The 121,649-nt window shown below is 43.1% G+C and overlaps 1 protein-coding gene and 3 pseudogenes across 10 annotated transcripts; 3 read left to right on the forward strand and 1 right to left on the reverse strand.

The window, feature by feature from the left end:
• Positions 1-4,913: 4,913 nt before the first annotated feature.
• SLC25A16 (solute carrier family 25 member 16) lies at positions 4,914-118,969 on the reverse strand. Of its 10 annotated transcripts, none has more exons than XM_055092914.1 (27): positions 116,658-118,969; positions 107,459-107,551; positions 97,578-97,711; positions 94,629-94,692; positions 84,273-84,394; positions 83,956-84,022; positions 79,278-79,440; positions 77,953-78,021; positions 60,866-61,048; positions 59,004-59,187; positions 56,523-56,668; positions 49,967-50,098; positions 40,880-41,099; positions 37,168-37,285; positions 35,796-35,958; positions 33,791-33,985; positions 27,880-28,110; positions 23,261-23,377; positions 23,073-23,182; positions 22,724-22,838; positions 21,306-21,525; positions 13,541-13,734; positions 13,359-13,448; positions 13,069-13,273; positions 10,640-10,729; positions 9,873-10,052; positions 4,914-7,697 (listed from the first exon to the last, which is right to left on the reverse strand). In XM_055092914.1, exons 1-27 carry the CDS (start codon positions 116,785-116,787, stop codon positions 7,503-7,505), a joined length of 3,930 nt encoding a protein of 1,309 aa, XP_054948889.1. In that variant the 5' UTR covers positions 116,788-118,969; the 3' UTR covers positions 4,914-7,502. The 10 variants fall into 10 exon arrangements, with proteins under 10 accessions (XP_054948889.1, XP_063463774.1, XP_063463773.1 ...); XM_063607704.1 differs by lacking the exon at positions 116,658-118,969 and adding an exon at positions 107,792-115,443; XM_063607703.1 differs by lacking the exon at positions 27,880-28,110.
• LOC100982283 (ribosomal protein uL24-like) lies at positions 15,257-21,281 on the forward strand (annotated as a pseudogene).
• Positions 52,279-52,397, forward strand: LOC112441020 (5S ribosomal RNA; annotated as a pseudogene).
• LOC129393216 (large ribosomal subunit protein uL24-like) lies at positions 90,387-91,347 on the forward strand (annotated as a pseudogene).
• Positions 118,970-121,649: the final 2,680 nt, after the last annotated feature.

Below are 121,649 nucleotides of genomic sequence, written 5' to 3' on the forward strand. Positions count from 1 at the left end.
ATATACTTATGATCCCAGTTTTATCAATAAATACAGCAATATGAAGGTATATCTATATATCTATATATAGATATATATACATAGTTAGAAAAATAAATGCATAGGTAAGAGACTGAGTAAAGTACATGAAAATGTTAATAGTTATGATGTGTGGGTGGGGGCATTGTGATTACTTTTTTCCCTAAACTATTGTGTGTGTGTGTGTGTGTGTGTTTAGGCTTTTATTTTAGGTTTGAAGGTATATGTGAAGGTTGGTTGCATAGGTGAACTCATGTCATGGGGGTTTGTTGTACAGATTATTTCATCACCCAGTTAAGTCCAGTATCCGATGGTTATCTTTTCTGCTCCTCTCCCTCCTCCCATCCTCCACCTTCAAGTAGACCCCAGTGTCTGTTGTTCCCTTCTTTTTTTTTTCTTTTTCTTTTTTTTTTTTAAGACAGGGTTTCACCATGTTGGCCAGGATGGTCTCGAACTCCTCAGCTCAAGTGATCTACCCTCCTCAGCCTCCCAAAGTGTTGGGATTACAGGCATGAGCAACTGCACCTGGCCTTGCTTTTTCCTTCTTTGTGTTCATGAGTTATCATTTAGCTACCATTAATTTTTATTTTATTTTTTGTAGAGATGAGGTCTCACTATGTTGCCCAGGCTGGTCTCAAACTCCTGGTCTCTAGTGATCCTCCTAACTCAATCTTCCAAAGTGCTGGGATTACAGGCATGAGCCGCTGTACCCAGCCTACAAGTCATCTTTTTCATGAGCAATATAGTCCACTGAATCCAGGTGGACCAGCTTGTCACATCATACCACAGAGCTTTCAGCCATAGCTTTAGCTGGCTCAAGACATGATTTTCTTATAATGACAACTGTATTGCTTCTGAACATTTGTATAGCACCTGGAAAATGTTACCACGCTGGGGGGGAAAGGAGATACACATAATGGCCAGGAAAATTGCAGAATTCCTAATCAGAAAACGTGGGTTCTGGCAATGACTTGCCATGGGTCACATGCTAACACAGACTATCTATGATAGGTTCTCTATAGGGTTTAATTCAATTGGGAAAATATCCATGAAAAATATTGATAAATATTAAAGTATCCTACTAATTACAACTGCTACTTTAAAAAAGCAGTAAACAGGCCAGGTGCAGTGGCCCACGCCTGTAATCCCAGCACTTTGGGAGGCCAAGGTGGGAGGATCACCCAGTCAGGAGTTCAAGACCAGTCTGGCTAACATGGTGAAACCTCGTCTCTACTAAAAATAAATACAAAAATTAGCCAGGCATGGTGGCGCGTGCCTGTAATCCCAGCTACCTGGAAGGCTGAGGCAGGAGAATCGCTGGCACGCAGGAGGCAGAGGCTACAGTGATCCAAGATCTCACCACTGCACTCCAGCCTGGGCAACAAAGCAAGACTCCATCTCAAAAAAAAAAAAAAAAAAAGCAGTAAACAGCCAGATGTGGTAACTCATGCCTGTAATCCAAGTACTTTCAAGAGGCTGAGAGAGGAGGATTGCGTGAGGCCTGAAGTTCCAGACTAGCCTGGCCAACATAGCAAGACCCTGTTTCTAAAAACAAATTTTTTTTAGTTAGTTAGCTGGGTGTAGTGGTGTGCACCGGTAGTCCTAGCTACTCAGGAGGCTGTGACAGAAGGACCGCTTGAGGCCAGGAATTTGAGGTTGCAGTGAGCTATGATCCTGCCATGAACTCTAGCCTGGCCAACAGAGACTCCATCTCTTAAAAAAAATAAAAATAAAAGCAGTAAATGCTATGAAGCTCCATATAGGTACTGTTATAGTACTGTATAAAGATGAAGATAATTCTTTTGGCTGGGAGAAAAATCAGAAAAGGCTTTTTGGAGAAGGTGGCATCTTAAAGTCTAAGTGGGTAGAGATGCCTAAATGGTGACGGAGGAACAGACAAATCTAGAGAGTAGATCAAATGGGAAACAGAATAGGCATGCACAGGAACAACAAAAATAGTTTCATATGGTTACAACAAATACACAAAGATGCCATTAAAGAATAATCACTATTACAAACCATGGGTTCCGACCTACTAGTGGGACCTGAAAGCAGTTTTAACAGGTTGCAATTAGCTTTGTTTTTATTTATTTTTTATTTTATTTTATTTGAGACAGTCTCGCTCTGTCACCCAGGCTGGAGTGCAATGGCATGATCTTGGCTCAGTGCAACCTCCACCTCCACCTGCTTGAATTGGATTCAAGCGATTCTTGTGCCTCAGCTTCCCGAGTAGCTGGGATTACAGGCATGCACCACCATGCCCAGCTAACTTTTCTATTTTTAGTAGAGACAGGGTTTTACCATGTTGGCCAGGCTGGTCTCGAACACCTGACCTCAAGTGATCCACCCACCTCAACCTCGCAAAGTGCTGTTATTATAGGCATGAGCCACCGCGCCCGGCCACACTTTGTTTTTAATGGAATAGAGTGGAACAAATCAGGGTATATCACATACAGAAAGGGTAAATATTGTTTTATGACAGTATTGTTTCAGATGCATATTCATACACAAATCTACATTGAGTCATGATGTAAAATGGATTTCTTATTGTGGATGTGGTAATTTTGGTTTAAATACTAGCCTAGATCATCATAGACCAAACTATGTAATTACTAAAGGATGAAATTACAAATAAATTTCATTTTCTGGCCAGGCACGGTGGCTTATGCTTGTAATCCCATCATCTTGGGAGGCCGAGGTGGGCGGATCATGAGGTCAGAAGTTCGAGACCAGCCTGGCCAACACAGTGAAACGTCAACTCTACTAAAAATACAAAAATTAACTGGGTGTGGTGGCAGGTGCCTGTAATCCCAGCTACTCGGGAGTCTGAGGCAGGAGAATCACTTGAACCTGGGAGGTGGAGGTTGCAATGAGCTGAGATTTTGCCACTGCACTCCAGCCTGGGCAACAGAGCTAGACTCCATCTCAAAAACAAACAAACAAAAAAAAAAACCCCAGAAATTTCATTTTCTAAAATATGTAGTGTTTGAACTTCTTACTAAAATCATGTACTGCTCTGTAATTACAGGGGGAAAAATGTTTTGGTTTTTTTTGTTTGTTTGAGATGGAGTTTCACTCTTCTTGCCCAGGCTGGAGTGCAATGGCGCGATCTCGGCTCACTGCAACCTCCGCCTCCCGGGTTCAAGTGATTCTCCTACCTCAGCCTACCTAGTAGCTGGGATTACAGGCGCCCGCCACCACACCTGGCTAATTTTTGTATTTTTAGTAGAGATGGGGTTTCACCATGTTGGCCAGGCTGGTCTCGAACTCCTGACCTCAGTTGATCCACCCGCCTCGGCCTCCCAAAGTGCTGGGATTACAGGCATAAGCCACCGTGCCCAGGCCAAAAATGTTTTAAAGAAAGAAAAATTATGCCAAGATCTTTAAGCTCAGTGAACTGTGAGATGATGTCATTTACAGAAATAGGGATCACAGGAGGAAGGCATTAAATGAAGATGGAAATTTCCAATTTCTTTGTACTAAGTCTAAAATGTTCACAGAATATTCTGAAGGCATTGGCTGGAAAGCAGCTATATAACTAGAACTTGGAAGACAGGGTGTAGTGCAGGTTGAGTAAACAGCCACATGGGTGATGGGTGAAGCCAGTGACTGTCCAAGGAGAAAGAGGAGCAAACCAGACTTGGAGCTCTGGGGAAAGCCTGCCATTAGACAGCCAGGAATAGGGAGAAAAGAAAGGAATCAGAGATGGCAGGCAGCAAGAGGGAAGTCAGGGGGAAGAGGAGAGGAACTCTGAACTGATTCAGGAGAGGGGCCACTGGAACAGCCACATTGTCTTCGCATCGTGGCTTTATACTTTTTTGTTGTTGTTGTTGTTGTTTTGAGATGGAGTCTTGCTCTTGTCATCCAGGCTGGAGTGCAGTGGCGCAATCTTAGCTCACTGCAACCTCCGCCTCCCAGGTTCAAGCGATTCTCCTGCCTGAGTCTCCTGAGTAGCTGGGATTACAAGCGCCGGCCACCACACCCGGCTAATTTTTTTGTATTATTAGTAGAGACAGGGTTTCACCATGTTGGCCAGGCTGGTCTCGAGCTCCTGACCTCAGGTAATCCACCTGCCTCAGCCTCCCAAAGTGCTGGGAATACAGGCATGAGCCACCATGCCGAGCTTCCTAACTCTTTTAAACAATTAAATGGCTAGACTCATCACCAAGACAGATCCAAAAAAAAAAAAAAAAAAAAAAAAGGAAACACAGAACACATCCCCAGGTTCTCTTCTATGGAGCTTTACTTTTCAGGCCATACAAACCTGTAATGAAGCAAAAGGACTTTCTTATTCATTTCATTCCCAGGAACTAAAATTACCATCAGATTCCTTCCTGATTTATACTCTCATTATATCTAACCAATATTTAAGTTTCATCACAGCAACCTTTCCCGTTTGTCCTATCTAATCTATAACCCCTCTCCATGATCAAGCCCATCCTGTGTGCCCTTCATAAATCTCTTTATAATATCAGTGCTGCTTGGTTTCAGCTTTCTAGCATGATCAATACTTCACTTGTCACTATCAGAAAACATGCGGCCGGGCGCGGTGGCTCACGCCTGTAATCCCAGCACTTTGGGAGGCCGAGGTGGGTGGATCACGAGGTCAGGAGATGGAGACCATCCTGGCTAACATGGTGAAACCCCGTCTCTACTAAAAATACAAAAAAAAAAAAAATTAGCTAGGCGTGGTGGTGGGCGCCTGTAGTCCCAGCTACTCGGGAGGCTGAGGTAGGAGAATGGCGTGAACCCGGGAGGCAGAGCTTGCAGTGAGCCAAGATCGCACCACTGCACTCCAGCCTGGGCGACTCCGTCTCAAAAAAAAAAAAAAAAACATGCTAGATAACCCTGAGTTTAATTATTATTCAGTATTAATAATAATTGACACAGTAAGATCCATTAGTAGAAAAGATTTATTAAATAAAAAACTTCAAGTAATAATTTAAAAAAACACATGAGGTAGAAATAAAAATTTTAACATATTTAACACTCATTAAAAAAACCCTCAAGAGAAATGGAAGATTTCCAAGCCCCAGAAGAATCTGTTACCCCAAGAATCTTTTAACCTTTGTTAAAATCTGTTACTTTTTATATATATAATATAATCACTTTGAGACAATTTTGTTTTACAAAACATCTTTACACAAAAAAGGAAAACTGCGTGATACCCCCAAACATAGGGGCATATGAACATATGTGAAAATAGGAATCAACTTTTAAAATTTATTATCAATTCAGAAAACAAAATTTGTTGCAAAAGATGATGTAAGAATTATTTTCTTTTATATCAAAATCTACTCTAGAATACTGAAATACTGAATACTGAAAACAAAAAAGGGGGATAGTAAGGGAGGATAGAAAATTAACAGGAAGTAATCAATTCATGTCATAAAAGACTAGGTTTAGAGTGAAAACACATCTGATAGCAGAAAAAATCCTAGCAAAATGGGCTTTGGATTAGGGACCTCAAAATACAGAAAAGAATCACACTTATGTTCTCATCATCACAAGACTGTGCTTAAATGATGAAAACAAATCAAATCCCTTTATTCAGTCTTTCAAATAAAGTTCTTACAATGGTATCTACAAAATCAAATTAGTCCTGAAATGTCTGACTTAAAAGTTTAAAGCTCAAAGTCAAAAGTTAATCCATCTTCAAAGCTGGTAAAAATTTATCAAACTCTTTCTCTAGGTTAGGCAAAAATGCATGTATAGAATCCATAAATTCAGACTTTTCACAGTTTTCGGTACACCTGTGCTTAAAAACATAAATACTGCATTAAATTTTGTATGGTGATAGAATTTTCTGTATGGGCACTAGCTAGAGGAGATACTGCCCTAGTATGAAAAGGCAAGGGAAATAGTGTTTTATTCTCTTTGAAAGTCACCCAATATGTGGCAAAGACTTTCATGTTCTCTTGATGGAAGATCAATGATGTAAAATAAATTAAGGAAGAAATATTTAGCACAATATGGAATGGCATAAATTTATGACATTATTATTTAACATTTTGTAATTTGACTTACAGGACCACAAAAAAAAATAAGGATCTTTATGGCATTCAATGAATAATTATGCCTTTAAGCAATAGGAGTTATTTATCTTTTTTCTTTTTTTTTTGAGATGGAGTTTCACTCTTGTTACCCAGGCTGGAGTGCAATGGTGCGATCTCAGCTCACCGCAACCTCTGCCTCCCGGGTTCAAGAGATTCTCCTGCCTCAGCCTCCCGAGTAGCTGGGATTACAGGCATGTGCCACCATGCCCGGCTAATTTTGTATTTTTAGTAGAGACAGGGTTTCTCCATGTTGGTCAGGCTGGTCTCGAACTCCCAACCTCAGGTAATCCGCCTGTCTCAGCCTCCCAAAGTGCTGGGATTACAAGCGTGAGCCACCGCACCCAGCCTCAGAGTTATTCATCTTAGCCTACTTCATACCTTCATAAGAAGTATGAAGTTCTTATGAAGCCTAAGAACTTCATACACTGTTTTTTTTGTTTTGTTTTGTTTTGTTTTTTGAGACGGAGTCTCACTCTGCCACCAGGCTAGATCTCGGCTCACTGCAACCTCCGCCTCCCGGGTGCAAGCGATTCTCCTGCCTCAGCATCATGAGTAGCTGGAACTACAGGCACACGTCACCATGCCCAGCTAATTTTTGTATTTTTAGTAGAGACGGGGTTTCACCATGTTAGCCAGGATTGTCTCAATCTCAACCTCGCAATCCACCTGCTTCAGCCTCCCAAAGTGCTAGGATTACAGGTGTGAGCCACCAGGCCCAGCCCATACACATTTTTAAAAAACGATTTATCTTAAGGCCAGGTGCAGTGGCTCACCTCCTATTAAAAATTTTAAAAAATTAGCCAAGCGTGGTGGTACGTACCTGTGGTCCCAGATACTCGGAAAGGTAAGGTGGGAGGACTATTCGAGTCCAGGTCAAGGCTGTAGTGAGGAGTGATCCTGCCACTACACTCCAGCCTGAGTGAAGTTAGGCACCACTTCTTGGGGAAAAAAAAGGCTGAGTGTGGTGGCTGACACCTGTAGTCCCAGCACTTTGGGAGGAGGCGAGTGAATCACTTGAGCCCAGGTGTTCAAAACCAGCCTGGGCAACATGGTGAAACCCTGTCTTTACAAAAAAATACAAAAATTAGCTGGGCATGGTGGCATGCACCTGTGGGCCCAGCTACTGGGGAGGCTGAGGTAGGAAGATCACTTTAGCCTGGGAGATTGAGGGTGCAGTGAGCTCTGATCATATCACTGCACTGCAGCCTGGGTGACAAAGCAAGGCCCTGTATATAAAATAAATAATACTCCATTTTAATCTAATCATTTGTTCTGGATTAAAAAAGGGTTATAGGCTGGGGGCCGTGGCTCACATCTGTAATCACGGCACTTTGGGAGGCCTAGGCGGGAGGATCGCTTGAGCCCAGGAGTTCAAGACCAGCTTAAGCAACATAGTGAGAGCTTTAATTTAAACAAGTAAATAAATACTCACAACAGTGCAATCAAATGTGACCATATACAGAAGAAAAAGGATATTAATTTTTCTGAGTTTAAATGATTAAGCAGCTTCTCCAAAGGAGGATAGCAATTTAGTGAGGGCACACACCCCAGAAGAATCAGTTTATGTTTGGCTCTGGTTATAGCAACATTAAGACGTCGCCAATCTTTCAAGAGTTCACCAACCTGTAAGAAATATAATTTTCAATTATTCAAGTTCAAAGGAATGGTTAAATATATTACAACACATCCCTACACAATGGACACCTGTGCAAATTTAAGAATAGAATGAGGCCAGGTGTAGTGGCTCATGCCTGTAATCCCAGTACTTTGGGAGGCCGAGGCAGGTGGATCACTGGAGACCAGAAGTTCAAGACCAGCCCGTGCAACACAGTGAGACCCCATCTCTACAAAATATACAAAAATCAGCCAGGCGTGGTGGTGTGCACCTATGGTCCCAGCTACTCAGGAGGCTGAGATGAAAGGATCACTGAGCCAGGGCTGCTTGAGCCCAGAAGTCAAGGATGCAGTGAGCCATAACCATGCCTCCACACTCTGACCTAGCCTCTCAAAAAAAAAAAAGGAGACTATCTGAGGTAAGAACTGAGTAGATGAGGGATGGAGTACAAAGGAAACCTTTTATTACGTATATTTTAAAACCATATGGATGTATTATACAGTTGAGAAAAATGAACTAAGGAGAGGTAAAAATAAGAAAACCAAAAAAAAAAAAAAAAAAACACTATTTGGGAGGACAAGGTGGGAGGATTGCTAGAGCTCGGGAGTTGCCCATAAGCCCAGGCAACATGGCTCTCTGCAAAAAATACAAAACTTAACTGGGTATGGTGGCACATGCCTGTAATCCCAGCTACTCAGGAGGCTGAGATGGGAGAATCACTGAGCCAGGGAGGTGGATATTACAGTGAGCTGAGATTGTGCCATTGCACTCCAGTCTGGGTAACAGAGCCAGATCTCATCTCAAAAAAAAAAAAAAAAAAAATCAAATCTGAATTGTCTATAAATTTGAAAGTATACAAGGAAGATTTTATATTAAACAGGCCTCAATTACAACAGCCAAGGGGTGGAAGCAACCATTCCATCTGACAGATGAATGGATAAATAAAATGTGGTATATAGAGACAATGGAATATTATTCAGTCTTAAAAAGGAAGGAAATCCTGTTGCATACTACAACAGGATGAACTAGCTGGCTAAGTGAAATAAGGTAGTCACAAAAAGATAAATGCTGTACGATTCTACTTATATGAGGTACTTAGATTAGTCAAATTCAGAGATAGAATGTAGAATGGTGGTTACAGGTGCTGGGGAAGAAGAAAATGGGTGGTTAATCATGAATACAGAGTTTTAGATTTGAAAATGAAAAAGTTCCAGAGATCTGTTGAACAACAGTGTGAATGCACTCAACACTAATTAAACTGTACACCTAAAAATGGTAAGATGGGCTGGGCACGGTGGCTCATGCCTGGAATCCCAGCACTTTGGGAGGCCAAGGCGGGTGGATCATCTGAGGTCAGGAGTTCGAGACCAGCCTGGACAAGATGGTGAAACCCCATCTCTAGAAAAGTACAAAAATTAGCCGGGCAAGATGGCGGATGCCTGTAATCCCAGCTATTTGGGAGGCTGAGACGGAAGAGTCACTTGAACCTGGGAGGCGAAGGTTGCAGTGAGCCGAGATCGCACTACTGCATGCCAGCCTGGGCAACAAGAGGAAACGCCGTCTCAAAAAAAAAAAAGTAAGATGTATGTTTTATGTGTTCTTTTAAACCACAATTTTATTTTCTTTAAAAAAAAAAAAACCAGAATACATCTGCAGAACGTGCAGTTTTGTTACATAGGTATACATGTGCCATGGCGGTTTGCTGCACCTGTTGACCCATCCACCAAGTTCCCGCCCCTCACCCCCAACCCCCTAAAGGCCATGGTGTATGTTGTTCCCCTCTCTGTGTCCACATGTTCTCAATGTTAAACCGCAATTTTTTTTTTTTTTTTTTTTTTTTTGAGACAGAGTCTTGCTCTGTCGCCCAGGCTGGAGTCAATGGTACAATCTCGGCTCACTGCAACCTCCACCTCCTGGGTTCAAGCAATTCTCCTACCTCAGCCTCCCAAGTAGCTGGGATTACAGGCGCCTGCCACCACGCCCAGCTAATTTTTGTATTTTTAGTAGAGACAGGGTTTCGCCATGCTGTCCAGGCTGGTCTCAAACTCCTGAACTCAGGTGATCCACCCGCCTTGGCCTCCCAGGGGGCTGGGATTACAGGTGTAAGCCACCGCGCCCGGCCCACAATTTTTAAAGAGAGAGAAATGCCCCAAATGAATCAGTAGCAAACACAATTAACTCACAGTTCCATCCTTATTACTTCTAACAAAAGATACTAGGACAATACTTTTGTCCCTTCCTTGGTATTTGTCTACTGTATTAACTTCGACCATCCCAATAGAACGTGCCAATAAATCATTGATGATCTTTAATTGCTGCCTGTACGGTGCAATAATACCAATATCAGAGGGACTGCATCCAGCCTAAATAGAAAAAGACACAATTTAAAAGAAAGAAATCCTGATTAAGTTAAACTTTTCTGAATTTAATAATTAAATGTTTACATTATGTGCCCAACTGATGTTTATAACAAACTTTCCTATCTCAAAGACTGAATACAATTACTGAATTTGCTCTAAATCTGTCCATATTTCCCAGGATGAAATAATTCCTTAGACATTGCTCCCTTAATTTTTAGTTTCATGAGAACGTAAAGGATTATATGCCACTAAAACAGTGCACACACACACACACAGTACAAAGAAATACATTTCACCTTCTGCTATTTCTTTCACAGAAAAATTTCCAATTCCTAATCACTAAAACATAGTATTGTCTCAATTAGAATTAGCTGACATTACAAAAAGTTATTATCGTAAATGAAAACTCCAAATGTCATTATAAAATATTACATGTCTTAGATACATTTTCTCAAAATAAAAACAATGGGGCTTCAATCCCCCCCTTATCTTAATAAACGAGACTTAATGCCAGATCGTAAGTGTCTTACAGTCTAACATTCTTTTATTCTGCACTTTAATATTTGTTAGCCTTGAAAATTCTAAATTACCTTAACAAAAATGGAGGTTAGGAAAACTATGAGTTTGGCTTCTGTTACATTGCTCACACCACCTTTTTCAACTTGTTCTGGCGCTGGAACCTAAGTGGAAAAATATACAGCCTGCTGATAATACAATCTCTAAAGAGTACTATAAGTACGCAAGTGGCCATAAAGACTATACTACCGATTTGGAGATGAAAAATAGCTTTGTCTAAAAGATGAAGGTGAAAGAATCAACAAAAATGAATATTAATATTAGTCACTTTCAGAAAGCCACGCAGAGGCCACCTATCTGAAACATGCTATGATTGAGGCTAAAATACCTACGAAAGCTGATCACACACTGAGCTTCAAATACTTCACTTTGTTATCCCCCATTTTACAGGAATCAAAGGCAGAAAAGAATAAGTAACTTTCCCAAGGCCTCACAATAAACTGTGGCACTACTATTTGAACTTAGGGTGGCTGGGCGCGGTGGCTCACGCCTGTAATCCCAGCACTTTGGGAGGCTGAGGCAGGCGGATCACAAGGTCAGGAGTTGGAGACCAGCCTGGCCAACACGGTGAAACCCCGTCTCTACTAAAAATACAAAAATTAGCTGGGCGTGGTGGTGCGTGCCTGTAATCCTAGCTACTCAGGAGGCTGAGGAAGGAGAATTGCTTGAATCTGGGAGTCGGAGGTTGCAGTGAGCTGACACAGTGCCATTGCACTCCAGCCTGGGAGTCAGAGTGAGACTCCGTCTCAGAATCAAACAAACAAACTTAGATCTGGGTCGTATATCTGTGCTCTTTCCATTTTCTTGTCCCCTTTTATACAAATAATGGAGCAGATAAAACTGCTGTCCTACCTCCTGATACATCTCTTCAAAGACTACTTTCCTCCTACATCATCCCTAAGCAATCTTGATTTTTTTTTTTTTTTTTTCTGAGACACCAGGAGATTGCACCACTGCACTCCAGCCTGGGAGACAGAGCAAGACTCCATCCTAAAAAACAAAAACAAAAACAAAAAAGTCGTTGTGCAGATTTCTTTTTAATGACTGGTTTGTAAAAAGGTCTTCATGTGCATATGTGGGGGAGGGAGGTTATGAGAAACCTCTGTACTTTCCACATAATTTTGCTATGAACCTAAAACTGCTCTAAGAAATAAAGCTTTTTTTTTTTTTGAGATGGAGTTTCACTCTGTCACCCAGGTTGGAGTGCAGTGGCGCGATCTCGGCTCACCGCAACCTCCGCCTCCCAGGTTCAAGTGATTCTCCTGCCTCAGCCTCCCAAGTAGCTGGGACTACAGGCGCACCACCACACCCAGTTAAGTTTTGCATTTTTAGTAGAGACGGGGTTTTGCCATGTTGGTCAGGCTGGTCTCGAACTCCTGACCCCAGGTGATCCACCCCCCTCGGCCTCCCAAAGTGCTGGGATTACAGGAGTGAGCCACTGTGCCTGGGTTTAAAGTCTGTTTTTTAAAAAGTCTTTAAAAGGACATCAATTTATTATACCCTCTGTCCATTTGTAAACCCAGCCCTTTGATAGTATCAGTGCCATTTCCTTTTCTAGGAAATAGAATTATACCCTTGAGTTCACTTTGTGGCCTTCCTTCTTCAAAAGTCAATTTTGATATCTACTGACCTCCAGAATAAACCTCCTCCAAAAAATACTGGGCCTATAGAAAGAAAGACTATTTTGGGCCGGGCACAGTGGCTCACACTATAATCCCAGCACTCTGGGAGGCTGAAGCAGGTGGATCATTTGAAGCCAGGAGTTCAAGACCAGCCTGGCCAACATGGCGAAAGCCTGTCTCTACTAAAAATACAAAATTAGCCTGGTGTGGTGGTGGGTGCCTGTAATCCCAGCTACTTGGGTGGCTGAGGCAGGAGAATCGCTTGAATCTGGGAGGAGGAAGTTGCAGTGAGCCGAGATCATGCCACTTGGGCAACAGAGCAAGACTCCGTCTCAAAAAAAGAAAAAGAAAGGAAAAAGAAAGAAAAGACTATTTTGGGTTGAAGTATGAGAAGTACATTAGTTTTGCCTTTTTCTTTTCCCTCCCAAGATGGGAGTCTTGCTCTGTCACCCAGGCTGGAGTGCAGCAGCGTGATCTCAGCTCACTGTAACCTCCGCCTCCCAGGCTGAAGCAATTCTCATGCCTCAGCCTCCTGAGTAGCTGGGATTACAGGTACCCACCACCATGCCCAGCTACTTTTTATATTTTTAGTAGAGACAGGGTTTCACCATGTTGGCCAAGCTGGTCTTGAATTCCTGACCTTGTGATCTGCCCGCCTTGGCCTCGCAAAGTGCTGGGATTACAGGTGTGAGCCACCACGCCCAGCCTAGTTTTGCCTTTTAACTGATAAGCTCTAATTAGGGCATGTACTGATGAAAACTGAGAAATTTAAATAATAGGACAAAATGAGAAAAACTAAACAGAAATTTTTTTCTTTTTACCTTGTCTGTATTAAGTAAACAAACAGGATTGTTGGGTTCAAATACTCCCATCAACCAAGGATTATCAGAATAGTCAGCATAAAATTCCAGTTCCAGCTTCACATCTTTAAAGTGAGGTAGGTTTATCACTGCATTGGCCACTTTGTCTGATCCACACTCCAGCTTGCCCTCATAGGTCAGCTTATTACTTAAGGACATAATTTTACTAAGGGAATTACAAAAGATAACTTTAGTTTTGGTAGATGGAAACAAACATGAAAACCACTCCTAGCTAACACTGTTACAAATACCTGTTCATTCTGTACTGCACGGTTAACTGTACAACAGCACTCTTATTCTGCTCCAGCCTCTTGAATAAGCTTTCACTCATGCCAAGAGCTCTGTCAATAAATCAGATTCATGTTTATCAGTGTACTAAATCTGTTCCTTGAAAATAATCTAGTTTAAAATTAACACTTAAGTGTCTGCCTACCTTGCTTCACGGTTTAGCACCAGGGGAGGAAGCTGCTGATGGTCCCCCACTAACACAAATCTCCGTGAAAAAAAAAGGGGGCCCAGACAAATTGGTTGGCTAATTTGAGAGGCTTCATCCACAATACAAAAATCAAAAATTTTACGGGAAAATATTGGATGGTTTATTCCCATACATGTTGTTGCAACTATAAGCTAAAAACAAGGAAAACAGATCAGTTATTTAATATGTAAAAGAAATGTAGTTTTGTTTCTCTCATTTTTGAAATGAAAAGATCAAAAGGTTTTTGTTCTATGGCATCAGGAATCCTTCGATATTATTTAATTCTGAAATATTTATAGCATGCAAATTTTCATTTTTTTCTACAAATTAAAAATAATCAAGTAAACTTTCCAGACACTATTGAACAATGCTCACATTTGGATATTTCCCAGTGGAAATCTGGAACATTCAAGAGGTAATAAGTTAGTTCTTTTTTTGTTTGTTTGTTTGTTTTTTTAATGTCAACCAGGAGTTTGCTTCTGGGAAGATGGAGTACTTTTCCTTATTCTTTCCACAAACGACAACTAAAATCCCTAGGCATTATATATAAAAAAAAAAAACAAAAGAAGACTCTGAAAGGTGGAGAGAAGGCAGACCAGCTAGGGAGCTCAGGACCAAAGAAACAACACAGTAGTTGATTCCCTGGGCTTTCTTTTTGCCTCATAGATCCCAGATTTGGAACTGAAGGAGCCACGGCACACCAGTGGGTGCTAAAAACAGCTGCAACCAAAGTCTGCTCTCTCCAGCTGAAGGAACAGGAAAGGGAAAGCCTAGCTAGACAGAAAACTTTCACACAGTAATTACTCTAGCCAAATATCACTGGAAAAAAAGTACAGCCCCACAACCACAGACACCAGTAAACAGGGAGGAGGGTAGATCTCTGCCCTTCTCAAGGCTGTAACAAGGTGCCCCACACCCCACCAAGCGGGTGTCAGAGAAAGCCAAGTAGGGAGTCAGGTCTTTCATCCCCGATGACTGGTAACTGGCACCAACCCCACATGTTAGTAGAGACCACATCAGAAGCCTAGACTTCCACCCCAACCAAGTGGGCCCAGCGGTAACGAGGAACCTCCCACTTTGGTCAAAGAAGGCTGAGTGGGGAACCCAGACTTCGACTCCCACCTGGCAGGAATGAGGTGGTACCCCTCTTCCCCTACCATGGCAGTGTGAGAGGAAGCCAGCTAAAACAGAAGTTTTCAGTAACAACAAAATATGCTCATGTTTCAATAAAAAAATCAATAATTAAAGACGAACCAGGAAAATCTCAAACTCAATGAAAACAGATGACAATCTATAAATGCCAACAACAGAATGACAGAGAGGTCAGAACTATCTGACCAAGATTTTAAAGCAGCCGTGGTAACAACATTTAATGAGTAATTATGAACACGCTTGAATATGAACCAAAAAACAAAGTCTCAGCCAAGAAATAGAAGATAGAAAGAATAAAATGGAAATTTTAGAACTAAAAATATGATAACTGGGCCAGGTACAGTGGCTCACGCCTGTAATCCCAACACTTTGGGAGGTCAAGGTGGGCAGATTGCTGGAGCTCAGGAGTTTGAGACCAGCCCGAGCAACATAGCGAAAACCGGTCTCTACAAAAAATACAAAAATAAGCTGAGTATGCTGGCATATACCTATAGTCCCACCTACTTGGAGGGCTGAGGCAGGAGGATCACTTGAGCCAAGGAGGTCGAGGCTGCAGTGAGCCTTGATCATGCCACTGCACTCCAGCCTGGGTGACAAAGTGAGTCACTGTCTCAAAAAAAAAAAAAAAACCAAAACAGGCCTGAGGCCGCTGCTAGCCAGAGCATCACCATGAAGTTCAATCCCTTCGTGAACTTGGACCGCAGCAAAAACCACAAACGTCACTTCCATGCCCCCTTGCACGTGCACAGGAAGATCATGTCATCCCCGCTCTCCAAGGAGCTGCGGCAGAAGTACAATGTCCGCTCCACACCCATCCGCAAGGACGACGAGGTCCAGATAGTTCAAGGACACTACAAAGGTCAGCAAATTGGCAAGGTAGTCCGGGTGTACAGAAAGAAAGATGTCATCTACATTGAGCAGGTGCAGCATGAGTAGGCCAACAGCACAACCGTCCACGTGGGTACTCACCCAAACAAGGTGGTTACCACCAGGCTAAATCTCAACAAGGATTGGAAAAAAATTATTGAACACAAAGCCAAGTCTCGACAAGTCAGAAAAGAGAAAGGCAAATATAAGGAGGAACTTATTGAGAAAATGCAGGAATAAATATAACCTGTTGTGCAACCATGGTTTAACTGAGATTTTTAGGCTAGTGTGTGTTTCTTTGGAACTTTTCAGAATGTCTCTGGAACATTTCTTTTTTTTTTTTTTTTTTTTTTTTTGAGACGGAGTCTTGCTCTGTAGCCCGGGCTGGAGTGCAGTGGCATTATCTCGGCTCACTGCAACCTCCGCCTCCCAGGTTCAAGCGATTCTCCTGCCTAAGCCTCCCGAGTAGCTGGGATTACAGGTGCCTGCCACCATGCCCGGCTAATTTTTTGTATTTTTAGTAGAGACAGGGTTTCACTATGTTGGCCAGGCTGGTCTCGAACGCCTGACCTCGTGATCCACCCGCCTCGGTGTTCCAAAGTGATGGGATTACAGGCATGAGCCACTGGGCCCGGCCATGTTTGTGTTCTTTTTTTTTTTTTTTTGAGATGGAGTCTCGCTCTGTCTCCCAGGCTGGAGTACAGTGGCGGCGATCTCGGCTCACTGCAAGCTCCGCCTCCCTGGTTCACGCCATTCTCCTGCCTCAGCCTCCCAAGTAGCTGGGACTACAAGTACCTGCCACCATACCCGGCTAATTTGTTGTATTTTTAGTAGAGACAGGGTTTCACCGTGTTAGCCAGGATGGTCTCTATCTCCTGACCTCGTGATCCGCCTGCCTCGGCCTCCCAAAGTGCTGGGATTACAGGCGTGAGACACCGCGCCCGGCCATCTCTGGAACATTTCATTTCCTGTTTTGTTACCTGAGGCTCTGTAAATCTACTTTTGCAAATTTAATTAATAATTTTATAAATAAAAATGGGAAATATTTCATAATTCAAAAAAAAAACACAAAAACCCCAAAAACCCAAAAAACAAATACCAGGCCAGGCGCTGTGTCTCACACCTGTAATCCCAGCACTTTGGGAGGGCAAGATGGGTGAATCACTTGAGGCCAGGAGTTCAAGACCAGCCTGGCCACCACAGTGAAACCCTGTCTCTAATAAAAATACAAAAAATTAACCAGGCATGGTAGTGCATGCCTGTAGTCCCAGCTACTTGGGAAGCTGAGGCATGAGAACCATCTGAACCTAGGAGGCAGAGGTTACAGAGAGCCAAGATCGGGCCATTGCACTCCAGCCTAGGTGACAGAGGAAGATTCTGTCTCAAAAAAGAAAACCTTCAGCATCTGGGGCTAGACAGAGTTCTTAGACTTGAGACCAAAAGTATAATCTATAAAAGGAAAAAATGTATATTCCGGACTTCCTCAAAAAAAAACCTTTTGCAGCCGGGCACAGTGGCTCACGACTGTAATCCCAGCACTTTGGGAGACTGAGGTGGGCGGATCACCTGAGGTCAGAAGTTTGAGACCAGCCTGGCCAACACAGCAAAACCTCATCTCTATTAAAAATACAAAAATTAGCCAGGTATGGTGGCTCATGCCTGTAGTCCCAGCTACTTGAAAGGCTGAGGCAGGAGAATCGCTTGAACCTGGGAGGCAGAGGTTGCGGTAAGTGGAGATCACACCACTGCACTCCAGCCTGGGTGACACAGTGAGAGTCTGTCTCAAAAAATAAATAAATAGGCCGGGCGTGGTGGCTCACACCTGTAATCCCAGCACTTTGGGAGGCCAAGGCAGGCAGATCACAAGGTCAGGAGATGGAGACCATCCTGGCTAACACGGTGAAACCCCGTCTCTACTAAAAAAATACAAAAAATTAGCCAGGCGTGGTGGTGGGCGCCTGTAGTCCCAGCTACTTGGGAGGGTGAGGCAGGAGAATGGCGTGAACCCGGGAGGCAGAGCTTGCAGTGAGCCGAGATTGTGCCACTGCACTCCAGCCTGGGCGACAGAGCAAGACTCTGTCTCAAAAAAATAAATAAATAAATAAATAAAACTATCTTTTGTTCTGCATAAGACCCTATGAGGAGGATAAAAAGCGAGCGATAGAGTGGGAGAAAATACCTGCAAACCACATATCCATTAAAGGGCTAGTATTAGAATATACATTTTAAAAATTCTCAAAACTCAACACTACAAAGCATATAATCCAAAATGGGCAAAAACATGAAGAAGAGATACAGATGACAAATAAGCACATGAAAACCTCATTATGGGCCGGGTGTGGTGGCTCAAGCCTGTAATCCCAGCACTTTGGGAGGCTGAGGCGGGTGGATCACCTGAGGTCAGGAGTTCGAGACTAGCCTGGACAACATGGTGAAACCCCGTCTCTACTAAAAAAAAAAAATATGTGGTGCATGCCTGTAATCCCAGCTACTTGGGAGGCTGAGGCAGGACAATCACTTGAACCTGGGAGGCAGAGGTTGCAGTAAGCCGAGTTCACACCACTGCACTCCAGCCTGGGCAATAACGTGTCAAAAAAAAAAAAAAAACCCCACCACATTATGGCTGGATGCAGTGGCTCACACCTGTAATCCCAACACTTTGGGAGGCAGACAGAGGTGGGAGGATCATTTGAACCCAGGAGTTCAAGACCAGCCTGGACAACATTAAAAAATTGAAAATATTAGGCAGGCATGGTGGTACATGCCTGTATAGTTCCAGCTACTCAGGAGGCTGAGGCAGAAAGATCACTTGAGCCCAGAAGGTCAGGGCTGCAGTGAGCCGTGGTCTCACCAGTGCACTCCAGCCTGGGCAACAGAGCAAGACCTTGTCTCAAACACACACACACACACACACACACACACACACACACACACACACACTTTAACTACTGGGTAAATGCAAATTAAAATCTCCAAACACCTACCAAAATGGCTAAAATTAAAAATAGTATCAGCTGGGCACGGTGGCTCATGCCTCTAATCCCAGCACTTTGGGAGGCCAAGGCGGGTGGATCACGAGGTCGGGAGCTCAAGACCAGCCTGGCCAACATGGTGAAACCTCGTCACTACTAAAAATATAAAAAATTAGCCAGGCGTGGTGGCGCATGCCTGTAATCCTAGCTACTCAGGAGGCTGAGGCAGGAGAATTGCTTGAACCTGGGAGGCAAAGGTTGCACTGAGCTCAGATCGCACCATTGCACTCCAGCCTGGGCGCCAGAGCCAAACTCCAGCTCAGAAAAAAAAAAAAGCCCGGCACAGTGGCTCACGCCTGTAATCCCAACACTTTAGGAGGCCGAGGCAGGCGGATCACAAGGTCAGGAGATCGAGACCATCCTGGCTAACACGATGAAACCCCATCTCTAGTAAAAATACAAAAAATTAGCTGGGCGTGGTGGCAGGCGCCTGTAGTCCCAGCTACTCGGGAGGCTGAGGCAGGAGAATGGCATGAACCTGGAAGGCGGAGCTTGCAGTGAGCCGAGATTGCACCACTGCACTCCAGCCTGGGGGACAAAGCGAGACTCCGTCTCAAAAAAAAAAAAAAAATTGTATCGCCACCAAATGCTGAGGAGATCACTCATACATGTGAAATGTTCCTGCTTAGAAAAAAAGTTTGGCAGATTAAAAAAAAAAAATGAACAAGCAACTACCAATCAATCCAGAAATTGTACTACTGGGAATTTATCCCAGGGAAATGAAGACTTATGTTACGCAAAAACCTGTAACATGATTGTTTACAGCAGCTTTATTCACAATATCCAAAAACTGGAAACAATCCAGATTTTCAGAGGGTGAATGGTTAAACACAATGCAGTACATCCATGCTATGGAAAAATACTCGGGAACAAAAAGGAACAAACTATTAATACGTACGACTATCTGGGGGAAGCTCTGGAGAATCAGGCTAAGTAAAAAACACCAATCCCAAAAGGCTATTGCATTTACTTAACATTCTCGAACGACCAAATTATCGAAATGGAGATCAGAGTCTCAGAGTCATGGCTGTCAGAGGTTAAGGAGGGGTAAGGCAGGAGAGTGGATACAACTATAAAAGTGCAACATGAGGAATCTTGTGGTAATAGAATAGGGACTGTATCAATGTCAACATCCTGGGTGTGACATTGTACTACAGACTTGCAAGATGTCACCACTGGATAAAGGGGACACAGGCTCTCTCTAGTATTTCTTACAACTGCATGTGACTCTACAATCACCTCAAAGTAAAATGTTTAATTTAATAAAAATGTTAACCAGATATACATCTTAGCCAGTTCTAAATTTATCAATAACAGGGACAGATATTAGACAAAAATATGCTAGCATTAGACAAAGGAGGTAAAGGAACAATCTATTAAATCTAATCTTTGGGAAATTTTTTAAAGACAAAAATATCAGTTAAGCCAGGCACTATAGCCGCACCCATAATCCCAGCTACTTGGTGGAAGGTTCAATTAAAAAAAAAAAAAAAAGCCGGGCGCAGTAGTTCACGCCTATAATCCCAGCACTTTGGGAGGCCGAGGCAGGAGGATAACCTGAGGTTGGGAGTGCGAGACCAGCCTGACCAATACGGAGAAACCCTGTCTCTACTAAAAATACAAAATTAGCAGGACGTGGTCAGGCATGCCTGTAATCCCAGCTACTTAGGAGGCTGAAGCAGGAGAATCGCTTGAATCCGGGAGGCAGAGGCTGCTGTGAGCTGAGATGGCGCCATTGCACTCCAGCCTGGGCAACAAGAACAAAACTCCGTCTCAAAAAAAAAAAAAAAAATTTAGTCGGGCGTGGTGGCGGGTGCCTGTAGTCCCAGCTACTCGGAAGGCTGAGGCAGGAAAATGGTGTGAACCCAGGAGGCGAAGTTTGCAGTGAGCCAGGATCGCGCCACTGCACTCCAGCCTGGGTGACAGAGCAAGACTCCATCTCAAAAAAAAAGAAAAAAAAAAAAAAAGAAAAGAAAAAAAATCTGTTAAGAACTCCCAGTATAAATAAACATTAAATAACAAAATAAAATAAAAATTAGATTCTATATAAAAGCCTAGAGATAGTTATCACAAGACTATTAAGTACCATTGTTTCTAATTCAAACTTACTAAAAAACTCGGATTTTTTTTTTTTTTTGAGCTGGAGTCTTGCATTGTCACCTAGGCTGGAGTGCAGTGGCGCGATCTCGGCTCACTGCAACCTCCGCCTCCGAGGTTCAAACGATTCTCCTTGCCTCAGCCTCCCAAGTAGCTGGAATTACAGGCGCCCACCACCACGCCCAGCTAATTTTTTTTGTATTTTTAGTAGAGACAGGTTTTCACTATGTTGGCCAGGCTGGTCTTGAACTCTTGACCTCATGATCCACCCACCTCAGCCTCCCAAAGTGCTGGGATTACAAGCGTAAGCCATCGCGCCTGGCTGAAACCCTGATTATTAGTAGTTTCCTAGGATATTTGAAACTAGAAGAGAGCCCTAAATAATAAACCCAAAACCTTATTTCAGATCAGAAGGAAATAGCAAACTATAAGTTAATAAACTGGTCGTATAGTACATATAAATTAATCATGTGCAAATCCAGTCAATGTGACTAAATTTCCCAGAGTACAGTTTCTCCCCTCATTCTGTCTGTGGACATTAACTGTTAGTATTATTATACAATAATTGTGCTTACTTGACTATTGTAGAGTTCTTCTAGAAGAGCTAAGGATTTAATGGACTTTGATCTGCAAATTTCTTGCTCTGTAAATTGCTGGATAGCTGGATGAACCTTCTGAAGCTGACCCAAACGCAAAAATCCTATTTTAAACTTGGCTAACTTCAAAAGAATATTGTCAACAGCAGAGTGTGTATAGCTGGTCAACAAAACGCTAAAACCACAGGCGTAGAGAATTCTTACCTAATAATGGGTAAGAGAAAAAAGAAAAAACAGCCTTACTTTTAATTCCAGATAATTTTTAACATGTTTATAAACTTAACAAGAACCATATCTAAGAGCTGAGCCAAGTAAAAATTATGAAGCCAAAACATTTTACAAAAATTACATGACATTATTATACGTTATTAATAATATGTCAATAATACATCATAGGCCAGGCATGGTGGCTCACACTTGTAATCCCAGCACTTTGGGAGGCTGAGGCAAGTGGATCACTTGAACCCAGAAATTCCAGACTGGCCTGGGCAACAAAGTGAGATGCCATCTCGTTTTAAAAAATTCTTTTTTTAATTAGCCAGATGAGGTGGTGTGCCCCTGTGGTCCCAGCTACTTGGGAGGCTTAGGAACGAGGACTGTTTCAGCCCAGGAGATTGAGACTGCATGAACTGTGATCATGCCACTGCATTCCAACCTGGTCTCAAATACCAATCCCCCTGACTTGGACTACCAAAATGCTGGGATTACAGGCATGATCCACCTCGCCTGGCTCATGTTAACAAGACTCCATCTAAAAAAAAAAAAAAGAAAAGAAAAGAAAAAAAGAAATTTACTGACATGAAAAAAAAAATCCAAGAAAAATCTCCAACATCTTTTCTTTTTAGGATGGAGTTTTGCTATTGTTGTCCAGATTGGAATGCAATGGCGTGATCTCAGCTCACTACAACCTCTGCCTCCTGGGTTCAAGTGATTCTCCTGCCTCAGCCTCCCGAGTAAAGCTAGGATTATAGGCGCATGCCACTACGCCCGGCTAATTTTTGTATTTTTAGTAGAGAGGGGGTTTCACCATGTTGGCCAGGTTGGTCTTGAACTCCTGACCTCAAGTGATCCGCCCGCCTTGGCCTCCTAAAGTGCTGGGATTACAGGCGTAAGCCACAACGCCCGGCCTCTAACATCATCTTTAAAGGGAAAGGAAAACATATAGTGATAAATATCACATACCACTAACGGAAAGCGATCTTAGAAAATTCTAAATGCGAGAAATCTACATGATTACAACTGTTTGTGCTTCAGCTTTACTATTTCTCGTCATTCTAAAAAGTTCATTTGAAACAAAGACACTGAATTAAAATTCAGCCCTTTTGATATTCAATATTACATCCTCTGAACTGAGAAGCTGATACAAATATTTTGTCTCTAAGCAGAAGAATAATAACCTTACGAGAGTACATATCGTAGTTGTTTTTCCTGTCCCAGGCATACCCACGATGAGTGTGTAGTCTTTTGAAAGAAGTACCTTTTTCATCGCTTGCCTCTGAGGCTTATTCAAACCTACATTTAAATTCAAAAATAACAGGAAAAAGAGTGTTGAATTTCAAAGGAAAAGTTAATTATTTCATAAGAAAAGCAGTCTCTATCCAAGTCTATTCTTCAATACAAAACTATTTCCAAAGAGTCTTGGTCTAAACATTGTAGTTGCAAGTCTAATCAAGATATTAGACTACAGTATAAATCAAATAGAAACAAGAAAAATTAATCAAAGCAGACATGGTGATTTTAGCATACCCTTTAGAATGCAGGCAACTGTATCCTTTGCATCATGTGGAAGAACAGAACTAAGGTAGGATATAAACTGAGGTTCACGAAAGTCAATAATTAAATCTCGAAGTTTTTTGCTGAAAAGTGAAAAAGCACTTTTAGTAACATTCCTTAGAAAAGTGGAGTGAAATTCAAATTTGCTCATTGTTACAAACCTGACAAACGTGTTTTCCATCAATTTGGAAAGATTTCCTAATGGGGTATCTATATCACAATTTTTTTCTTCTTGGTCTAATCTGAACAAAGTTGATTCTGGAAGGACCGACAAGTTTCTAAAACAACAAAACAAATATGCATGAATGCTCGCCATTTCGCATAGTCTGTATAAGAAATATGCTGCTATCTGCTAAAAGAATGAATGGGCCAGAATAAGCTATTAAAATAGCTACCAGCCCTCAGTCACACTTGCCAATCAAGGACAGCATGAGGCCCTGGATTGGTGGGAAAAGGCAGAGGGAAGGGGAAGGTCCAAGGCACCAAGGTCAAAGCAATTAATAATTGGGAACCTGCAACATTTGCTGAAAATTCATTTACCCTTGCAGTCGAACACGGGTTCACCATCCCCAGAGGGATCCTGAATGCATGGCTCTTCCTTCCTCTAACCTGGAGTGCAGGCTTCTTTTCTGCCACCTTCTCCCTGTCTTCTATCTGTCCCTTAAGCTCTGGTATTCCCTAGAGTCCCTTCCCTGGTTCATTGTACTACTCTTTCTCATTGTTTGCTCCAGGGTCCCAGGCCCTCACGTGCCTCCAAATTCCAAATTCCATCTTTAGGCCTGACCTCACACTCCTCTCCCACCTGGTTCCTCACCCAAGCTTTGGGTTTGGATATTTAGTAGGCAGTGAGATCTCTCCACTTAGCTAAACCCAGGCTGTGAAAGCACAGTACTTTCAAAGCAGAACTCCTCCTCATCCCTGCTGAACCTGATGCTCCTTCTCTGGTCCTGATCACAGTTAATGGCATTGGCATTTGCATTTGCACTGCCATCTTGATCCTTCCCTCTCCCTCATCTTCTCCCCAACCCACACACCCAATCAGTATCCAAATGCCAGCCACTTTTACTTTCTAAATACTTCTCAAAGTCATTCCATTCTCTCTGCCAACACTACCCTGCCTCAATTTCCTCTAGCCTGGGTCACTGCAACAGCTTCCAGGTTTGCTTTTAGTTTTTCTTCCATTAATGAACTCAATTCTCTACAATGTAGCCAGAGGAAAATGCAAATCCAATGATTACCCACTCTTCTGTTTAAAACCTTTCAATACAATTCTATTTATTCAATAGAATAAATAAAATCTAAACTTTTTTTCTTTTGAGAGAGGGCCTTGTTCTGTTGCCTAGGCTAGAGTGCAGTGGCATGATCATGGCTCACTGTAGCCTTGAACTCCTGAGCTCAAGCTGTTATCTCACCGCAGACCCCTGAGTAGCTGGGACTACACGTGTACACCACCACACCTGGCTAATTTTTTAATTTTTTGGAGAGATGGGGGTCTCACTATGTGGCCCAGGATGGAAAACTTTTTAAAATGATATATAAGACATTCTATGACCTGATCTAATTACTCTCTTCCTTATATTTTATATTCTAGAAATTACGTAATTACCTGCATTATCCTGAATGCTGCATGTCACACTACATCACACGTTTGTGCAACAGGTTTGCCCAGTATAGTATTCTCTTCTCACACTGTTTCACCAGACTAATTTATTAATCCACAGGATGAAGATTCAGAATTAGCTCTTCGAAAAGGCTTCCCTTGGGCTGGCATGGTGGCTCACGCCTGTAATCCCAACACTTTGGGAAGCTGAGGCAGGAGGATCACTTGAGATCGGGAATTTGGGACCAGCCTGGACAATATAGTAAAACCCTGCGTCTACTAAAAATATAAAAATTAGTCGGGCATGGTGGCACACGCCTATAATCCCAGCTACTCGGGAGGCTGAGGCAGGAGAATCGCTTGAGCCTGGGAGGCAGAGGCTGTAGTGAACTGAGATCGTGCTACTGCACTCCAGCCTGGGCGACAGTGAGACGGTCTCAAAAAAAAAAAAAGCCTTTTCTGAACCTCCTAAAATTGAATTAAATACCTCTCCTCTGTGTTCTATCAATTTGAACACATATCAGATTGAAAATAAGCTGGGTGTAGTAGCTCATGCCTATAATGCTAGCACTTCAGAAGGCTGAAGCAGGAGGATCACTTGAGCCCATGAGTTCAAGACCAGGCTGGGCAACGTAGTGAGACCCCTCCATCTCTACAAAAAATTAAAAAATTAGCCAGGTGTGGTGGCATGCACCTGTGGTCCCAGCTATGCAGGAGGCTGAGGTAGAAGGACTGCTTGATCCCAGGAAGTCCAGGCTGCAGTGAACTGTGATCATGCCACTGTACTCCAGCCTGGGCTGGAGTGAGACCATGTGTCAAAAAAAAAAGAAAATATGTATGTCTACACGCAAGACCATAAATTCCTCAAGGATTTGCAAAGTGCTTAATACATGGTAGACACTAAATAAATATTGCAAAGGATACACAAATCCAAGCAGACAACTGGAATATTGTGGATCACCATTCCATGTCATGACATCTAGACAAGGGGTGGTTATGACTCAACTAAGATTACTGATCAGTAGGGAGCAAGCCTGGACATTTCCATTACAGTTACTCAGATGCCACTGAGTCCCAATTGCTGACCTCTATCCATTAAGAAATGGTCGGGCATGCCTGTATTAACTGTAAGAAATGCTGGAAAACACAATCCAGCTGACTGTGAAAGAGGAGGGAATATGGATTATTCGTGAATATGGATATTGGTCTCTGCCATAATTTTTTTTTTTCTTTAAGACAGGGTCTCACTCTGTCACTCAGGCTACATGCAGTGCAGAGGTGTGATCTCAGCTCACCGCAGCCTCAACCTCCTGGGCTCAACTGATCGTCCCACCTCGGCCTCCACAGTACCTGGGACTACAGACATGCACCACCTCCTAATTTTTGTATTTTTGGTAGAGACGAGGTTTTACTTATGTTGCCCAGGCTGGTCTCAAACTCCTGGTCTCAAGCGATATACCCACCTCAGCCTCCCAGTGTGCTAGGATTACAGGCGTGCACCACCTCGCCTGCCCAGATTTTCCTATCAATTATTCTACTATTAATATTTTTATTTAGGCCAGGCGTGGTGGCTCACCAGGTCCAGCCTAAATAAAAATATTAATAGTAGAATATATATACATATATATATATATATTTTTAGACAGAGTCTCACTCTTGTTGCCCAGGCTGGAGGGCAGTGGTGCAATCTCGGCTCACTGAAACCTCTGCCTCCGGGTTCAAGCGATTCTCCTGCCTCAGCCTCCCGAGTAGCTGGGACTATAGGCATGTGCGCTACCATGCCCAGCTATTTTTTTGTATTTTTAGTAGAGACGGGGTTTCATCAAGTTAGCCAGGGTGGTCTTGATCTCCTGACCTTGTGATCTGCCCAACTTGGCCTCCCAAAATGCTGGGATTACAGACGTGAGCCACCGCGCCCCGCCTATATATTTTTATTTAAATCAGCCATTTTGTTGTAACTGAAATGGGTATACTTATATCACAACTATAAATGGGAAAAATAAACATTTTTATTTAAAAAAGGAGAGAACAAAATAGTCAGTGCCCAGCATGCAAGGAGAAATAAGCATTATAGCTAACACAGGGTGGCATCTATGCTGTCTGCTATACATGTGGTTGTAAGAATTAGATAAGATTAGGTCCACATCATCACTATGGAACATAATGTACTAAACAAAACTTTAGCAGTTTGGTAGTTCCTCAAAATGTTAAACATGAAATTAGCACATGACCCATGCCTAGGTAACTACAAAGAAAATGAAAGTATGTCTACCTAAAACTATGCATGTCAATGTTCATAGCAATATTAATCATTACAGCAAAAAAGTGGAAACAACTCAAATGTCCATCAGCTGGTGAATGGATGAACAAAATGTGGTGTATCCATACAACAGAATATATTCAGCCATAAAAAAAATGAGGGTCTCATATATGCTGAAATATGAATGAACTTTGCAAACATTAGGCTAAGTGAAAGAAGCAAGACACAAAAGGTCACGTATTGTATGGTTCCACTTATATCATATATCCAGAATGGATGAATCCATACAGAAAGAAAGCAAATTTAGTGGTTGCCAGGGACTTCAGGGAGGAGAGAGTGGGAAGTGACTGCGTAATAGGAATGAGGTTTCCTTTTAGGGTGATAAAAGTGTCTTAGAAATAGACAGAAGTGATGGTTGCACAATATTGGGAATATACTAAACGCCACTCAATTATACACATTAAAATGGTTAATGATCAATTTTGTTATATGAATTTTACCTCAATTTATTTAAAATAAAAAGAATGAAATGCTGATACATGTTATAACATGAAGATGAATTTCAAAAACAGTGTGCTGTGTGAAAAAACCCAGTCACCAAAGACCACATATTGCATGATTCCATTTACATGAGATGTCCAGAATGGGCAAATCTACAAAGACAGAAAGCAGGTTAGTGGTTGCCACGGGCTGGGGAAATTGGAGGAAAATGACAAGTGACTACTAAAGGGTATAGGGCTTCTTCCTTGGGAATTTCTTTTTGGGGTGATGAAAATACTCAAAGTTGATTGTGGTGATAGCTGCACAACGCTGTGAATATACTAAAAACCAGCGAATTGTACATTTTAAATGGATGAACTACACGGATGTGAATTATATATCAATAAAGCTGTTATTAAAAAAAAGTAACATTTCATTACCTGTCTAATAAACAAGTTACTGTTGTCATGTTAATCTCCTTCACATAGCCTCTAGACAAAGCAAACAGTGACCTTTCTTCTCCACTTACAATAACTCTGTCACCTGCCATTAGATTTGTGACAGGTATGGCACCATGTTTACATTGGAAATTATGTAAATATTGCCCATCACAAACTATCTTTACATGTTCCATTCTAATCAGGTTTCCAATGCAACTGCCACTCTTCTCCCTATGAAAAGACCAAAGAGAAAAAACTTCTGTTTATATTACATACGTAAGTATTGTGTCTGCATTTTCCTACAACTTACTTGTTCATCTGACTCCTAAAAATTATTATTGAGGCCGGGTGTGGTGGCTCACGCCTGTAATCCCAACACTCCAGGAGGCCGAGGCGGGTGGATTACCTGAGGTCAGAAGTTCAAGACCAGCCTGGCCAACATGGTGAAAACCCCATCTCTACTAAAAAAAAATAAAATAAAATAAAAAATTAGCCAGGTGTGGTGGTGCTCGCCCGTAATCCCAGCTACTCAGGAGGCTGAGGCAGGAGAATCACTTGAACCCGGGAGGTGAAAGTTGCAGTGAGCCAAGATCTCACCATTGCTCAACAACCTGGACAACAAGAGCAAAACTACCTCTCAAAAAAACAAAAACAAAACAAAACAAAACAGACTAATATTGAGCCTGTCATTTTTACATTTTCCACAACCTACAGTAAAATGTTAGAAATGTTAAGTAAACATTCTATTAGTTTCTGGGGTTTTTTGAGACACCCTCCGACCCCCACCCCGTTCAAGTGATTCTCATGCCTCAGTCTCCTGAGTAGCTAGGATTACAGGCATACACCACCACGCCAAGCTAATTTTTTATATTTTTAGTAGAGACAGGGTTTCACCATGTTGGCCAGGCTGGATTCGGACCCCTGGACTCAAGTGACCCACTGGCCTCAGCCTCCCAAAGTGCTGGGATTACAGGCCTGAGGCACCATGCTCGGCCCTCTACTAGTTTTAAATGAATTGCTCAACAACAGTCTTGCAAGAAAGTGCTAGGGATCGCCCCACCCTTGTTGCACCCACAGGCTGGGATCTCCAAAAATGGTGTTTTATTGGCACTTTGATCCCTGAAGGGTAGATACCCCCACTTCTTGGGCTGATACATATAATACCATTACAGAAAACGAACCATAATAACCTGCTCCCAAATGCAATATAAAAAAAATTATAGCCAGGCGCGGTGGCTCACGCCTGTAACCCTAGCATTTTCGGAGGCCAAGGCAGGCAGATCATCTGAGGGCAGGAGTTCGAGACAAGCCTGACCAACATGGAGAAACCCTGTCTCTACTAAAAATACAAAATTAGCCGGGCATGGTGGCACATGCCTGTCATCCCAGCTACTCGGGAGGCAGAGGCAGGAGAATCGCTTGAACCTGGGAGGCGGAGGTTGCGGTGAGCCAAGATCACGCCATTGCACTCCAGCCTGGGCAACAAGAGTGAAACTCCGTCTCAAAAAAAAAAAAAAAAACCATTTAAAATCTCTCTGGCAGCACTACTAAATAACATGCAATCTCAGAAGCTTATTAGTATTTATATATGTATGACAGATTCGCTACATATATGCAGTCTAACTACAATTAAATAAACTTTCTCCACAGCAATGTTATCTTGTGTGTGTGTGTTAAAGTCTAATGTTAGGGAAGAAAATGATCCAATTAATTCTGAAGTCATGTTATTAATATTCATTCTGGGCCGGGCGCCGTGGCTCATGCCTGTAATCCCAGCAATTTGGGAGGCTGAGGTGGGCAGATGACCTGAGGTCAGGAGTTCAAGACCAGCCTGACCAAAATGGAGAAACCCCATCTCTACTAAAAATACAAAATTAGCCAGGCATGGTGGCAAGCACCTGTAATCCCAGCTATTCAGGAGGCTGAGGCAGGAGAATCACTTGAACCCGGGAGGTGGAGGTTGCAGTGAGCTGAGAACATGCCATTGCACGCCAGCCTGGGCAACAGAGCAAGAATCTGTCCAAAAAAAAAAAAAAAATTCATTCTGGAAAGAAAAAAATGAAACTAAAACAAGTTACGTTTTACATAAAAAAACATTTGAGGCCAAGTGTAGTGGCTCACACCTGTAATCTCAGCACTTTGGGAGGCTGAGGTGGGCGGATCACGTGAGGTTGAGAGTTCAAGACCAGCCTGACCAACATGGAGAAACCCCATCCCTACTAAAAATACAAAATTAGCCGGGTGTGGTGGTGCATGCCTGTAATCCCAGCTACTCGGGAGGCTGAGGCAGGAGAATCGCTTGAACCTCGGAGGCGGAGGTTGTGGTGAGCCAGGATTGCAACATTACTCTCCAACCTGGGGAACATGAGCAAAACTCCATCTCAAAAAAAGAAAAAAAAATTTTTGAGGCCGGGTGCAGGGGCTAACGCTTGTAATCCCAGCACTCTGGGAGGCCAAGGCAGCTGGATCACCACGAGGTCAGGAGATCAAGACCATCCTGGCTAACACGGTGAAACCCCGTTTCTACTAAAAATACAAAAAAATAGCCAGGTGCTGTGGCTCACACCTGTAATCCCAGCACTTTGGGAGGCCGAGGCGTGTGGATCATCTGAGGTTGGGAGTTCAAGACCAGCCTGACCAACGTGGAGAAACCCCGTCTCTACTAAAAGTACAAAATTAGCCTGGCGTGGTGGCCCATGCCTGTAATCCCAGTTTACTCGGGAGGCTGAGGCAGGAGAATCACTTGAATTCAGGAAGAGGTTTCAGTGAGCCAAGATTGTGCCATTGCACTCCAGCCTGAGCAACAAGAGCGAAATTCTGTCTCAAAAAAAAAAAAAAAAAATTAGCTGAGTGTGGTGGCACGCACCTGTAGTCCCAGCTACTCGGGAGGCTGAGGCAGGAGAATCGCTTGAACCCGGGAGGCAGAGGTTGCATGAGCTGAGATCGTGCCACTGCACTCCAGCCTGGGTGACTGAGCAAGATTCCATCTCAAAAAAAAAATTTTTTTTGGCTGGGTGCAGTGGCTCACACCTATAATCCCAGCATTTTGGGAGGCTGAGGTGGGTGGACTGCTTGAGGCCAGGAGTTCCAGACTAGCCTGGCCAACATGGCAAAACCCCGTCTCTACTAAAAATACAAAAATTAGCTGGGTGTGGTGGCACGTGCCTGTAAACCCAGCTTCTTGGGAGGCTGAGGCAAGAGAATTACTGGAACCCAGGAGGCAGAGGTTGCAGTGGGTCAAGACACTCCAGCCTGGGTAACAGAGTAAGACTTTTTTATTATTTATTTATTTTTTTATTTTTTTGAGACGGAGTCTCTCTGTTGACTAAGCTGGAGTATAGTGGCACAATCTTCGCTCACTGTAAGCTCTGCCTCCCGGGTTCATGGGATTCTCCTGCCTCAGCCTTGGGAGTAGCTGGGACTACAGGCACCTGCCACCATGCCCAGCTAATATTTTGTATTTTTAGTAGAGATGCGGTTTCATTGTGTTAGCCAGCATGGTCTCAATATCCTGACCTCGTGATCCACCCTCCTTGGCCTCCCAAAGTGCTGGGATTACAGGCGTGAGCCACCTTGCCCAGCCCAGAGCAAGACTTTGTCTAAAAAAAAAAAAAGTTTCACATACTACAAAAGGCCAGAGATTAAAAAAATGAAAGCAATTAAATTTTACATATGTATAGTATACTCACTACACATACGCAGTCTATCCACAATTACATAAACTTTCTCCACTGCAATGTTTCCTTGTGTTAAAGTCTAATATTAGGGAAATAATAATCCAATTATTTCTAAAGTCACATCATTAATACTCATTCTGCAAAGAAAAAATGAAGCTAAAGCAATGAAATTTTACATAAAGAAAAATACTACGCAAAGATAAATTCTAGGCCAGGCATAGTGGCTTATACCTATAATCTCAACACTTTGGGAGGCCAAAGTGGGAGGATCACTTGAGCTCAGGAATTTAAGACTATGCTGGGCAACATAGCAAGACCCTGTTTCTATAATTACGTAAAATAAAATAAAACAAAAGAATTAGCCATGGCACAGTGGCTCGCAGCTGTAATACCAGCACTTTGGGTGGTCAAGATGGGAGGATCACTTGAGGCCAGGAGTTCAAGACCAGCCTGGGCCATATAGCAAGACCCCATCTCTAAAAAAAAAAAAGTTAGCCAAGTTTGGTGGTGCACACCTATGGTCCAAGCTACTCAGGAGGTTGAGGCAGGAGGACTGTGAACTTTATCCCAGAAGTTCGAGACTACAGTGAGCCATGATTGCACCACTATACTCCAGTCAGGGCAGCAGAGTGTGACCCTGTCTCTTAAAAAAAAAAGAAAAAGAAAAATTCTAACTTTACAGGTACATATTACTATTTTTTTTTAAATGAATCCCACAAGGACTATGAAATGGACCTTTAGAAAATTTGCATCTGTATCAAAAGTTACTGAAAATATAAACATTTAAAATACGAGTATTTAGACCAGGCAAGGTGGCTCACGCCTGTAATCCCATCACTTTGGGAGGCTGAGGTGGGTGGATCACTAAGTCAGGAGTTCAAGACCAGCCTGGCCAAGATGGTGAAACCCTGTCTCTACTAAAACTACAAAAATTAGCTGGGCGCAGTGGCAGGCGCCTGTAATCCCAGCTACTTGAAGGCTGAGGCAGGAGAATAGCTTGAATCCAGACAGCAGAGGTTGCAGTGAGCTGACAACATGCCACCGCACTCCAGCCTGGGTGACAGAGTGAGATTCCATCTCAAAAAAAAAAAAAGCGAGTATTTAAAAAATCCAGTAAATACCACATTAATTTGCATTATACCAATATATACAATATATAACAATTTACTTTAAGATATACTCAAGTTTATAATGTTATCACCGATGAAAAAGTGTATACTGAAAACTTTTAACAGGATTTAAAATAATTTTTTTTTTTTGAGTCAAGGTCTGGCTCTATCACCCAGGCTGGAGTGCAGTGGTGCGATCTCAGCTCACTGCAACCTTCACCTCTGGCTCAAGCCATCCTCCCACCTCATCCTGGGACTACAGGCATGCACGACCACACCTAGGTAATTTTTGTATTTTTTGTAGAGACAGGGTTTTGCCATGTTGCCCAGGCGGGTCTCAAACTGGTGAGCTCAAGTGATCCACCTGCTTCGGCATCCCAAAGTGCTGGGATTACAGGCATGACACGACGCCCTGACAAAAGTAGTTTTTTTTTTTTTTTTTTTTTGAGACAGAGTCTCGCTCTGTCACCCAGGTTGAAGTGCAGTGGTGCGATGTTGGCTTACTGTAACCTCCACCTCCCGGGTTCCAGCAATTCTCCTGCCTCAGTCTCCTGAGTAGCTGGGATTAAAGGCGCCTGCCACCACGCCTGGCTAATTTTTTGTTTTTGTTTTTTTGTGACAGTTTTGCTCTTGTTGCCCAGGCTGGAGTGCAATGGCAGGATCTTGGTTGACTGCAGCCTCCGCCTCCCAGGTTCAAGCGATTCTCCTGCCTCAGTCTCCCAAGTAGCTGGGATTACAGGCACCCGCCACCACGCCCGGCTAATTTTTGTATTTTTAGTAAAGACGGGTTTTGCCATGTTGGCCAGGCTGGTCTCAAACTCTTGACCTCAGGTGATCCACCCACCTCGGCCTCCCAAAGAAAAGTAATTTTTAAAACAAGATTTCTTGAGGTATATTTAGTCTACTGAAACTATATTACTAACTAGCAATGATTGCAGCACATAGGATACACAGGAATGGTGCTCTTCTTAGAAACAATAGAAAGCCATCTGCAGTTGTCATGAATAAATGAAATCACGTTATCTATAACATGCTTCATAACCTGTATTTGTCATAAATTCCAAATGCCACCTCACTCACTAATCCAAACTACTGAAATCTTACTGTACTAAATGGACCACTTACATTTCCGAAGCAGGCATTAGCCAGATATTTTGGTGATTCTTTTTATTATCCTTCGATTGTGACTCCAGGGTTAACATTAGACACCAAAGGCTGAAATATTCTAAGTGTGTTTGCTTCAGATGCTGGGTTTCTTCTTCTATTTTGGGCAGCATCACAATTGGGACTGAACTACCATCCATCTGTTGTTCAACTGCTCTAAATATAAAGTTCCAAGTTAGAGATGCTTATAAACCATTTCCCTGGCTGGGTACGAAGTGAGATAATTCCAAAATAAGAACACATATATGATCATCATCATAACTCATAACCACAGCCCCTAATGTTCCTTAAAAGTCATTTAAACATAAGCCATATGGCTTTTTATAAAACCAAATGTGTGAGAAACTCAATACTGCATTATTTTGCCTTCAGCGACTATCCCCCAAACAACTCAGGTTGGGTAAACCCTAATCTTCATTCCCATATGCAACAAGTTTTGGCTTTTAATACAACTTCATTTCTCAAAAATCACAATATTTGTACACCCAGCTCAGTGACATAAGTACACATAAAAACACAGAGAATCATTTGGATTTTGCTTAATACCAGATTAAAATATTTTCTATACAAACAAACATGCTATAGGACAGCATACCAAACACTGACGATAAACATAAGATTTCAAAGAAATATGCCCAGACTTCCTACGGTTCACAGTCCTCTGCCATTAAGAGATCCCTTGAAAAAATACCTTAAAGAGTATTTATGTGAGGGCGAGTGCAGAGGCTCATGCCTATAATTCTAGCATTTTGGGAGGCCAAGGCGGGCGGATTGACTGAGCTCAGGAGTTCGAGACCAGCCTGGGCAACACACGGTGAAATCCCGTCTCTACTAAAATACAAAAACTTAGCCAGGTGTGGTGGTGGATGCCTGTAGTCCCAGCTACTCGAGAGGCTGAGGCAGGAGAATTGCTTGAACCCAGGAGGTGGAGGTTGCAGTGAGCCAAGATTGCACCACTGCACTCCAGCCCAGGCAACAAAGCAAGACTCTGTCTCAAAAAAAAAGAAAAAAAGTATTTCGGCATAGTGCAGTGGCTCAAGCCTATAATCCCAGCACTTTGGGAGGCCAAGACAGGCAGATCACTTGAGGTCAGGAGTTCAAGACCAGCCTGGCCAACATGGTGAAACCCTATCTGTATTAAAAACACAAAAAATTGCTGGGCGCAGTGGCTCATGCCTGTAATCCCAGCACTTTGGGAGGCCGAGGTGGGCGGATCACGAGGTCAAGAGATCGAGACCATCCTGGCCAACATGGTGAAACCCTGTCTCTACTAAAAATACAAAAATTAGCTGGGTGCGGTGGCGAGCACCTGTAGTCCCAGCTATTCGGGAAGCTGAGGCAGGAGAATCGCTTGAACTAGGGAGGCGGAGGTTGCAGTGAGCCGAGATCATGCCACCGCACTCCAGCCCTAGTGACAGAGGGAGACTGTCTCAAAAAAATAAATAAATAAATAAAATACAAATAAATAAATAAAAATACAAAAAATTAGCTGGGCGCGGTGGCTCACGCCTGTAATCCCAACACTTCGGGAGACTGAGATGGTCAGATCACCTGAGTTCGGGAGTTGGAGACCAGCCTGATCAACACGGTGAAACCTCTTCTCTACTAAAAATACTAAATTAGCCGGGAATGGTAGCACATGGCTGTAATCCCAGCTACTTGGGAGGCTGAGGCAGGAGAATCGCTTGAACCCAAGAGGCAGAGGTTGTGGTGAGCCGAGATTGCACCATTGCACTCCAGCCTGGGCCACAAGAGCAAAAAGTCCGTCTCAAAAAAAAAAAAAAGAAAGAAAGAAAGTACTGTGTTTTTTTTTCTATTATCTTAATTTTAGAAATAATACGAAGGAAAATATAAAGGAAAAATAACTAAAATGATGTTATCAATGCCGGGCTGGCCACCAATGTTAAACGTATTTAGTTGAGTTCATACTCAACTAGAAATAATGCCTTTGGTAGACAATATTTACCTGCTATAAAGAGCACAATTGCCAATTTGTGAACAATATTTACAAGTTTTCTCTTCCTCAATTATTTGTGGCAAAGAAGCAAGCTGTGTCTTCTGTCTAGTAGCAGATTTGCTAATACGGTGAAACAATGAGAATGCCATCTGGTTTCTTAGCTTTAATAATTCTATGAAAAAAAGGTGAATGTCTTTTTAAGAGTTAAATAAAGTTTATCATGTCTTTTTCACTACATATGTAAAACTTGCAGATTTAAAAACATTTTAGGGCCGGGCACAATGGCTTACGCCTGTAATCCCAACACTTGGGGAGGCCGAGGTGGGCGGATCACCTGAGGTCAGGGGTTCAAGACTAGCCTAACCAACACGGTGAAACCCCGTCTCTACTAAAAATACATAATTAGCTGGGATTGGTGGCGCATGACTGTATTACAGCTAATCAGAAGGCTGAGGCAGGAGAATCACCTGAACCTGGGAGGCGGAGATTGCAGGGAGCTGAGATCGCATCATTGCACTCCAGCCTGGGTAACAAGAGCGAAACTCGGTCTCAAAAAAAAATAAATAAATAAATAAATAAAATAAAAATAAAAACATTTTAAAACAGAGAAAACAGTATTCATATTTCCCTAGAATAACAACATTTTGGTATTCATATTTCCCACTATACTAGAATAACAACATTTTGGTACATTTCCTTTAAGTTTCTGTTCACTTGATAAATTCTTTAAACTATATATTTCAAAACTAGTAAGTAAGCATTGTGAAGTTGGTATTAGCTGAATACTGAGGATAAATACAGCTATCTAGAATATCTTTAATATAAAATAGAAAGTTTGAAATAAAGTTTTGCATAATAAAATTTTAAAAGATTAATAATGTTTTCAACTATAGAGTATATTATTAAAATTCTTTTAAAAAAAAAACACAATTGGCCAGGTACAGTGGCTCATGCCTGTAATCCCAGCATTTTCAGAGACCAAGGCGGGCAGATCTCTTGAGGCCAAGAATTCAAGACCAGCCTGGCCAACATGGTGAAACCCCATCTCTACTAAAAGTAAAACTAGCCAGGCATGGTGGCACATGCCTGTAATCCTAGCTACTCAGGAGACTGAGGCAGGAGAATCGATTCAACCCAGAAGGTGGAGGTTGCCATGAACCAAGATTGTGCCACTTCACTCCAGCCTGGGCAACAGAGTGAGACTCTATCTCAAAAAACGAAAACAAAAACACACACATACAAAACAACAACAAAAAAAACCCAAAGCTACAAATTATAACCTAATAAGTGCTGTGAGTAGATTGTCAGGTATAAATATGTATCACCAGAAGCTGAAGTGGGGGGTGGGCAAAGAAGTAAAACTAAAAAAAAACGGCTCAACCTCTTTTATCTAGATGGTTGGCAGGCACAGGGTACATCTGACCAGTCTTGAGGTAGAGAAGCAAGCCAGCCTCTGGATCAGCTCTTCTCTCTTGGCTTAGTAGAGTGTACAGAACAACCTGTGCAAACATTGACATTTGCTCAAACAAAACTATAACTTCTTGTATTTCCCTACATTGTCTTAAACCAACACATAATTTTAAACTCAAAAGATCAATAAAGTTATTTCTATTTAATAAGTAACATGAGCCAAATTGGTAAAGATAACACAACAAATTTGATGTCAAACATTTAATCTAGGCCAGGCATGGTGGCTCAGGCCTGCAATCCCAACACTTTGGGAGGCCAAGGCAGGCAGATCGCTTGAGCCCAGGAGTTTGAGACCAGCCTGGGCAATATAGTGAGACCAAGTGATAGTCATTATGTTAAGCAAAAAAAGCCAGACACAGAAAACTTTGTATGTTCTCACTTACTTGTGGGAGCAAAAAATTAAAACAATTGAATTCATGGAGACAGATAGTAGAAGGTTGGTTACCAGAGGCTGGGAACAATAGTGAGGGTGGTGCGGGGGAGAAGTGGGGATGGTTAATGGGTATCAAGAAACAAAAAAAAAGAGTAATGAATAAGACAGTATTTGCTAGCACAACAAAGTGACTATAGTCAAAAATAATTTAGCTGTGCATTTTAAAATCACTAAAGGAGTATAACTGGGTTATTTGTAACACAAATAATAAATGTTTGAGGGGATGGATACCGCATTTACTATGTTATGATTATTACGTATTGCATGCCTATATTAAAATATCTCATGTAATCCATGAACGTATACACCTACTAAGTACCCACAAAAATTTAAAAGCATAAAAACAAAAACGTAGTGAGATCCCCATTTCTACAAAAAGACATGTATGTAAAAAAATTTAAAAATTACCCGGGCATGGCTGGGCGTGGTGGCTCATGACTATACTCCCAGCACTTTGGAAGGCCAAGGTGGGCAGATTACTTGAGGTCAGGAGTTCGAGACCAGCCTGGCCAACATAGTGAAACCCTGTCTCTACTAAAAATACAAAAATTAGCCGGGTGTGATGGCACATGCTTGTAATCCAGCTACTTGAGAGGCTAAGGCAGGAGAATTGCTTGAACCCGGGAGGTGGAGGTTGCACTGAGTCGAAATCGTGCCACTGGACTCCAGCCTGGGGGACAGAAGGAGACTTCACCTCAAAAAAAAAAAAAAAAAAAAAAAATTAGCCAGGCATGGTGATGTGCGTCCATAGTCCCAGCTACTCAGGAGGCTGAGATGGGAGGATTGATTGACCCTGGGAAGTAAAGGCTGCAGTGAGCCAAGACCGTGCCACTACATTCCAGCCCAGGTAACAGAGGGAGACTGTCTTAAAATAAAAAAAAAAGGCCGGGCGCAGTGGCTCACGCCTGTAATCCCAGCACTTTGGGAGGCCGAGGCGGGCAGATCATGAGGTCAGGAGATCGAGACCATCCTGGCTAATAAGGTGAAACCCCGTCTCTACTAAAAATACAAAAAAATTAGCCGGGCGTGGTGGTGGGCGCCCGTAGTCCCAGCTACTCGGGAGGCTGAGGCAGGAGAATGGCATGAACCCAGGAGGCAGAGCTTGCAGTGAGCCGAGATAGCGCCACTGCACTCTAGCCTGGGTGACAGTGAGACTCCGTCTCAAAAAAAAAAAAAAAATTTAATTTACACAAAACAAACATAGTTCATGCTTCTCAGTTTTACTTAGATAACCAAGAATTCTATAGAGAATTTTCTTAGAAAGCAAATATTTAGATATCCAATAAATTGAAGAAGGAAATTAATCAAACTATGATTTACATTTTGAAGTTAACAGTCTGTAGAGACTATTTTCTCCATTTAAAATAAATGATCCAAAACAAAAATGATTATCATTTACATGATAGCTACTGTGACAAATAATACTAACTCTACAGTTTGTTTCTCCAGAGCATGAAATGTCATTAACCACCTTAGGTTTCATGAAATTCTTCGGAGAAACCATCTAAGACAAGTTAAAAATAGTCCTTTTAGCTCATGTAACAGCTTTGAGCTGTAAGTCAATATAGCAAGACCCCATCTAAAAAAAACTTTCTTAAACCTTTTATTATCAAAATTAAAAAGTCAAATCTTTTAAGTAGGGAAACATTTTTTTCCTCATACCCAACATAATAATGAACTACCATAATTAATTTTTCAATGTCTTGTCTCGTGCATAATATGCAATATAAATTCCAACTTTTTTTAAGCCTTGTTCTAGCAAATTTCCTCATTTTTTTCAATACAAGAATTACTACTTTATTCTTAAAATTTTCTTGCACTTCTTGCAAAAATAAAATCTCCAATTGAACAAAATTAAATACAGTAATATTCTTTGCCTTGAAGCAACGGTGAATTAGAGCAACAATCTCAATGCAAAAAGATCTTGGAATCCAGATCACTTAAGATATTGAAATGCTTTTATTTATTTATTTATTTTTGAGATGGAGTCTGGCTCTGTCACCCCGGCTGGGGTGCAGTGGCGCGATCTCAGCTCACTACAACCTCTGCCTCCCTGGTTTGAGCAATTCTCAGCCTCCCGAGTAGCTGGGACTACAGGCATGTGCCACCACACCAGGTTTGTGTGTGTGTGTATGTGTGTGTGTGTGTGTGTAGTAGTTTCACCATGTTGGCCAGGCTGGTCTCAAACTCCCGACCTCAAGTGATCCACCCACATTGGCCTCCCAAAGTGCTGGGATTACAGGCATGAGCCACTGTGCTGGCCTGAAATGCTTTTATATTTATCTCCTGTTTAGCATTATAAAGTGATTTCATTCAAACTTGTGATTTTAAAAATCAATTAAAAATTTTCAGTCTCATATACACAAAACACATTCCTTCTGACCTTTGACTTCAAAAACAAGCCTTTCTTCTATTGGCATAATTTTCCTTCCTCCAGAGGGTTATAATTTAGCCAAGTATTTAAGTTTGTAATTTCAGGTATTTCTGTATTATCAAAGTAAAAAGTTCAAGTCTTTAAAAAGGGGAAACATTTTTTCTTCCACTTCCAACATCTACAGAAAACCTAATAATAGGTGAAACAAAGTTACCCTACTTTTCATTCCCAAATGTAAAGCTCTTGTGAAAACCTTCAATATTTCGTACACAATTAATAGCAAAAGGCTGGGTGCAAGTGGCTCACACCTGTAATTCCAGCACTTTGGGAGGCCGACGTGGGAGTATCAGGTGAGGTCGCGAGTTCGAGACCAGGCTGGGCAACATGGCAAAACTCAATTTCTACAAAAAATACAAAAATTAGTCAGGCATAAGGCCGGGCTCAGTGGCTCATGCCTGTAATCCCAGCACTTTGGGAGGCTGAGGAAGGCAGATCACGAGGTCAGACCAGCCTGGCCAACATAGTGAAACCTGTCTCTACTAAAAATACAAAAAATTAGCCGGGCATGATGGTGAGGGCCTGTAATCCCAGCTACTCAGGAGGCTGAGGCAGGAGAATCGCTTGAACCCGGGAGGCAGAGATTACAATGAGCTGAGATCACAACATTGCACTCCAGCCTGGCGTGAACCCGGGAGGCAGAGCTTTCAGTGAGCCAAGACCACGCCACTGCTCTCCAGCCTGGGCGACAGAACAAGACTCTGTCTCAAAAAAAAAAAAAAAGTATAAAACAGACAATTTTCTTATTAACATTTATACCTGACTACGGTGTTCAATAGAATTTGATTCTTTGCCAGTTTTAAGTTCCAGCGGCATTATCTTGTATTTTGTTTTATACCCTCGATGTATTTTCACACCAACTGTAACATCTATTTTGCCTTTCAATCCAAACCTAGGGGACCAAATGCTTTCTTCAATATCCATTGGTTTCACGACTTCAATGTTACATGTTGAATTATCCTTACTATTATCGCTTGGCCTGAAAAAAAAAAAAAAGCACAAAAACACTTAATTAGAACTCTTAGCTCATTTCACATCTGCTGGCTCTGACTGCCTATTACACACAGAGAATGTGGGGAGGGGAAAGAGTCTACCTACCTTTACAGCAGTGATTTTCAAACTTGGTCCCTGGACCAGTAGCATCAGCATCACCTGAGAACTTGCTATAAAAGTAAATCCTCAAGACCCACTCCAAACCTACTCAAACAGAAACTCTAGGGGTGAGGCCTAAGCAATCTGTTTAACCAACCCTCCACAATCTTGATGCATGCTCAAGTTTAAGAACCACTGTTCTACGGGCTCTGCTCATGGAATTTAGTCTTTCTTGGTATTTATCATCTGTTCCTTTCAGTCATTCCTACTATAATCTTCTTAACTCAGGCCCTTATTTTCTCAGGCCTAGAGTACAACAGTTTTGCTACTTAAATTGCTAGAGCCACAATTCCAATCTGAGTATTTTGATATACAATTATTACGCAAATTAGTATGTAATGGCTTGCATGTGGTTGCACCCTAAGCAATGAAAGATGTATTCCTTCACATAACACTAGATTACACTGATTAAGAATGAGCTGTCTGCTGGGCCTAGTGGCTCATGCTAAGGAAAGCAGATCACTTGAGTTCAGGAGTTCAAGACCAGCCTGGCCAACATGGCGAAACCCTGTCTCGATTAAAAAAATACAAGAATTAGCCGGGAAGGGTGGCACATGCCTGTAATCCCAGCTACCCAAAGGCTAAGGCAGGAGAACTGCTTGAACCCAGGAGGCGGAGGTTGCAGTGAGCCAAGATCGTGCCACTGCACTACAACCTGAGTGACAGAACAAGACTGTCTAAAAAAAAAAAAAAAAAAAAAAGAAGAGCTATCTCCATCATCTATGAAGTCTGGGGCTCATTCACCCAACACTTCATTCACACATCCCCAGGTGACAATCTTCAAAGGAGCTCATGGTCACTTCCAAGTGTTCCATTTTCTTTACTTAATAACTAAATGAAACCATGTCTCCCACTATCAATATTTAAAGTAAGTACTCAATTTTTTTTTTTTTATAAAAGAGGTTCTGACTTTAATCTCTTAATTGGTAAATAACCCATGAGCACAGAAAGAAGAAAAAAAGGGAACATATAAATGTTGAAGGAATGAGAAGAGGTGGAAATAACTTACAAACCTCCTCTCTTATCTAAGATTTACTCATTTTCAGAGCAGTTACGGTTATTCTGCAGAAAGATAAGAGTTACCTCTTATTAATCCTATCTACTGGGAAAATATTTTACACTTTTAGATTCAAAGCCAGCCACATAAAATACTAAATCTAGTGGAAATCTTACATAAAAAAGATGACTTTTCTAGTAATAAAACATTTCCTATCAAAATGAAGATTTTTAAAAATAGAATAATTCTAGTTGTTAGAATAGATTATTTCGTTGATTTTTGTTTAGTTCATATTATTATGGTCAACCCCTATTTCTTTTTTTGGACAGCTATTTCTTCCTTTTTTTTTTTAATAGAGACAGGCTTTTGCCATGTTGTCCTGGCTGGTCTCAAATTCCTGACCTCAAGTGATCCACCTGCTTTGGCCTCCCAGAGTGCTGGATTACAGGAGTGAGCCACCACACCTGGCCATGGACAGCGATTTTTTTAACAAATGAGAATATTTTCTAAGAAAAAAAAATGCTGTCTTAAATAATTTTTTATAAAAAAAAAACTATTCCAAGATGCTTCAAATATAATCTCATGGAAGATATGTATCCTTCCAGAATAGTTGAAGAAGACAGTAGTGCAATTCAGAGAAGCCATAATTTATCTAAAATTTCTTTTTCTTTCTTTCTTAGTGAGACAGGGTCTCTCTCTGTTGCCCGGGGTAGAGTGCAGTGGCATGATCATGGCTCACTGCAGCCTTGACCTCCTGGGCTCAAGCAATCCTTCTGTTTCAGCCTCCCAAGTAGCTGGGATGAGAGGTATGCACCACCACACCCCACTAATTATTTTCAAATTTGCAGAGACAGAGTCTACAAAAGGTGGGGCAACATGGTGAACTCAACCAATCCTCTTGTCTTGATCTCCCAAAGTGCTGGAATTACAAGCAAGATCCACTGCACTGGGTCTGAAATTTCTTAAATATTTATATTCTCTCACCAACTGTTACTTGTTCACGGTGTGTATTCAGATATGCTTTTATTAAATTAGGCAAAACTTATTATTTATGAAATGTCACATGTATACCTAATAGAATACAGGTTAAAAAAACTTTTAAAGTTGTTACTAAAATTCAATGCCCTGGAAAAAGAAGCAATGTGGCTTTATTATTATTATTATTCTGAGACAGAGTCTCACTCTGTCACCCAGGCTGGAATGCAGTAGCACAAACACAGTTTACTGCAGCTTCGACCTCCTGGGCTCAAGAGATCCTCCCGCCTCAGCCTTTCAAGTAGCTGAAACTACAGGCATCTGCCATTACGCCCAGCTATTTTTTTTTTTTTTTTTTTTTTTTGTAGGGACAAGTTCTCACCATGTTTCCCAGGCTGATCTCGAACTCCTGGTCTCAAGCAATCCTCCTGCTTTCGCCTCCCAAAGTGCTGGGATTACAGTTATGAGCCACCATGCGCGGCCACTATATGTTTATTACCACAATTTTTTTTTTTTTTTTTTTGAGATGGAATCTCACTCTGTCGCAGAGGCTGGAGTATAGTGGTGCAATCTCGGCTCACTGCAACTTCCACCTCCCGGGTTCAAGCAACTCTCCCATTTCAGGCTCCCGAGTAGCTGGGATTACAAGCGTGCACCACCACGCCTGGCTAATTTTTGTATTTTTTAGTAGAGATAGGGTTTCACCATGTTGGCCAGGCTGTCTCTCACTCCTGACCTCAGGTGATCCATCCATCTCAGCCTCCCAAAGTGCTGGGATTACAGGCGTGAGCCACCACACCCAGCCACCACAATTTTTTTAAATGGCAACAAAAATTAATTTCTAAGTACTACTTTAGCTATAGTCTACAAAATTTGGTATGTAACCACCTTTTCTAAATGTGTTAATTTCCTTTATGACTGACCTTTTAAAACATTTATCAACATTTCCTTAGTCTACAAACCATGAGAATTTTAGATATCCTTTTGTTATTAAGTTCTAACTTTGTTACAGTACAGTTGTAGAACATCGTTTCTAAGATACTGATCCTTTAAAATTTATTGGTGTTTCCCTTATGGCATAATGCATAATCTATTTCAGTAAAAGTTCTGTGTGACTTGAAAAATTATATATACAGTCATCCACTGTATAACAATGATTTCGTCAACCTAGGATAGTGGTCCCATAAGATTATAATGGAACTAAAAAATTCCATTGCCTAGTGACATCTAGCTATTGTGGTAATACAACACACTACCTTTTCTATATTTCGATATGTTTAGATAGACAAATACTTACCGTTGTTACAATTGCCTACAGTATTCAGTACAGTAACATGTAGTACAAGTGTGTAGCCTAGAGGCAACGGGCTATACCATATGGCCTAGGTGTGTAGTAGGCGCTCTACCATCTAGGTTTGCACAAGTACACTCTGATGTTCACACAATGATGACATTGCCTAACACCACATTTCTCAAAACATATCCCCATCATTAAGCTAGCATGAGTGCATTGTATATAAAATGTATATAATTTTGTGTTTTGACAAAAAAATGTGGGATTTGATTTCAAAGATTCCTTGCAGGTCAAAGATGAGTCTGAATTCCACACTCTTTCCTTAGCATCTGTGATGCCCTTCTTCCAGGATGCAAATCCCTTGCTGACCTATCCTAAGCCTTCTTCAACAGATTCTATTATCTCCTTCTGTGCCTTATATGCTGTTAACTGCCAGGGTTCCATGCTGCTTTTGTCACCTACATTTTCTCCACCAGCAAACCTCTTCACTTTTATTATTTTCATCTACCACCAATACACTGAGTTCCTGAGGGCTTTAGTTATCCCTGTAACAACAGTACCTGGTATAATCCTTGGCACACATATAGCATTGAATAAATGTTTGCAGAATTTACTAACCCAGGATTGTGAGAATCATGCTTATCATTGTAAAAACAATGGGTTAATTTTAACCAAAAAAAAAAAAACACATTTGGGTTAAGACTCCACCAAAGGAAAACAAACAAACAAACAAGCAAACATGCAGACAGGATGCTAAAACAATTAACAAAAAGTAAAAGAAAAGCTTATGTCCAAAAAAACTACAAAAATAGATATCTACCGTAATTTAAAATGTCAAGCAGCTGGGCGCAGTGGCTCACACCTGTAATCCCAGCACTTTGGGAGGGTGAGGTGGGTGGATCGCCTAAGGTCGGAAGTTCGAGACCAGCCTGGTCAGCATGGTGAAACTCCGTCTCTACTAAAAATGCAAAAATTAGCCAGGCATGGTGGCAGGCGCCTGTAATCCCAGCTACTCAGGAGGCTGAGGCAGAAGAATCGCTTGAACCTGGGAGGCGGAGGTTGTAGTGAGCCGAGATTGCGCCATTGCACTCCAGAATAGGTGACAGAGCAAGGCTCCATCTCAAAAAAAATAATAATAAATTTCAAGCAAATGTAAATGACAAAAAGAAATAAAGGAGGAAGGAGGGGGAAAAAAAGGAGGGAGGAGGAAGGAGGGTAAATGAGGATAAATAATTAGGAGCAGTTGAAGATAAAATTAGGATTTTTTTTTTTTTTTTGAGATGGAATCTTGCTCTGTCACCCAGGCTAGAGTGCAGTGGCATGAACTCAGCTCACTGCAACCTCTGCCTCCCGGGTTCAAGCGATTCTCCTGCCTCAGCCTCCCGAGTAGCTGGGATTACAGGCACCCGCCACCATGCCTGGCTAATTTTTATATTTTTAGTAGAGACGGGGTTTCACCATCTTGGCCAGGCTGGTCTCAAACTCCTGACCTCATGATCTGCCCACCTCAGCCACCCAAAGTGATGGGATTACAGGCATTAGCCATCACGCCAGGCTGATAAAATTAACTTTCTTAGTGTTACAGAACATTCAGAGACCAGAATGTTATAAAGCAAAGCAAGGAACTAGGTGAAGGATGACTACTTGATAAACACAGTTTATCACAGTGAAGCCCAATATCCAACCCCTATGTCAGTCTGTTCCAAAGAAATAACAAAAAATGAAACATTTATAAATTTATTTTTAAAACACAAGAAAAACTAAACAATCTATTCACTCTAGCTTTTTTCTTAGTGTAGGGAGCTGGTGGCAAATTTATGACCACTACAGAAATAAAAAATATAAAAAACAAACTCAGCCGGGCGCAGTGGCTCATGCCTGTAATCCCAACACTTTGGGAGGCTGAGGTGGGTGGATCACTTGAGGTCAGGAGTTCGAGACCAGCCTGGCCAACATGGTGAAACCTCGCCTCTACTAAAAATAGAAAAATTAGCCAGGCGTGGTGGCTCATGCCTATAGTCCCAGCTACTCAGGAGGCTGTGTCACAAGAATCATTTGAACCCAGGAAGCAGAGGTTGCAGTGAGCCAAGATTGCACCACTGTACTCCAGCCTGAGTGAGAGAGCGAGACTCCATCTCAAAAACAAAACAAAACAAACAAACAAACAAACAAAAAACTCAACTCTAACAGCAAGACAAGCCTTTTTTTAAACTACTAAATATTTTTAAAATACATGTGAAAATCCCATTAGAGGGCCAGGCATGGTGGCTCACGCCTGTAACCCTAGCACTTTGGGAGGCCAAGGCAGGAGGATCATTTGAGTCCAGGAGTTCGAGACTAGCCATCCTGGGTAACATGGCAAAACACCACCTCTACAAAAAATACAAAAATTAGCCAGGCAGAGTGGTGTGCACCTGTAGTCCCAGCTACTCAGAAGGCTGAGGTGGAATGACTGTTTGAACTCAGGAGGCAGAGGTTGCAGTGAGCCTAAATCACACCACTGCACTCCAGTCTGGGCAAGAGTGAGACCTTGTCTCAAAAGAGAGAGAGAAAAAAAAAAGTAAATGAGATCAAGGCAGAAACTAGCACACACAAGTTAAGGAGCCTGCTGTAGTTACACAGCTAAATTACAGCCAAACTGGGATTCACATCCAGGCTCATTATATCATTCGAACCACAGCGAATAGGTCCAAAGAACTAACTACTGCAAAGCTTTATGACTCACAAATCTTAAAGCATTTTTGTTTTTTGAGATGGAGTCTCGTTTTGTTGCCCAGGCTACAGTGCAGTGGCACGATCTCGGCTCGCTGTAACCTCTGCCTCCTAGTTCAAGCGATCCTCCTGCCTCAGCCTCCCGAGTAGCTGGGATTACAGGCACCCACCACCACGCCTGGCTAATTTTCGTATTTTTAGTAGAGATGGTGTTCCACCATGTTGGCCAGGCTGGTCTCAAACTCCTGAGCCAGTTGATACAGTGCCTCAACCTCCAAAAGTGCAGGGATTACAGGCATGAGCCACCATGCCCGGACCCCCTTAAAGCAAATTTTTTAGATCACAAAATGTTATAAAATATTGAAAATATTGAGAGAACATTGAGAATATTAGTATACATGGAAGTCGTGCCTATTTAAAGAAAAATAAAACTCTGCCAGTTTAAAAAAAAAAAAAAGGAGCCGGGCACGGTGGCTCACGCCTGTAATCCCAGCACTTTGGGAGGCCGAGGTGGGCGGATTACAAGGTCAGGAGATCGAGACCATCCTGGCTAACACGGTGAAACCCCGGCTCTACTAAAAATACAAAAAATTAGCCAGGCATGGTGGCAGGCACCTGTAGTCCCAGCTACTCAGGAGGCTGAGACAGGAGAATGGCGTGAACCCGGGAGGCGGAGGTTGCAGTGAGCCAAGATCGCGCCACTGCACTCCAGCCTGGGCAACAGAGCGAGACTCCATCTCAAAAAAAAAAAAAAAAAAAAAATGGAAATCAAATAAAAACCCTCCAATGGCTTCCATTCTAATCAGAGCTGCAGCCAAGTCCTGACCAGGATGATAAGGCTCCAGGGGAACTACTGCTGCTCTTCTCCTACTGCACTTTGCTCTAGCCATCACACTAGTTCGCTGAGATACTGCACACACAGCCAGTATGTGTCAGCCAAAGGGCTTTTGCCGTTTCCCCTACCTAGAACATTCCTCCTACAGACAGCTGTACGGTTCACTACTTCATTTCCTTTAAGCTTCTGCTCAAATGCTACCTTATGAGGAAGGCCTTCCATGAACATTCTATGGAATATCCCTGCCACCACTACCTACCTATTCTCCCTTTCTTCTTATCCTCTTCATTGTTCGGCACTGCATTAATCACAGTCTGGTCCCCTGCTGTTTACTTGTACAGTGGTATAGAAACTCCACAAAGTAGGCAGTTGTATGTTTTGTTTTGTTTTTTGCTACCATGATCCAAGCACCTAAAACATTACTTGGCATATATTAGACACCCAATAAATATTTGCTAAATGAATAACAGAAAAAAACATGTTTCCCCTATAAAATTATAACAATGCCACTTTGAGAAAAAAAAAAAAAAACTTGAAAATACACATAATGCCAAATAGCATTAAATGGCTAAACACAGTAAATATATAGCACATCCATATGACAGTCAACACATGACACAGACTATATGCTAGTAACACAGAAAAATACACATGAAAGAATCAAATGAGGCCAGGCATAGTGCCTCATGCCTGTAATCCCAGCAGGTTGGGAGGCCAAGGTGGGAGGATCACTTGAGGTCAGAAGTTCGAGACCAGCCTGGCCAACATGGTGAAACTTCATCTCTAATAAAAATGCAAAAACTAGCCAGGTGTGGTGGCACACACCTGTAATCCCAGCTACTCAGGAGGCTGAGGCAGGAGAATTGCTTGAACCCAGGAGGTGGAGGTTGCAGTGAGCAGAGATCACACCATTGCACTCCAGCCTGGGGGACATAATGAGACTCCGTCTCAAAAAAAAAAAAGAATCAAATGATAAAAATTAGGACCCCCAGAATATTTATAAATTGATTACTTTATAAGAAAATACAGACTAGGCATAGTTGCTCACACCTGTAATCCCAGTACTTTGGGAGGCCGAGGTGTGTGGATCACCTGAGGTCAGGCATTCAAGACCAGCCTGGCCAACATGGCAAAACCCTGTCTCTACTAAAAATACAAAAAATTAGCCGGGTATGGTGGTGGGCGCCTGTAATCCCAGGTACTTGGGAGGCTGAGGCAGAATAATTGCTAGAACCCGGGAGGCGGAGGTTGCAGTAAGCCGAAATCATGCCACTGCACTCCAGCCTGGGCAACAGAGCAAGACTCTGTATCAAAAAAGAAAAAAAAAAAAAAGAAGAAGAAAGAGGCTGGGCACAGTGGCTCACGCCTGTAATCCCAGCACTTTGGGAGGCTGAGGCGGGTGGATCACCTGAAGTTAGGAGTTCGAGGCCAGTCTAGCCAACATGGTGAAACCCTGTCTCTACTAAAAATACAAAATTAGCCAGGTGTGGTGGCAGGCGCCTGTAAACCCACCTACTTGGGAGGCTGAGATAGGAGAATCACTTGAACCTGGGAGGCGGAGGTTGCCGGGAGCAGAGATCAGTGCCACTGTATTTCCAGCCTGTGCGACAGAGCAAAACTCCATCTCAAAAAAAAAGAAAGAAAAAGAAAATACATATCTACATATAGAAAATAAGCTATCATAATAATGAAAATAAAATTTTCTATTCACTGGAATCTTTTTTGTCATGGAAAGATACTTAGGACCATAATTTATAAAATAAGCAAGCAAAATGGCTAATTGTAATTACTCAATCTTTAAAAACTTTGATTCAACACACAGAATGGCATCCTGGTCTAAAAATATGAAGACTATATATATAAACAAAATGTGTTTCTTACAGAGAGAGCTGCATCTGAGGGAAGTCAGTCGAAGTGTTTTTATGCATGAAATCTCCTGCCCATTTACAAAACGAAGGAAGATAGTCCTCTACTTCTTGTTTTATTTCATCTTGACTTAGATTTAAGCGGTACCTGTCAAAAATATAATAGTAAATAGACTTAGACTTAAGCGGTACCTGCCAAAAATATGATAGCGAATATGAAAGTATAAATATGAGAAAAGTAAACGAGGACAAAAAAATACATATAAGCAACCCAACTGTTCGTCAGCCAATAAATGGATAAACAAAATGTGGCATATTCCATACAATGCAGTATTATTCAGCTATAAAATGGAAGGAAATTCTGACATATGTTACAACATTGAAGAACCTTCAGGACATTATGCTAAGTGAAATAGGCCAGTCACAAAAGGACTAATATTCATATGAGGTACCTACAGTAGTGAAAATCACAGAGATAGAAAGTAGAATGGGGGTTGTCAGAGGCTGGGAGGAGGAAAGAAGGGAGCGTTATTGTTTCAAGGGCACAGAGCTTCAGTTTGGGAAGATGCAAAGAGTTCTGGAGATAGATAGGGTGATGGCTGTACAACAAGGTGAATGTACTTTGCCTCTGAACTGTACCCTTAAAAATGGTTAACATGGGCAGAGCGCAGTGGCTCACATCTGTAATCCCAGCACTTTGGGATGCGGAGGCAGGTGGATCACAAGGTCAGCAGTTCGAGACAAGCCTGGCCAACATGGTGAAACCCTGTCTCTACTGAAAATACAAAAATTAGCCAGGCATGGTAGTGCATGCCTGTAATCCCCGCTACTTGGGAGGCTGAGGCAGGAGAATTGCTGGAATCCAGGAGGCAGAGGTTGCAGTGAGCCGAGATCGCACCAGTGCACTCCAGCCTGGGCAAGAGAGCAAGACTCCATCACAAATAGACACACACACACACACACACACACACACACACACACACACAAGTTAACATGGTAATTTTTTTTCTTCTTTTTCTTTTTCTCTTTTCTCTTTTTATTTTTTGAGACAGGGTCTCGCGCTGTCACCCAGGCTGGAGTGTAGTAGCGCTATCTCAGCTCATTGCAACCTCTGCCTTATAGGCTCAAGTGATTCTCCCCGCTCAGCCTTCAGAGTAGCTGGAATTACAGGCACACACCACCATGCTAAGGTAATTTTTTTGTATTTTCAGTAGAGATTGGGTTTCACCATGTTGGCCAGGCTGGTCTCAAACTCCTGGGCTCAAGCAATCTGCCCACCTTGGCCTCCCAAAGTGCTAGGATAACAGGCATGAGCCACCGCACCTGACCTAATACAGTAATTTTTTTTTTTTTTTTGAGACAGAGTTTCACTCTTGTTGCCCAGGCTGGCGCGATCTCTACTCACTGCAACGTTTGCCTCCCAGGTTCAAATGATGCTCCTGCCTCAGTCCCCTGAGTAGCTGGAACCATAGACATATGACACCACGCCCAGCTAATTTTTGTATTTTTAGTAAAGACGGGGTTTCACCATGTTGGCCAGCCTGGTCTTGAACCCCTGACCTCACATGATCTGCCCGCCTCGGCCTCTGAAAGTGCTGGGATTACAGGGGTGAGCCATTGCACCTGGCCTAACACGGTAATTTTTATGTGCATTTAACCACAATTTTTAAAAAACATCCAAATAACGCCAAGTATGGTGGTGTGAAACTATAGTCCCAGCTACTCAGCAGGCTGAAGCGGAAGGATCGTTTCAGCCCAAAAGTTTGAGGTTACAGTGACCTGTGATCTCACCACTGTACTCCAGCCTGGGTGACAGAGTGAGACCCTGTTTAAAAAAAAAAAAAATCCAAATAACACTGAAACAGTGACATGACATCAAATTTCAGATAATTTGCTCTAATTCATACCATGGTCTAATTGGAAGAGTCCCAGTTACACCTTTGGGATTAAAAAAATGGAGATATTGCTCCTGAAACCAAGCAATGGAAAGTAGAAATGTAAAAGAGAAAAAAGGGTCATATGGACAGAAAGGCAGTATCAGCCTTACAACATGAAAGGACAGTATATAGGAATGTTAACTTCTTATGTGAGAAATCTACAGAAACAAAAAACCTAAGTCTCAATTTTTCAGGGTTCTTACAAGGTCAAAATTATGTCGTAACAATATGAATACATTTTTTATCATTTTCCTTTCATAAGAGTACAGTTGAATTTTCTGAGGGTACATGACATAAAACATAGAAATATTTTGAATGCAGAAGCAGATACAAGAATCCACGATCTTATATGAAGTCATACATTTAAAACATTTGCAAAAATAGAGGCTTGGTCTACACCCATACCACCCAGAACGCAGCCGATCTCATCTTATCTCAGAAGCTAAGCAGGGTTGAGCTTGGTTACTACTTGGATGGGAGACCACCTGGGAATATTGGGTGCTGTAGCTTTAAGAAAGAAAGAAAAAAAATGGCCAGGCTCTGTGGCTCATGCCTGTAATCTCAGCACTTTGGGAGGCAGAGATGGGCAGATCACCTGAGGTTGGGAGTTCAAGATCAGCCTGACCAAAGTGGAGAAACCCCATCTCTACTAAAAATACAAAATCAGCCAGGCATGGTGGTGCATGCCTGTAATCCCAGCTACTCGGGAGGCTGAGGCAAGATAATTGCTTGAACCCGGAAGGCGGAGGTTTCGGTGAGCTGAGATCGTGCCATTGCACTCCAGCCTGGGAAACGAGTGAAACTCCGTCTCAAAAAAAAAAAAAAAAGAAAAGAAAAAAAAAAATAGAGGCTGGAGGATTGTTTGAGGCTACAGTGGGTGATAATTTCATCATTGCACTCCAGCCTGGGCAACAGAGAGACACCTTACCTCAAAAAAAATAAATAAGGAAGAAAGAAAGCAAAAAGAACTGAAAAAATGTAAAACAATGACATTCATTACATTTTTTTACAATAGTTTTTTCATTAAAATGTTATGTTAACAAGCATAGATTGATATTTTTGAATGAAATACATTTTAGGCTAGGTGCAGTGGCTCATACCTATAATCCCAACACTTTGGGAAGCCAAGACGAGTGGATCACTTGTGGTCAGGAGTTCAAGACCAGCCTGGCCAATATGGTGAAACCCTGTCTCTACTCACAAACACAAAAATTAGCCGGGTGTGGCGGCATGCACCTGTAATCCCAGCTACTCAGGAGGCTGAGGCAGGAGAATTGATTGACCCAGGAGGTGGAGGTTGCAGTGAGCCGAGGTCATGCCATTGCAATCCAGCCTGGGCGACAGAGCAAGACTGTCTCAATAACAACCACAACAAAAATGAATATACATGTTAATTTCAAATGAATTAATAAACATGTTTTACTTTCTAGTACAGTAATTAATCATAGATATAGCCCACATAAACAAAAGCTCTTTCCAGTCTTTAATAATTTTTTAGTGTAAAGGGGTCCTGAGAGCAAAAGTTTTGAGAACTGCTGTTATAAACTTACCCTCCCAGGATGATTATTCCAGTTCCTTCTTTATGTTTAAGCTCTGCAATCTTAATAACTACTCTAGGGTGGTAGGGGCTTATCAGTTTGTATATAAAATCACAGCTAGGTTTGAATCCTAACTCTGCACTACCAGATGTATGACTAAGAGCAAGTCACGGTTAATTAAGCCTGTTTCCTCATCTGTAAGGAGGCGATAATAACTACCTTACAGAGTCAGTCTGAGGATTAAATAGAACAATGTATGTAAAGCACTTAGCTGATGGTAAGCCCTCATTAAAGTATAGGCTGGGCATGGTGGCTCACACCTATAATCCCAGCACTTTGGGAGGCCAAGGAGGGTGGATCACCTGAGGTCAGGAGTTTGAGACCAGCCTGGCCAACATGGTGAAACCCCATCTCTACTAACAAATGCAAAAAAATTAGCCGGGCATGGTGGCACACGCCTGTAATCCCAGCTAAAGAGAAGGCTGAGGCAGGAGAATCACTTGAACCTGGGAGACAGAGGTTGCAATGAGCCGAGATCACGGTGCTGTACTCCAGCCTGAGCAACAGAGCCAGATTCAAAAAGAAAAAAAAAAAATCATTAAGATGTAAAGACCTGGCCGGACGCAATGGCTCACGCCTGTAATCCCAGGACTTTGGGAGGCCGAAGCGGGTGGATCACGAGGTCAGGAGATCGAGACCATCCTGGCTAACACGGTGAAACCCCGTCTCTACTAAAAATACAAAAATTCAGCCGGGCGTGGTGGCGGGCGCCTGTAGTCCCAGCTACTCCGGAGGCTGAGGCAGGAGAATGGCGTGAACCCAGGAGGCGGAGCTTGCAGTGAGCCGAGATTGTGCCACTGCACTCCAGCCTGGGGGACAGAGCGAGACTCCATCTCAAAAAAAAAAAAAAAAAAAGATGTAAAGACCATGATGATAACCATAAATACAGTGCTAACTATAGGTCAGCACTATTCCAGGCGTGGTGGCAGGCGCCTGTAGTCCCAGATCAGATACTCGGGAGGGTGAGGCAGGAGAATGGCGTGAACCCAGGAGGTGGAGCTTGCAGTGAGCCTAGTGAGCCACTGCACTCCAGCCTGAACGACAGAGGAAGACTCCGTTTCAAAAAAAAAAAAAAAAGATACAACTTATAATTTTTCTCACTTGCTTAAGGGAACACCATAATAACACATTCATCAGACATTGAGACTTCAGGATACTACACATTTACCATATAACTGTGCAATATTTCTAACACCAAATTTAATAAGCTGTTACTTTCCTAGGTTTCTGCCACCTCCAGCTTACCAAGACTGACAGAGCAGAGTTGTGTCAGCCCTCTGAGAGAGCCAGTCCAACAGAGAAGACAAAATTAGCAATGCTAGCTCTGCCAAAATTGACTTAAACAAAATAGCAACCACAGGTTGAAAGAGAAGCTGAAATTCCTCAAGCCAGAAAGCAACTGCTAATACCAAAGCACCCAAAAAGATCTGGAGAAACACACATTTAGAGTACTGAAGATGAAGGTTATCCTTGCAAAAGGCTGTTTGAAATCAGGCAGTTTCCAGTTGATTAAAAATGATGTAGATGACCATATGGTCTCACAAAGTCTCATATATTGCCAGTAGAAATGTAAACTTGGACAATGTCTATAGAGAGCAATTTGGTAATATGTATCAAAATTTTAGGCCAGGCCTGGTGGCTCATGCCTGTAATCCCAGCACTTTGGGACGCCGAGGTGGGTGGATCACTTGAGGTCAGTAGTACAAAACCAGCCTGGCCAACATGGTGAAACCCCGTCTTCACTAAAAGTACAAAAAAATTAGCTGGGTGTGGTGGCTCATGCCTGTAATCCCAGCTACTCGAGAGGCTGAGGCAGGAAAATTGCTTGAACCCGGGAGGTAGAGGCTGCAATGAGCCAAGAGCAAGCCACCGCACTCCACCCTGGGTGACAGAGCAAGACTCCATCTCGAAAACAAAACAAAACAAAACAAAAACTGGTAAGGTAGGCCGGGCGCGGTGGCTCACGCCTGTAATCCCAGCACTTTGGGAGGCCGAGGCGGGCGGATCACCTAGGTCAGGAGTTCGAGACCAGCCTCAACATGGAGAAACCCCGTCTCTACTAAAAATACAAAATTAGCCAGGCGTGGTGGTGCATGCCTGTAATCCCAGCTACTCGGGAGGCTGAGGCAGCAGAATTGCTTGAACCTGGGAGGCAGAGGTTGTGGTGAGCTGAGATCACACCATTACACTCCAGCCTGGACAACAAGAGCGAAACTCCACCTCAAAAAAAAAACTGGTAAAGCAGGCCAGCCATGGTGGCATGTACCTGTTGGTCCAGATACTCAGGAGGCTGAGGTGGGGAGAAACACATAAGCCCAGTCGTTTGAGTACAGCCTGGACAACATAGCAAGACCCCTATCTCCCCTCCAAAAAAAAAATACTGTAAAGCTGCTTTTTTTTTTTTTTGAGATGGAGTCTTGCTCTGTCACCCAGGCTAGAGTGCAGTGGTGTGATCTCGGCTCACTGCAAGCTCTACCTCCCGGGTTCACACCATTCTCCTGCCTCAGCCTTCCGAGTAGCTGGGACTACAGGTGCCAGCCACCATGCCCGGCTAATTTTTTGTATTTTTAGTAGAGACGGGGTTTCACCATGTTAGCCAGGATGGTCTCGATTTCCTGACTTCGTGATCCGCCCACCTCGGCCTCCCAAAGTGCTGGGATTACAGGCGTGAGCCACCGCACCTGGCCGTAAAGATGCACTTTGAAACTAGTTTCATCTTCTTCCCAACCCCATATAATTCTCAGTATATCACACTGTTTCTAGAACTAATGCAAAAAAGTTCTTTATACATTCTCTGAAAGTACTTAAGGAATCTGTTATGCACATGTACAAAATATTTAGGTATTTTTACCCAAAAAGTTCCTGTTGAGCAATTTCAGAAACTCTTCACAGAGTTCCAACAATGTACTAGAACTATGAAATCTGCATTTTAGATTACACTAATTTCTATTGGATAGTCTACACAAATACTTTATAGTTTCTAGGACAGAAGTTATATAATAAAATTATACCTGCAGTTCTTCTTATAACTACTTACATTTCCTTCAAATGTCTTATTTCTTGAATTGTTTGAAAAGCAAGTTCTTGTAGCTTTTCTGGGGCAAAGCTATTATTTATTGCTTTTTGAAACACCTCATGGAGAACCGTACCAATTAGCATTTGGCGTGTGGCTGGATCAGAGCTCTACAAAAGCAAATCACACAGTTTATTTCACAACATATTAACAGACACAATTGTATATTTATTACCTAATCTATTAAACCACCATAGCCAAAATGCACTGGTAAGACAAATGCCAAAATATTTAAAAAATTTTTTTCTGGTGCGTGGAATTATAAGTGACTTTCACTTTCTTCTATTCAGAATTGTCTGAATCACTGTATGAGTTATCCTTTTTTTTTTCTTTTTCGAGACAGAGTCTTGCTCTGTCACCCAGGCTGGAGCACAGTGGCACAATCTCAGCTCACTGCAACCTTCACCTTCCAGGTTCAAATGATTCTCATGCCTCAACCTCCCAAGTAGCTGGAATTACAGGTGTGTGCTATCATGCCCGGCTAACTTTTATTTTTTGTATTTTTAGTAGAGGCAGGGTTTCACCATGTTGGCCAGGCTGAGTATGAATTACTTTTAAAATCAATGTACTCCATTTTGAAAAAAATTAAAATAACCAATATTTTAAAATTCAAAATATTCTCAAATAATTAATATTTAAAGTATTGTTCTCTTATTTCACTTGATAATCCACCCAATAGAAAAGTCAATAAAGGCATAGCTGATAAACTCATGTAAGTAAAAGATACCGTTCAAACATAAAATGTAAACCTACTTAGCAGTAATGTTTGGGAAGAAAAAAAATTTTTTTAACCCACAGCGGATATTTTTGGCAAGGAATTCTTCTCCACTCAAAAAGAAACACTACATTTCTTGATTAACTCTTGTATTAGCCTAGACCTTTTTTTTTTTTTTTTTTTGAGACAGAGTTTCGCTCTGTCACCCAGGCTGGAGTGCAGCAGCGCAACTTTTGCTCACTGCAAGCTCCGCCTCCCGGGTTCACGCCATTCTCCTGCCTCAGCCTCCCGAGTAGCTGGGACTACAGGCGCCCGCCACCACACCTGGCTAATTTTTTTGTATTTTTAATAGAGATGGGGTTTGACCATGTCAGCCAGGATGGTCTTGATCTCCTGACCTCGTGATCCGCCAGCCTTGGCCTCCCAAAGTGCTGGGATTACAGGCGTGAGCCACTGCGCCTGGTCCAAAAAGTTTTTTAAAACTTAATATTCAGGCCAAGCACAGTAGCTCATGCCTATAGTCCCAGCTACTAGGGAGGCTGAGGTGGGAGATCCCTTGAGCCTGGGAGGTCAAGGCTTCAGTGACACACTGCACTCCAGCCTGGGTGACACAGTGAGACTCAAAATAAAATAAAAGTACGTTTCAAGAAAAATAAATAAAAAGCTGGGTGTTGGGTACGATCATCTCTTTGTATGTTTGAAATAGCCCAAAATACATTTTTGTTTGTTTTGAGACGGAGTCTCCCTCTATCCCCCACCCTGAAGTGCAGTGGTGGGATCTCGGCTCACTGCAACCTCCGCCTCCAGGGTTCAAGCAATTCTGCCTCAGCCTCTCGAGTAGCTAGGATTACAGGCGCGCACCACAACGCCCGGCTAATTTTTGTGTATTTAGTAGAGACGGGTTTTCATCATGTTAGTCAGGCTGGTCTTGAACTCCTGACTTCATGATCTGCTCACCTCGGCCTCTCAAAGTGCTGGGATTACAGGCGTAAGCCACTGCGCCCAGCCCCAAAATACGTTTTTTTTTTTTTGAGACTTTTTATTTTATTTTAAAATAAAACTGCATGTTTCAAGAAAAATAAATAAAAAGCTGGGTGTTGAGTACATGGGAGTTTATTACAATCATCTCTTTGTATGTTTGAAATAGTCCAAAATACATTTTTGTTTGTTTGTTTTGACACAGAGTCTTGCTCTGCCGCCCAGGCTAGACTGCAGTAGCATGATCTCGGCTCACTGCAACCTCCATCTCCTGGGTTTAAACGATTCTCCTGCCTCAGCCTCCTGAGTAGCTGGGACTACAGGTGCACGCCACCACACCTGGCTAATTTTTCTAGCAAAATACATTTTTTAAAAGCAGTTTGCACATTTATTTTTAGTTTAGTGGGAATCACATGAAGCCAACTTTGGAAATGTCTAGGTGTGTTTAAATTTAAAAGTTTATCATTTAAATTAATTTTCTTATTAGAATTAGTTATTTTATTAAGCCCTGAACAAGATTCGAAGGACTCAGGCACCTGGCCTTTAGTCCTAGCACTGCCACCTCATAGTTATGTGGCTATGGGGCAAGTCACTTCACCTCTCTGAGCCCATTTTCCTCATCTATAAAATGCAGCTAATTAATACCATTTATTTTATAGGGTTGCTGGGAGAATTAAGTGAAATAATAAATGTAAAAGTGCTCTGTAAAACTCTCAGACCCTGCAGAAACATTAACTGTTACTATTATTTACCCTAAAAGTTTCACTCAGGACAGCTCTTCTCATACATCGAATACTACTGGCTATGCTGGTGCCAGAAATCAGCATGTCTGGATACAGAATCAAATATCCAAAATCTTTATCTATTATCCAAGTGTCAGATGTGCAGTCTCCCTCCAAATGAATGATATCTCCTGGCTCTACTGGAACAGAACACCTGAAAATAAAGCAAAGTTAAAGTATAAATACATAGCTTAGGTTCCTACATGTAAACGTATTAGGGAGGCTTCAAAAAAATAAATGAGTATTTTATCTGAAGAAGAAAAAAATATTTCTAAATTTCTGGGTCTTTAAAAAAAAAATCAAATACCAGGATACAGTCTTCTAAAACAACCCCTAGTCATTCTACCCCTTTCTATGTGTCAAACACATCTGAGAATACTCAAGGGTCTTCTATAAATCCCAAAGGGAAAACAACTTAGTGCCAGTAAAGTCTATTGCAAAAGCTATCAAAAAACCTTTGCTAATGTAATATATAGCTCCAATTATGAATTGGGTTGTTTTAATAATTTACTCTTTCTTAAGACTTTTAGGAAATCTACAGCTTGTATAAGTCTTGAAGCATGAAGCCAAATCCAGTGTAGCAAGAATAAAATCAAACTGAACTAGTTGAAACTAGGTCAGGCGCGGTGGCTCATGCCTGTAATCCCAGCACTTTGGGAGGCCGAGGCAGGTGGATTCCTGAAGTCAGGAGTTCAAGACCAGCCTGGGCAACATGGTGAAACCCTGTCTCTACTAAAAATACAAAAATTAGCCGGGCGTGGTGGCGGATGCCTGTAATCCCAGCTACTTGTGAGGCTGAGGCAGGAGAATCGCTTGAACCCAGGAAGCGGAGGTTGCAGTGAGCCGAGATCGCGCCATTGCACTCTAGCCTGGGCGACAGAGCAAGACTCCGTCTCCAAAAACCACAACAACAAAAAACAAATTAATTCACGGCTTAGACGAAGAGTCAAAGTTAGACCTCTAGCTTTTCTGCATCTACACTCCACCCCTCACATACCACACTTTGGGTAGAGAAATCTAAGGCCTAAGAATGTCCATATGTTTTAATTAATTTTGCTTTTAGTTAAAACTAACATGTGTTTAAACTGCAATCTTAGAATGTACTGGGAAGGCCGGGCGCGGTGGCTCACGCCTGTAATCCCACCACTTTGGGAGGCTGAGGTGGGCGGATCACGAGGTCAGGGGATTCGAGACCATCCTGGCTAACATGGTGAAACCCTGTCTCTACTAAAAATACAAAAAAAAAAAAAAAAAAAAAAAAAGAATGTACTGGGAAATAGGAAGTAGTCATTAATAAGGTCCTTTGTACGTGATTTTCTTTTCTTTTTTTTGAGATGAAGTTTCGCTCTTGTTGCCTAGGCTGGAGTGCAATGGCATGATCCCAGCTCACCACAACCTCCACCTCCCAGGTTCAAGCGATTCTCCTGCCTCAGCCTCCAGAGTACCTGGGATTACAGGCAAGTGCCACCATACCCAGCTAATTTTTTTTTATTTTTAGTAGAGACTGGGTTTCTCCATGTTGATCAGGCTGGTCTCAAACTCCTGACCTGAGGTGATCCGCCTGCCTTGGCCTCCCAAAGTGCTGGGATTACAGGTGTGAGCCACCATGCCTGGCCCACGTGATTTTCAAATGACAACAAAAGTCAATTTTTGGAATATGAGACTTGAGATACAGGAGTAATAGATACAATTTTCATGCAGAATTAGGCTAGGATCAAACCTACTCCCTTTTAAACAATTAAATTATAGTAACATTCACAGAAGTCATTTGATGAGTTTTACGATGGTACCCTTAAGATTCAAATCGGTGCTCAAAGTCAGATAAAAATTACCAGTCATTCCTAAGGATGCATAGTTCTTTATTTTCTAGTGACTGTGAAGCAGTGATGACCAGGCGCTTTTCACAGTTTCCCTCTTTGTTCTGTACAGTATTGACTGCCAATACCAGGTACCGGTTATCCATTCCTGTGCTCAGAACTGTTCCTGGAAAGGAAGCTACCACTTTCTTCTGAAATCTAAAGCACACACATACAAAACTATTTTAGCACAACCATGAAATAAGAAGCCATCCAATATGTTTTATCTACAAACCAATCTTCCAGTTTTCTAGGTTTCTTTCTTCTGAAAAGCTTATTGCAATGACATTTAGACAAAATAGGTAAAATTAAGAGAGCAAAGACACAGAAGAATTCCTATTATAAAAACTTCCCAGAAGTAATGCCATTTCAAACATGCTCATGATATGAGATTTTCCATTTTAATTTCTGTAAGGAGTTCTGTGGGACACTCATTACAATGAGGATTAAGAATAAACTGCAAGCCAGGCATGATGGCGCACACCTGTAGTCCCAGCTACTCAAGAGGCTGAGGTGGAAGGACTGCTTGAGCCCAGGAGTTTGAGGCTGCAGTGAGATACGATCATGCCACTGCACCCCTTCCTGAGCGACAGAAAAAGACCCCGGTTCTGGCGGAGAAAAAAGAAAGGAAAGTATAAATTGGACAACATTAAACAAGAAATTTCTACCACTGGTGCAAGCCTTCCCAAAGTACAAGTAAAAGGAGATGTTTTGGACACGATCCTTTTTGTAAATATGAGACTTATGTTACGGAAAAGGGTATTGTCCGTGGTTCACTGAAAGTCCTATCATGAGCCACAGAATTGTACTTAGAAATAATTTAGTCCAACCTGCTAACGTAATGCCGGAAATCTTTCGATAAAATCTCACTGGACAGAAAGCAGGCTTAATACCTATCGACTTAGCTCAATCCTTTACAGAGTAATTCAGAACTTTATTACTTATATTTATAGTGGGTAAGTCAATTTGTCAATACTTTCATCCATCGGTCCAAGCTGTCTAAAATTATGCAAAATAATAATCTCTCAAGAAAACAGCCCTTCTCCTATTAAGTACCTCTTAAGTCTTCCCCGTTTGACTGAGGCATCAGTGAGGGACCAAAGGAGGGTCCAAAGTCATTACCTCTCCAGTGATAACACCAAACGCCTTTCACATTACACTGCAAGTTATCTTTTGTTACCTGACCGTAGGTTCTATTATTTTGCAAACGCTTTACAGGAGTACTCCACCTAACCTCAGGCCATGAATTTCGCAAGATTGGCTATGATGCCTTAAAGATGTTTCTCAAAAGGTATTGCTGATCAAAAGCCCAAACGCAAAAGTCCCTCAACGCTAATTAGCATTATTGCTATAATATTGAAAGTAATTCCACATTATGACCGTGGTTAACTTCCTCTGATCATTTATATACACCATGCTGAGGGTGCAGAGATCTCCCAAGGATAAATTAATCCAACTAAACATCGAGAAAAGCCTACGGCGGTTGCAATTTCCTATTATAAAAACATTTCAGTGGCCGAAACTCCTCAACTTAGGGAGAGAGGTGAAATCAAGGGAAACAATGAACTGCTGGGCGAGGGAGAGTCCAGGCTCTGGCTGAATGTGGCCCCAAAGAACACCTTGGGAGGCAGGCCCCGACTCCGGAGGCTCGTCGGGTGCCCAGGGAGCTGCACCGGGTCCCTGGGCCCCGGGCCCGGTCAGTCTGAGGCGGTGCGGACGCAGCCTCTCCCGCTCCTTCTTTCAAATCTCCCGCTTTGTTCCCACACCCTCCCCCCTCTCCGCTCACAGCTCCGCCGGCAGCTCCGCCTCCTCCCAAAAACTCTTCTCCATCAGCAGCTCCAGTTCGTTCAGCTGCTCCATCCTGGACGCGGGGATCGCAAACTGTAGACAGAAAAGAGAGCGGAACCGGCGGTAACACAGAAAGCTTAGAAAAGGGAAAGAGGCGCGAGCCTGCGCACCTCGCGCGCATGCGCCAACCCGCAGATGTCCCAAATGACCTGCGCCAGGCCGCCCCTCCCGCGCCGGCGCGTTCCACGTGGGGCCCCTCACCTGAGCAGCAGGGCTCTGTCCCCTGCCTTTGCTCCCTTGCTTAGGACTGGGAATACAGGGAGTCTTCATATCTGAAGCAGACTAAACGCTCCTGCCTTCTCTCTTGACACTCCAACCCGTGTCCGAAACCTCCCGGGTTCACACCATTCTCCTGCTTCAGCCTCCCAAGTAGCTGGGACTACAGGCGCCCAGCTTAGTTTGAACACAACCTTTACACGCTTAGTTTGAACACAACCATTTGTAGTTGCCCAAAACCAGGCGCCCCTGGTTAGCCTTCAGAATTGTGCACTCCCTGGGAAACAGCCTCTCCCCGTTTTTTCAGAAAACTCATTGAGAAAATAGAAACTGTCGGATAGGAACTCCTTGATCATGCCACGGCTAAATCTACAAAACTTCTGGCCAGGCATGGAGGCTCACGCCTGTAATCCCAGCACTTCGGAAGGCTGAGGCGGGAGGATCACGAGGTCAGCAGTTGAGACCAGCCTGGCCAACATGGTGAAACGCCATCTCTACTAAAAATACAAAAATTAGCCGGGCGTGGTGGCACGCGTCTGTAATCCCAGCTACTCGGGAGGCTGAGGTAGAATAGATTGAACACGGGAGGTGGAGATTGCAGATCCTGCAACGGCACTGCAGCCTGGGTAGAGCGAGACTCCGTCTCCAAAAAAAAAAATTCTACAAAACTTCTAATATCTGCACCATTCTTCATAACCTCTTTCCACCTTTTTTCAATAGCAGACAAAGTGTTCTTCTGGTTAAAGGGCAATCGCTCCACTTGCACTTGGCATCCCAGGGCGTCAAGCATTCTCAAGGGCATCGCTTCTTCAATTATTCTCTTGTATCATCAGCCTCGCCCTCACTATTGGATTGAGCCTCTAATATGGCCTGGTGTCTCCCATTTTTAAAAGATGTTTCCTTGCTGGGCACAGTGGTGTGCACCGATTTTTGATATTTATATACTTCTCTCATCTGGAGGCATTGACAAGAACATCCAGAGCCATGTTAAATATCAGTGGTATAACTGTTATCCTGATTTTTGTTATTCGTTTTTTAAATAGATAAAATGCGCCGGGTGCCCGGTGGCTCAGGCCTGTAATCCCAACACCTTGGGAGGCCGAGGCGGGTGAATCACTTGAGGTCAGGAGGTCAAGACCAGCCTGGCCAACATGGTGAAACCCAGTCTCTACTAAAAATATAAAAATTAGCCGGGTGTGGTGGTGCACGCCTGTAATCTCAGCTACTCAGAAGACCGAGGCGGGAGAATCACTTGAGCCTGGAAGGCAGAGGTTGCAGTGAGCTGAGATCACACCACTGTACTCCAGCCTAGGTGAAAGAGTGACTCAGTCTAAAAGAAAAAAAAAATTGGCAAAAAGTTAATATATTTATCATGTACATGGGCTTTCAAATATGTACACACTGGAATGGGAGTTATTCTATTAGTATTTGTCCCTGATATCAACAGCTTTATGACCTACTTTTGCAAGTGATATAACATCACGGTAGTCACAGGCCCACTCAGCCAGATTCAAGGGAAGGGGAACACAGTTCCTACCTCTTGATGGGATGAGTGTCAACGACACATAAGAAAAGCATATGGGGCCTGGTGGCTCACGCCTGTAATCTCATCACTTTGGGAGGCTGAGGCGGAAGGATCATCTGAGGTTAGGAGTTTGAGACCAGCCTGGCCAACATGGCAAAACCCCATCTCTACTAAAAATACAAAAATTAGCCAGACATGGTGGCGCATGCCTGTGATCTCAGCTACTTGGGAGGCTGAGACAGGAGAATCGCTTGGACCTGGGAGGCAGAGGTTACAGTGAGCAAGATTGTGCCACCGCACTCCAGCCTGGGCAACAGCGAGAATCCATCTAAAAAAAAAATAAAACCATATGAATTGGGATGTGTTCTGGTCATTGTTGGAAAGTATAAAGGTATACTCTGCCAAAATGTCCTTTACTAGATTGAGGAAGACCCCTTTGTTCTAAATATGATTCATTTTGATAACGAATAAATGCTGGATTTTGTCAAGCAGTTATTGCATCTATAGAAGGACTGTATGGTTTTTCTCCTTTATTCTGTTATTATGAGAAGCTTTACCATTGATTTCACAATGTTAAAAAAACTTTGCATTCCTAGGATAAACCCAAATTGGTCATGACATAATAAACGTTTTATGTATTACTGGATTTGATTTGCTCTGTTGTTAAGAATTTTTCCATCTGTTGGTTTTTTGGTTGTTTTGTTTCTTGAGACAGGATCTTGCTCTGTCACCCAGGCTGTAGTGCTGTGGCACAATGACAGCTCACTGCAGCCTCGATCTGCCAGGCTCAAGTGATTCTCCCCTATCAGCCTCTCAAGTAGCTGAGACTACAGGAGTGTGCCATCACACCCAGCTAATTTATTTTTTTATTTTTAGTAGACACAAGCTCTTGCTGTGTTGCCCAAGCTGGTCTTGAACTCCTAAGCTCAAGCAATCCTCTCAACTCAGCCTCCCAAAGTGCTGGGATTATGGGTGTGAACCACCAAACCCAGCCCATCTAAGTTCTTGAAGGATACTGATTTGTAATTTTCTAACAGCATTGTGGGGTTTGGGTATCAGGGTTATACTGGCATCATAAAATGAGTTGGGAAGTGCTCTCTTCTAATTTCTAGAAGTTTCTGAGATTATTCCTTAGCTATTTAGTACACTTCACTACCTAGCCCTGGGGTTTTCTTTGTGGAAAGGTTTTTTTTTTTTTTTGAGACGGAGTCTCGCTCTGTCACCCAGGCTGGAGTGCAGTGGCGTGATCTCGGCTCACTGCACACTCCACCTCCCGGGTTCACACCATTCTCCTGCTTCAGCCTCCCAAGTAGCTGGGACTACAGGCACCCACCACCACACCTGGGTAACCTTTTGTATTTTTAGTAGAGATGGAGTTTCACCGTGTTAGCCAGGATGGTCTCGATCTCCCGACCTTGTGATCCGCCCGCCTCGACCTCCCAAAGTGCTGGGATTACAGGCATGAGCCACCGCGCCTGGCCCTGTGGAAAGGTTTTTGATGATGAATTCAATTTATTATTTTTTTTAGACGGATTTTGCGCTTGTTGCCCAGGCTGGAGTGCAATGGTGCGATCACGGCTCACCACAACCTCCGCCTCCTAGGTTCAAGCAATTCTCCTGCCTCAGCCTTTCAAGTAGCTGGGATTACAGGCATGTGCCACCACGCCCAGCTAATTTTGTATTTTTAGTAGAGACGAGGTTTCTCCATGTTGGTCAGGCTAGTCTCGAACCCCCAACCTCAGGTGATCCACCCGCCTCAGCCTCCCAAAGTGTTGGGATTGCAGGCGTGAGCCACCACGCCCGGCCCTCAATTTCTTAATTTTTTGAGACAGGGTCTCACTCTGTCACCCAGACTGGAATGCAGTACTGCAATCACAACTCACTGTAGCCTTGACCTCCCTAGACTCAGTTGATCCTCCTACCTCAGCCTCCCAAGTAGCTGAGACTATAGGTGCACATCACTATGTCCAGGTATATTTTTAAAAGCAGACACAGGGTCTCACTATGTTGTTTGGGCTGGTCTCAAAATTCTGGGCTCAAGTGATCCTCCCATTTTGGCCTCCCAAAGTGCTGGGATTACAGGCATGAACCACTACGCCTGGCCTCACTTTCTTTAATTGGCTATGCAGATTTTCTGTTTCATCTATGTCAGTCTTGGTTGAATTTTTCAAGGTATTTTTCCATTTCATCTAAATTGTCAAATTTCTTTTTTTTGTTGTTTTTTTTGTGTTTGTTTTTTTGAGACAGGTTCTGGCTCTATTATCTAGGCTGGAGTGCAGGCTAATCTCGGCTCACTGCAACTTTCCCCTCCCAGGATCAAGCCATCCTCCCACCTCAGCCTCCCAGGTAGTTGGGACCACAGGCGTGCGCGAACACACCCAGCTAATTTTTGTATTTTTTGTAGAGATGGCGTTTAGCCATATTGGCCAGGCTGTACTCCAACTCCTGAGCTCAAGCTGCCCACCCACCTTGGCCTCCCAAAATTCTGGGATTACAGGTATAAGCCACCACAAACGCCTGGCCCTTAATATCTTTTAAACATCTGTAGGATCCACAATGATGTCCTCTTTCTCATTCTTGAGATTTGGGGTTTATTTTCTCTATTGTCTTTTTAATTTTTATTTCTGTTTTTGTTTGTTTTTCAGACCGAGTTTCGCTCTTATTGCCCAGGCTGGAGTGCAATGGCGCGATCTCGGCTCACCACAACCTTCACCTCCCAGATTCAAGGAATTCTCCTGCCTTGGCCTCCCGAGTAGCTGGGATTACAGGCTTGCATCATCACACCTGGCTAATTTTTGTATTTTCAGTAGAGACAGGGTTTCTCCATGTTGGTCAGGCTGGTCTTGAACTCCTGACCTCAGGTGATCCAACCACCTCGGCCTCCCAAAGTGCTGGGATTACAGGTGTGATCCCAGCCTTTTATTTCTGTTTTAACTGCAAACCATCACTGACAAAGCAGTGATCTTTGTAAAAACATAATCAGACAATGATACCAGCTGAAAATCTTCAATAGTTTCCCATTGCATTCTTTTTTTTTTTTTTTTTGATATGGAGTCTCACTCTGTTACCCAGTCTGGAGTGCAGTGGCGTGATCACAGCTCATTGCAACCTCCACCTCCTGGGTTCAAGCAATTCTCCTCCCTCAGCCTCCCAAGTCGCTGGTATTATAGACGTGCACCACCACGCCCAGCTATTTTTTGTATTTTTAGTAGAGACAGCATTTCACCATCTTGGCCAGGCTGGTATCAAACTCCTGACCTCAGGTGATTCGCCAGCCTCGGCCTCCCAAAGTGCTGGGATTACAGGTGTGAGCCACTGCACCCGGCCTTCCCATTGCATTTAGAATAAAAAACAAAATCATTACCATATCCTGTAAACGGCTACATGATCTGGCCTTTGTCTATTTCTTTCTTTTTTTTTTTTTTTGAGATGGAGTCTTACTCTGTCACCAGGCTGGAGTGCAGTGGTGCGATCTCAGCTCACTGCAATCTCCACCTCCTGGGTTCAAGTGATTCATCTGCCTCAGCCTCCCGAGTAGCTGGGACTACAGGTGCATACCACCACACGCGGCTAAGTTTTGTATTTTTAGTAGAGATGGGGTTTCACCATGTTAGCCAGGATGGTCTTGATCTTTTTTTTTTTTTTTTTTTTTTGAGATTGCATCTCAGTCTGTCACCCAGGCTGAAGTGCAATGGCGTGGTCTCAGCTCACTGCCACCTCCGCCTCCCAGATTCAAGCGATTCTACCACCTCAGCCTCCCGAGTAGCTGGGACTACAGGCACATGCCACCACACCCGGCTAATTTTTGTATTTTTAGTAGAGACAGAGTTAACACTATGTTGGCCAGGCTGGTCTTGAACTCCTGACCTTGTGATCCGCCCACCTCAGCCTCCCAAAGTGCTGGGAATACAGTAGTGAGCCACCGTGCCTGGCCTGGTCTTGATCTCTTGACCTCGAGATTCGCCCACCTCAGCCTCCCAAAGTGCTGGGATTATAGGCATGAGCCACCACGCCCCACCGCCTTTGTCTATTTCTTTAACTCCATCTGTTGCTACTCCTTCACGCACAATACTTCAGTCACACCAGCCTTTCGGCAATTCCATTGTCAAACCAAACTTTTTCCTGTTTCAGGGTTTTTGTGCTTGGCGTTCTCTTCACCTGGGCCAGTCTTTCCCCTGAACTCTTTGCATGGCTGTTTCCTTTTCATCCTCCATGTGTCTGTTGAATGTACATATAGCACATCAAAGAAACCTTTCCTTGACCATTCTCAAGTAGCTTATTTACTGTTTTCATAAGCACTTTCCACAAGCTGTAATTATTTTATTGCTTGGTATGTTTATTGACAAGTTCAAATTTAATGACATGTTACAGTTTCATTTGAACAGTGTATTACTGTATTAAAGTATAGCATCATAGCTAAAAGAATAGGCTCTAGATTCAGACCGGCTGAATTTGAATCCTAGATCTGCCACTTACATGAACCTGGCCAAGTAATTTAATCTCCCTAGGCCTCGATTATTCCCATCTGTCAAAAAGAAATATTAAATGGTACTTATATCATAGTATTGTAATGGAGATTGAGCTAAGGCATCAAAGGTGCTTAAAACAAGGAATGCCACATAATTCTTCAGGAAATATACGTAATTGTTATTATTTATCACCAGTTTCTAGTGCCCAATACTAGAATGTGTCTGGGTTTCAAAGAATAGATGCGAGGAACTATGTAAAGTGTATGCTTGCTATACAAGTGTGTCAGGTATTATTGATCCAACTCTGCAAGGCAACCCATTAATTGTACATAGTTTGGGAATAATCCTTGGGGGAAAAAAATAAATAATTATACATAGGGTTTTTTAAAAAAACATTTTATATAAAAAAATGAGACAGAGTCTTGCAATGTTGCCCAGGCTGGGCTCGAATGCCTACGCTCAAGTGATCCTCCTCACTCAGCCTCCCAAAGGGCTAGAATTACAGACATGAGTCACTTCACCCAGCCATAAAAACTATTCATAAGTTTTATTTTATATATAGATATGATATGTATACATATATTTTTTATTTTATATATTCATTTATTTTTATTTTTTATTTTTGGGACAGAGTCTCACTCTGTCACCCAGGCTAGAGTGCAGTGGGGCAATCTTGGCTCACTGCAACCTCTGCCTTCTGGGTTCAAGCAATTCTCCTACCTCAGCCTCCCGAGTAGCTGGGACTACAGGCACCCACCACCATGCCTGGCTAATTTTTATATTTTTAGTAGAGATGGGATTTCACCATGTTGGCCAGGATGGTCTTGATCTCCTGACCACGTGATCCACCCACCTTGGCCTCCCAAAGTGCTGGGATTACAGGCGTGAGCCACCATGCCCGGCCAGGTTTTATTATATATTTGCCACTCATGCTGGCAAATCAGCAATAAGACATTCCTGTGAAGCAAACCAAATGACTTTATTTCTAAATTGTTTATTTCTTGAACTATTTGTGCTTCATTTCTCCCTGCTAGAACATAAAGTCTTCAAAAACAGGGACTAACCCTTCCTTCTACCCACCAGTAAACATCACTGAGTACCACTCTGACGCCATACCCTGTGCTCCCTGCCCTTGAAGGAACCAGATATTGTGATGTGGGGACACTGATAAACAGGCAGTTAGCATAAAGTGTGGCACATACTCTATTAGAGAAATACCTGGTGTTATATGCTGATTTGGGAACCCAAATCAGATTGCAAGTACAGCTAACAAGTCTCCCAAGGGAAGTCCTCCATAATGCTGACACAAGGTCTGGCACACAATTGGTGCTGAATAAATGGATGGTCAGTACCATGGTAAAGAATGGAATGAGGACAGGAGCACTGGCTCATGCCAGTAGTCCCAGCATTTTGGGAAGTCGGGGGGGGGCAGATCACTTGAGGTCAGGTATTCAAGACCAGCCTGGCCAACAGGGCAAAACCCAGCTCTACTAAATACACAAAAATTAGCTGGGCATGGTGGCGGGTGCTTGTAATCCCAGCTACTCAGGAGGCTGAAGCAGGAGAATCGCTAGAACCCAGGAGGTGGAGGCTGCAGTGAGCTGAGATCACACCACTGCACTCCAGCCTGGGCACTCCAGCCTGGGCAACAGAGTGAGGCTCTGTCTCAAAAAAAAAAAAAAAAGAAAGAAAAGAAAGAAAAATACAAAACTCAGCTGGGCATGGTAGCACATAGCTGTAATCCCAGTTACTTGGAAAGATGACTCGGGAAAATCGCTTGAACCCAGAGGTGGAGATTGCAGTGAGCCGAGATTGCACCACTGCACTCCAGCTTGGGTGACAGAGTTAAGACTCTCGTTAAAAAAAAAAAAAAAAAAAAAAAGAATGTAATGAGATATTATTAAACATATCCAGTAACTTCTCCACCTTCTACAGGTAATTATTGAAAACTAGGAGGTATACCTCACTTATCAATCTGGAAACCAGACCACTGTCCCATTCTACAGACCAGAGAGCTATACCCACTGAGAGGTGGAAGAGAGGAACAATAAAGATCAAAAAAGAAATAAAATGTCAGTCTTCAAATGGAAGATAACCTGGCAAGATGCACTTTGGGTAATCTGAAATAAATCAGATATAAACACAGTCATTATTTTAAGTATTCTTCCATTCTGACTTATGTTTAGCATTTGTGCTTCAATATGTAAACAGTTAAAAGAAAGAAATTGTCAAAACATGGATAAAATTTATTTTTAATATCCTCTGTATTCTATAACATATAGAATGCAAATTTTTATTTAAAAGATATTTGCAATCCCCTTTTACTGATAACATAACTGAGGTATCTTTTTTTTTTTTTTTTTTTTTTTTGAGATGGAGTCTTGCTCTGTCGCCCAGGTTGGAATGCAGTGGCACGATCTCGGCTCACTGCAAGCTCCGCCTCCCAGGTTCAAGTGATTCTCCTGTCTCAGCCTCCCGAGTAACTGGGACTACAGGTGCGTGCCACCACGCCCAGCTAATTTTTTGTATTTTTAGTAGAGATGGGTTTTCACCGTGTTAGCCACAATGGTCTCGATCTCCTGACCTCGTGATCCCCCCGCCTCAGCCTCCCAAAGTGCTGAGATTACAGGGGTGAGCCACCATGCCCGGCTCAATACTTATTTTATATACTTAAATTATCTTAACATTTAATAACAATAATTAGCTACAGTGTGGTCTAGAAATGAAAATATACAAATGGTTTTAAGAACACATGTATTTCTTTTTTTTTTTCTTTTATACAGTCTCACTCTGTATAAAAGAAATTTTTGTACAGCCTTTTTTTTTTCTTTTATACAGTCTCACTCTGTATTAAAGAAATTTTTATACAGGCTTTTATACAGCCGCCCAGGCTGGAGTGCAATGGCACAATCTTGGCTCACTGCAACCTGTGCCTCCTGGGTTCAAGCAATTCTCCCTGCCTTAGCCTCCCAAGTAGCTGGAATTACAGGCGCCTGCCACCATGCCCGGCTGATTTTTGTATTTTTAGTAGAGACAGGGTTTCTCCACGTTGGCCAGTCTGGTCTCGAACTCCTGACCTCAGGTGATCCACTCGCCTTAGCCTCCCAAAATGCTGGGATTACAGGCGTGAGCCACCACATCTGGCCAAGAACACATGTATTTCTACCTACTGGTACACTTATAAATCATACAAAGATACATACTTATTTTTAAAATAAAGGCTTTCAAAATGAAACCAGCTCATCAAATTTTTACCAAGGTATGACAAGAAACCTTTTATGTAAAGAAATAAAAATTGAAGCAAAAATAACACTTTCAATTTAGTTTTCCTTCTTTTGTTTGAAAGAAACGGGGTCTCACTATGTTGCCCAGGCTGGTCTCGAACTCCTGGGGTCAAGATATCCTCCCACCTCAGCCTCCCAAAGTGCTAGGGTTACAGGCAAGAGCCACCATGCCTGGCCTCAACTTAGTTTTCTAATGTCTCCTTTTTTTGGAGATGGAGGCTCATTCTGTCACCCAGGCTGGAGTGCAGTGGTGTGATCTCAGCTCACTGCAACCTCCGCTTCCCGAGCTCAAGCAATTCTCATGTCTCAGCCTCGCGAGTAACTGGGACTACAGGCACGAGCCACCACACCTGCTACTTTTTGTATTTTTAGTAGAGGTGGGGTTTCACCATGCTGATCTTAAACTCCTGACTTCAGGTGATCCACCCAACTCGGCCTCCCAAAGTGCTGGGAATAAAGGCGTGAGCCACCACACCCGGCCTTCTAATGTCTTTAAAGTCACATCAAAGGGCTGGGCGCCGTGGCTCACGCCAGTAATCTCAGCACTTTGGGAGACCAAGGTGGGCAGATCATGAGGTCAGGAGATCGAGGCCATCCTGGCTAACACGGTGAAATCCCGTCTCTACTAAAAATACAAAAATTAGCCAGGCGAATTTTTGGTGGTGGGCACCTGTAGTCCCAGCTACTTGGGAGACTGAGGCAGGAGAATCACTTGAACCCGGGAGGCAGAGGTTGCAGTGAGCTGAGATCGCGCCACTGCACTCCAGCCTGGGTGATAGAGCGAGACTCCATCTCAAAAAAAAAAAAAAAAGTCACATCAGTTCTACAAATTACTCTTTCTGAACACAGAACTTTAAATATTCCCTTCCCATTTCTGACATGCTTATAATAAATCATAAAAAGTACTCTAAACAGAATAAATGGAATTCTTACATTTTAAAACATTTTCTTAATATAAAGGATAACAATTCAAATCATATTTTACATTTCTACGTCTTCATATTGCACTAAAATTATTTTACATGGAAGAACTAGTTGATGCATCATAATACCTTAGAAACATTTTTTGATATTCACATCTATATTAATAAATATTTCACAGTCTGCTTAAATATTCTAGTATAGAACAAATCATCTAACAAAAACAAATCTATAGTGCTACTTTTTTTTTAAGAGCAAAGATATTCAGTATTTTTATTTCTGCCTCTGGGAAACACACTGACATTTTAAAACACATGTAAGTCACTCATAGTACCTCATAATAACATTTGAGCAAGACTTAGTCATTCATTCATTTATTAAGCGGGGTTTCATGATGTTGCATAGGCTGGCACGGAATTCCAGGGCTCAAGTGATCCTCTCACCTCAGCTTCCAGAGTAGCTGGGACCACATGCCCATCCCACCATGTCCAGCTTCTTCATTTATTTTTGTGTCTCTACATGGCTACTTTTTAAATACAACATTAATTTTATTTAAAAAATGAAGGAAAGAAGTGTTTTTCCTATTATCCAGTGGAGCATAATTGTGAGAAGAGAGATAACAAAAATAAAATGTCAATGCTGGCTGTTTCATAGAACTTAAAAATTCAATTCTCATTATTCTATTGCAATATAACCAACCCTGTTTATTTTAATAATAATAAACACTGTCAGTCTTTTAAAAACCATGATAACAATTAAAAACTTTGAAGAGCATGACAAAGCTAATGGCAACCTCTTGAACCCCGTTTTAAAGCTAGTTCTACTTCCAAATAAAACTTTAAAGCGGTTTAGCCAGCATCAGCTTAGGAATATTTTCTTCAATGTTCTAAGGTATAATATTTGGCATCAAAAAGTATGGTAAGCACTTCTGATTTGTGACTAAAGAAAAAATAATCAAGTACTAAAATACCAGTGGCTCTTGTGACAGGGTAAATATCCCCATTCAAGTAATGTTCCCCCCACAATTATAGTAATGTTTCATTTCTCCCTCTGAGAATGTATTAAGAAAAACCAACCATAATTTTTTTTTAGTTGAGGTGAAAAAACTGCTTCATAAGTTCGTATGTTGTAAAAGCCACTGCTTGAGAGGGAATACAGCGAATGTAATTAAGAGATAAACCACGATAGAGTCCTTTTCGAATTCCATGGTGTCCATAGACATACTTCATAGTATCCCGCATGGTACTGAAAGACAATGATTAAATGATGACCTCTATGCCCACTCATGAAGAAACAATTTCAGGATCCATAATATCAATTTTGTTTTTTTGAGATGGACTCTTGCTCTGTCACCCAGATGGGAGTGTGGATTGCAGTGGCATGATCTTGGCTCACTGCAGCCTCTGCCTCCCAGGTTCAAGTGATTCTCCTGCTTCAGTCTCCTGAGTAGCTGGGATTACAGGCACGCGCCACCATGCCCAGCTAATTTTTGTAATTTTTAGTAGAGACGGGGTTTCTCCATGTTGCCCAGGCCAGTCTCAAACTCCTGACCTCAGGTGATCCACCCACCTTGGCCTCCCAAAGTGCTGGGATTACAGACATAAGCCACCGCGCCCGGCCCATAATATCAATTTTTAAAGAAGGTTAAATGCCATCTTGAATAGCTTTAGAAAGACAAATGTTATAACAAGTGAAAATTTTTTCATAATAAAAAGGCAAGTCATTCTAAACAAGTACAAGCATTATGCATCAAATTTCAGGACTCATTAGTACAACATATTTTGTTTGTACTATGTCTATGACATTTACTGGACAACACTATTTCATACTTATATTTGAAATACTAATGCAATCCTTTTAAAGGATGTATATCCAGTTGCCCTTTAAGCCTTTATTATAGCCCAAGTTGTATAGTATCAACAGCAGGTGGTTATAGAACTAAAGCTTGAAGGACTATCTTTCAGATTTCAGCAATGAACACTTTCCTGTTTCAGAGTTGTTCCTTTCCTTTCAAACCAATAATTTGGGCTTGGGCTTTCCCTTTCAATAGGCAATCTGGACCGAAATCTTTTCAAAAATCTTTTTTTTTTTTTTTTTTTTTTTAAGAGACAGGTTCTCACTCTGTTGCCTAGGCTGGAGTGCAGTGGCAATCATAGCTCACAACAGCCTCCAACTCCTGGGCACAAGCAATCCTCCCACCTCAGCCTCTTCAGTAGCTGAGACTACAGGCACACACCACCATGCCTCACTAAGTTTTTTGTTTGTTTGTTTTTAGTTAAAAAAAATTTTTTTAGAGCCAAGGTCTTACAATGTTTTCCAAGCTGATCTCAAACTCCTGGCCTCAAGTGAACCTCCCACCTCAGCCTCTCAAGTAGCTGGATACAACAAGCACAGGGTAATGCTCCCAGCCCAAAAAATCTTTTGGGTGAACACGGCAATCCAAATTCATGAACAAATGTTCTGCTCTTCCCCTGAGAGACAACATATCACCAATCAAATGGAATGGTTCTAAATTACTATAAAGAAAACTCTGGAGCTGTGCTATACAATCACAGCAGCCACTAGCCACATATGGCTATTAAGCACTTGAAATGTGGCAGTCCAAATCAAGACGTGCTGTGAGTGTAAAATACACCCTGGATTTCAAATAGTTTGTATTTTAAAAAAAGAAACAAAATAATGAAATGTTGAGGTGATAACAGTTTAGGTTAAACAAAAAATATTTTTAACAATTATATATATATTTTTTCTTCTTTTTCTTTTCTTTTTTATTGACACGCAGTCTCGCTGCCAGGCTGGAGTGCAGTAGCACGATCTCGGCTCACTGCAACCTCCGTCTCCTGGGCTCAAGTGATTCTTGTGCCTCAGCTTCCTGAGTATCTGGGACTACAGGCGCACACCGCCACACCCAGCTAATTTTTTTGTATTTTTAGTAGAGATGGGGTTTCACCATGTTGACCAGGATGGTCTCGATCTCCTGACCTTGTGATCCTCCCGCGTCAGCCTCCCAAAGTGCTGGGATTACAGGTGTGAGCCACCGCGTCCCGGCCCTTTTTCTTTTTTAGACAGAGTCTCGCTCTGTCACCCAGGCTGGAGTGCAGTGGCATGATCTTGGCTAACTGCAACCTCCGCCTCCCAGGTTCAAGCAATTCCCTGCCTCAGCCTCCTGAGTAGCTGGTATGACAGGCACCTGCCACCAGCCCAGCTAATTTTTTTTGTATTTTTAGTAGAGACAGGTTTCACCATCTTGGCCAGGTTGGTCTTGAACTCCTGACCTCATGATCCACCCACCTCTGCCTCCCAAAGTGCTGGGATTATAGGCGTGAGCCACTGCGACAGGCCTTTTTTGTTTTTTTTGAGACAGTCTCACTCTGTCACCTAGGCTGGAGTACAGTGGCGCCATCTCAGCTCTTTGCCTCCTGGGTTCAAGCAATTATCGTGCCTCAGCCTCCTAAGCAATATTTTTTTTTTTTTTTTTTTTGAGATGGAGTCTCACTCTATCGCCCAGGCTGGAGTGCAGTGGTGCGATCTCGGCTCACTGCAAGCTCCGCGTCCCAGGTTCACACGATTCTCCTGCCTCAGCCTCCCGAGTAGCTGGGACTACAGGTGCCTGCCACCACACCCGGCTAATTTTTTGTATTTTTACTAGAGACGGGATTTCACCGTGTTAGCCAGGAGTACCAGACCAGCCTTGCCAATGTGGTGAAACCCCGTCTCTCCTAAAAATACAAAAATTAGCCAGGCGTGGTGGCAGGTACCTGTAATCCCAGGTACTCGGGAGGCTGAGGCAGGAGAATCGCTTGAACCCGGAAGGCAGAGGTTGCAGTGAGCTGAGTTCGTGCCATTGCACTCCAGCCTGGGGGACAAGAGTGAGACTTTGTCTCAAAAAAAAAAAAAAAAAAAAACACAAAACCTCTAAAATAATATTTTTTTTTTATAGAGACAAGGTCTCACTGTGTTGCCTGGGCTGGTCTTGGACTCCTGAGCTCAAGTGATCCTCCCACCTTGGCCCCCCAAATTGCTCGGATTACAGGCATGAGCTACCACAACTAGCCTAAATTTAATATTTTCTTTGTTTTTTTTAGTTTGTTTTTGTTTTTTTTATTGAGATGGAGTCTCACTCTGTCACCAAATTGGCTCACTGCAACCTCCACCTCCCTAGTAGATGGGATTACAGGCACCCGACACCACATCTGGCTAATTTTTGTATTTTTAGTACAGATGGGGTTTCATCATGTTGGCCAGGCTGGTCTCAAACTCCTGACCTCAGGTAATACGCCCTCCTCGGCTTCCCAAAGTGCTAGGATTACAGGCACAAGCTATCGTGCCTGGCCCTAAATTAAATTTTTAACAGGAGGATTAGAACCTGATTATAGACCAGGCAGGCAGGCAGATCACTTGAGGTCAGGAGTTCAAGACTAGCCTGGCCAACATGGTGAAACCTTATTTCTACTAAAAATACAAAAAATTAGCCAGTCATGGTGGTGGGTGTCTGTAATCCCAGCTGCTTGGAAGACCGAGGCAAAAGAATCACTTGAACCCAGGAGGCGGAGGTTACAGTTAGCCAAGACCATGCCACTGCACTCCAGCCCGGGTGACAGAGTAAGACTGCATCTCAAAAAAAAAAAAAAAAAAAAAAGAACCTGATTGCCTGATTGTAATCTTATAAAGTTACCAAAATAAACTTCGGGAGATAAAACGGAAGATACAGACTATTGGTCAAACTAGAGTCCTATCTCCTTACTGAGTTTAATGTTACATTTCCTAAAGAAAATGAACAATGACATATGATGAACTTACAGGCACTTTTCAAATTCCGGCAGAACAGTTCCTAATTGCATTCGCCGACGAGTCACATCAAATGGGTAGCTAAAAGAAGAAAAAGGCATAAAGAATTAAAAATTTTTGGTTTTCTACTCAACAACTATTGAATACAAAGCCCTATAAATTCAAAGAAATAATGTGTTACTGCTCTTATTGTTCTGTCTAACCTAGGAGTCGGGATATAGGCATATGAATAAAATCAATTAACAATACAGAGATCTTTGCTTATGTGATCCCTCTGATTAGAGGATTCTTCTCTCCCATCACCGTAATATCAAGTTCTGTTCATTCCTAAAGGTCAAATTAAATGCCAGTTCCTGAAGAAACAAACTGGCTGCTTTTCATTGTTGAACACTAATATACAGTTTCTCAACACTGGCACTACTGACATTTTCGGTTGGATCATCCTTTGTTGTGGGGAACTGTCCTGTGCACTAGAGATGTTTAAGCACATCCCTGACCTCTTCCCACTAGGTGCCAGTAGCACTCTCCCAGCTGTGACAACCAAAAATGTCTCCAGACATTAACAAATGTCTACTGGTGGTAAAATCACCCCCAGTTGAGAATTGCTCTAATGCTATGCAGCAAGTCCCCTTGAATACAGTAGACCAATACAAAATTTTCCATAAGGGCTAAAACTAATAATACAGATAACTGCCTGAAATTAAATACACAGTATACAAATGCAATCTCTTTTTTTTTTTTGAGATGGAGTCTCACTCTGTCGCCCAGGCTGGAGTGCAGTGACGCAATCTTGGCTCACTGCAACCTCTACCTCCCAGGTTCAAGCAATTCTCTGCCTCGACCTCCCGAGTAGCTGGGATTACAGATGGCTGCCACCACACCCGGCTAATTTTTGTGTTTTTAGTAAAGACGGGTTTTCACCATGTTGGCCAGATGGTCTCAATCTCTTGACCTTGTGATCCACCCGCCTCAGCCTCCCAAACTGCTGGGATTACAGACGTGAGTCACCGCGCCCACCCTCTTTCTTTTTTTCTTAGGGGCAAAGTCTCACTATGTCTCCCAGACTGGCCTCAAACTCCTGGGCTCAAGCAATCCTCCTGCCACAGTCTCCCAAGTAGCTGGGACAATAGGCAGCACTACTGCATCCAAACATGTAATTATTTATAATATGCTTAAAGTGCACACACATCTGAAAAAATGTATTAAATTGAGACCTATATTTTGCAAGGGATCCTCTTTTTGAATAATCTATTAGAAAAAATAAATGATTAAACAATGCTGAAAATCAGGACTGGGTAACTATAATTTGATTAAATTAAATTAGTGAAGAAACTTACGATATTGTCTGCGCTATTGCTCCAGCAACACCACCACAAAGTAAGTTTACATGAGTTTTCAAAACTAAGACATTAGGATTGTCTGATGAAGGTCTGCCAAGAAGGGTAGGAGCATGGGAAAGCCCAACACTCTTCAAGGTACCAAAAGTAAAAAATGAAACACCTGAAAAACAAAAAATAAATTCACCATGATGCTTAACATAACATGAGCTGTGAAAAAGACACCATTCTTAAATAATAAACACATTTCCTAATTTCTGGTGTTTGGCTTAATTTAAAATAGAAAGATTTGTGTACATAAATAACCTAAAGATGACAAAATTACCACCAATAAAAAAATTATAGCTTTGGTTTTCATGCACCACTGAAGTTTACTGCACTGAAGGAGGCTATAGTGAATATAATGCCACTTTATATGTGGGAAAAAACCAAAGTTTTCCAAGGTTTCACATGAGAAAAATTAAATTCATGATTATTAATTACAAGGAAATGTGACAACTTAACATTTAAAATAACAATGATGGCCGGGCGTGGTGGCTCACACCTGTAATCCCAACACTTTGGGAGGCTGAGGTGGGCGGATTACCTGAGGTCAGGAGTTCGAGATCAGCCTGACAAACATAGAGAAACCCCATCTCTACCAAAAATACAAAATTAGTCGGGTGTGGTGGCGCATGCCTGTAATCCCAGCTACTCGGGAGGCTGAGGCAGGAGAATCATTTGAACCCAGGAGGCGGAGTTTGCGGTGAGCTGAGATCACGCCATTGCACTCCAGCCTGGGCAACAAGAGCGAAACTCTGTCTCAAACACAAAACAAAACAAAACAAAAAAACAGTGATGGTGATAATGTAAGATACAGGCAAAAATTAAGAAGTGAAAAAGCATTTTTATTTTAACTAAGTGTCTAAGTTTGTCTTCAAGGAAGAATTGTGACCACGAGAGAAGCGTTTATGTTAATTCACAAAACACGTAGAATCTAATAAAAATAGTATGCAGGTAGTGCTTGTTAAACATTACATGATACTAGAACCATTAAGGTTGTTTATTAATAAAATTAAGAATGAAATTCAGGGAGGGAAAAAAGTAAATAAATATGAAATTCAAGCGTTCCTCCCAACTAAGCATTACTCAAGATATTGTGATGTTTATTGAATTGGCCAGGCGCGGTGGCTTATGCCTGTAATCCCAGCACTTTGGGAGGCTGAGGCAGGCAGATCACAAGGTCAGGAGTTTGAGACCATCCTGGCCAACGTGGTGAAACCCTGTCTCTACAAAAAATACAAATATTAGCTGGGTGTGGTGGTGCGCGCCTGTAGTCTCAGCTACTCAGGAGGCTGAGGCAAGAGAATTGCTTGAACCTGGGAGGCGGAGGATGCAGTGATCTGAGATGGCAACACTGCACTCTAGCCTGGCAACAGAACGAGACTCTGTCTCAAAAAAAAAAAAAGAAAAAAAGATTCATAAGGGATTTCTCTTACCAAATATAAAGACTCATTATGAAACTGCCGTAGCCCATGTGGCAGCTCACACTTGTAATCCTAACACTTATGGAGGCTAAGGTGGGAGGATTGCTCAAGCTCAGGAGTTTGAGACCAGCCTGGGTAATATAGTGAGAACTCATCACTACAAAAAATGTTTTAAAGGAGGTAGATGCAGTGTTACGTGTCCACAGTCCCAGTTACTCAGGCAGCTGACGTGGGAGGATAACCTGAGCTGAGGGAGGTCAAGGCTGCAGTGAGCCACAGTTGCACCACTGCCCTCAGCTATGATTGCACCACTGCACTCCAGCCTGGGCAACACAGCGAGACTCTATGTCAAAGAAACAAACTCTGCACTAATATTATTTTTTTAAGATGACTGGGAAAAGAAGAGACTTTTTTTTTTTTTTTGAAACAGAGTTTTACTCTTGTCACCCAGGCTGGAGTGCAATGGTGCGATCTTAGCTCACTGCAGCCTCCGCCTCCTGGGTTCAAGCGATTCTCTTGCCTCAGCCTCCTGAGTAGTTGGGATTACAGGCGTGCGCCACCACGCCTGGCTAATTTTTGTATTTTTAGTAGAGATGGCGTTTCATCATGTTGGTCAGGTTGGTCTCAAACTCCTGACCTCATGATCCACTCCCCCTCGGCCTCCCAAACTGCTGGGATTACAGGTGTGAGCCACTGTACCCGGCCAGGAAGAGACTATTTATAAAATGGTGCCAAGTCAAAAGTGAAGGGGAAAAAAACAAAAACTTCCTTAACAAAGAAAACAAATACTTCCAGACAGATTAGTGGCATATATATAAAATGCTAAACGTTAAAAATCATTCTCAGAAGAAAATTTTTTTGACACAATAAAGACTATCCATAGAAGAATAGATTGATGCATTCAACTACCTTAAAATTTGAATTTCTGAACCACTAGAACAGCTAAAAAATATACTTTTTTTTTTTTCAAACTGGGACAGGGTCTTACTCCGTCATTCAGGCTGGAGTAGAGTGGCATGATCACAGCTCGCTGAAGCCTCAACCTCCTAGGCTCAGGCAATCCTCTTAACTCAGCTTCTCAAGTAGCTGGGACCACCAAGCCTGGCTAATTTTAGAAAATTATTTGTAGAGACAAATTCTCCCCATGCTGCCAAGGCTGGTCTCAAATTCCTAGGCTCAAGTAATCCTCCTGCCTCAGCCTCCCAAAGTGCTGGGATTATAGGTGTGAGCCACCATGCCTGGCCACACCACATTTTAGTTTGCTATTAGTGCACTGTTTTTTTGTTGTTGGTTTTTTTTTTTTCTTTTTTGAGACAGAGTTTTGCTCTTGTGGCCCAGATTGGAGTGCGATGGTGCAATCTTGGCTCACTGCAACCTCCGCCTCCTGGGTTCAAGCAATTCTCTGCCTCAGCCTCCCAAGTAGCTGGGATTACAGGCATATGCGACCACGCCCAGCTAATTTTGTATTTTTAGTAGAGACGGTGTTTCTCCATGTTGGTCAGGCTGGTCTCAAACTCCTGACCTCAGGTGATCCACCTGCCTTGGCCTCACAAAGTGCTGGGATTACAGGCATGAGCCACCGCACCGGCCCTTGTTGTTGCTTTTTTGTTTGTTTGATTTTTAGAGACAAGGTCTCACTCTGTCACCCAGGAGGGTGTCCATTCTTTTGCATGAAGCTCCTACACTAGGCCCTAACAGACCAGACTAAAAATCAAAACAGAGTCACCATGCTTAAGTTCCACACTACCAAACTAAAACTAGTTGTTACCTGACCTCCTGAGAAATTAGGAGAAAGAAGTGACAGCCACTTTCTCTAACAGGCCAGTTTCAATCTTGAATAAGCTTGATAGTAAACTTCTCTCTGTTTGTTTGCTTGCTTGCTTGCTTGCTTGCTTGCTTGCTTGCTTGACTGACTGACTGATTTAGAAATGGAGTCTCACTCTTTCGCCCAGGCTGGAGTGCAGTGGCATGATCTCGGCTCACCACAACCTCCGCCTCCCGGGTTCAAATGATTCTCCTGCCTCAACCTCCTGAGTAGCTGGGATTACAGGCACACGCCACCAAGTCAGCTAATTTTTGTATTTTTAGTAGAGATGGGGTTTCATCATGTTGGCCAGGCCAGTCTCAAACTCAGGTGATCCACCCGCCTTGGCATCCAAAAGTGCTGGGATTACAGGCTTGAGCCACCACACCCGGCTCCTTTTGCTTTAATACTTACACAAAAAAGGTAGCCTAATATAACCTGAAGTTAACTAGTGATTTTTCTATTTTATTCTTCCTGTCCCCAACTTACAAGGATAGTAACTTTGAACTGAGCAACCTGATTGTTCATTGTTTCTGCTTTCTTCAACCCTTCCTCCATATAAAATCAACTCCTTCGGGTCTAGTCATTCCAACACTTACTCTATTTTTATGAAATGAAGTATTGCCCAATTCTAGAATTGCAAAATAAAGCCAACTGAGGTGTTTAAACTAAACTGGCTGCAATTTTGTCTTGTAACATAACTGTATGTAAATCCACAATTACCTCAAAATAAAAAGTTTAGTTTAAAAAAAAAACAGGACTGCTGGGCACGGTGGCTCACGCCTGCAATCCCAGCACTTTGGGAGGCCAAGGCGGGTAGATCACCTGAGGTCGGGAGTTTGAGACCAGCCTGACCATGGGCAGGAGAATCGCCTGAACCCAGCAGGTGGAGGTTGCAGTGAGCCGAGATCACGCCATTGCACTCCAGCTTGGGCAACAAGAGCGAAACTCCGTCTCAAAAAAAAAAAAAAAAACAGGACTGTAAACAAGGTAATAAATGGAGATTAGAGAACTATAGGTATCCTTATTTTTCTTCTTTCTACTTTTCTATATTTTCAAAATTTGCCATAAGTCTTCATTATTTATAATGAGACAAAAACCACTTTTCAACTCCTATTTTTAATTAACATGCTCATAAAACCTAAATGTTTAACATCATCTAACGTAAGTGTGTGTTAACAAGACTACAGCTGGCTCAGATATTAAGAAAAAGATGTAAAGTACTTCTCCACTTATTATACACGAATAGTCATCTTTATATCCAAGATATTATTATGTGACCATCCATAAATCATTTCTTATTAAAAGTACTTAACAGATAACATCTTTTTATATTACCATTTCAGAAAAAAAAAAGGTAACAAATTTTAAACATGCAAATTAGGATTCTGGCAAATTTGAAACATACCTGCATATGGAGCCATTCCTAAAATAGTAGGCATCAGACCTCTGTAAAATCCAAAGAAACCACCTTCCTTTTGAGTGAAGGAAAATTGCAAGTGAGATTACATTGTGCTCATTATCATAAACATCAAAGAAAAAATCACACTTTATAACAGAAAAATTATTCTGGGATCCACCCTGAAACACAAAGATGTGTTTTCATAATTATTGTTATTAACATCAATAATTATAAGTAAAAGAATAATTACTTATATGACATTCAAAATACTTTCCTAAGTATAAAAGGGCATGTTATAGATGAGGAAGGTAAATATGAAATACCTTTGCATAAATTGTTTTGAATGCATGAATAATTCCTGTATAGGTGTGTTCCCCTTTCACCTGGAATGCTAGGCGGACCCTAACCATGTCAAGAGGGTAAGTACAGATAACTGCTGTCATACCTGAAAAGAAAGTAGAAATTTAAAGGTAAAATGAATTTTTGATATATACATATATTCCCCTATCATTAGTATTATTCTCAATATTATGGCAATGGTGAAAACCCAATAAAATCAAAGGTGATATTACTGACAGAATTATACCATATCATTAGATGGAAAACAACCTAGTAAGTGAAGGGTCAGTTTGTAAAAAATGTTTTCAAGTTCTTCTCACTGTGAAGTTATACTGTTAGCACCAAAATGGTACAGTGTACAGTGTAAGGGAATCATGAGATTTTTTTTAAAAAAATTATTCTACTATTTATGTATTCCCAGTTAAGATATCAGAAAGGAAACACAGTAGGCTCTCCTGATCCATTGTTTCCACATCCATGGATTGAAGCAACCATGGACGGAAAATGTAGTGAGGTCTACAATGGTTGCATCTGTAATGAACATGTACAGATTTTTTGGTCACTATTTCCTAAACCATATACTATAACAGGTATTTACATAGCATTTACATTATATTAGGTATTATAAGTAATCTACACCCAGCCCAACTCCATCTATTTCTTAATTCCTTTTCCCATGTTCCGAGTTTTCTGGTTACTGGCTGAAGGTGGTTTAATAGGCCAGGCGTGGTGGCTCACGCCTGTAATCCCAGCACTTTGGGAGGCCGAGGCAGGTGGATTATGAGGTCAAGAGATCGAGACCGTCCTGGCCAACATGGTGAAACCCCATCTCTACTAAAAATACAAAAATTAGCTGGGTGTGGCGGCACATTCCTGTAGTCCCAGCTAGTCGAGAGGCTGATGCAGGAGAATCACTTGAACCCAGGAGGCGGAGGTTGCAGTGAGCTAAGATCACACCACTGCAGTCCAGCCTGGCAACAGAGTGAGATTCCAGGAAAGAAAAGAAAAGGAGGGGAGGGAAGGGGAGGGAAGGGGAGGAGGGAGGGGAGGGGAGAGGGGAGGGGAGGAGAGAGAGAGACAGAGAGAGAGAGAAAGAGAGAGAGAAAGGAAGGAAGGAAGGAAGGAAGGAAGAGGTTTAATAGAAAATCACTGTGGGAGCTAGGCATGCTCACACCTGTAGTCCCAACACTTTGGGAGGCTGAGGTGGACAGATCACCTGAGGTCAGGAGTTCGAGACCAGCCTGGCCAACATGGTGAAACCCCATCTCTACTAAAAATAAAAAAATTAGCTGGGCCTGGTGGCACGCGCCTGTAGTCCCAGCTACTTGGGAGGCTGAGGCAAGAGAATCACTTGAACCCTCAGGAGGCGGAGGTTGCAGTGAGCCGAGACAGTGCCACTGCACTCCAGCCCGGGCGACAAGAGTAAAACTGCATCTAAAAAAAAAAAAAAGTAAAAAGAAAAGAAAACAAAATCACTGTGGGAGTTAATGTAGTGGTTAAATAATGAATTGGTAGGAAACAAGAGTACCCAGAAATTTGTAAAGGTAAAGGAGGTGTGTGGGTACCATGGCTCACTCCTTTTAATCCCAGCACTTTGGGAGGCTGAGGTGAACGGATCGCTTGAGCCCAAAAGTTCGAGAACAGCCTAGGCAACATAGCAAAACTTCGTATTTATTTAAAAAATAGGCCGGATGTGGTGGCTCACACCTGTAATCCCAGCACTTTGGGAGACCGAGGTAGGCGGATCACTTGAGGTCAGAAGTTCCAGACCAGCCTGGCCAATATGGTGAAACCCCGTCTCTACTAAAAATACAAAAATTAACCAGGTGTGATGGTGGGCACCTGTAATCTCAGCTACTCTACTCGGGAGGCTGAGGCAGGAGAATCCTTGAACCTGGAAGGCAGAGGTTGCGGTGAGCCAAGATGACACCACTGCACTCCAGCCTGGGTGACACAGCCAGACTCTGTCTCAAAAAATAATAATAATAAACTATTAACTTTTGACTTATAATCAAAATTGACCAAAATGGTCAAAAGTTAAAAGAGTATATACTCTAGGGCCAGAAACGGTGGCTCACGCCTGTAATCCCAGCACTTTGGGAGGCCAAGGCGGGTGGATCACTTGAGACCAGGAGTTGGAGACCAGTCTGGGCAACACAGTGAAACCCTGTCTCTACTAAAAACACAAAAATTAGCTAGGCGTGATGGTGGGTACCTGTAATCCCAGCTACTCAGAAGGCTGAGGCAGGGAATCCTTGAACCCGGGAGGCAGAGATTGCAGTGAGCCAAGATCATGCCACTGCACTCCAGTCTGGGCAACAGAGTTAGACTATGTCTCAAAAAAAAAAAAAAAAAAAAAAAGAGAAAAGAGTATAAACTGTAGAGTGCACCTCCTTGTTTCAAATTAGACTCTACTACTAACTAGATATATGACCCTGATCAAGTTACTTAACCTGGGTTTCAATCCTGTTATCTGTCAAATGAGTATCATAATAAGTGGGTACCCAAATCAGGGTTTTGTAAAGATTAGGTGAGCTAACATATGTAAATGCTTAAAATAATTCCTGGTACATAGTAAAGGTTATATATGTGTTAGCTATTATTCTCATGTATTCTATTGAAACTATGTACTTTTTTACCCTTTCCTTTGAGAATCAATTCATTTATCTCCTCTTCTTGCATCCCCTTGCCCCCCATCTGTGTCCTGCACATCAAAGCTCACAAATTTGAATTAAAAGGGAAGCACAATCAGAGAATTACTGAAGAGGAATATGTAACAACGTGGGAATTCAGCTTGCCTGCTGCTAGTAATCAGACTGACATCCATAACAATCATTCAGAGGGTGACTGAGGTTTTCAATTCATGAAGCTACAGTCTCCCATTGGGCCTCTTTTCTCCATTCACACACTCCTTACTATTCTACCTAACACTTCTTTTAAGAAGGCCAAAAAAGCCCTCGATGTACAAATAAGGCAAATCAGAAACTGCTTACCTTGAATAGTGGTGGTAACAGCTTTCTTCTTCCCTCAGTTTACAACTACAATCCAATACAAATAATAGAATATGTTTACCTACCAGGAAGCAATGAGACTCAATCAAGCTGAGACTTGCTTTCAATTTTTATGAATGTGCAAACTCTTCTCTTTCCCTCTCTTAAGTCAAGAAACTAAGGACATAAAGATGAATCTAAACAAAGTCAGACTTTTTTCTCTAAATTCTCATCATCTTACTGTCTCTACAGTCTAGAATCCCAGGAGTTATGGGAAACCTGAGAACATATTTTAACCAGCAATTACATTAGAAATCATATTTAGAAAGTATGGTAATTATGAATTATTTATTGTGTTCCAGAAATAAACACAAAAGACTTTTTTTCCTCTTTTTGTTGAGATGGGGTCTCGCTCTGTCACCCAGGCTGGAATGCAGTGGTGTGATCACTGCACACTGCAGCCTCAAACTCCTGGGCTCAAATGTTCCTCCTACCTCAGCCTCCTAAGTTGCTGGGATCACAGGTGTGCATCACCTGACCTAGCTACAAAGGATTTCTTAAAAAAGGAACTAACATTACAAGGAGAGAGTAAAGGGAAGGAAGAAATTAAGATTAGAAATTGGATAATACAGGGTTGAAGTATATGGACATTTACAGACCCTCATCAATTCATCCTCTCCCGCAACTTCTCAGTGAATACGGAAGTGGATTTGTTCTCAAAGACAGCTTCTCACCACGCTCCATTCCCATCTGAGGCTGACATAGTGGGAGCAGCATCCAGAGTCCATGTACATATTCAAAGAGATTAAAGTTTGATAAAAATACATAGATTCTAAATATATACTTTAGACAAAAGAAGGACTCCAAGCATCATAGATACAAAAGCTAAGCCACAAAGCTAAGCAAATTGGTCTGGAGTAGGAGTCCAGTTCTATAATAGTTTGTCCTTCGGAAACACGTTACTACTTCAAGGTTGACTAAATATCAGTTATGAACAACCAAAATACACCTGTCTATAGTTGTGTGCAATCTCTGATGAGTGTGACAACTAAAATTATGTTCTTAGAGTAGGTTCTAGTGAGAAAAAATTCAGTTATGACACTCATGAGCCACAATAGAAACCATTATAACACAAAAGAATAACTGTATGTCTTTTTCTTCTTACTTCTAACATCTTTTTTTTTTTTTAATTTTTTTTTTTCCAAGACGGAGTCTTGTTCTGTTACCCAAGCTGGAACGCTGTGATGTGATCTCGGCTCATTGAAACCTCCGCCTCCCGGGTTCAAGTAATTCTCCTGCCTCAGCCTCCCAAGTAGTTGGGATTACAGGCGTGCGTCAAGACACCTGCCTAATTTTTGTATTTTTAGTAGAGATGGGGTTTCACCATGTTGGCCAGGCTGGTCTTGAACTCCTGACCTCATGATCCACCCCACCTTGACCTCCCAAAGTGCTAGGATTACCCACCGTACCCTGCCTTTATTTTTATTTTTGAGGAAATGGGGTCTCATTGTGTTGCCCAGGCTAGTCTTGAATTCCTGGGCTCAAGCAATCCTCCCTCCTTAGCCTCCCAAAGAACTGGGTTTATAGAGTATATGCCTTTTGTGCAGGATTCTCACACAGAAATCACAGATCTCTGATACCTGTACAACGTAAGTAAAAAAGCCAAAGGACTTAAGAGTAGAGGCCTAAGCATCATGCCACTCCCCCACTCCCACAAATCAGGACTCAAATTCTATTAATCAGAACTTACCTACATTCCAATTTTCAAAAATTCAAGAGTTGGACTACCAGCTCAGAAGAGCAATTTTTCCAAACACGTAGGAAGCTTGTTGCTTTTGAATTCTGGATCAGAGCTCAAGGGAGATTTTTTTTTATTGTTAACTTTTTCTTTTCTTTTTTTTTTTTTTTTTTTTTGAGACAGAGTCTCATTCTGTCACCGTGCCCAGCCCTAGAATTCCCTTTTAAATATAAAAGTATTTGGAAGGCCAGGCGCAGTGGCACGTGTCTGTAGTCCTAGCTACTTGGGAGGTTGAGATGGGAGGATTGCTTCAGGCCAGGAATTCAAGACCAGTCTGAGCAAAATAACTTCTCATTTTTCTGTCTCTACAAAAAAAAATTAAAATTAGCCAGGCATGATGGCATGTGCCTGCAGTCCTGGTTACCCAGGAGGCTGAGCGGGGAGGACTGCTTGAGCCCAAGAGTTAGAGGCTGCAGTGAACTATCATCTCAGCACTGCACTCCAGCCTGGGCAACAGAGCAAAACCCTGTCTCTGAAAAAAAGAAAACAAAAAGTTATTTGGGAAAGGTGCCTACAAGCCTCTTTGAGATTCTCAAAGTACAGTGAGCACGTGGTTCTAATAATCATTGGAGTATACCGTATGGTCATTCTGGTTGCAGATGTCCAGCCTCTGCTGTGATTGGCTACTGCCTTTGCCATAGTGGTTGTTAAATATTTTGAATATCACCATTATTTACAACTAAAATATTCCCTACATTACAAATGAAACAAAAAGGAGAATAAAGAATTCAGGTTGCTGACTTAAAAGCATCCAAAAAGTCATTGGCATGGAAGGATTAATAACATTCCCTTGTGTTCATGGAGGACTTCAGATCTTTCAGACTATTTTTACAGCAATTCTTTATGCTGACCCTCAGAACAACTGAGATAGAGGAGAAAGAATGGGAAAAAGGAGGGTTGGGGGAGAGAGAGAGAGAGAAACCACAAGCTCCTCTTTAACAAACATACAGGCAAGTTACAGAGGTTTTGGGTGATCTGCCCATGGTCAAAGGGAAGGTGAGTAACGGAGGCCAGGCAGGATCCCAGCAAGTGTTCTGTCCACTCAACCACCAAGCTTTGGACCGGAACAGCAAGTAGGAGCAGACCAAAGAGCACAACAAGCGGAACTCAGCTCATCACTTCTAGGTTCTAACACTTTCCTTCTTTTTTTCTCTACTCTTTATCTTGTCACGTTTAGTTCCATGGAAACTGGCAGAGCCAGATGGATTTCAGACAACTAAAACATACATGGGGAAAGAAGGAGACCTTCCTTAAAAATACAAACCCTTCTCTTCCCTTTTGCGGCCATCACCGAAGCAGGAGCGGCCAAAATGAAGTTCAATCCCTTTGTGACTTCCAACCGAGGCAAGAAACGCAAAAGGCGTTTCAATGCAATATCCAACATTAGCAGGAAGATTATGTCTTCCCCTCTTTCCAAAGAGCTGAGACAGAAATACAATGTGTGATCCATGCCCATCCGAAAGGTTTTGATGAAGGTAAGATTGTATGAGGACACTATAAAGGTCAGCAAATTGGCAAAGTAGTCCAGGCTTACAGGAAGAAATGTCATCTACACTGAGTGAGTGCAGTGGGAAAAGGCTAATGGCACAACTATCCATGTAGACATTCACCACAGCAAGTGGTTCTCACTAGGCTAAAACTGAACAAAGACGGCAAAAAGATTCCTGAACAGAAAGCCAAATCTCGCCAAGTAGGAAAGGAAAAGGGCAAATACAAGGAAGAAACAATTGAGAAGAGGCAGGAATAAAGTAATCTTATATACAAGCTTTGATAAAAACTCGAAATAAAAAAAAGAAAATACAAACCTTGATCTCAATCTTTAGGTTTCCTTTTGCTGGCCAACTGAGATTTAGTATGTATTGGATTGTAGTTGTAGGACGAGGGACAGGGAAAAGTTTTTAAAAAGCTTTAAAATAAGCTACGTTAAAATGATCATTAAAAACACCACTTTTTACTTTGGCAAATATAAAATTTCCAAAGTTACATTTAGAAGCCTTAACAAAAGTAGAGGAGCAAAGATACCAGACATAAATTAATCATAAGATCCATTTCAAGTGTTTCAATCACAGGAGAAAAATATAAATTGTAATTACTTAAACATAGTTATACAAAGTCTAGCTCTGTTGCCAACGCTGGAGTGTAGTGACGCGATCTGGGCTCACTGCAACCTCCACCTCCCAGGTTCAAGTGATTCTCCTGCCTCAGCCTCCCACGTAGCTGGGATTACAGGCGCCAACCACCATGCCTGGCTAATTTTTGTATTTTTGCTACAGACAGGGTTTCACCATGTTGGCTAGGCTGGTCTCAAACTCCTGATCTCAGGTGATCCACCTGCCTTGGCCTCCCAAAGTGCTGGGATTACAGGCAAGAGCTACTGTGCCCGGCCCTGAATTAAATTTTTAACAGGAGGATTAGAACCTGATTATAGGACAGGCACCATGGCTCACGCCTGTAATCCTAGCACTTTGGGAGGCCAAGGCAGGTAGATCACCTGAGGTCAGGAGTTTGAGACCAGCCTGGCCAACATATTGAAACCCCCATCTCCACTAAAAATCCAAAAATTAGCCAGGTATGTGGCACGTGCCCGTAATCCCAGCTACTAAGGAGGCTGAGGCAGAAGAATCTCATGAACCCAGGAAGCGGAGGTTGCAATGAGCTGAGATTCCATCACTGCACTCCAGCCTGGGCGACAGAGGGAGACTCCGTCTCAAAAAAAGAAGAGAAAAGATAATTACAAAGTGATATACAGGATGCGTGCGGTGACTCACACCTGTAATCCCAGCACTTTGGAGGGCCGAGGTGGGTGAATCACCTGAGATCAGGAGTTTGAGACCAGCCTGGACAACATGGTGAAACCCCGTCTCTACTAAAAACACAAAAATTAGCCAGGCATGTGGCACACACCTGTAATCCCAGCTATTCGGGAAGCTGAGACTGGAGAATCGCTTGAACCCAGGAGGTGGGGGTTGCAGCGAGCCGAGACTGTGCCACTGCACTCCAACCTGGGCGACAGAGAGGGACTCCATCTCAAAAAAAAAAAAGTGATATACAAAATAACACATTGAAAAATTTGGAAACTTTCTCACATTGCTCTTCTGTAAAATGAAGATAAATCATAGAGCTTTCCTCATAATATTGTCCTGTGGACTCCATGTCGAGTGTCCAAATATTACATGTCAAGAGTTCTGTCAGCCAGGCTGAGTGTAAACTCATCCCACTACTCAGCCTGGGTAACAGAACAAGAGCCTATCTCAAAACAAACAAACAAACAAACAAAAACAAAAAAAAAAGGAAAGTGAGAAAAAGGAGAGAAAGCGGAGAAGAGGAGAGGAGAGAATGAGGGGAGGGGAGGGGAGGGGAGGGGAGGGGAGGGGAGGGAAGGGGAGGGAAGGGAAGGGAAGGAATGTTGGGAGAATTTGACTCAAAATTTGAATGTTCAAATGGGTGCAGTAGTGTGTGCCTCTAGTCCCAGCACTTTGGGAGGCTGAGGCAGGAAGATCACTTGAATCCAGGAGTTTAAGCCATCCTGGGCAATGGAGCAAGACTCCATCTCTAAAATAACTTTTTTTTGGCAAAAAAGTTACGTGAGCGAATAATGTTGGCACAACTGACAAGTCATATGGAAAACTTATTCCATCCATCCCTCACTCCCTCTATAAAAGTAAACATAAGATCAACATGCCAAAACAAATAGTTTTAGTAGAAAAACATGACTAGGGCCGGGCACGGTGGCTCATGCCTGTAATCCTACATTTTGGGAGGCCAAGGCGGGTGGATACCTGAAATCAGGAGTTCAAGACCAGCCTGGCCAATGTGGCAAAACCCCATTTCTACTAAAATACAAAAATCAGCCGGGCATGGTGGTGTGAGCCTGTAATCCCAGCTACTGGAGGGCTGAGGCAGGAGGATTGCTTGAACCTGGGAGGCAGAGGTTGCAGTGAGCTGAGATTGTGGCAGTGAGCTGAGATCGTGCCACTGCACTCCAGCCTGGGCAACAGAACAAGACTCCATCTCAAAAAAAAAGAAAAAGTAAAACATGATTAAATGTCTTTACCTTAGAATGGGGAGAAAATTTCTACATACAACACAAAATTTAGAAGTACCAGAGGGAAAAAACTAACATGTTTGGCCATGTAAAACTTCTCTATAGGGAAAAAAATCTTGGATGATTTTTTTTTAAAAATCATAGAACCGAAGGTCAAATCTAAAACTGGGAAATAAAATATTAACAATATCTGAAAGAAAAACAATTAATGTCCTAACTCCCAAACTCAGAAAAATGAATATTTAAAAAACAGAAATAGGCCAGGTGAGAATTTGAGGAGTTTGAGACCAACCTGGGCAACATGACAAATGTCCGTCTCTACAGAGAATACAAAAATTAGCTGGGTGTGGTGGCATGTGCCTATAGTTCCAGCTACTTTTGGGAGGCTGAGATAGGAGGATGGCTTGAGCCTGGGAAGTGAGGGCTGCAGTGAGTTATGATCACACCACTGCACTCCAAGTCTGGGAGACAGACCCAGACCCTGTCTCAAAAAAGGAGAGGAGAGGAGAGGAGGGGAGGGGAGGGGAGAAGAGAAGAGGGGAGGGGAGGGGTGGGGAGGGAAGCGGAGGGGAAAGGGGGGAGGGGAAAGGAGGGGGAGGGGAGGGGAAAGGAGGGGGAGAGGAGGGGAAAGGAGGGGGAGGGGAGGGGAAAGGGGGAGGGGAGGGGAAGGAGGGGGAGGGGGAGGGGAGGGGAGGGGAAAGGGGGAGGGGAGGGGAAAGGAGGGGGAGGGAGGGGAAAGGGGGAGGGGGGAGGGGAAAGGGGAGGGGAGGGGAAGGGAAAGGGGGAGGGGGAGGGGAAAGGGGGAGGGGGAGGGGAGGGGAAGGGGGGGGAGGGGAGGGGAAAGGAGAGTGGAGAGGAGAGGGAAGAGGAGAGAGAAGAGAGGGAAAGGAAAGGAGAAGGAAAGAAATTGCTAATCATGGTTGTCTCTAGAGAATGCAACTATTTTTACTGTATAGGAGTAGTTATTACTTTAGTCATTATAATTCGTTACAATTTTTTTAAAGAAAAAAGAAATTTTGAAAAGTAATGGCTGGTCCAAGTGAAGTGCAGTGATATTTAAAACTCATTGATCACAGTCAGTTACAGTTTTCTTTGTTTTTTTCTCCACTCACACTGCATTACATGACTAGCCTTCAAAAAAACGTTTTTTAATTTTTAAACATTTCCAAAAGTAGAATTGTCAAAGAGAATGCAAGCTTTTCACATAGTTATAAGTTGAGACTACTCCTTATCCTCTACTGTAAAATGACTCTTTTTCAGTTGGCGTACTGATAATTTCATATATATAACTGAATATAGAAAAACAACAAATGTGTGCTACTAAATCAATGTCACACTTTTTATTTTAATACATACCTTTTTTGAGGACGCACCCAGGAAAAAATACAAGTCACAGGACACCTGCAACCTGTGCTTTCCCCAATGGCACTCATATAATCTAAACCAAATTAAGTATTTTAATAGAAAATTAATTTGTCAGAAATAAAATATACCTAACTCCTCTTACCTGCCATGGATCCAGCCATTAATCTGTGCACATGACCCGAAATTCCCAGCTTCGTAGTAATTAACTAGAAAACAAGAACACTGAATTAAATGAGATATTTTTTAAATGCTGCCCATTTCACTGTTTAATAATGAAGATTTATTTCAAGAGTTACAGGACTAATAAAAAGAAAATTAATAATAAATGTGAACGAAATGAGCACAATTAAATACAGCTTGGCAGTGTTATATCACAGCAGAAGGGGATATTTCCTCTGTAGTCTCTGCTTTAATTTTTTGCATTTCTGCAGAAGCAAGCTAGCTTAGTATTGTTAAGTATATGATACTGTGTATTAAGGAACACAAGCCCTTAACAAGTGACTGGGGGTAGTAGAAATAAACTGCTACTTTTTTTTTTTTTTTTTGAGATGAAGTCTCACTCTGTGTCCCAGGCTGGATTGCAGTGGCACGATCTCGGCTCACTGCAACGTAGATTCAAGCGATTCTCCTGCCTCGGCCTCCCAAGTAGCTGGGACTACAGCCGTGTGCCATTACGCCCGGCTAATTTTTTATTTTTTAGTAGAGACAGGGTTTCACCACATTGGTCAGGCTGGTCTCAAACTCCTGACCTCAGGTGATCCACCCACCTCGGCCTCTCAAAGTGCTGGGATTATAGGCTTAAGCCACCGCACCCAGCCTAATTTTTTATTTTATTTTTTAAATGCTCTATAGACAATGAAGTCCTGATACACAAATGGCATCAATTCTCTTTGGCTGACTAGCTTAGAATGTTGTTCCGATCTCTGCTGCTTGTGTTTTTTTTGTTTTTTTTTTTTTGAGACAGAGTCTCGCTCTGTCGCCCAGGCTGGAGTGCAGTGGTGCGATCTCGGCTCACTGCAAGCTCCACCTCCCGGGTTCACACCATTCTCCTGCCTCAGCCTCCTGAGTAGCTGGGTTTCACCATGTTAGCCAGGATGGTCTCGATCTCCTGAACTTGTGATCCGCCCGCCTCGGCATCCCAAAGTGCTGGGGATTACAGGCATGAGCCACCGCACCCGGCCTTGTTTTTTGTTTTTTGTTTTGATTCGGAGTCTCACTCTGTCACCCAGGCTGGAGTGCAATGGCACGATCTTGGCTCACTGCAACCTCCGTATCCCGGGTTCAAGCGATTATCCTGCCTCAGCCTCCTGAGTAGCTGGGATTATAGGCATGCGCCACCACATCCAGCTAATTTTGTATTTTTAGTAGAGAAGGGGTCTCTCCATGTTAGTCAGGCTGGTCTCAAACTTCCGACCTCAGCTGATACTCCCACCTCGGCCTCCCAAAGTGCTGTGATTACAAGCATGAGCCACTGTACCCAGCCAGTTTCACTATTTTAATAAGAAAATCCAAAGTCACAGTGTTCCTCTCCTACAATTGAGTAACAAAAAGCACACTAAAGGCTGGGGCCCACAGATAGCTTGGGCCCAGGAGTTCGAGACTAGCATGGGCAACACAGTGAGACCCCACCTCTACAAAATATTTTTTAAAAAATTAGCCAGGCCTCTTCTCCACCTCTGAAAAAGAAAGAAAAAACAAATTAGCCGGGGGTGGTGGCACATGCCTCTAGTGCCAGTTACTCAGGAGGCTGAAGTGGGAGAATTGCTTGAGTCCATGAGGTTGAGGCTGCAGTAAGCCAGGACGACATCACTGCACTCCAGCCTAGGTGACAGAGAAACTATCTCAAAAAAGAAAGAAAAGAAAAGAAAAGAGGGAGGGAAGGAGGGAAGGGAAACACATTAAAAAGATATTAATATTATATGGATTTATTATTATCTTCTTTAAAGATATTCTAGCTCTCATTCATTAGGAGTGAACATAAAGAATTTACTTGGCCGGGTGCAGTGGCTATGCCTGTAATCCCAAGACTTTGGGAGGCCAAGGTGGGCAGATCACCTGACATCAGGAGTTCCAGACCAGCCTGACCAACATGGTGAAACCCCGCCTCTACTAAAAATACAAAATTAGCCAGGCATGGTGGTGCATGCCTGTAAGAATCTGGGAGGCAGAGATTGCAGTGAGCCAAGATCATGTCATTGCACTCCAGCCTAGGGAACAAAAGTGAAACTCCGTCTCAAAAAATAAATAAATAAAGGCCGGGCACGGTGGCTCAAGCCTGTAATCCCAGCATTTTGGGAGACCGAGGCGGGTGGATCACGCGGTCAGGAGTTCAGGACCAGCCTGGCCAAGATGGTGAAACCTCATCTCTACTAAAAATACGAAAATTAGCTGGGTGTGGTGGCGGGCGCCTGTAATTCCAGCTACTCAGGAGGCTGAGACAAAGAACTGCTTGAACCCAGGAGATGGAGGTGGCAGTGAGCCAAGAGTGCACCACTGCACTCCAGCCTGGGCAACAGAGTGAGACTCCATCTCAAAAAATAAAATTAAATAAATAAATAAATAAATAAATAACTCATAAATGACTAACAATTCTGGAATCGGTAATTCCAAAGACAAGTTATATTTAAAATCTTAAGCTGTCACAAGTCTTATTCCTTTAAAAAGGCATTGCTATATCAAAAGTAACTTTTTGGCCTGGTACCATGGCTCATGCCTGCAATCCCAACACTTTGGGAGGCCAGGAGTTTGAGACAAGCCTGGCCAAAATGGCAAAACGCTGTCTCTACTAAACATACAAAAATTAGCCAGGCATGGTGGCATAGGCCTGTAATCCCAGCTACTCAGGAGGCTGAGGCAGGAGAATCGCTTGAACCCGGGAGGCGAGGTTGCAGTGAGCCTTTCAAAATCGTGCCACTGTACCCCAGCCTGGGCAGCGAGACTCTGTCTCAAAAATTAAAAAAAAAAAACAACAATAATTTAACTTTTTAAAAATATGAAACTTTTACATATTTTTAAATGTCCAAAGCAAATGCCTGGTCAAGCATGCATGATATTCAAGAATGCAAAAGAGAAAAGATCAAAGTTTAACTACCGTTTTATAATGCTCAAATGCCATAAACTGGATTGCACCATAGGGAAAGATTCGAATCATCATTGCACCATTTCCTTTATACAATCCAAGGAATCCTTCTTTTTGAGGAACAGCACGCAATGCAGAAAATACTCCTATTTTTAGAGGAAAAATGCTGTTAAAACAGAGAAAATTATCTAAATCTAAATTTTCATGACAATCACAGATAAAGATTAATGTGCCATCACTCAAGATATAATTTTGCTTGAGGGATTACATGAATAGGAATTTCTATAAAACAGTTAAACCTACTAAAAATGCATCATATATCCAAATAATATAAATAAGCACACCCCATATAAAACCTACTGTAGAAACAACTACAAATTACAGCAAATTCTATTTATAATAATAGCAAATTATATTAAACTATAGCAATCTAAAAAATATTAACAATAGAAATATATGCAAGGTCCAGGTTTGCACTAAAGATGACCTACTCTTTTTTTTTTTTTTTTTTTGAGACAGTTTTACTCATGTTGCCCCAGCTGGAATGCAGTTGCGCGATCTGGGCTCACTGCAACCTCCGCCTCCCAGGTTCAAATGATTCTCCTGCCCCAGCCTCCCAAGTAGCTGGGATTACACGCGCCCGCCACCACACCCGGCTAATTTTTGCATTTTTAGTAGAAACGGGGTTTCACCATGTTGGCCAGGCTGGTCTCAAACTTCTGACCTCGTGATCCACCCGTCTCGGCCTCCCAAAGTGCTGGGATTACAGGCGTGACCCACTGCACCTGGCCCTGAAGATGATCTACTCTTTATCTGGAAGGATGAAGGAAGGTTTCAGAGGCCTACCCAGATACATGTGTTTTGTTTGTTTACATAAAGAGATTTTTAAATAAAACAAGCAAATAAAAAGACTACCTATTAATACTCTTTAAGTGTGGAGGCAAATTTTCATTATTAGGACACTTTAGGAATAATGATAAACAAAGGGCTGAGTTGTAATCTATATACAGTGATATTCTGAGCTTTCTAACTGACAAGTAAAAAATATATAGACACATCTATATATAGTGATATCTTTATTACTCTATTAACATCAGTCACTAATCCTACAAGCAGTATACAGACTTCTCAAAAACATATTACTACTTCCATTATTCAACAATTTAAATTCAGGTTCCCTTTCAAATTTTTCAAGCAAACTTTTGATCAAATATGAAAGGAAATCACCAGGTTCATTTCAAATTTTAGACTGCAAATAACCTCTTCAGCCCTTCTCAGTAATTAAAATTGTAGGTACTTATTAACATCCAAAAGATATATCCCAAAAGCAGATATCTAAATGGACTAACATTCTGCTAAGAAGAATTCTGGCCTTGCGTGGTGGCTCATGCCTGTAATCCCAGCACTTTGGGAGGACAAGGCAGGTGGATCACCTGAGGTCAGGAGTTTGAGACCAGCCTGGGCAATATCGTGAAACCCTGTCTCTACTAAAAATACAAAAATTAGGCAGGCATGGTGTCGTGCGCCTGTAATCCCAGCTACTCAGCAGGCTGAAGCAGGAGGCAGAGGTTGCAGTGAGCCGAGATTGCACCACTACACTCCAGCCTGGGTGATAGAGTGAGACTCCATCTCAAAAAAACAAACAAAAAGATAACTGCTTGTTTGAACAAAAATTATGGCAATGCAATCTGGAGTTTATGACATATGTAAAAAGTAAAATGTATGACTATAATAACAGAAAGAACAGTTCATACCAATAAAACTGTCAATTCATCAAGAGAACAGAGGATGCAAAATGTGGATAGGAGAGTAACAGGAAGCTTTAAAAAAAAAAAAAAAAAAAGAGAATTCTAGGCCAGGTGGGGTGGCTCAAACCTGTTATCTCAGCACTTTGGGAGGCCAAGGAGGGTGGATCACCTAAGGTTGGGAGTTCGAGACCAGCTTGACCAACATGGAGAAACCCCCGTCTCTACTAAAGATACAAAAAAAATTATCTGGGCATGGTGGCGGGTGCCTGTAATCTCAGCTACTGGGGAGGCTGAGGCAGGAGAATCGCTTGAACCCGGGAGGCGGAGGTTGCAGTGAGCCGAGATTGTGCCGTTGTACTCCAGCTTGGGCAACAAGAGGGAAACTCCATCTCAAAAAAAAAAAAAAAAAAAAGAATTCTATTAAAACTTCCTTTTGCTGGAAGCGGACACAAAGGTTAAGCCCTGTTTAATTGGATCCAAAAGTGTTTGTAATAATTAAAGGGTAATCAAATATTTAGAGTAATGATTACCTAGCAGAGACAGGAAGGCTAATGATAAGGTAGAAGTATCGAGGGGGTTTCAACTACACTGACAATGTTTATTTCCAAAGCTCTGTTGCAGGTCCACATATGTTTATTATGTTATTACTTAAAATTTTTTGATTGTTGCCAATTTTGTTAAAAGCATTTTAAGAGAAACCATTAGTAGAAGTGAAATAGATACAGTACTTCTAAAATTAAGGGCCGGGCGCGGTGGTTCATGTCTTTATTCCTAGCACTTTGGGAGGCAGAGGCAGCGGATCACTTGAGGTCAGGAGTTCAAGACCAGCCTGACCAACATGGGGAAACCCTGTCTCTCCTAAAAATACAAAAATTAGATGGAAATGGTGGCGGGTGCCTGTAATCCCAGCTACTAGGGAGGGTGAAGCAGGAGAACTGTTTGAACCCGGGAGGCGGAGGTTGCAGTGAGCCACTCCAGCGACACTGCACTCCAGCCTGGGCAACAAGAGTGAAACTCTGTCTCAAAAAAACAAAACAAATTGGGACAAGGAGAAAATTTTAAATATACTCCTTCCTTATAATTTGAGGAAAATAATTTTAATTTAAAATAAGAAGTACAACCAGGCACAGTAGCTCATGCCAATAATCTGAGCACTTTGTGGGGCCAAGGTGGGAGGATCGCTTGAGCCCAGGAATTTGACACCAACCAAGACAACATAGTGAGACACCGTCTCTACAAAAAAACTTAAAAGTTAGCTCTGCGTGGTGGCGCTCGCCTTTAGTCCCAGCAATTCAGGAGGCTGAGGCAGGAAGATTGCTTGGGCCCAGGAGGTAGAGGCTGCAGTGAGCTGTGATCACACCACTGCACTCCAGCCTGGGTGACAGAATAAGACCATGTCTCAAAAAAAAATATCTATATAGATATATATATAGATATATATAGATAGATAGATAGATAGATAGATAGATAGATATATTTTTTAAAAAGACAAAGGCCAGGCGCGGTGACTCATGCTTGTAATCCCAGCACTTTGGGAGGCCAAGGCAGGCAGATCACGAAGTCAGGAGTTCGAGACCAGCCTGACCTCGTCTCTACTAAAAATACAAAAATTAGCCCAGCATGGTGGCACATGCCCGTAATCCCAGCTACTTGGGAGGCTAAGGCAGGAGAATCGCTTGAAACCAGGAGGCAGAGGTTGCAGTGAGCCGAGATCGCGCCACTGCACTCTAGCCTGGGTAACAGAGCAAGACTCCATCTCAAAAAATAAATAAATACATAAATAAAAGACAAGTAAAATAAAAACATGTCTTCGATGCCTTGGAAGTAATGTCACACTTCTTATAAGAAGTCGGAGTAGAAGTAATAGTTTTGTCCAATAGCATATCTTTATCATCTGTGAAAAATCATGTTTAAAAAAGCAAAATTTTTAGGGGTCGGGCACAGTGGCTCACGCCTGTAATCCCAGCACTTTGGGAGGCCAAAGTGGGTGGATCACCTGAGGTCAGGAGTTCGAGACAAGCCTGGCCAACATGATGAAACCCTGTCTCTACTAAAAATACAAAAAAAAAAAAAAAATTAGCCAGGTGTGGTGGCAAACACCTGTACTCCCAGCTACTCGGGAGGCTGAGGCAGGAGAATTGCTTGAACCTGGAAGGCCAAGGTTGCAGTGAGCCGAGATCGTGCCATTGCACTCCAGCCTGGGTGACAAGAGTGAAACTACGTCTCAAAAAATTAAAAAATGGGCCGGGCACAGTGGCTTACGCCTATAATCCCAGCATTTTTGGAGGCCGAAGCAGGCGGATCACCAGGTCAGGAGATCGAGACTATCCTGGCTAACACGGAAAAACTCCATCTCTATTAAAAATACAAGATCAGCCAGGCGTGGTGGCATGTAGCTGCAGTCCCAGCTACTTGAGAGGCTGAGGCAGGAGAATTGCTTGAATCTGGGAGGAGGAGGTTGCAGTGAGCTGAGATCATGCCACTGCACTCCCGCCTGGGCGACAGAGCAAGACTCCGTCTCAAATAAATACATGAAAAAATTTTTCGAAAAGAGCAAAATTAAAAAAACTATCTTATACCTACAAAAAGTGGGGAGGTACCTGGAATAAAATGCTTAAAAGCATTTAAAAAATAAATTAAAGCCCAGTGCAGTGGCTCACGCCTATAATCCCAGCACTTTGGGAGGCCGAAGCGGGCAGAACACGAGGTCAGGAGGTCAAGACCAGCATGGCCAACACAGTGAAACCCCGTCTGTACTAAACATACTAAAAATTAGCAGGGCTTGGTGGCAGGCACTTGTAATTCCAGCTACTCAAGAGGCTGAGGCAGGAGAATCTGGCCTTGAACCTGGGAGGCAGAGGTTGCAGTGAGCCAAGATCACACCATTGCACTCCAGCCTGGGCAACAAGAGTGAAACTCCGTCTCAAAAAAGAAAAATTAAATTAAATTAAAGCCACCAATACAGATTTATTTTTTTGAGGGGGCTCGTATATATTAAAAATAGAGGACACTCCAAAGACTACTACAATAGTTCACTGTTGTACTCCAGGAATTCTACTCCAAATTTTATATGCCTTGTAGGGTATACTGTAAACAGGGTACACTGTAACCCATGGCATGCAGCCCTATAGAGTGTGAAATCTAATATGAATGTGTAACCTAATGATTGCAAATCAGGAAACAAAACAGCACACATCAGCACGGGGAGGAGGTTAAAGGAATAAAAGAATCCTGTTCACACACTGATACGCAGGGTAATACACCCCAAGACACTGGGTAATATCATTCTTCTCCATTTTATCCTCAATTTAGACAACAAAAGAAAATAATTTCCTTCCTTTCCAGTTTTTTATAATCTCTCAATAAGTTCACAGGTCTAATTCTTTCTTTTTTGGAGACAGAGTCTCACTCTGTTGCCCAGGCTGGAGTGCAGTGGCACGATCACAGCTCACTGCAGCCTCAAATGCTTGGGATCAAGCAAGCCTCCCACCTCAGCCTCCCAAAAGTACTGGGACTACAGGTACATGCAACCACATGCATTTAATTTTTTTTTTTTTAAGATGGGGTCTCACTCTATCGCCCAGGCTGGAGTACAGTAGCACAATCTTGGCTCACTGCAACCTCCACCTCCTGGGTTCAAGCAATTCTCCTGCCTCAGCCTCCTTAGTAGCTGGGATTACAGGTGTGCACCACCAAGCCTGGATAATTTTTGTATTTTTAGTAGAGATGGGGCTTCACCATATTGGCTAGGCTTACACACGTTTAATTTTGATTCTTTGTATACATGAGCAATAAACTGTGTGAGGAAGAATTCATTGCAGAGGCAGGGCACAGTGGCTCATGCCAGTAATCAAAGCACTTTGGGAGGCCAAGACAGGTGGGTCAGACAGCTTGAGCCCAAAAGTTTGAGACCAGCCTTAGCAACATAGCGAGACCTTGTCTCTCCAAATATTTAAGACACCCTGTCACAAATAAATAAATAAATACATAAATAAGTCTAATAAAAACTAAATTAAAGAGAAATGATAATTCACTCCTGGATATGAAGATAGTTGCAATTTTTCTATTTCAAAGTACAGACTTCCTCACTATTAAAAATTTTGGTTGGGGCTGGAAGCAGTGGCTCATGCCTATAATCCCAGCACTTTGGGAGGCTGAGGCGGATGGATCAACTGAGGTCAGGAGTTCGAGACCAGCCTGACCAACATAGTGAAACCCCATCTCTACTAAACATACAAAAAATTAGCTGGGCGTGGTGGCGGGTGCCCATAATCCCAGCCACTAGGGAGGCTGAGGCAGGAGAATTGCTTGAACCTGGGAGGCGGAGTTTGCAGCGAGCTGAGATTGCGCCATTGCACTCCAGCCTAGGCAACAAGAGAAAGACTCCATCTCATAAACAAAACAAAACAAAACAAAACAAAATGTTGGCTGGGCGGTGAAGTCCCACGCAGTAATCCTAGCACTTTGGGAGGCCAAGACAGGAGGATCACTTGAAGTCATGAGTTGCAGACCAGCCTAGGGAACAAGTGAGACCTACTCTCTATTTTTTTTTTTAATAAAAAATAAGAAACCAGCCTGGCCAAACATAGTGAAACCCCGTCTTTACCAAAAATACAATAATTAGCTGGGCACAGTGGTGCATGCCTGTAGTCCCAGCTACATAGGAGGCTGACACAGGAGAACTGCTTGAACCCAGAAGGCAGAGGATACCGTGAGCTGAGATCGCATCACTGCACTCCAGCCTGGGCAATAGAGCAAGACCATCTCAAAAAAAAAAAAGAGGAAAAGAAAAGAAAAGAAAAGAAAAAATATTGATAAGAAAATGAGTTATAATTAATATACCACATAAATATCCATTCAGGTTTGTAAGAATAACACTTTTAAAATGCAGTTAGAAAAATAACTCATTGTTATTCACCCTGTTAAACATCTTTCTATAAAACGATATTATAAAAATCAAGCACAGTGCCCGCGCGTGGTGGCTCATGCCTGTAATCCCAGTACTTGGGGAGGACAAGGCAGGCAGGTCACCTGAGGTTAGGAGTTTGAGACCAGCCTGGCAAACACGGTGAAACCCCATCTCTAGTAAAAATACAAAAATTAACTGGACATGGTGGCACACCCCTGTAATCCCAGCTAGTCAGGAGGCTGAGGCAGGAGAATAGTTTGAACCCAGGAGGCAGAGGTTGCAGTGAGCTGAGATTGAGCCAGCCTGGGCAACAGAGAAAGACTCCATCTCAGAAAGAAAAAAAAACTAACGCAAATAATGTTTTGGCCGGGAGCAGTGGCTCATGCCTATAATTTCAGTACTTTGGGAGACCAAGACAGGCAGATTATTTGAGGTTAGGAGTTCGAGGCAGCCAACATGGCAAAACCCTGTCTCTCTACTGAAAATACAAAAATTAGCCGGTCATGGTGGCGGATGCCTGTAATCCCAGCTACTCATGAGGCTGAGGCATGAGAATGGCTTGAACCCTGGAGGAGGAGGTTTCAATGAGCCAAGATCATGCCACAGTACTCCAGCCTCTGGGCGACAGAGCAAGACTTTGTCTCAAAAAATAGTAATAATAATAGGCCGGGCACAGTGGCTTTCACCTGTAATCCCAGCACTTTGAGAGGCCGAGACGGGCAGATCACAAGGTCATGAGTTCCAGACCAGCCTGGTCAATATGGTGAAACCCCGTATCTACTAAAAAATACAAAAATTAGCCGGGCGTGGTGGCGCGCGCCTATAGTCCCAGCCACTCAGGAGGCTGAGGTAGGAGAATCACTTGAACCCGGAAGGCGGAGGTTGCAGTGAGCAGAGATCACACCGCTGCACTCCAGCCTGGGCAACAGAGTGAAACTCCATCTCAAAAAATAATAATAATTAATGTTTTGATCCTTGCATATGTATCATTGACCACATTTCTGTTTACTTCCTTAGAATAATCTCCTAGAACTGGAACCGCAAGGTCAAAGAATAGGTACTTTTTGAGACTTTTACGCATATTGCCAAAATGCCCTCCAAAAGACTAAACAATTCTTATTCTCACCAATGACAAGTTATTGAAGTGTCCATGTTAATCAAATGGCTGGTCTGTAAGGAACAACTAAGGTATTGATTTTTTTTTTTCAGACGAAGTCTCGCTCTTGTCCCCCAGGCTGGAGTGCAATGGCTCGATCTCAGCTTACAGCAACCTCCACCTCCCAGATTCAAGCTATTCTCCTGCCTCAGTCTCCCGAGTAACTAGGATTACAGGTACCTGCCACCACACCCAGCTAATTTTTGTATTTTAAGTAGAGACGGGGTTTCACCATGTTGGCCAAGCTGATCTCGAACTCCTGACCTCAGGTGATCTTCCTGCCTCAGCCTCCCAAAGTACTGGGATTACAGGCATGAGCCACTGCGCCTGGCCTAAAGTCTTGATTTTTTTTTTTTTAACAAAGCAAGTGGCCGGGTGCGGTGGCTCACACCTGCAATCCCAGCACTTTGGGAGGCCGAGGCAGGCAGATCACCTGAGGTCGGGAGTTCGAGATCATTCTGACCAACATAGAGAAACCCTGTCTCTACTAAAAATACAAAAATTAGCCAGGCGTGGTGGTGCATGCCTGTAATCCCAGCTACTCGGGAGGCTGAGGCAGGAGAATCACTTGAACCCGGGAGGTGGAGGTTGTGGTGAGCCGAGATAGTGCCATTTCACTCTAGCTTGGGCCACAAGAGCAAACTCCGTCTCCAAAAAAAGAAAAAAAAAAAAAAAGCAAGCACTGGATTCTTCTTGCACAAATATTTCTAGAATGCTTTTTAAATTAAGCGTTAAAAAGGAGTAATTATTTCAGTTTTGCATTTTTAAATTTCATCTCCCATCTCTTATTGCATTTAAAAAATCAGACTGAGGCCAGGCTCGGTGGCTCATGCCTATAATCCCAGTACTTTGGGAGGCCGAGGCGGGTGGGTCACTTGAGTTTGGGAGTTCGAGACCAGCCTGACCAACATGGAGAAACCCCATCTCTACTAAAAATACAAAATTAGCCAGGCGTGGTGGCACATGCCTGTAATCCCAGCTACTAGGGAGGCTGAGGCAGGAGAATCGCTTGAACCTGGGAGGCGGAGGTTGCAGTGAGCCAAGGTCGCGCCATTGCACTCCAGCCTGGGCAACAAGAGCGAAACTCTGTCTCAAAAAATAAATAAATAAATAAATAAATAGTAAAAAATCAGACTGAGTTGTTACGTGTGCCTGTGAACAATGTGACTAATTAATCCCAATAAACATGTAATATTTGCTTCAATGATTCCAAGATTTGGGCTAGGAAAATATCAGCATCCTAAAATGATAATATATATAACCACTACTGCAAATGAAAGGATTATAATGGATAAGAAATATATTCTTTGGAAAATTTGCCCCCTTTCCTTTTTTTTTTTTTTTTTTAAATTTGCCCCCTTTCAAGTTCCTGAACCTACAGAGAAAAAACAAATAACAAATTTTCCCATTTGAAATGCTCGTTTCCTGGTGCCGTAAAGAAATAGTATTTGAACATAAATTTAATTTACTTAGCAAGGTCATTTTTATTTTTTGCAGAAAGGGTATACTCGCCAGCAGTTTTGCCACGAAAGTACACCGAACAAAGGAGACAGGGTCATTTATAACCTGACATGTCCACCCTACTGCTGTGTCCAGTTTCCATTGGCTGGAACGGGACCTCACAGCCTGTATTTGTCCCGACTGGCTAGCAACTTAGAACTTTTTAAAAGAGGCAAAGGCAGAGGAGCACAAGGGAAGGAGAAAGTAACCTGTGGAATGCTGGGGAAGGTAAAAAAAAACACCTTTAAATAAGGAAGAGGAACAAGCTATGACCTAATGCTTGCTTGGAGCAGAATAAGCATGCCAGGGCAAACATTTAGGCTAAATTGTGGGAGCTAAGAACATAAAGTACATTGATTTTTTTAATCATGGCTAGCAAATATTTAAGAATGTTAGCACAGGTCTTTGAATAAATTTTGCTTCTGAGAGAAGTTACTATTTATTCCTAATTAAATGGGGAAAAAAGTCTTTAAAGAGGAACCTCTACTTTACTTTTTACACCCCCAAACTTAAATTCCCTTTTTTGCCCACTTTCCACAATATTTTCATTCATTTTTATCTTTAGCATCTATTAACTCACCTAAATGCTTGTAATGGTGATTGTGAGCTTGTAATAAAACCTTTACTCGATCCAATGGAGCAACTGTTGTTTTGGCACAGCATCCAGCAATACCTAAAAATTTTTCAAAAGGTCAGGAAGAAATTGCGTACCATTTCTTTCCAGATGGAAATCATTAGTTGTTCAGCCAGCAAACCCTCTAATCTCTAATTCAGTCTCCATGAGTAAATCTGCCCACAGCATACGGATATGCAGATGACTGGTCCCCATTCCCTGTAACTTAATAAGTGAGCATGATTACACTGCTAAAACTTACTAAAACAAATTTTAGTAGTGTAAATCGGCATCTAATACCTGAGGAACGCTGGGAATCTTGCTAAAATGTGGTTATGGAGACAGACACTTCAAGGTATTTATCCAACTGCCAGGTTCTGTTTGAAGTAACCTCCTCTTCTTCTGGAACATTTTTACGGAGACAGACACTTGAAGGTATTTATCCGATTGCCAGGTTCTGTTTGAAGTAACCTCCTCTTCTTCTGGATCATTTTTCATTGAAACAACCAACTTTTACCCATAAAATTAGTCATCCATTTATACATTCAGCAAATATGTATTTCGACCCTACCATGTGCCACTGGGAAAAAGTATAGATGAAAGTAGAATAAAGTGCATACATGGGCTTTAGCATAGGTCAGAGTCCAGGCCAGCCCTTCGAGCTTGGCATGCTTCTAAAGCAATAATATAGACTTCTCTACAATACTGTACATCTAGTAATGACTTGAAAAAATGGGTTGCTCCTTTTATAAAAAGGTGAATAACAGGCCAGGCACAGTAGCTCGCACCTGTAATCCCAGCACTTTCGGAGGCTGAGGTAGAAAAATTACTTGAGACTAGGAGTTTGAGACCAGCCTGGGAAACACAGTGAGACCTCATCTCTACAAAAAATTTTTAAAAATCGGCTGGGCGCAGTGCTTCATGCCTGCAATCCCAGCACTTTGGCAGCTCGGGGCGGGCAGATCTCCTGAGGTCAGGAGCTCGACACCAGCCTGGCCAACATGGTGAAACCCCGTCTCTATCAAATATACAAAAAAATTAGCGAGGCATGGTGGCAGGCGCCTGTAGTCCCAGCTATTTGGGAGGTTAAGGCAGGAGAATCCCTTGAACCCAGGAGGCCGAGGTTGCAGTGAGCTGAGATCACGCCATTGCACTCTAGCCTGGGCAACAAAGCGAGACTCCATCTCAAAGGAAAAAAAAAAATTAGCAAGGCATGGTGGTGTGCCTCAGTACTCAGAGACTAAGGCTGGAGGATGATGTGAGCCAACAGTTGGAGGTCGCAGAGAGCTATAATTGCGCGGCTTCGCTCCAGCCTAGATAACACAGCAACACCTGGTCTTTAAAAAACAACAAGTCCGGGCACGGTGGCTCACGCCTGTAATCCCAGCAATTTGGGAGGCCGAGGCAGGCGGATCACTTGAGGTCAGGAGTTCGAAACCAGCCTGGCCAATATGGTGAAACCCCATCTCTACTAAAAATAAAAAAATTAGCCGGGCATGGTGGCGGCTGCCTGTAATCCCAACTACTGGGGAGGCTGAGGAAGGAGAATCTCTTGAACCCAAAAGGTGGAGGTTGCAGTGAGCTGAGATCACACCATTGCACTCCAGCCTGGGTTACAGAGACTATGTCTTAAAAAAAGAAAAAAAAAGAAAACACAAATAAAATTTTAATTTTAAAAATCCATATTCTGAGATATCCAAAAATAAATTGTGGCTGGGAGCCGTGGCTCATGCCTGTAATCGCAGCACTTTGGGAGGCCGAGGCGGGCAGATCACGAGGTCAGGAGTTCAAGACCAGCCTGGCCAACATGGTAAAATCCCATCTCTACTAAAAACACAAAAATTAGCCGGGCATGATGGTGCGTGCATGTAATCCCAGCTGCTTGGGAGGCTGAGGCAGAAGAATTGCGTGAACCCAGGAGGCAGAGGTAATAGTGAGCCGAGATCGCACCACTGCACTCCAGCCTGAGCAACAGAGCAGGTCTCGGTCTCAAAAAAAACAAATAAAATAAATAAATAAATAAATAAATAAATAAATAAAATGTATTTTTTTACTCAAATATTATATCCACTATGTTTCCATATCAAAGCTCTCTTATCCGAACTAATGAAAATAATAGTTGGCCAGGTACGGTGACTCATACCTGTAATCCCAGCGCTTTGGGAGGCCGAGGTGGGCGGATCACCTGAGGTCGGGAGTTTGAGACCAGCCCAACCAACATGGAGAAACCCTGTCTCTACTAAAAATACAAAATTAGCTGGGCGTGATGGCGTGTGCCTGTAATCCCAGCTACTTGGGAGGCTGAGGCAGGAGAATCACTTGAACTTGGGAGGCAGAGGTTGTGGTGAGCCGAGATCACACCATTGCACTCTAGCCTGGGCAACAAGAATGAAACTCCGTCTCAAAAAACAAAAAAAGGCTGGGCGCAGTGGCTCATGCCTGTAATCCCAGCACTTTGGGGGGCCGAGGTGGGTGGATCACGAGGTCAGGAGTTCAAGACCAGCCTGGCCAAGATGGTGAAACCTTGTCTCTACTAAAAATACAAAAATTAGCCAGGTGTGGTAGCGGACACCTGTAATCCCAGCTACTCAGGAGGCTGAGGCAGAGAATTGCCTGAACCCGGGAGGCAGAGGTCTCAGTGAGCTGAGATTGTGCCACTGCACTCCAGCCTGGGTGACAGAGTGAGACTCCATCTCAAAAAAAAAAAAAAGTAAATCATAATCATAGCTATCCAAAATTATGGGTAAACTAAAAATAATATGCATTTGGATACATTTGGTTTCAGAATATTGTATATTATCTTCTCAGTTGTGTATGAATTAACTGTATAATGAATTATTTAGGCCAGGTGCAGTGGCTCTCGCCTGTATTCCCAGCACTTTGGGAGGCCGAGGTGGGCAGATCATCTGAGGTCAGGAGTTCGAGACCAGCCTAGCCAACATGGTGAAACCCCATCTCTACTAAAAATACAAAAATTAGCCAGGTGTGGTGGCACATGCTTATAATCCCAGATACTTGGAAAGCTGGGGCAGGAGAATCGCTTGAACCCGGGAGGCATAGGTTGCAGTGAGCCGAGATCATGTCACTGCACTCCAGCCTGGGCAACAAGTACGAAACTCCGTCTCAAAAAAAAAGAGAGAAATTGTTTAGAATGTATTCAATAAGTACTTTTATATAATAGTATCTTTTTTTTTTTTTTTTCCAGGCTGGAGTGCAATGGTGCGATCTCGGCTCACTACAACCTTCACCTCCCAGGTTCAAGCGATTCTCCTGCCCCAGCCTCCCGAGTAGGTGGGATTACAGGAACCCACCACCTCGCCCAGCTAATTTTTTTTTTTTTTAATCTTTAGTAGAGAGAGGGTTTCACCATGTTGGCCAGACTGTTCTTGAACTCCTGATCTAGTCATCCACCCGCCTCTACCTCCCAAAGTACTGGGATTACAGGCATGAGCCACCGCACCCAGCCTATTTAATAGTATCTTAACTTGCTTTCACACTACGATAGTCCCCCCTTATCTGCAATTTCACTTTCTGCAGTTTTAGTTACCACCAGTCATCCATGTTCAAAAAATATTAGATAGACAATCTGTAAATAAACAATTGACCCGGGCACAATGGCTCATGCCTATAATCCCAGCACCTTGGGAGGCCTAGGTGGGAGGATCACTTGAGGTCAGGATTTCAAGACCAGCCTGGCCAACTTGGTGAAACCCCGTCTCTACTAAAAATACAAAAATTAGGCCAGGCGCAGTGGCCCACACCTGTAATCCCAGCACTTTGGAAGTCCAAGGCAGGCAGATCACCTGAGGTCAGAAGTTCGAAACCAGCCTGACCAACATGGAGAAACACTATCTCTACTAAAAATACAAAAATTAGCTAGGCCTGGTGGCACATGCCTGTAATCGCAGCTACACGGGAGGCTGAGGCAGGAGAATTGCTTGAATCCAGGAGGCAGAGGTTGCAGTGATTCACAATCGCACCATTACACTCCAGCCTGGGCAACAAGAGCAAAACTCTGTCTCAAAAAAAAAAAAAAAAAAAAAATACAAAAATTAGCCAGGCGAAGGGCCGGGCATGGTGCCTCACATCTGTAATCCCAGCATTTTGGGACGTTGAGGCGGGCAGATTGCAAGGTCAGGAGATCGAGACCATCCTGGCTAACATGGTGAAACCCCGTCTCCACTAAAAATACAAAAAATTAGCCGGCATGGTGGCACGTGCCTGCAGTCCCAGCTACTCGGGAGGCTGAGGCAGGAGAATCACTTGAACTTGGGAGGCAGAGGTTGCAGTGAGCCAAAATCGCGCCACTGCACTCCAGCCTGGTGACAAAGTGAGACTCCGTCTCCAAAAAAAAAGGAACACACAGACACACACATACTCACATTTAATATCAAGTGCCAACAAGGCAGTGGGGATACAAAATGGAATAGACACTTTAGAAATACTTTGACAGTTTCTAATTAAAACCGGCTGGCTGTGGTGGTTAATGCCTGTAATCCCAGCACTTTGGTGGGCTGAGGCAGGAGGATCACTTGAGCTCAGTTCAAGACCAGCCTGGCCAACACGGCAAAACCCCATCTCTACTAACAGTACAAAAACTAGCCAAGCAACACACCTGTAATCCCAACTACTCTGGAGTCTGAGGTGGCAGAATCGCTTGAACCCAAGAAGCGGATGTTTCAGTGAGCAGAGATGGTGCCACTGCACCCAGCCTGGGTGACAAAGCAAGACTCCATCTCAATAAATAAAAAATAAACACAACGAGGACTGGTGCAGTGGGTCATGCCTGTAATCTTAACACTTTGGGATGCCGAGGTGGGCAGATCACTTGAGGTCAGGAATTGGAGACCAGTCTGGCCAACATAGTGAAACCCGTCTCTACTAAAAATACAAAAATTAGCTGGGTGTGATGGCGCGCACCACCTGTAGTCCCAGCTAATTGGGAGGTTGAGGCAGTAAAATCGCTTGAACTCGGGAGCCGGAAGTTGCAGTGAGCTGAGATCATGCTGCTGCACTCCAGCCTGGACAACAGAGAGAGACTCTGTCTCAAAAAAAAAAAAAAAAGAAAGAAAAAAGAAAAGAAGGAAATACATTACTTATACATGCAATGTGAATGAATCTTAAATGCATTAAGGTAAGTGATGGAAGTCAAACTCAAAAGGCTACATACTATATGACTCGATTTATATAACATTCTGGAAAAGTCAAGACTACAGAGATAGAAAAACAGATCAGTGGTTGACAGGGGTTGCAGATGAGAGGAGAGGAATGTCAAAGAAAAGTGGAAATAAAGCCAGGCACAGTGGCTCATGCCTGTAATTCTAACACATTGGGAGGCCAAGGCAGGTGGATCACTTAAGGTCAGGAATTCGAGACCAGTCTGGCCAGAATGGTGAAACCCGGTCTCCACTGAAAATACAAAAATTAGGCCAGGCACGGTGGCTCACGCCTGTAATCCCAGCACTTTCGGAGGCCGAGGCAGGCGGATCACGAGGTCAGGAGATCAAGACCATCCTTGCTAACACAGTGAAACCCCGTCTCTACTAAAAATACAAAAAATTAGCCAGGTGTGGTGACACACGCCTATAGTCCCAGCTACTCGGGAGGCTGAGGCAGGAGAATCACTTGAACCTGGGAGCTGGAGGTTGTAGTGAGCCAAGATTGCACCACTGTACTCTAGCCTAGGCAACAGAGTGAGATTCCTTCTCAAAAAAAAACAAAAAACAAAAAACAAAATTAGCCAGAAGTGGTGGCACCCACCGGTAGTCCCAGCTACTCTGGAAGCTGAGACAGGAGGATCACTTGAACACGGGAGGCGGAGGTTGCAGTGATAATCAGGCCACTGCACTCCAGCCTAGGCAACAAAGCGAGAATGTCTCAAAAAAAAAAAAGTGGAAATATTTTGGAACTACTCTATATCTTGACTGTGGTGGTCATTACACAACATGTTTGTCAAAGTGCATTTAACTTAGCCAACAACGATAGCTCTTTTTTTTCCCCCTTTCACGGAATCTGGCTCTGTTGCTCAGGCTTGAGTGCAGTGCTGCGATCTGGGCTTACTGCGACCTCCGCCTCTCGCGTTCAAGTGATTCTCCTGCCTCAGCCTCCTGAGTAGCTGGGACTACAACAGGTGGGCGCCACCATGCCCAGCTAATTTTTGTATTTTTTGTACAGACTGGGTGTCACTATGTTGCCCAGGCTGGTCTCCAACTCATTAGCTCAAGCTATCCCCCCTACTCAGCCTCCCAAGGTGCTGAGAATAGAGGCCTGAACCAGTGCACCCGGCCATAGATCTTTTGTTCTCTGATTTATACCAAGCAAGTCGGAGGCACATAGTTGGAACTCGAATATTTTCCGTGTGAATAAATGTCATTTTTTTTTAATTGAGAGGGAGTCTTGCTCTGTTGCCCAGGCTGGAGTGCAGTGGAGCGATCTTGTCTCACAACAACGTCCACCCACCCAGGTTGAAGCGATTCTCATGCCTCAGCTTCCCAAGTAGCTGGGACTACAGGTGCGTGCCACCAAGCCTGGCTAGTTTTTTTGTATTTTTAGTAGAGACGGGGTTTCGTCATGTTGGCCGGGATGGTCTTGAACTCCTGACCTCAGGTGATCTGCCCACCTGAGCCTCCTGAAGTGCTGGGATTACAGGTGTGAGACACCTCACCTAGCCTAAATGTCATTTTATCAGCAGTAGAACAAAATAATTAAATCCCGAGGCCTGGATTGGTGGCTCATGCCTTTAATCCCAGCACTTTGGGAGGCAGAGGTGAGCAGATTGCTTGAGGCCACGGGTTCGAGACCAGCCTGGCCAACATGGTAAAACCCTGTCTCTGCTAAAAATATAAAAATTAGGGCCAGGCACAGTGGCTCACGCCTGTAATCCCACCACTCTGGGAGGCCGAGGTGGGTGGATCACGAGGTCAAAAGATCAAGACCAGGCCAGGCGTGGTGGCTCACGCCTGTAATCCCAGCACTATGGGAGGCCAAGGCGGGCGGATCACGAGGTCAGGAGATCGAGACCATCCTGGCTAATATGGTGAAACCCCGTCTCTACTAAAAATACAAAAAATTAGCCGGGTGTGGTGGCGGGCGCCTGTAGTCCCAGCTACTCGGGAGGCTGAGGCAGGAGAATGGCGTGAACCCGGGAGGCGGAGATTGCAGTGAGCCGAGAGCACGCCACTGCACTCCAGCCTGGGCAACAGAAACTCCATCTCAAAAAAAAAAAGAGAGATCGAGACTATCCTGGCCAACATGGTGAAACTTTGTCTCTACTAAAAATACAAAATTAGCTGGGTGTGGTGGCACACACCTATAGTCCTAGCTACTCAGGAAGCTGAGGCAGGAGAATCTCTTGAACCCAGGAGGCAAAGGTTGCAGTGAGCTGAGATGGCACTAATGCACTCCAGCCTGGGTGAGAGTAAGACACCGTCTCAAAAATAAATAAATAAATAAATTAGCCAGGCACGGTGGCGAGCACCTGTAATCCCAGCTACTCGGGAGGTTGAGGCAGGAGAATCGCTTGAACCAGGCGGCAGAGGTTGCAGTGAGCCGAGATCGCGCCACTGCACTCCAGCCTGGGCTACATAGTGAGACTCCATCTCAAAAAAAAAAAAAAAATTAACTGGGCATGGTGGTGCACGCCTCTAATCCCAGCTACTTGGGAGGCAGAAGCAGGTAAATCACTTGAACCCGGATACGGAGGTTGCAGTGAGCAGAGATCGTGCCGCTGCACTCCAGCCTGGCCGACAGAGTGAGACTCCATCTCAAAAAAGAAAAAGAAAAAGAAAAAAAAATTAGCCAGGCATGGTGGCATTCCCCTGTAATCCCAGCTACTTGGGAAGCTGGGTCAGCAGAATCACTTGAACCCAGGAAGCAGAGGTTGCAGTGAGCCAAGATCACGCCACTGCACTCCTGCCTGGGTGAGGGAGTGAGACTCTGTCTCAAAACAACAACAACAACAAAAAACTTAATACTGCTGCAGTCTTCAGATATTATCTTTCTACAAATCCTCATAATGTGAGGTTTTTTTTGTTTTATTTTATTTTGTTTTTGAGATGGAGTGTCTCTGTCACCCAGACTGGAGTGCAATGGCAGGATCTCGGCTCACTGCAACCTCCACAGTGATTTAGGCGACTCTCCTGCCTTAGCCTCCTGAGTAGCTGGGATTACAGGCGAGTGCCACCACGCCTGACAAATTTTTGTAGTTTTAGAGACAGGGTTTCATCATGTTGGCCAGGCTGGTCTCAAACTCCTGACTTCAAGTGATCTGCCCACCTCAGTCTCCCAAAGTGCTGGGATTACAGGCGTGAGCCACCCTGCCCAGCGAATTTTTATTGTTTGTTTTTGTTTTTTTCTTCTTTTAGGAGAGGGTCTCTCTCTGTAGCTCAGGCTGGAGGGTAGTGGTGTGATCATGGCTTACTGGAGCCTCGATCTCCTGGACTCAAGCAGTCTTCCTGCCTCAGCTTCCCTAGTAACTGGGACTACAGTAGTGAGCCACTGCACACAACCTCAATGTGGAATTTTTAAATTTTTGAATCTTAAATAATTAAGTAATGACAACCCAGAGAAGTAATTAAGGAAGGGTGGAGCTTGAAGGCCCAGGAAATTCCTAAGAGACAATATGAACTTTTTGATCCCAAAGTCACATCAATAATAGGGCTTGTCAAGTACTGTGTCACAGTTTACTAGAATCACTGGAACCAGTTTTGGCTGTAGACAGTTTTGCACAATTTTCCAGTAGTCATTAAAAAGCTGATCTCCAATATTTGTTTTCCTTTAAGCAAACAGCAAAATCCAAGTCTACACTGGGTCACTCACGGTTTTTATAAAAGAAAGGAGTGCCCAGCATGTCTCACTAAAACCCCAGTGTCTCTGTAAGGGATCCTCCTCTTTTCCCTGTTATCCAGCCCTGAAGAATGGGTGCCTGATTCAGACCTTCCACCTCCCCAGCCTCTGCCGGAGTGCCAAAGGTCCCACTCCCCATAACCTAGCTGTCATTAGTCAAGTGATTACTAGAAAGAGGTTACAGCAGGTCAGGGCAGACATCTAACAGAACATTGAAGCAGCCAGAGTCCAGGAATGCCATAGAGGCCGCTTGCATCCCACTTGCCCACAGTCCTGCCCCCGCCACTCAGAGCGCGGCTGGCTCTTCGTGGCATGGACCCACCTCCGGCCAGAAAGGAGCGCAGCCAGTAGAAGTCTCTGCGGGTTGTGGGCCCTCCGGCCCCTGCCGCCTGCGGCATTGCGGGAGGGGGATCGGCCGTCGCCAGGGCTGCCGCGGCCGTCGCCGCCGCCATCAGGACCAGGGTCGCGTCAGGAGCCTAGGGTGCCAACTTACAGAACACCGGACGGGACCATAGCCGGAACAGGCGGTGACAGGAGGCTGACCGCCCCGCCGGCGGGGCAAAGTAACACCCGGCGGCGCGGCGCCGGCTGATGGCGTACAGCAAGGGCGGGGCCTGTGTCACGCGCCAAGGGGCTCTGCCGGGAGGGGCGGGGCCAGGACGCGGAACAGGGCGTCACCCAGGCTCGTAAACTCCTCCATCCCGCCTCACCGGGCGTTGCCACTGTCAGTTCACTGCTCAGGCCCCTTCTGTTCGGACGGAAAAAGGAAACGGTAGGCAGTGAGATGGTCCCATTAAAACCCACAACCTGGCCGGGCGCGGTGGCTCACGCCTGTAATCCCAGCACTTTGGGAGGCCCAGGCGGACGGATCACTTGAGGTCAAGAGTTCAAGACTAGCCTGGAGGCCGGGCGCGGTGGCTCACGCCTATAATCCCAGCACTTTGGGAGGCTGAGGCGGGCGGATCACAAAGTCAGGAGTTCGAGACCAGCCTGGCCAATATGGTGAAACCCCGTCTCTACTAAAAATACAGAAATAAGCCGGGCGGGGTGGCGGGCACCTGTAGTCCCAGCTACTCGAGAGGCTGAGGTAGGAGAATCACTTGAATCCAGGAGGCAGAGGTTGCAGTGAGCTGAGATAGCGCCACTGCACTCTAGCCTGGGTGACAGAGTGAGACTACGTCTAAAAAAAAAAAAAAAAAGACTGGCCAGGCGAACATGGTGAAACCCCGTCTCTACTAAAAATACAAAAAATTAGCCAGGCGTGAGGGCGGACGCCTGTAATCCCAGCTACTGGGGAGGCTGAGGCAGGAGAATTGGTTGAACCCAGGAGGCGGAGATTGCAGTGAGCCTAGATCGCACCATTGCACTCCAGCCTGGGCGACACAGCGAGACTACGCCTCAAAAAAATAAAAAATAAAAAGGCCCACAACCTTAGAAAGCTCTCTCCTGTCTAGTCCCTTGACCTATATTGACCACTGACCAGTAATCGCCTATCGCGCTTTTTTTTTTTTTTTTTTTTTTTTGAGACGGAGTCTCGTTCTGTTGCCCAGGCTGGAGTGCAGTGGCGAGATCTCTGCTCACTGCAACCTCCACCCCCTGGGTTCAAGCAATTCTCCTGCCTCAGCCTCCCTAGTAGGTGGGATTACAGGCGTGCAATACTACCCCTGGTTAATTTTCGTATTTTTAGTAGAGACGGGGTTTCCAACATATTGGTCAAGGCTGGTCCGAACTGCTGACCTCATCGGATCCGCCCTCCTCGGCCTCCCAAAGTGCTGGAATTGCAGGCGTGAGCCTCTGCGCCCTGCTCTCGGAGCTGTATTCTGACCTCCCTAAGATGCAGCCTTTCTTTTTTTTTTTTTTTTTTGAGACGGAGTCTCGCTGTGTCGCCCAGGCTGGAGTGCACTGGCCTGATCTCGGCTCACTGCAAGCTCTGCCTCCCGGGTTCACGCCATTCTCCTGCCTCAGCCTCCTGAGTGGCTGGGACTACAGGCGCCCACCACCACGCCCGGCTAATTTTTTGTATTTTTAGTAGAGACGGGGTTTCACCGTGTTAGCCAGGATGGTCTCCATCTCCTGACCTCGTGATCCGCCTGCCTCGGCCTCCCAAAGTGCTGGGATTACAGGCATGAGCCACGGCGCCCGGCCAAGATGCAGCCTTTCTAACCTGCGGCTTCTCGCTTTTTCAGGCATGTTTTGACTTGCTTCCATCTCCCACCAAATCAGCTCTGCCTTGTCAGAGCTCCTCACTGAACACCAGTTTCTGCCCTCCCTAAATCCCCCACTAAGCTTCCATTCCTCCCCTACCACCTCTGCAAAAAAAAAAAAAAAAAAAACACAACCAGGCCTGGCGCGGTGGCTCATGCAGTAATCCCAGCACTTTGGGATGCCACGACTGGCGGACCACCAGAGGTCAGGAGTTCGAGACCAGCCTGGCCAACATGGTGAAACCTTGTCTCTACTAAAAATACAAAAATTAGCCAGGCGTGGTTGTGGGTGCCTGTGGGTGCCAGTAATCCCAGCTACTCGGGAGGCCGAGGCAGGAGAATCGCTTGAACCTGGGAGGCGGAGGTTGCAGTGAGCTGAGATTGCACCGTTGCACTCCAGCCTAGGCGACAAGAGCAAAACTCCGTCTCAAAAAAAAAAAATATATATATATATATACACATATGTGTATATATGTGTATATATGTGTATATATACACATATGTGTATATATGTGTATATATGTATATATTATATATACATATATATAAAATATATATATATTGCTTCTTATATATATAATATCTTGCTAAAGCAGGTGATTCTTTCTTTTCGGCCCTACACATTTCACAAATAGTTCTGCCTTTCCAGGCAATCCTGAATCTGTCTTCCACTCAGTTCTCCAATTTGTTTGAAATATTTGTTTTTTGGTGCCGTAAATAAATAGCACTTGAACATAAATTTAATTTATTTAGTAAGGCCATTTTTACTTTTTGCAGAAAGGGTACACTCGCCAGCAGTTTTGCCAGGAGAGTACACCGAACAAAGGAGACAGGGTCATTTATGACCTGACGCATCTACCCCACTGCTGTGTCCGGTTTCCATTGGCTGGAACAGGACCTCACATTTTTTGTTTGTTTCGATTGGCTAGTAACTTAGAACTTTTTAAAAGAGGCAAAGGTAGAGGGGAACAAGGGAAGGAGGAAGTAACTTGTGGAATGTTGAGAAAGGTAAAAACACTTTTAAATAAGGAAGAGAAACAGGTTATGACCTAATGCTTGCTTGGACCAGTATAAGCATGCCAGGGCAAATATTTAGACTAAATTGTGGGAGCTAAAAACATAAAGTACATTGATTTTTTTTATTATGGCTAGCAGATATTTAAGAATGTTAGCACAGGTCTTTGAATAAATTTTGCTTTTAAAAGAAGTTGGCTGCGCGCGGTGGCTCATGCCTGTAATCCCAGCACTTTGAGAGGCCGAGGTGGGCGGATCACGAGGTCAGGAGATCGAGACCATCCTGGCTAACACGGTGAAACACCTTCTCTATTAAAAATACAAAAAATTAGCCAGGCGTGGTGGCAGGCACCTGTAGTCCCAGCTACCCGAGAGGCTGAGGCAGGGGAATGGTGGGAACCCAGGAGGTGGAGCTTGCAGTGAGCCGAGATCGCACCACTACACTCCAGCCTGGGCAACAGAGTGAGACTCTGTCTCAAAAAAAAAAAAAAAAAAAAAAAAAAAGTTATTATTTATTCCTAATTAGACGAGGAGGAAAGTCTTTGAAGAGGAACCTCTATTTTACTTTTTACAAATTCCACTGACCTCTGCTTCCTACCAACCTCAAGTCTCTGCCCTAAACTCTGAGGAAACTTCCAGGTTCATCTCCCTGGTCCCACTGTATCCAAGACTCTTATTTGTTAACCACCATTTACAAGCACTTCTCTCTTACTGTGGACCCCACATCACTTCCAGCCTGGACAAAACTCATTCCCAATCTTTGTGACCAAAGTTGTACTGAACTTTTATCCTCCCTTTCAGAAATTACCTATCATATTTTTTCTAAATACTTACTCCAGCCTTCCCTTTAGAGATACTGATCTCTTTCTTTTAGTCTGTGCATGTGCCTCTGCAAAACGTGCATTTGCAGATGTTCTAGTGTCCCAGAGCTTAGTCTATGGGTCTCTTCTATGATTTTATTTGCTCTTAGAGATCTCACCCAACCTCATGGCTTTTTTCTTTCTTTTTTTGAGTTGAAGTTTCCCTCTTATTGCCCAGGCTGGAGTTCAATGGCACAATCTCGGCTCACTGCAATCACCACCTCCCAGGTTCAAGCAATTCTCCTGCCTCAGCCTCCCAAGTAGCTGGGATTACAGGCATGCACCACCAGGCCTGGCTAATTTTGTATTTTTAGTAGAGACAAGGTTTCACTATGTTGGTCAGGCTGGTCTCAAACTCCTGACCTCAGGTGATCCACCCACCTTGGCCTCCCAAAGTTCTGTGATTACAGGCATGAATCACTGCCCCCAGCCCCGCTCCCCCCACCTTTTTTTTTTTTTTTTTTTTTTTGAGGCAAGGTCTCTTGCTCTGGCTGAAGTACAGTGGCAAGATCACAACTCACTGCTCACTGCAACCTCAAACTCCAGAGCTCAAGTGATCCTCTCACCTCAGCCTCCCAAGTAGCTGGGACTACTGGCATGCACCACTATGTCTGGCTAATTTGTTTTTAAATTTCTTTTTTTTTTTTCAGACAGAGTTTCAGTCTTGTCACCCAGGCTGGAGTGTAACGGCACGATCTCAACTCACTGCAACCTCTGCCTCCAGGGTTCAAGCGATTCTCCTGCCTCAGCCTCCCAAGTAGCTGGGATTACAGGCGCCCACCACCAGGCCCAGCTAATTTTTGTATTTTTAGTAGAGACAGGGTTTCACCATGTTGGCCAGGTTGGTCTTGAACTTCTGACCTCAGGTGATCTGCCCGCCTTGGCCTCCTGAAATGCTGGGATTACACGCGTGAGCCGCCTCGCCCAGCCTGTTTTTTAATTTTTTGTAGAGACAAGGTCTCACTCTGTTGCCCAGACTGGTCTCGAACTCCTAGCTTCAAGTAATACCACCTCAGCCTCCCAAAGTGCTAGGATGACAGGTGTGAGCCATGTGCCCGGTCTCCAACTATGGTTTTTTTTTTTTAGACGAAGTCTTGCTCTGTCGCCCAGGCTGGAGTGCAGTGGCGCGATCTCTGCTCACTGCAATCTCCGCCTCCCGGAGTCAAGTGATTCTCCTACCTCAGCCTCTGGAGTAACTGGGATTACAGGCGCGTGCCACCATGCCATGCTAATTTT

Source organism: Pan paniscus, chromosome 8, assembly GCF_029289425.2.
Source record: "Pan paniscus chromosome 8, NHGRI_mPanPan1-v2.0_pri, whole genome shotgun sequence".
Classification (NCBI taxonomy): domain Eukaryota; kingdom Metazoa; phylum Chordata; class Mammalia; order Primates; family Hominidae; genus Pan; species Pan paniscus.

Excerpts from the sequence above, each read along its gene's own strand:
- SLC25A16 (XM_055092914.1), bottom strand. The coding sequence starts at position 116,787 with ATGGCGGCGGCGACGGCCGCGGCAGCCCTGGCGACGGCCGATCCCCCT. Across the intron at positions 107,552-116,657 it reads GCGCTCCTTTCTGGCCGGAG|GTATTGCTGGATGCTGTGCC; the intron begins GTGGGTCCATGC and ends AAAAATTTTTAG. Across the intron at positions 28,111-33,790 it reads CTAATGCCTGCTTCGGAAAT|GGAGAAGAGTGGCAGTTGCA; the intron begins GTAAGTGGTCCA and ends GTCTTTTCATAG.